General features: G+C 35.0%; 4 protein-coding genes and 1 long non-coding RNA gene across 6 annotated transcripts; 4 read left to right on the top strand and 1 right to left on the bottom strand.

Annotated features, from left to right (window-relative positions):
* Positions 1–7,696: 7,696 nt before the first annotated feature.
* LOC119874177 lies at positions 7,697–11,200 on the bottom strand. Its single transcript, XR_005367814.1, has 3 exons — positions 10,876–11,200; positions 8,292–8,403; positions 7,697–7,909 (listed from the first exon to the last, which is right to left on the bottom strand). It is a non-coding gene; the product is annotated as an uncharacterized LOC119874177 (long non-coding RNA).
* On the top strand, positions 10,334–11,116 carry DEFB112 (defensin beta 112). The gene is made up of 2 exons (NM_001284457.1): positions 10,334–10,452; positions 10,918–11,116. The coding sequence occupies exons 1-2, from the start codon at positions 10,334–10,336 to the stop codon at positions 11,114–11,116; spliced, it is 318 nt and encodes a 105-aa protein (NP_001271386.1).
* Positions 11,201–27,704: 16,504 nt separating the features above from the next.
* Positions 27,705–56,802, top strand: DEFB110 (defensin beta 110). Of its 2 annotated transcripts, XR_005367813.1 has the most exons (3): positions 27,705–27,898; positions 48,996–49,197; positions 56,665–56,802. XR_005367813.1 is itself a non-coding variant. In XM_038554297.1 (2 exons), exons 1-2 carry the CDS (start codon positions 27,844–27,846, stop codon positions 32,697–32,699), a joined length of 204 nt encoding a protein of 67 aa, XP_038410225.1. In that variant the 5' UTR covers positions 27,728–27,843; the 3' UTR covers positions 32,700–32,842. The 2 variants fall into 2 exon arrangements, 1 of the variants encoding a protein (XP_038410225.1); XM_038554297.1 differs by lacking the exons at positions 48,996–49,197; positions 56,665–56,802 and adding an exon at positions 32,551–32,842 and having other exon boundaries at positions 27,728–27,898.
* A 14,696-nt stretch (positions 56,803–71,498) lies between these two features.
* On the top strand, positions 71,499–72,787 carry DEFB113 (defensin beta 113). Its single transcript, XM_038553343.1, has 2 exons — positions 71,499–71,899; positions 72,597–72,787. Exons 1-2 carry the CDS (start codon positions 71,842–71,844, stop codon positions 72,785–72,787), a joined length of 249 nt encoding a protein of 82 aa, XP_038409271.1. The 5' UTR covers positions 71,499–71,841.
* Positions 72,788–82,305: 9,518 nt separating this feature from the next.
* On the top strand, positions 82,306–95,211 carry DEFB114 (defensin beta 114). Its single transcript, XM_038553342.1, has 3 exons — positions 82,306–82,429; positions 92,455–92,656; positions 93,494–95,211. The coding sequence occupies exons 1-2, from the start codon at positions 82,372–82,374 to the stop codon at positions 92,598–92,600; spliced, it is 204 nt and encodes a 67-aa protein (XP_038409270.1). The 5' UTR covers positions 82,306–82,371; the 3' UTR covers positions 92,601–92,656; positions 93,494–95,211.
* The last annotated feature ends 48,968 nt before the right edge of the window (positions 95,212–144,179 follow it).

Raw genomic sequence — 144,179 nt, 5'->3', positions numbered from 1 at the left:
TTATCTTGATGAAGTCCCAATAGTTCACTTTTGCTTTTGTTTCTTTTGCCTTCGTGGATGTATCTTGCAAGAAGTTACTGTGGCCAAGTTCAAAAAGGGAGTTGCCTATGTTCTCCTCTAGGATTTTGATGGAATCTTGTCTCACATTTAGATCTTTCATCCATTTTGAGTTTATCTTTGTGTATGGTGCAAGAGAGTGGTCTAGTTTCATTCTTCTGAATGTGGATGTCCAATTTTCCCAGCACCATTTATTGGAGAGACTGCCTTTCTTCCAGTGGATAGTCTTTCCTCCTTTATCGACTATTAGTTGACCATAAAATTGAGGGTCCACTTCTGGATCCTCTAGTCTGTTCCATTGATCTATGTGTCTGTTTTTGTGCCAGTACCACACTGTCTTGATGACCACAGCTTTGTAGTACAACCTGAAATCTGGCATTGTGATGCCCCCAGATATGGTTTTCTTTTTTAAAATTCCCCTGGCTATTCGGGGTCTTTTCTGATTCCACACAAATCTTAAAATAATTTGTTCTAACTCTCTGAAGAAAGTCCATGGTATTTTGATAGGGATTGCATTAAACATGTAAATTGCCCTGGGTAACATTGACATTTTCACAGTATTAATTCTCCAATCCATGAGCATGGAATATTTTTCTATCTCTTTTTGTCTTCCTCAGTTTCTTTCAGAAGTGTTCTATAGTTTTGAGGGTATAGATCCTTTACCTCTTTGGTTAGGTTTATTCTTAGATATCTTATGCTTTTGGGTGCAAAGGTAAATGGGATTGACTCCTTAATTTCTCTTTCTTCAGTCTCATTGTTAGTGTAGAGAAATGCCACTGACTTCTGGGCACTGATTTTGTATCCTGCCACACTGCCAAATTGCTGTATGAGTTCTAGCAATCTTGGGGTGGAGGCTTTTGGGTTTTCTATGTAGAGTATTGTGTCATCGGCGAAGAGGGAGAGTTTGACTTCTTCTTTGCCAATTTGAATGCCTTTAATGTCTTTTTGTTGTCTGATTGCTGAGGCTAGGACTTCCAGTACTATGTTGAATAGCAGTGGTGACAGTGGACATCCCTGTCGTTTTCCTGATCTTAGAGGAAAGGTTCCCAGTGCTTCCCCATTGAAAATTATATTTGCTGTGGGCTTTTCGTAGATGGCTTTTAAGATGTTGAGTAATGTTCCCTCTATCCCTACACTCTGAAGAGTTTTGATCAGGAATAGATGTTGTATTTTGTCAAATGCTTTCTCTGCATCTATTGAGAGGATCATATGGTTCTTGGTTTTTCTCTTGCTGATATGATGAATCACATTGATTGTTTTACGAGTGTTAAACCAGCCTTGTGTCCCGGGGATAAATCCTACTTGGTCATGGTGAATAATTTTCTTAATGTACTGTTGGATCCTATTGGCTAATATCTTGTTGAGAATTTTTGCATCCATGTTCATCAGGGATATTAGTCTGTAATTCTCCTTTTTGGTGGGGTCTTTGTCTGGCTTTGGAATTAAGGTGATGCTGGCCTCATAGAACGAATTTGGAAGTACTCCATCTCTTTCTATCTTTCCAAGCAGCTTTAGTAGAATAGGTATGGTTTCTTCTTTAAACGTTTGATAGAATTCCCCTGGGAAGCCATCTGGCCCTGAACTCTTGTGTCTTGGGAGGTTTTTGATGACTGCTTCAATTTCCTCCCTGGCTATTGGCCTGTTCAGGTTTTCTATTTCTTCCTGTTCCAGTTTTGGTAGTTTGTGGCTTTCCAGGAATGCGTCCATTTCTTCTAGATTGCCTAATTTATTGGCGTATAGCTCTTCATAATATGTTTTTAAAATCGTTTGTATTTCCTTGGTGTTGGTAGTGATCTCTCCTTTCTCATTCGTGATTTTATTAATTTGAGTCTTCTCTCTCTCCTTTTTAATAAGGTTGGCTAATGGTTTATCTATCTTATTAATTCTTTCAAAGAACCAACTCCTGGTTCTGTTGATATGTTCCACAGTTCTTCTTATCTCGATTTCATTGAGTTCTGCTCAAGTCTTTATTAACTCTCTTCTTCTGCTCGGGTGTAGGATCTATTTGCTGTTTTTTCTCTAGCTCCTTTATGTGTAAGGTTAGCTTTTGTATTTGAGTTCTTTCCAGTTTTTGAATGGATGCTTGTATTGTGATGTATTTCCCCCTCAGGACTGCATTTGCTGCATCCCAAAGATTTTGAATGGTTGTATCTTCATTCTCATTAGTTTCCATGAATCTTTTTAATTCTTCCCTAATTTCGTAGTTGATCCTTTCATCTTTTAGCAGGATGGTCCTTAACCTTCACGTGTTTGAGGTCCTTCCAAACTTCTTGTTGTGATTTAGTTCTAATTTCAAGGCATTATGGTCTGAGAATATGCAGGGGACGATCCCAGTCTTTCGGTATCGGTTCAGCCCTGATTTGTGACCCAGTATGTGGTCTATTCTGGAGAAAGTTCCATGTGCACCTGAGAAATATGTGTATTCAGTTGAGTTTGGATGTGGAGTTCTGTAGATGTCTGTGAAATCCATCTGGTCCAGTGTATCATTTAAAGGTCTCGTTTCTTTGGAGATGTTGTGCTTAGAAGACCTATTGAGGGTAGAAAGCACTAGATTGAAGTCACCAAGTATAAGTGTATTATTATCTAAGTATTTTTTAACTTTGGTTATTAATTGATTGATATATTTGGCAGCTCCCACATTCGGGGCATATATATTGAGGATTGTTAGGTCCTCTTCTTGGATAGATCCTTTAAGTATGATATAGTGTCCCTCTTCATCTCTCACTACAGTCTTCGGGATAAACTTTAGTTTATATGATATAAGGATGGCTACCCCTGCTTTCTTTTGAGGACCATTTGAATGGTAAATGGTTCTCCAACCTTTTATTTTCAGGCTGTAGGTGTCCTTCTGTCTAAAATGAGTCTCTTGTAGACAGCAAATAGATAGGTCTTGCTTTTTTGTCCAGTCTGAAACCCTGCACCTTTTGATGGGGTCATTAAGCCCATTCAGATTCAGAGCTACTATTGACAGATACGAGTTTAGTGTCATCATGATATCTATTCAGTCCTAGTTTTTGTGGATTGTTCCACTGGACTTCTTCTTAAAGGGGAATTTTAAGAGTCCCCCTTAAATTTCTTGCAGAGCTGGTTTGGAGGTCACATATTCTTTTAGTTCCTGCCTGTCTTGGAAGCTCTTTATCTCTCCTTACATTCTAAATGAGAGCCTTGCTGGATAAATATTCTTGGTTGCATGTTTTTCTCATTTAGGACCCTGAATATATCCTGCCAGCCCTTTCTGGCCTGCCAGTTCTCTGTGGAGAGGTCTGCTGTTACCCTAATACTCCTCCCCATAAAAGTCAGAGATTTCTTGTCTCTTGCTGCTTTAAGGATCTTCTCTTTATCTTTGGAATTTGCAAGCTTCACTAATAAATGTCGAGGTGTTGAACGGTTTTTATTGATTTTAGGGGGGGGGGGGATCTCTCTATTTCCTGAATCTGAATGCCTGTTTCCCTTCCCAGATTAGGAAAGTTTTCAGCTATGATTTGTTCAAATACATATTCTGGCCCTCTGTCCCTTTCAGCGCCCTCGGGAACCCCAATTAAACGTAGGTTTTTCTTCCTCAGGCTGTCGTTTATTTCCCTTAATCTATCCTCATGGTCTTTTGTTTGTCTCTTTTTCCTCAGTTTCCCTCTTTGCCATCAACTTGTCTTCTATGTCACTCACTCGTTTTCCACCTCGTTAACCCTCGTCGTTAGGACTTCTAGTTTGGATTGCATCTCATTCAATTGATTTTTAATTTCTGCCTGATTAGCTCTAAATTCTGCAGTCATGAAGTCTCTTGCGTCCTTTATGCTTTTTTCTAGAGCCACCAGTAGCTGTATAATAGTGCTTCTGAATTGGCTTTCTGACATTGAATTGTCATCTAGAATTTGTCATCCTCTCCCACAGAGAGGACTGTTTCTGATTCTTTCTTTTGAGGTGAGGTTTTCCTTCTAGTCATTTTGCTCAGTGCAGAGTGGCCAAAAACAAGTTGTATTAGGAAAAGGAGCAAGAGAAGAGAGAAAGAAGGAAAGAAAAGAGAAAAAGAAAAAAGAAAAAAGGAAGAAAAAAAGAAAAGAAAAAGAGAAAGAAAAAAAGGGTGGGGGAAGCAAACAGAAATCAAAAAGCAAAGAAAAACAAAACAAAACAAAACAAAACAAAACAAAACAAAACAAAACAAAACAACAAACCACGGAGGAGTATCTTCTGATTCTGTGTACTTTAAGTCCCTTGACTTCCCCTGGAACCTGTCCGTCTAGCTGGTCTCCTGGGGGAGGGGCCTGTTGTGCTGATTTTCAGGTGTTAGCACTTGGGGGAGCTGCTCAGCCCCCTGCCTGGTGCAGGGCTCAGTGGGGGTTGTTTACCCCGTGAGGCCCCAGGAGGAACAACCGCAGTGGCGGGGCCAGCTCTGGAGCCCTGGAGTCAGCTCCCGCAGTAGCTCCAGAGCTCTCCGTCTGCAGGGCCTGGAGGCTCCGGGGCGGGGCCGCTGCTCTGCTCAGCTCGGGGCAGGGGCGTCCTCGCTGTCCTGGGCCCTCCCGGCCTATGCCTGTCCCGGGGGAGGCGGGATCCTGGGCTGTGTCCCGGCGCCCTGTGCTCCGGGACCTGCGCTGGTGGATTCGCGCTCCCGGGCCGCAGCCCCCTCCGCGGAGCCGCCCCTGAGCACCCCTCCGAGCTGCTCCCGCCCCGCAGCCCCCTCCGCGGAGCCGCCCACGAGCCCCCCCGAGCTGCTCCGGGTCCAGCCGTGCGCGCTGCAGTCCTTAGGGAGCTCGGCGCACTCTCCCGGGGCGCAGGTGTCTGTTAGTGTCCCCGGGAGCCCGAGGGCATCCCCGCCCTCCTGGGTCCTGCTCCAACTCCCTGGAGGCCCCTTTCCGCCCGGGAAGGTCGGTGCAGCTCCTGCTCCTCCGGGACGGGGCTCTCCTGTCCTGGGGACACTCGCCCCGGCCTCAGCCCGGCTCCTCTCGGGCCCCTCCCCCTCGGAGGCCTTTTGTTTCTTTACTTCTTTTTCCCCGTCTTCCTACCATGATAGAAGCGCGAACTCTTCTCACTGTAGCATTCCAGCTGGTCTCTCTTTAAATCTCAGGCCGAATTCGTAGATTTTCAGGGTGATTTGAAGGTTATCGAGGTAATTTGGTGGGGACAGGTGACTTGGGGACCCTACTCTTCCGCCATCCTGCCCCTCCCTCTGAGAGAGGTTTTCTCTATTTCTATATTAAGTTTTACGATGAAGCATCCCACCTAAATTCTCCTTCACTGTCAATTTCTAGAACCCAACATCGACTTTTTATTTTTAAATGAGGGGCATAGAGATATTAACTAAAGATGAAGACATAGTGTTATTACTTCTGCAAGCACTTTTTCTTATACTTTCAAGTAAATTCATTTGCTTTACTGTGGACTCACACCAAACTTTTAGAAAAGTGTTACCAGTCACTTGACCAGACAAGAAAATTCTTCACAATAAAATGTAGATTTAAGTAGAATGAAGTAAAGATATTTCTTTTAAAGTATTTCTTCATATATAAGACAGCAAAAATATATGAAGATTGAAATTGTTAAGATGTCTTGTAAAATGTAATGTATCAATAGTTTGTATTCTTCCCAAACTCTCTCACCAAGTTATCTGTTTCTTATACTTTCCAATCAAAAATTCCCATTTGATATTTCTTATATGTTTAGAAGTTAATTTGAATTGTTTTTTGTTTTGTTTTGTTTTGTTTTTAATTTGGAATTGTTTTATTCAAAATGCTTAGAAATAACAGCAAGATAATAAAATTAAGGGAAAGCAAGTGAACTCTCCAGTATTCTTGAGTAAGGGATGAGGGTGGTTGGAGAAGGCTCATATTTGTTAACTACTTAAAAGAATTGAGATATTCTCTGATTTGTCATATCAACAGAATACACAGGAAGGTTCCTCATCAAAAGCTACTGAATTTTTCAACTGACACTTAAAAATGTTTATGTGGTAGATGATGTCGAGCAATTGTTGAACAATATTTATTTTAGATAACTTATAATGTATTTTTTTCAAAATTCAGGTCTTGCATAAAAAGAGCAAAAGTGCAACTCTTAGAACTCAACTTAAAATATGTTTGCTGGATATCTATTAAACAGGACTGAGCTAGTCTCACTTACATATGAGGATGAACTTAATTTCTAAAAGAACCTGAGGATCTCAGTATCTGATCAGGAGAGAGAAGGAGAGAAAAAGTATTAGAGTAGAACCTAATCCTGTGTAGTCATGATGATTGCTGATGAAAATATGACCCCTGTGTTGAGAATAAAGAAATAATTGGAATTAGCCAATGGAATAAGGGTTGGAAGGGCATTCATCTTAAAGAAATTATGTGGAAAAATTAATTTATCCATGAATTAAAGTCTGATACAGATGTAAACCTTCAGATGGGGTATCTTATTTTAATTGCAGTGACCACTTCTTGTGAGCTTCTCAATGGGACATTTACACTTAGATTAATAGACATGTGAGAATAATCCAACTGCTGCTGACTGGAAAATTAAGCACTTCCAAGTCACTAGTAAGCACAGGGGGTTACCTCCTCAGGACTAAGAAATAGAAAAAGATGTCAGAAAGATGGGATCAGAAGAAGGGGAGCAGCTCTGAGCTCAAGAATAGAATAAGGGAAGGAAAGATTTGCTGGCTCCCATTTTAGAGAGAATTGAGAAAATCAGTAGGTTAGGACAGGCAAGTAAATTGCATATACAGTATATATTTAAATTTATATATGCCTATGTGAGTAAAACTTACTTAAATTTTAAGTTATCCAATAACAGTGTACCAAGATTTTTGGTATGGGACAAAGAGCATATTTCTAATGATCAACTAAAATAATTAAATGTTTGGGATTATTAGGATTTTTATAAACTAAGTTAAAAGGTTACTTCTCATGTACAGATAAGCTTTCCATTCCTCCTCTTTTTTTCTTTCTAATCTACTGATTTTTTTCATGAGTCTTTCACTACTTACGCCCTCAAGATTGCACTCCTTAAAAGACTTGTAAAGCTGCTTACCTTAAATACTAGAATTACTACATTGCTTTTCTTTTTAGAAGTTTTAGCAATAAGTATGAATGGAGAAAATAATATCATAGGCGAAAGTTACAAAGATTTTATCATCCTGTGTATTTCATATTATTAGTTTGGAGACAATAAATATCTGATATTTCTTTAGCAACTCTTCTTGCCTGGAATGTTTGATATACGTCACCATTTAGTTACAACACTCTTTCTCACTGAACATGGAATTGGCCTTAGAATTCTCTCTTGCTCAGCAGTCCAGATAGCCACTGCCATTGATTGATTGAATTGACAAAATAGGCACCTTTTATATATTTTCACTGTCCAAGATGATGTGGTTTTGATAAATGTGAATGTTGCAGACCCTGGGCCACTAATTGTGGCAATAAATTGCTTCTTTATAATTTAATAAGGAAAATTAGGAAATGAAGAAAAAATGAAACAGGATAGAATACTTTCTCCAATGGACTCAATGCACTAGTTTTTGCTTTAATTTTCACAATTTAGGTGTTTTTTATTAGATCCACAAAATCCCTAATCCAGAAATGTAATATGTACTCTTCCATGTTGAACATTGTGGTATTAGATGGGAAAAAACTGCGCTCAGAACACATGAAAAAATTGTTTTAATACAACTTTTATGACATTTACCTTATTGATTTGTCATATGTTTCTTGGCTTGTCTTTTCAAAAATAATTTGAGTTTCTCAAGGCAGTGACAAGGTCTTTCTTTATGTTTCCTAAATATCTGGAATAACTACAACATGATCCCAGAATAGTGATCAATGAATCCAAGCATTCCTAAACTATCCAGTTATCTGTGATTTAAAATTCTTTGTATCTGTAAGACAAAAACAATTTAAATGATAGGTACTCTCACATTTAAATAATTATTGAAAAGAATGGTCTAGTTCTACTTCATGAGGTAGATTCTGTTTAATGTGTTGGGCATCCAGAGTAAAAGACTGAGATGGTGTTTACCTGCTCATAAAAGGGAGTGGTTTCCATGTTCTCCAAGGGACTAAACCAAACTCACAAATTATCCTGAATTATACATACTTTATATTTTTATATATATTTATATATTTTTATATATATTTTTGCTGTGTTTTTTTTAACTTGAGATTTAATATATGAAATATCCAAAATAAATTTCTGATGGGCTACAGTCCCTAGAGGTAACAATATTGCACCTTTCCTATCTTTGGAAAAAAAACACCTACCTTTCCTACCTTTGGTGCTTCCTGTGGGATTTGAGGAACAATTTCAGCTGCTTCTTCTCCAATCTGCTATAATAAGCCATGGAATACTTATGATCTCAGAAATAACTCCATGCTACATAGAAAAAAATAGAAATGCGTTTGACTTCTAAACACAGGATGTTTATACATTAACATCATAAAACTTACTTGAGGGGATAATTCTTTTTTTGGGTATAACTAAGCTAGATAAGATAATTTTCAAACAAGTCAGTACAGTGTCATTGTTAATGCTAATATATATTTAACAAAAAATTTAGTGGATTATGAAATCACCTGACCACTCTAGATCTCAGTATTTTTTTGTGTAAAATTAAGTATCCTTAATTGGTAATATCAGTCTAAAATTCTGTTTTGGATTTCTCATTACATTGTGATTCTTACATTAGGGACATTAAAATAATAAGTGTAGTTATATAAAAAAACATACTTCTTTAGTATCATGTGAATTATTGCAAGGTTATTTTCAACCTTGATCATTTAGCAATGTAAACCCATAATCTTGTAACTATTAAAATTTCTTAGAGAAACTGCCTCAAGAGAAATCAGAATATGGAGTTTTTGTGTGGCAATGCACCAACTTTTTCTAGTCACTATCTCTTTGAACATTCAACCAAGCATAGAAATGTTCTTACTCTTAATAAGCCTCAGTAATCAAGACTGTGCAGAAGAGTTCTATAAGTGAAAGGATTGTTTTTTCTTCTTTATTTCAGCAATACCTGAATTGAGACAGAAGATCTGTGAACTGTTATATCCTAAGAAGTCATTTACAATGAAGATCCTTCTTTCTTTCATTATTTTGTCTTTTGGTGTCTTCATTCCACCAGGTAATATGAATATTATTGCCACAGGGGTTAGCACTAAGTGAGGTCGGGTCAGGATTTTTAAAAAATAAATATCATTAATGTTATAGAATCATTATATTAATACTATTGGCAAGACCATATATTTATTTACAGTCCCTAGATGAAGAGATATATGAATAATTTTTCAAGGACAATTCACTAGTAAAGTCTGCAATTCACTTTGATTACATGAGATTTTACTTATAATATATATTTATATATTATAAATTTCTTTACATGTATACATATAATTACATATATATGTAAGCTATTGAAAAAACTAGCACTACCATGATTTAATCAATTCCTGAAATGTCCTTATTTAATAATCAAATTCTACTAAATTTAATATATTAGTAGATTCAAAAAAAATTTAGAGTGGAATGAATTTATTCTTGGAAATTATCTGTCTCACACTTAGAGTATTAATAGCGTAGGTTAAGTGAGGTTAAATGGCTTGCCAGAAGTCCAAAGATTAGCTATACATCTACTCACCTCCATTTAAATTCTTTATTTTGCTACTTTTTTGGGTAACCAAGCTATCTGTCATTGTTGAGATCAAAGGAGATCATCATAAAATAAACCTATAGTATTCCATTTTCTTACTGCTACTCTGCTCTGACATGCAAACATAAATAACTTTTTAGCTGATAGTTTCTCACCAAAAGAGAGCTGAACTTCAACTAACAATGTAACTCAAGGAATTAGAGTTAATTTAAATGAGAATAATTGTTTTCCTTCATCATCTTTATAAAAATTTATTAAAATATGTTCATTAAAATTCTGTTTCTAGAAATTTTCTGAAATAGTATATAGAATTACTTAGATTTAAATATGCACTGATCTGATTTTTTTCTTAATAGTAATGATGCTAATAGCTAGCATCTGTTCTGCTTTTTGCCCTTATTAATTTATTACTCATTACAATAGTCAGTGAGGTGATCTTTATAAAAACCAAGTCATTCATTTACTTATTCAACCTAATTTTGAAGATATATTTCACAAAATTATCATTTTTAAAAAACCTCTTATAGTATATAGAACCATGGAATAAAGGAAAATATGTTATTGTCTTTATTTTGGAAAGCATCCTTTTCTTATGCTTCAAAAGTAATCCTTTTTCCTTTTGCAGCGGGCTGTGACCAACCTGTTACCACTTCTATGTCACCATTGAGTACCATATGTAGAAAAAAGTTTGAGATACTATACTCAGAGAAGCAAAATTCTTCCACAATATTTGAAAAGGCAAATTATGGCACACACACAAAAAAACAATCCAGGTAAAATAAAACAAGTAGAATTATATCTTGCAATTTTAATCACTACCTATCAAATGAAATGGAGGAAATAAACCTATGTTCTCTATCCCACTCCCCATTTGCTTAACTCCTGTCTTTGAACTTCTAGTTTTATGAAGGTTGAATTTCATGTTCAGAATGAGAAAGAAGTATCATTTTAAAGTCATAGGGTCTTATTTTTTATGAAACTATCTAGACAGATGTTCTTACTATTTCCAAAAGGGAACATTCTCCAGTCATTGCTCCAGAATCCTTAAATAGGATACTTGCTGATTTTTTGGCTTGCTATTACATAGGAACAGAAAGATTTAAATGGGGGGAAAAACAGTGAAGCCCTTTCTCTTTTCTTCCCTCTGTGGTCTGTGCTTCTTTGTAAGTCTTCTTTTAAATCTTGGCATTTCTTACCTGAATTTTTAATTCCATCCATTCTTGTCTTCTTTCAGCTAGAAGTAAAGAACACTATACTGTCTTTAATTGGTGGGATGCATGCATAAAACTTGGTAGTCAATGTAAAAATAAATGTGGTGAAAAAGAATTTAAGATGGCATACTGTGGAAGACCTACAACTCTTTGCTGCATGAAAGAATGTGACCACGTTGAGTTATTGAAGAGATCCATTCACAAAAAGAGGACAAATATTAACTAACTCTTCTCTTCAGTTCATTACCTCTATTCTTTATTTATGGCCTAGTATTTCTGTCCATATATGTCTATACTGAATAAAGAGCTAAATAAAATGTATTTCAGTTTGAATCACTCTTGAACATTGTATCTGCTTAGAAAAAAAGGAGTAGAATACAGAATGAGACTTCGAACTCAAGAATAGAAACATTAGATAAGAAAAATCCATGATGAGACTACTGTGCTAAAGGTCATTCTGGGGCCAATTCTATGCCGAATGTAAAAAGCATGTTGTAAATGATTGGTGATGTATATCAAGCATTCTTTGAGAGTCAGGAGTAGGGAGAGAGCTGATGAGAGATGGAGGGTATGTGTTATCCCTGAATTATCATGGAGTCCTTGTAACTTTCTCATATTAGCTATCCTCTTCCTGTTTACCGATAAAATTCTTACAATAAAAATAATTCAAGTGCTTAGCTAGCCCTTTGAGAAGAGTTGCCCCAAAGGGTAGAATAGAGGGGAATTATTATAAGAAGAAAGAGATGTAAGATAAGTCCTTGTACCCTGTAGCGATAACAATCATAATCATAACTGCAGTTATTTGTTATAGTGTTATGATTACAATTAACTTCTCTTTATTTTGTCTTGTGCTTTAAAGATATATATCTTATGTATCAGATGACATTTATCCTATTTTTATCTTGATAGTTATTGAAGTCTTAGTGTGTTTGCTTGTAGGTACTAAATCCTGGGGGAAAATGGAGTTACTCACTTAACCTTATAGAGGTTAACAGGGTGAAGCTACAGCACCATATACCTGGTGGCTCTTTTATGCTGCTCTGATATGCATACATATCAGCTTTGGGCTGAATTTACAACAAAACATATCCTGTGTACAGTGGCTGGGGTCATTGAAAAATAAATCTAGGTGTTAATCAGTTATATGTGACTTTGCTAGTATGTATATTGCTGTGTTCTCTGTTCTGTGTCAAACTGGAGTTAAATAAGCCTTATTGGATCTTGTGAGTTAGACGTACAATTCAAGTCTTGACCCATACTTGAGTGATACCACAGTATACCAAAATACAATATATGTATCTATCTTAACATAAATGGACATTATGAATAAAAATACTAAAAAAATATTTACATATGCATTAATTATTCAGGGGTATATAACTACCTAAGGGTTAGAATGGTTTCAATATAAGTTATTCATGTTTGTCTTTTACTGATAGCTGACAATTTTACAAAGTATTTAGAACAAATTATATTTACCTAAAAGTAGTGCATGAGAATTCTGAATGGTCCCCATTTTTCCAATTTTAGCCATTCTTCTGTGTTTAAGTGCATATCATGTTGGTTTTTCATTTACTTGTTTTTTTCAAATGATGTTGATGAACTTTCTCACATACCCATTAGCCATTAGATATGATATTTTGTGAATTTCTGTTTGGACCTTGAGTCCATGTTTTTATTGGTTGTGCTTCATTTCCTACTGATTGATAGGAGTTATTAAACATTAATTCATGTTAAAATATCATATAGTTGGGATAATACAGTATGCAACCTTTCAAATTGGCTACTTTAGTAATATGCATTTAAGATTCTTCTAAGCCTTTTCATGGCTTGACAGTTTATTTCTTTTTATCTCTGAATAATATTTCATTGTCTGAATGTACCAAAGTTTATTTATTCATTCACTTCCTGAAAGACGTTTTGATTGCTTCCAAGTTTTTGCAATTACAAGTAAACTTGCATGTGTGAATTTTGATGTAAATATGTTTTCAACTCCTTTGGGTAAATACCAAGAAGTACAATTGCTGGATTGTATGATAAGAGTATGTTAGCTTTTGTTAAAAAAAAAAAAACAAAAAAAACCTGCCAAACTGTCTTTAAAGTGGCTGCAATGGCTGCAATAGCCAAATTATGGAAACAGTGCAAGTATCTATCAACTGACGAATGTATAAAGATGTAGTATATATATATATATAATGTGCATCAAAAAAATAAAATCCTTCCATTTGCAGCAACATGGATGAAGCTAGAGAGTATTATAGCAAATGACATAAGTTGGTCAGAGAAATATGTGGAATTTAAGAAACAAAACAAACTCGCAAAATGAAAAAAAGAGAGAGAGAAGCAGAGAGGCAAACCAAGAAATAGACTCTTAACTATAGAGAAGAAACATGGTTACCAGAGGAGAGGTGGTGATGGGGTAAGTTAAATAGGTGATAGGGAATAAGGAGTGCATTTGTTGTGATGAGCATTGGGTGTCATATGGAAGTGTTGAATCACCTGAAACTAATATTACACTGCATGTTAACTAATTGGATTTTAAATAAAAACTTTAAAAAGTGGCTGTACCATTTTGCATTCCCACCAGCAGTGAATGAGAGTTCCTGCTGATTCACATCCTCATCGTCATTTGGTATTGTTAATGTTCAGATTTTGGCCATTTTAGTAAAGTGTGGAATGGTATCTCATTTAAATAGCATTTCCCTGAAGACATACAATATAGAACATCTCTTTACATGCTCATTTGACATTTGTATATTTTCTTTGATAAAGTGTCTGTTAAGGTCTTTAGGCCATTATTTAATTAAGTTGTTTGCTTATGTTGAGTTTCAGGAGTTTTTTGTATATTTTGAATATTAAATTCAACTTAAATTCCTTTATTAAATATGTCTTTTGCAAATATGTTCTCCCAGTCTCTAGTTTGTCTTCTTATTCTCTCGACATTGTCTTTCACAGTGTAGATTTTTTTTTTATTTTAATGAATCCTAGCTTATAGTTATTTCTTTCATGGATCATGTATTTGGTGATATGTCTAAATAGTCATCCCTATACTCACGATCATATATTTTTTTTTCTTAGGTTCTCTTCTAAGATTTTTTTTTATAGTTCTGTGCTTTACCTATAGGTCTGTGATACATTTTGAATTATTTTTGTGAAAAGTGTCTAGACTCATTTTTGTTTATTTTGTACAGTGTTGGATTTGAAATTTTGTTGAGGATATTTGCATCTATGTTCATGGGAGATATTGGAGTGTAGTTTTCCTTTCTTGTAATATCTTTGGTTTTGGTATCGAGGGAATATTTTTAAACTGATAGTGTTTTGCTATATTAAAACCTACATGAGGGCAGCCCTGGTGGCTCAGGGGTTTGGCACCGCCTTCAGCCCAGGGCCTGATCCTGGAGACCAGGGATCGAGTCCCATGTCAGGCTCCCCGCATGGAGCCTGCTTGTCTCTCTGCCTGTGTCTCTTCCTGCCTCTCTTTCTCTCTATGTCTCTCATGAATAAAGAAATATTTTTTTAAAAAACCTACATGAGGGGCACCTGGATGGCTCAGTCTGTTGGGCGTCTGCCTTTAGCTGGGGTCTTGATCCTGGGGGTTGTGTGATTAAACCCTGCATCGGGCTCCCTGCTCCATGGGGAGTCTCCTTCTCCCTCTCCCTCTGTTACTCCTCCTGTTTGCTCTTTCTCTCTCTCCCTGTCAAATAGATAAAATAAAATCTTAAAAAAAAAAACCTACATGAAACATCATATTTTATAGTAGATTGCTGACCACTTTCATCCAAGTCAGAAACTGATTAAGAATAAACATTACACTGGAGTACTTCACCAGTACTATAAGTTAAGAAGGACAAATAGTATAAGGGGTGAAAAGAAAGAAATAAGGCTGTCATTCACATACAACATGATTATGTATCTAGAAAATTCAGAGAAATCTACAGACTACTAGAATTAAAGCAGCTTAGCAGAATCACTAAACAAAGCAAACTCACTAAACAAATCTATAAAAAGGTAAATTATATTTCTGTATACCAAAAACTAACTAAAAACAAAATTAAGAATATATATAACATTTAGAGAAGCATTACATGTCTAGGAATAACTCTAATGAAAAATGTACCTCACACATAATAAAACCTTATTTTAGAAATGGTATAGATAGAAATCTAAAACATATATACAGAGAAATTTTAAAAATAGTTGAAGGGATATAATCTGTTCATGTAATGGGAAAATTGAATTGCAAATACTTTTACTTTCTCTAAATTCATCTTCAGACTCAAAGAAATTACCATTAAAACTCCAGAAAACTCCTGCCCACCCATAAGTTGACAATTCAATTCTAAAATGTGTAAGGAAATGTAAAGAGCCAAGAAAAGACAAAGTAGTCTTGAAAAAACAGAGACTACTCTATCAAACACTAAGGTCTAATATATAGGAATAGTAGTTAAATGTGGATTACATAGGTGCAAGTATTTACTATTAGAGCAAAATAGAAGTCAAGGAATAGACTTAGAGTCACTTGATTTTTAACATAGATAAGACTGCAGAGAAGTTGGGAAAATGATTTTTTCAATAAATGATATTTGAATATCATATGGGAAAAATTTATTTTGATCTCTAATTCACAATATAGATTCAGAATGTAGATCTAGGTGAATTACTTAAATAAAGCAAATGATAAAACAATAAATATATGGCATCTTCATGGCCTGGAGTAAAAAGTATAAGTAACCCTCAAAATTTACTAACTAAAATTAATAAATTGCCCTCCTTTCAGTTTAAGTAATTCTGTTCATTCAAATGGATTTAGGGAGAATGCAACCCATACAATGGGAAAATATTTTAAACATCCATTTGTCCAAAAGGAATCATCTGAAATATGTAGAAAAAATTCATAAATAGATTTTTGTAAGACATAAAGTCTGATTTTCAGTGGATAAAGAGTTGCACAGACACTTCAAAAAGAGGATATTCATATTCATCATTTGATCATTAAATATATAAAAAATGTGCTCAGCCTCATTAGTGAAGTGCAAATTAACTCCACAACACAATATTATTACTCATGCACTCAAAAGGCTGCATTAGAAACATCTGCACAAACAGTATGGAGGAATCCTACAAACATAATCTTGAGCAAAAATGAAGCCAAAAAAAAAAAAAATACATGAAAGAACCTAACTCTATTCAAAAGTAAAATTATCATATCGTATCAACATCATTATCATCATCATCATCATCAAGCTCATGTATGTTGTTCGATGTCAAGATTTTTTTACTTTGAGTGATGAGGTAGTGATTGGGAGATATACTGAGGAAGACTCCAAGGTACTTGGTAATATATTTGCTTTTTGATCTGGGAACCAGTTACATACTGGATTAATTTGTGGGTATTTAATGAGCTGTACACTTAGACATGCAGTCTTCTTCAATAAAGAGTTTAGAGATAATAAAACTACTGTGCATTAATTATCTGTTTTCTTTCTAATAATTTTCTTCCTTCTTTGGATAAGCAATATTTCTGCTTTTTATTATCTCTCTTCTGAGTGAGTTTAGGCAGTTGTGAGCACCCAAGGAAGAATGCCTGGTGGATAGGTAAAGCCCAACTGCTTTTTCCTTCTCCTCTGTTTCAAGATATTATTTCCTGGTACTGGTTAATTCTCCTTTTGGTTACAGATCCCCTCTTGACATGGTTCCACTTCCCTTCAGGTAACACCCAACATAGTTCTAGATCCTACTAAATAACCATAGCTTTTAGATTCTGGAGGTACAACTTGTCTCTCTGTTCTTCAACTCTAGACACAGTACCAGTCACTTGCCGTACTAATCTTTGTGGAATGTAACTATTCTGTTTGGCTTCTCAACTTCTCTATTATCAGTATAACAAATTATGTAATTTAAATACCCAGATAAATTGTTTAGAAAGTTTTGGTTTCCTGATTGGAAATAAATAAACTAAAAATAACTTGAAATAAAAATAAAATTTAAAAAGTAAATTAAACTGAATAAATGAAACAGAAATTTAAATTTTCTTGTTTTTAATACACGTACATACCTATGTTCATACACACACAAGGTATTTTTATTAGGTTTTTTTATTTCATGAAATAAAAATTTTCCACTTACATGTGGAAAATTCTTCCATCAGATTAGCTATGCTTTCTCTAATGAAAATAAACTCATGCCATACACTTACCCAAGAGAAAAGCCTCAGAGAATGTGAGATAATGGGAGAAAAATTATTAGAAATATTCTATCCCAATATCCTCTTTCTACAAGTGAGGAATCTTAGGAACAGAAGGGTTAAAGAATCCAGATCCAACAATAAGTCAAGGATATTCAATTTTATAACCTAACGCACTCTTCTTAACCACCTACTATTTCATGGAATATAATTGCTGAAAGGGAACATCAAGTCCTAAGAACCATAGTTATCAGAGACAAAGCTGTACATAGTGACCCATTTTTCAGATGTGTAATCCATCTTCAGTTTGTTACAAGTTGTTTAGTCCTTCAAGTCAAATAAATGAATCTTAAAAGATCTTTGCATTACAATGATCATAATGACCATAACTTCAGGGAAGCAAACAACTCATTAATAGAGAATTTTTAATATGGAATATTTCTTCTTCTATTAATAATCATCCAAATCTGAGTTCATGCAGTTTTGTTTCATTGTGGATTGTCATTGAAGGGATCAGGAATAAACGATAAACTTGCTCTAGTAATTCCATGATGCCTCTAGGAATGCTTCTTCTATTTAAAATTTCAAAAAAAAATAAAAAAATAAATAAAAATAAAATAAAATTTCAAGTTCTGGAATCCCTGGGTGGCGCAGCGGTTTGGCGCCTGCCTTTGGCCCAGGGCGTGATCCTGGAGACCCGGGATCGAATCCCACGTCGGGCTCCCGGTGCATGGAGCCTGCTTCTCCCTCTGCCTGTGTCTCTGCCTCTCTCTCTGTGTGTGACTATCATGAATAAATAAATAAAATCTTTTAAAACAAAATAAAATAAAAATAAAAAAAAATAAAATTTCAAGTTCTCACCAGATAATACAGTAACACTCCCAGATTCTCCCTATAAGCTTTTGTATTAATTTGGCCATTAGTTACTCAGATAACACCAAGACACTATGTTCAAACAGTTAAGCTTTCAATAGTAGGGAGTATTGTATATTGGTAAAGTGGATGACTAAGCCTCGCATTTCCAGATTTCAAATGATGGCTCTGCTACTTACTAGGTGAGTGACCCTAGGCAATTTGGTTACATTTTAAGATTTTAGCTTTCTCATCTGTGGAATGGATATAGTTACACTACATATTCTGTCTAAGAATTAAATCCCAGAAGATACAGCATTTCTTAAGTCTATAATAATTAATAATCACTAAATATTAATCAGTGTTAATCAATTGAAATTAATTATTAAACATTGAGTTAATAAAATAGAATAATAAAATTAAATAATAAATAGTAAAAATAAAATTAAATGTAAAATAATAAAATTATATTAATAGTTATCATTAACTAATAAATATTAAATAATAATATTTTGGGAGTGATGATACTGGTAGTACTAGTATAAGCTGGTCTGGACTTGAAATCATGAATGCTTATGACACCTTTAGTGTAGTTAAATGGAAAAATAATGCTTAACTACTTGAGTTAAATTAATAAAATGAAAACATCAAACAACAGGACATTCATAATTACTGGAACTGAAAGTTCTAATTGTATGAGTCAAGTTGAGATCAATATGGAAAAAGACATTTGGTAATGTCTATAATTCTCCCCTCCAATGCAGGATTATCACCTTTTACAATTCTAAGTAATGAAATAATAAGACAAAAGAGAAATGATCTGGTGTTATATTGCAGTCAAAAGTGAGCATGAGTATGAGCACACACACACACAGCCCTGCACAGGATGGAAGACTACTAGCTTGGCGTGGGTAGATGGTCAGTGGCTACATGATCCCTTTATGTTTGTCACGTTTTCTTATTTATTTGACAAAAAAGTGAGTTTACTTCAGTGCAAAATGCTGTTGCTTTGCTAGAGCAGAGAGTAAAACATCAGTCTCTAACTTGGGACTTGGGACAAACTTGGGAAGCTCATATTTCAGTGTAGGCAGCAAATATGAAAATTATAAATATTATCTAGAGCACTATCTTATATGGTAAATAACAACAAAGACCAACCCGGTAGTTTGAGAATTTTACCTGTTTTTGCCATATTTATTTTGAAAAACTGTAGAACTTAAGGAAAAGCTGTAGACTGGTTTACTAATGAATACCTATATACCTGTCATCTAGATTCATCTAACCAATTGTTAACATGTTGATATTTTGGTACAGGGTGTGTGTGTGTGTGTGTGTGTGTGTGTGTGGTGTTCTTGTCTACTTTCTTAAAATTATTTGAAGATAAATTTTAGCTATCATTACAATTTATGAAATACTTTGGCATGTATCCCTTACATATTATAGTATCTTCCTTTATAACCATAGTTATATAGTTGTTACTATACACAAGAGAGTGACATTAATAAACAACACGTTATCTAAATAGTCTATATTCAAAGTACACTAATTTTTTATAATGTCTTTTACATCTATGAGGCTAATATACTTTGAAAAATGGGAAAAATATAAAGAGAAATATGTTAGTTGACCTTTTACTTTGTTGTCTGTAAACATTTCTCCAAACTCTGATGACAATTTTCTGAACTTCAAAAACGTGAATCTAAGATCAGAAGTGAGTACTAGAACTTTGGAACTGTGGAGAGACAGTCCATAGCTGGTAGCCCCAAGGCAAAGGAAGTGATAGGGAACTTTGATGAGGTCCTGTTGTTCTCCTTATCCCTGAACTCAATTAAATCCATGTGGGAGGACAGAATGATTTCCTATGGCTCTGCTTGATTTAGCTAGAGATAATAGATAATAAATTAGCTTTCTCTTCTGTCAAAAACCAGCTTGGTCCTGTAGGGGAAAATAAAAGTTATCTCTGAAGGTTTATCTCTATTTTATATCTACACTTTTTTTTCAGGTGATCTTACTTGTATAAGCTTGCTGTATTTATCTTACTATTTTCTTCTAGAAAGTCTGTAAAACATTTTTATTGAGATAAGAAGTAACAAAGACTTAATAAGGAAAGTGCAAAAATAATCTGTACGATACATAAACTGACCTCATTTATTGGCCTAAAGATTTTTTTTTCTCCATTTAACCACCAAATAGAATGTACTTTTTTTTTTTTGTACCATTTTTATTATCCAAGACAGTTGAGTTTTTTTGATGGGCCCAAAGGATTGGATGCCATACTACTAATGGAATAGATCATTTGTTTTCTTCTTTAAGTATTGAAAAGAATTGAATTTATGTGAAAAGAAAAAAAAAAACAATAGAATGAGGATAAAAAATATGAGAAAACATTCCTTCAGCCTACTTATAGTTGACATGATAAGATATTTTCTGAATCTATTATAGTTCTAACTTAAATAACTTTATGATGCTTAAATTTGAATACGATTTTTTTTTTTACATTGCTTTTTCTTAAAATGTAGATGCCATGGGATTTGATAAAGAATAGCATTTCAGGGATCCCTGGGTGGCGCAGCGGTTTGGCGCCTGCCTTTGGCCGAGAGCGCGATCCTAGAGACCCGGGATCGAATCCCACGTCGGGCTCCCGGTGCATGGAGCCTGCTTCTCCCTCTGCCTGTGTCTCTGCCTCTCTCTCTCTGTGTGTGACTATCATAAATAAATAAACATTAAAAAAAAGAATAGCATTTCAGTTAAGAGGTCTAGTTCTGATGTAGACAAGCAGAGATTGATATATGAATGCTGACACTCTTCCCTAAAAATCTTTATAAGTCGCTTAATCTTTAAGATTTTTATTTTTGTAATTTCTAAACAAATTCTCATGAGCTATGAAGATTCACTGAAATAACAATGATAGACTGATAGACTATTTTTTTGGCTGATGGACTTATAACACTCCTTATAAGTGTAGATAATTTGCATCTAAATATCATTGGTTTGAGCCCTAACAGTGTAGATCTACTACATATATGTATGCAAACACATAAATATTTAACTTAATTTTAAGCACATATATAAGAAAAGTATAGTTAAGAGATTTCTCTTTTTTTGCATACGAAACCCTGAGATTAAAATGAGAAAAAAAATTACGTTACTTTTCCAAGGTCATTCATTTCTTAAGTGGCACCATCCAAATGTGAAACAATATATGATAGATTCCTAATTCTCTCTCACACACTCTCTCTCTCTCTCTCCCTTTTTTTTTTTTTTTTTTTTTTTTTTTACCTTTTGGAAGAATAACATATCAAAATTTGTGGTGTAAGAAATTGTATACCCATAGAGATGCCTGGGTGACTCAGTGGTTGAGCATCTGCCTTTGGCTCAGGTCTAATCCCAGGATCCTGGGATAAAGTTCTTGCATCAGGCAGGGAGCCTGTTTCTCCCTTTGCCTATGTCTCTGCCTCTCTGTCATGAATAAATAAATAAAATATTTTTAAAAAGAAATTTTATACCCATAAATTATTCCGTTTTGAAAAAGATTTCAAAATAATGAGCTAAATATCCAACTTATGAAATCAGAAAGGATCATAGAATAAATCAAGTAAAAAATGAAAGAAATAATGAATATATGAAGAGAAATCAGTTAATTAAATAGAGATACAGTAGAGGATCAACAAAAGCAAGTAGTAATTTTTTCATTAACTACATTGTTAAACTGTATAAACTATAAACTCCTGGTAATCCTAATCAAAAGAAAATGTCTACCTAAATATTGTCCAATATTCCTTGACTTTGTGTGATTTTCCCATTACACTTAGCAAGGAGGGGTACATTTAATGAGACACATTTAGCTAAGGTTAATCTTTAATCTCACTTCTGGATCCTGTATAGGGTGTTACAAGAGAAATTAATGAGAAATAATAACTAATGAGGATTGGTTTCTGATTTTCAAGAATAATTTTTATTCTGAGGCACCTGGATGGCTCCTCCATTGGGAAAGCTTGCAACTCTTGATCTCCATGTTGTGAGTTTGAACCCGATGTTGGTTGTAGAGATTACTTAAAGATAAAATCTTAAAAGGAGAATTTTTGTTTTACACATAAAATTTAGGATAGGGGTATATCAAACTCATTTATTGAAAGGAATGGTACTAGGAAATACAAGAGAATGACTTGTGAAAACTTACAAAAAGAAAAGGTAAGGCAAATGTGCATATGCTGCATAGGCAAGATACTGCAGTGGCTAAGGGGAAGCCAGTTAAGAATGAGATCTTGTCTTCACTATCTCCCTGTGTGTACCTGTTGAAGAGATTGCCATGTCAGATTCTGTAGCCTCATCTTGTGCAAGTTGGTTATGTGGCCATCCAATTCCATAATGGATTTCACCTGTTCTTTCACCTAATAAATCTCAAGGAAATCACATAAGTATAATCACTTTTTTCAGTGGCTTGTTTTTACAGTTCCATTAGCAACTAATTCACATATTTTTCCAAGCGTCATACACACTTGCATTCAACTTATTCCTTCTTCATTTCTGGTTTCTTGAAATCCTGAAGGAATATTCATCCATCTCATTGTTCTGGATGTTTATCCATTTCTTAGTTTGGTCTCTTTCTTCATAATATTGGTAAAGCCATATTATTATAGTCAAGGTGATGGTGGCCTTCATGTTCTATGGTTAGTTCTATTGTTAATTCATTTTTTCATGTCAGATATTGAAAATGGTTCACATGAGGACTAGATCAGAAATATCTCTGACGGGATCCCTGGGTGGCTCAGCAGTTTAGCACCTGCCTTCGGCCCAGTGCGTGATCCTGGAGTCCCGGGATCGAGTCTCACATCAGGCTCCTGCATGGAGCCTGCTTCTTCCTCTGCCTGTGTCTCTGCCTCTCTCTGTGTGTCTCTCATGAACGAATAAATAAAATCTTAGAAAAATATATCTTTGAGAATACACAGCAAAAATCAGAGCATAGTACTGGGCTTCATGAATAAGACTTTTGTGCCATGCTATGCATAGTTCTGCTTAGAAGGTATACTTAAGTGGGTTAGGATGACTTTTGAAGTATTAGCAAATCCCCATTCTTAGTAGCATATACATTTAAAATCAATATATGTAAAAGGAACTATGATAAATTACTCATCTGGATCTCCCTGTGTACATCTATGTAATAAAAAAATTCTCTATGGTAAATTCTAACTCTCGGTTCCTAGGTGTCATAATATTAAGTATTTTGAACATTTTGATATTAGAATGGGAAGTGTCTTTGAAACGTGTGTAAAAGATTGAGGAGATCACTGAGATATCGTTTTTACCTTGATGTTTTAGTAAGTTAAATCCACTACTAATGGAATTATAATGCCCCTAGCATCTTCTGCAAAAAGGGTCATTTTAAGAGAAGTACAGACAGATGATATTTTACACAAAAATAAAATAGACTTTCTCTCACTCTAAGTTCTTTGTATATGACACTATTCAACAAAAAATGCAAATGGTCTCAAAAGTGATAAGCCTCAGTAGTCAGAACCACTTGCTAGGGAATGCCTAAAATTAAAATGTTGTTTCCTTATTTCATGAATCTCAATCTCTCTCTCTCTCTCCCCTGTGTGTTTTATTCTATGCAATAACTACATTCATTTCCATCATACAATCTGGAGAGTCATGATCTGGAAGGAAAAAAGAAAAACTGAAAATACAACAATGAAAGTGATGTATGGCTTATAGTTAACCAATACCTGATGGTTAGGTTGACACAACATTTTTTTTCCTTTTTTTATTTTAAATGTTATATTTTTTCTTCTAGCTTGTTGGAGGTTTAAACCTGTTCAGAAGTGAAGTAGGAATTTCATTGAAATAGTTCTATGATATAACTCTGTCTAGACAGATGTCTTTACCTTTTCTCTGAGAAGAAATTTCCTATCAGGTATTTTCACTGTCTTTCTTCCTTTTCTGAGGTTTGTATGATTGTATATTAAAGAAATTCCATATCAAGGTAAAATGTAATATGTGCCATTACAGTTATTCAAATAAAATACTATGATGGGTAAGGAGAGCCAAAAGATACAAACTTGCGATTATAAAATAAATGTCATGGAGATGTAATGTACAACACAATGGCTATAGTTAATAATACTGTGTTGCCTATTTGCAAGTTGTTGAGAAAGTAGATCTTAAAAGTTGTCATCACAAGGAAAATAATTTATAATTTATAATTATAATGGTGATGGGTATCAACTATACATACTACAGTGATCATTTCATAATGTATGCAAATATCAAATAATTATGTTGTACACCTGAAACTAATGTCATGCTATATGTCATTATACTTCAACAACAACAACAACAGAAGAGAGTGAGAGATAGAAAAACATCTGTATCTACTATAGCTCTCCTAAAATGTCTAGGTGAGGAGTGTTCTAGGAAAGGAGATTATATATATTGAGATGGTTTATATTCTAAGGCTGTTATTGCACATACTTTCTAACCCTTAAAGTACCCCCCATGGAAATAAGAAGAAGGATGGTTGTTTTACCTCAGTCAAGGGTATTAACCTAACCTGACATCCAGAGGCTAATGTCACCTGGAGGTGACTCTGCATGCAAATTAAGAATGGCTGGATGAAGGTATATTCCCTGTGGATACCTTCTACCACACTGGTGCCTGCTATGGACTGAATGTCTGTGTCCCCCCAGAATTTATATGTTGAAACCTAATTCCCAATGTGATGGTATTTGGGGGTAAGGCGTTTGGGAGGTGGTTAGGTGAAGGAGAAACCCTCATGAATGGGATTAGTGCCCTTATAGAAGGGGCCCCACAGAACTCCCTCTGTGCCTTTGCCATGGGAAAACACAGCCAGAAGACAGCCATCGATGAAACTGGAAGCAGACCCTCACCATACACCAGATCTGCCAGCATCTTGATCTTATACTTTTCAGCTTCCAGGAATGCAAGAAATAAATTTCTGTAGCTTATAAACAATACATACAAACACACATAAAATAAAATAAATCAAAATAAAATAAAACATATAAATACTATTGCTCTCAAAAGAGGAAATAATCACTTTTTATTTATTTATTATTTATTTATTTTTTATTTTCTTTTTCACTTTTTAAAAAGTATTCAGGGAAGATGTCACATACGCTGAATGAGACTTGGTTTGAAGCAAGTTCCATGAAGGCAGAAGCATCTGTTTTGTTTCTCCATCTTCCTAGAGGACAGAAGATTATGTGACATATAGTAAAAGCCCAATAAAGATTAAAGAAATGACTGGATGAATATCTGGATAGAACAAAAAAGCAAAACTGGGGACACAATATTTAGGAATTCCCAATCTATGGAGCAAGAAAAGGAAAGGTACAAAGTAAAGAACTTTCAAAGAAGTGAAGGAGGAACAAATATAAATCATACAAAGGATGAGATTGTTTCCAGGAAGACTTGCTGATAAACAGTATCAAACATTAAGAATTGCCAGAAGGTGTGCATGGGTGTCTCAGTCCACTGAGTGGCACACTTCTGATTTTAGCTCAGGTCATGATCTCAGGGTTGTGAGGTCAACTCTGTGTGGGGCTCTGTGCTGGATGTGGAACCTGTTTAGAAGTCTTGCTCTCCTTTTCCCTCTGCCCTTTCCCCTCCAAAAAAAGAAAAAGAAAAAGGAAAGAAAGAATTACCAGAAGATGGGCCCTTGTTTGATAAAGTGAGCATAACAGGTTTCTAATTTTGAGAAGATTCCAAACATGCTTAATCGTTTCATCCTCTGAGAACTAGATTACAGGATAAATAATAACACAAGTTTAAAAAGAGTGCTCAGGGTAAATGCTTTTCTATGCTTCTATTTCTCTAAGTCTTGTGTCTGCTTCACTTGAATTTTAGTGAACAAAAACCCAGTACTAACAGTCTCAAGTCTCTGTGCCTAATGACCACTTGAGTTTTGGGTTTAAACAGTCATTAATAGGGGCTTTCATTAAAAATAGCACAAATAGAGTTTCCATTCACATGTATTGAATCTTTTGCTAAATGTTTTACTTGAATTAACTCTATTAATCTTTTATAAAAGCTCTTTGAGGTTGTCCATTCATTGATTTTTTTTTTTTTTTAATTTTATTTAGGGATCCCTGGGTGGCGCAGCGGTTTGGCGCCTGCCCTTGGCCCAGGGCGCGATCCTGGAGGCCCGGGATCGAATCCCACATCGGGCTCCCGGTGCATGGAGCCTGCTTCTCCCTCTGCCTGTGTCTCTGCCTCTCTCTCTCTCTCTGTATGACTATCATAAATAAATAAAAAATATATTTAAAAAAAAATTTATTTATTTAATCATGAAAGACAGAGAGAGAGAGAGAGAGAGGCAGAGGAACAGGCAGAAGGAGAAGCAGGCTCCATGCAGGGAGCCCGATGTGGGACTCTATCCCAGGTCTCCAGGATCAGGCCCTGGGCCGAAGGAGGCGCTAAACCACTGAGCCACCCAGGCTGCCCATCTTGGCAAATTTTAGTGGTCAATAACTATTCGTTAAATAAATGTTGCATAGTGATACATTAAAGTGGTCTTCTTCCTATCAGCTGAGGCTGAATTTTCAGGGATTTTTTTTCTTTTCCAGAAAAAAAGTTCCTCACATTTGACTTAAATCCAGTTTCTGTTTGAACTTTATTATTTGAAACATTTTTTGGTAAAGAATAATGAATCTTAGGCAAGTAAATTAATCTCTTTTGATTTCACTTTTCTCATCTATAACATGAGGGGGTGTGATTATCTTTAAGCAGCCTCACATTCTTTACTCATCTATGACAGATTCTACAACCCTGGGTTTCAGTTTTCTGATGGTTAGTAGATTGAATGAATCAGGTTTCTTGGAGTAATATGTGGCCCTTTATAGCAGTTTTAGCAATCCAGGATCTTGTTAGAAGTACAATTGTTAGACTCCATTCTAGACCTACTAAATCAGAAATACTGGAGGTGGGGCCTTGCAATTTGTTTTTAACAAGCCCTCTAGGGGATTGTGATGTACCTAAAGTTTAAGAACCATTGTCCTAGAAAATCTCTTGACTTGGTGGTAGGAGAGGATCAATTAGCTGTTCTCTGCTTACAGCATCGGCCTTCTGGGTATTGTGCAAAACTTCCAGCTTTTCCTCCTATATGTGAAATGACAGATGTGGGCAATATGCAAATTGGATTAAATACACTTTCAGTTTCATCAGCAGAATTAAAAAACAGTAGACATTAGAATTGTGAAATCAGATAATTTATTTATTTATTTTTGTTTGTTTTTTTAAATCAGATAATTTATTATAGGAAATTCCTAAGTCTTTAAAATTTTAAGTCATACTTAAAAATCTATTGTATACAGTATTTCCCATATTCATTAGTGAATCCAGAATATTTTGATCAAGTTACATTTAAATAATTACACAGATATTAATCTAAATAAACAATTCCACCTCCCTGGTTCTCAACTGTAAACAAAAGTGATCTCAATGGAAACGTATAGCTATAAAATCCCAATGTTTCAGACATTCAGTAATTTATTTTTTCAGTAATTTAATATTAAAAATATTAGAATATTTAACATCATGTAACATAAAATAGAGGAATATATTGCTATAACATTTCCACCCTGATGTTTTAGCAATACAAGCACATTTCCTCTACAAGTCTCTTAAAGTTTGTGTTTTCAGGAGAATCTATTTAAGGTAACAGAAGCAGATTTTACTTTTATGGGAAAAATTTAATAATAATTCTTGTGACTGTGTTCTTTGAGCATGACACAATTCAACCAAGCATACAAATGTTCTCACTATTGATAAGCCTCAGTAGTTAAAACCACTTCCCAGGAGAATATAAAAATAAAAGGATTCTCTCTTTTCTTATTTGGAAACACCTGACTTTAAAAAGATCTGGTGACATTTATTTTTTTTTCCTAAGAAATTCCACCATGAAGATTCATCTCTTTTTCTTTATTCTGCTCTTTTGGGTCACAATTTTACCAGGTAACATGAAATGTTTATGGACTTATTTGTGCTAATGAATTTGAGGAGACATAAGTTGTTTCTTGTTAAAAGTATAGTAATAACATAGGGATTAAAACATTTTTATATGAACTGCAATGTGGTACTCTGGCTTGGACCCCAGAAGAGGAAAAAAAAAATGTTTTTAAAAGACAATAGTGGGAAAACTGGTGAAATGTGAATAAAATTTACAATTTAGTTGATAGTATTTTATCAATGTTCATTTTTTAGTTTTGATAATGTAAGCATGGTTATGTGAGATGTTACCATAATGAGAGTTTCGCCTCTATTACCTTTGCAACTCTTCTATAAATCTAAACTGACTTCAAAATAAAAAGTTTAAAACAATTAGATAAATACATTAGTCTTGTCAGCTTTATCCTGGAGCAATTTGTTAGAATTTTTTCTTACTGGAAGAAACATATTCTGTATGATAAACAACAGATAAGGGATAGATGGTTCAGTGCCAGAGAAAGATCTATTTAGCTTTTCCTTCCTTTCGTTCTATACCAGTATAATACTTCCAGTGAGCAGAAGCCTTTCTTACTCTTCTGCTCTAGGTGTACAGACAAATCATGTCCTTTGTTAGCTTTTATGTATACAGTCCTGGTCACTACCTTTCTGTCTTTGAGTGCTATAGATCACATGGATGTTGAGTATAACACCTTGTACGCAAGCTGTTTTTCATGAGTTTTTTTTTTCTACCCTCAAAGGCTACCTTTTCACAACAATTATGTAACAAGATTCTCTCCTCCTGAGTTAATGTGTAAGTATGACTTGTAAGGAAATATAATAATACATTTTGGAAAAGAAGAGATCATTGAGTCTACTACCTTCTTTTTTAAAGAAATTAAGATGAAAGGATTAGCTCAAGTTTACCTAATTGGCACTAAAATTAGATTCAAATTTTACTACTTTCAGAAAATATTCTTTTTAGTTCCTGGCTGATTTCTTTAGCCCCAATAGACATCATAATAGAGGCCTAGGAGAGTAAATTAGCTTATTCTTTCATTATAAATATTATATAATCATATTGATGATCTAAAAATATATACACTATTAACTGATAAATATCATTTAAAAGTTGCAAGTGGGTAAAATTCTAAATAGAGACCAAGCATCACTAAAGTAACAAAAAATTACAATCCATTGTTCATCTAACTAAGAGAATATAACTTCCTTTCTCTCTGTTCAAAAATTCCCTCCACTCAAAAATTCAAAAAGATCTCTGGATTTTTTTCCCAGCTCTTTCTAGAAAGGGCCAAAAAGAAATTCTATACAGATTCATACAGCTTTTAACATGTGATAAATCTTTTTCTTCTTTTAATTTCAACAATAGCTAGCATGAATAGATAATTATGTCAGGCTTTTTTTCTGTTTTAGTAACTTATTTTTTCTTTGTAAGAGCTATATCAGGTGTATCTACCAATAGTGAAAGCTATTTGTACATCAACAAACTGGAAAAATCATGTGTCCTGTAGACTTAGAGATTAAAAACCAGTTGGGGATACAGTAACATAGATTACAACATCAGTGTTATTAACTTTTTGTATATTTTTTCTTTTATTTTCAAAGGAAAGCCATTGTCCTTGTTAATCACATATCAACCAAACTTTTAGAACCACCATTACTGACAAAAAAAAATCTCAAAGTAAAAAAATACATATATGTCAAGTTACATATTTTTTCTACAATTTTAGAAAAGTTGTGATAGGAAATATAGACATTGTAAAAAATAATAAACCAATAAGGATGTTGTCTTTCAACTTACAGTTCATCATATGGTGGTTGATTTAAATTGCATAAAATGTTATATGTATGACTCTTTTGAGTTCTTCAGTTGTTTTTTGCATCTCACCTGCAAAGTATAGAAGTCCTTACTCAAAATTGAGGTAGTAAACCTCATTCTTTTTTCCAACTTGGACGCTTACAGATGAAGAGATGTCCAGATATAAGCCACTAAACTGTCTACACAGGAAAATTTCCACTGAAGTCACTTCACTTTCCTCTTCATTTTGAGAGGTTATAAATGCACCAAATGTCTAGAACTGGGATGTTGTTTCACTCTCATGTATTGTTTTAGTTTATCTGCCACACTGAAAAAAATTGTTATTGCCAATAATCACTTCTCTTCAAATCTGACATGTACTTTGAATGTGGGATAGTATAGCTTTTTTTTTTTTAAGATTTTTTTATTTATTCATTTGAGAGAGAGCAAGTAAGCAAGATCATGAGCAGTGAGGAAGGTCAGAGGGAGAGGGAAAAACAGACTCCTTGCTGAAAAGGGAGCCCAATGCAGAACTTGATCCCAGGACTTCAGAATCATGACCTGAGCAGATGTCCAACTGACTGAGCCACCCAGGTGCCCCTAGGATAATATAATTTTGTGTTGAAAGAATAGTCATTATTCCCGACCCCTGCCCCCCCATTTTCCAAGAAGCTTAATGGTAGCCTAAAGAACAAAATAGCAGGTGAGTGAAAATAAAAAGAAATTATAGGTTGAAAAATATTCTAGGAAATATCTTGCCCATTTCTAACTTATATGTTAGGTAAAACCTTATGTATTGTTTAAAGAAATTCCCTAGCATATGAACACGTTGATAGATGAAATCTGAATGATACATATGAAGTGATTTTATGAAAGCAGTGTAAAGAGACTTACTTTCCTGAAAGTGATCAGAAGAGACTTCAGAGAGAAGACAGTATTTGAACAATATATCTGAAGATGGAGATAATATGTTTGGCTTATCACGGCATCACTAGAAAAGTAATTTTAATCACTTAAAGCAGTGTTTTCAATTAGAGGCAACTTTCCCCCCAAAGGGACATTGTTCAATGTCTGGAGACCTTTTAAATTGTCACAACTGGTACTATTGGCATCTAGTGAGTGGAGGCCAAGGATGTTGCTAAACATTCTTAAATCAACAGGATAGTATCCCACGGCAAAGAATTATTCAACTCAATAGTGTTTAGGGTGAGAAACCCTGCACTTAGGGATTGGTTTAGAGCTTAACAGGGAATATATATTATAGTTAAATGAGTGGGTAGGGGCTTACAAAGATGAATATTAGTGATTCAAAGACACAGGCCTGAGGAATACACATATGTAGGGCTCAAAGTGAGAAAAAGAAGATAATATTTTTAGAAAGGTGAAAAAGCCAAAGAATGAATAAGAGAAGGAGTGAGGCCAGTTTAGGGTGGAGTACTGAACAACACGGTGATAAGTGTGACAGCCCTCTTGTCTAAAGTGAGTATAATTCAGGTTTCTGTCACTGGCAATTCATACATGGGTTTGAAAACAGTAACTCCTCAGAAACTGTACAATAAATGATGACATTTAGAAGTTAACATTTACTCTGCACAAAGTAACTTTTTTTTCTGCTGTTAATTGTGTCATATTTTTCATTGCTTCAATTATAGTAAGAAGAGAGATAATTTTAATAGAAGAGCTAGTTTTATATCAGCTATTTATACTAATAATATAGATAATGTAGCTCTGAGTCTAGGTATTCACTAAGAAGTATCACAAGTCATCATCAACTCTTGGAAACATAGACTACATGTCTAGGTAGAAAGGCCTGGTCTTTAAAGGTACTGACTGGAACACCAAACCTAATTAATGGTTGAATTAGTGGCAAAATTTATTTGCTTTCATACTATGAACATAAAAAATATTTGTCTGCCTTTTGGTCAGTCATTGGCAATATTTAGAATTCTCCCTCACCAGTTCCCCTCAATCTCACTATAGGTGTAAGATGATTTCTTATCAAAAGTGATATGTCTAAAAAAATACTTGAAAACATAGGTTTTCTGAAAACACATGGGTCAACATATATGGTGAAATATAAAATTAAAGTATTTTTGGTTTAGAATGAATCTTACAATCTATTAGACCAACATCTTCCAATTCCCCAAGTATCTCCAGCTACTTTAATTTTAACCTTAAGTGAAAGTCAATCTACAAGCTACAAGATAAAACATGTAGTTCAGAGCACTGGCAATGTTAGAAATCATGTAATGCCCAATAATGGCTGGCCTCACCTTCTAATCATTCCCATTTTTTTAACCAATGCTGTCTTCAGACATGTGTCTAAGGTAGATCATTTCTTTGGTGAAGTAAATCCCAAAATACCCTGGAGAGTTGTACGAATACAGACAAATTGCTTAACATTGCTTCTCACTCAACATTTTGGCAAAGTAAAATCAAGCTCCAGTAGAAGTCTGTTGAAGAACCAAGAAAGTAAAACATTTTGTCTAAATAATGTTTGTGAGAACAGAAAAGGGGAGCTCAAATTCAATTGGATAATTGTGGAGAGAAGGTCAATTATGAGCACTTTTTAAACTGTTGATTTGGGGAACTATACTTGAGTTACTACACAGTGACTTGTAAGGAAGCAAGCTGGCACATCTAACTTAGGTCCAAGACACTTTCTGATTTTCAGGATTTTCTCTTGCACCAAGGGATGGTACCTTCACCTAAACTTTCCTCACTAAGATTTTCCAGTCATTAATTAAAAGGGAGATATTTTTTTTTGGCCTACACAATAATTTTCTACTTCTTGTACTTTCTCCCTTTAAAATATAGGTGTGTTACAGCTAAATTGTTAATTTCAGTCATTCTTTCCTTCTTACAGCCACAAAGAAATATCCCCAATATGGTAGCTTGGATTTGAGGAGACAGTGCAGAAAGGGTAATGGCCGATGTAGACTTGAGTGCCATGAAAGTGAAATTAGAATTGCTTTCTGCATGCGACCTGCAACTCATTGCTGCTTGCAGAAGTAAAGCTGACAGAAGACAAGAAAGAGATACATGCTCCAAGAAGAAAGAACCAGTGTTACTAAGTCTTCTCAGAATATTCTTCAAGGCCTGTGTATCTCAATTAAATAAAATTTAATATTGAGCCATTCAGATGTGGTTCTATGTCACACATGTATCTGGTGCCTTTATATTGCATTTTCTCTTGATCTCTTGGTGCCAGAAGTAAGCAGAATTTATTTTATGCAAGTTCCTCAAGAACTCTTCAAAGTTCTATGTGCTATGTGTTGGTTGACATAAGTAATACCATAAGAAACCCTAGGTCAAAGAAATGGGAGAAATGTATTTCTGCAAGCCTCCAATAGAAATGTGCTTTAATTTTATCTTTAAACATTGTTCTATAGATTTCCATGAAACAATATAAATCCATAGGGCTTGTGAGACTAGATATTGAGAGTGCAGATCCTGCTCATGAGAGAAAGAGAAGAAAAGAATCAGTATAAGAACAGAAGAGCTAAGGTAATCACAATGAGGTCCAATTTCTGTCCTTATTATTTTCTAAGGATTTGTCTATTTGAGAAAGAGAGAGAACACAAGTGGAGAAGCAGAGGGAGGAGAGAGAGTCTCAAGCAGACTGCACTGAGCATGGAGCTGAATGAGGGGCTCTGTCTCATGACCCTGAATCATGATATGAGCTGGAACCAAGAGTCAGACTCTCTTTTTTTTTTTTTTTTCACCACCCAGGCACCCCTTCTGATTATTTATTATTTAGTGGAGAAAAAAAAATGTGTATCAGAAAAAAAAGAGTGAGTAAAAATGAAAGAGAAGAGTGACGTGAAGGTATTACATTTTTTGATGAAGAAAGACAGAAACTATGGCTAACAACTGAGTTGGGCTCCTCAGTCCCGAGATGATCCTGTCTGAGGAAACACCCAGTGACAGAAAGGAGTAACCTGCATTTTCAGCTCCACTCTGCCTGAGTTCCTCTTGCTACTTCCTCTGAAGGGCCACAGTATTTTCCCCTACAACATTCTTAGCAATGCATATGTATTATACAGTTGCTATTCAAAAATGCATATTCTACTTCTTTTATGAGTTTAGGAATACAGCTTAGTTATTGGTATTAATTTGGAATTATTTTTTTTTATAAAAAACATCATCAGTAGCATAGCAAAGACATAAAACAGTAACTTCCCTTCCCCCAAAATAAAATTGAACATATTTTTTGATCATTTAACTAAGTAAAATGAAATTTATTTTGTGGATATATGTGACCCAGTCTTGGACTCAGAGGAGATGAGAAGTCAGAGTTTCCAGGCCTCACCCTCTGGATATATTTATTCTTCCTTCCTTCCTTCTTTCCATCATCCTTACTTCTTTTCTTTCTTTTTACTTTTTACTTTTCTTTCTTTTTATTTTAGGTATAGTTGACACACAGTATTATATTAGTTTCAGGTGTGAAACTAATTGTGATTTGACAATTCTATACATTACAAAGTGCTTACGGTAGTGTAGTTGCCATTTGCCATCTCTTGATGTTTTTATTACAGGCAAACTTCTAAACGCAAATATGAGATATAGGGGTTCGTGTTCATACTAAGCATTATGTATTATGGTGACATGCACAGAGAAAGGAAGAATTTTTCTCTATTTAGATAAAGTTTTTTGATATATTTCCATCATAAGGGGCTATTTACTTTTTTTTGTTTTATTTCAATAAAAATATGAGTTCCCATTATGAAGCAATTACTTTCTAAGCACACATTGGAGACTCACATGCATTATCTTTCACATATTTTAATAATGTAAAATAGACTTTGAGTTATCAATGTGTTCCTTGCAGTAATATTTATATTGCAAGTATAATAAATAAAAAGTATTCAAAAATATTTTATAGTATTTATTTAAACAGAATTTTTCTACCTGAAAACTAATGACTTTTTGACCCAGACAATTCTTTGTTGTGGCAGCTATCCTATGCACGTATCTGCAGCAATAAGATGTTTCTTATTATCCCTTACCCACCAGATGCCAAAGCACCTCTTCCCCTAATTGTGACAATCAAAAATGTCTATCTACATTTTCCAATATCCCCTTTAGAAGCAAAAATCACTCCTGATTTAGAAACACTAGCTTATAAATAAGCATCCATTCTCACAGAAATTTAAAAATTAAAAAAAAATGGAAACAAAAAAATCAATAATGTTTTCAGTCAGCACATTTTCTGTGTCTTATGAAAACTATTTGAAATGTTCATATTTTATTACATATGAGATAGAGATGATATATTGGTGATCCTGAAAAAAATATTAGCCCAACTTTTGAATAATAAATATATTAGCCATATTGAGAAGAAATGAAATGTTTGATTTTATCTTACCCAACCAGACTATCATTGTATCAAGACCTATAATGTAGAATTGAGAAGCTTAATATAATATTAATATGGAACAAATAAGAATTGTGTTTTTTATTGGCTACCAAGAAGCAATAGATGATAAGAGGTTTTCTGAGAGATACCCAAGACATCTCTGCATTTGAACTAATGTGTACTGGTAGACCCTCCAATCCTCAGTGCTTAAAAGAGAAAACCAAAACCATCTACATTTCTGAACTTGTCTCTCCTTGTATGGCTCAGTGTATATTCAATCTTCCAGCCTTCCTTCAGCCCAAGGAATTCATATGACAAACTTGAAGGAGAATATAAACCTATGGGCATCAACTATGACATTAATATTCTTCCCTGCAGAAACCTTTTAACTGTGTGCTGTCTGTGATATTGACTAAACATTCTAGAAGCCCTTTTGATAAAGTTCTGCATCTTATTTCCTTAGAAATGGGTGTCACTAATTATTCATATTGACCTCAGAATTTGTTTACAACAACTAAAAAGTAAACAAAAGGACAAAAGCTAAATACTTACATAAGGAAAGATTTCTGGCAAATCTCTGGCTTATGCATTGTAACTTTCATTGGATTAACTGACAAAAGAACTAGATAATATTAAACTGCAGTTGATCCTTGAACAACATGAGTTTGAAGTGTATGAATCCATTAGTATGTGGATTTTCTTAGATAAATACAGTATAGCACTACAAATGTATTTTGTCTCCCTTATGATTTTCTTAATAGCATTTTCTTTCCTGTAGCTTACTTTATTGTAAGAATACAGTATATGATATATATGGCATACATAATACATGTCAATTGACTTTATATTATCCATAGGCTTCTAGTCAACAGTAGTCTATATGTAGTTAAGTTTGGGGGGAGTCAGAAGTCATATGTGTATTTTCAACAGTGTGGGAAGATGGGAGGTGGTGGTCAATGCCTCTAAGCCCCGCATTTTTCAAGGGTCAACTGTAGTTAGCTCTAAAGAGCTGAAAGTTTTACATTTTTCTCTCATTTAGTCCAGATTTGAAATTTCCATGCAGTGTATTTTCCTTCAGTTTTAGCTTTCTATGAATCTCGATTTGTAGTGACCCTGATGAAATAGGGTCAACACCACCAGGTGTTGGGTATTTTTATTGTAGTTAATAGCTCAATACACTCCCGAATCAGTTAAAAGCATGCTGTTGAAATGAGGTCTATCATCATCATATTCCCATATACAACTAGGAGCAGAAGATATCACACATTCAAATCTGTTCCATTTTAGTATTTATTTAATCTCAATGTCCTTGGACAAGGACAAAATCTAATTCTAATAGTAATTTACTCAGATAACATCTGACTAATAGCTTGCTTCTTCTTGGATATGATGTTGCAGGTTGGGATTTGAAAATAAAAAAAAAAATTACAGCTCCTATCATAAGGAACTGATATTTACTTATTACAAACTGAGTTTTAAGTAACTATACACTTTGATAGAGTTAAAAAAAATGAGTAAGACATGAGATCTGCTTCCAAGAAGAGCAATGTCAATTCATAACACTGACAATATGTTAGAGATTGCATTCCACACCCCCTCTCTCATTTATTTACTAATTCAATAGGTACTCCTTGAGAACCTACTATGTGTAGCCATAATGTAATAAGATTGGGATACGTCAATATACAAAACAGGCAATATTTCCTATCTTTGTGGAGCTTCATATTCTAGAAGTGGAGACAAATGTAGACAGTAAAGATAGTAAATAAGCAAATTTCTGTTAGAAGAGTTAAGGGACTCAAAAGTGACATTTTAAATAGAATTTTTGAGGAGGCTTTTACTGAAAAGTTATCATTTAAGCAAAAAATTGACAGAGGCCAAGAAGCATCATGGAAACACACATGAGATTGATGGAGAATGCCTGTGAAGAGGCCTAGAGAAGAATGAGTTGGGAGGAGAGTCCTGTGTGAGCTCGTCAGAAACTATATGTTTTGGCAGATTACCCAGAGTTTTTTTAGGAATGAGAAGGGATCTTAGCCCTCTATTCTGAGTGGACTTTAACCAGAGGAAAAACGTGAATTGAATTTCGTTTTTTTGTTTTTTGTTTTGTTTTGTTTTGTTTTTTAAAGCCTCAGAAATGCTTTCCTGAGTTAGGAGATATTAATGTAATATAAATCATACATTATGGTAGCTCAGTCCAAGGTGCTAACTATAAAAACAATGAGGAATGGTAGGGTTCTGGATATGTTAAAAGTAGAATTAGCCAGATTTCATGAAAGATTTTCTTTCTTTAACCTACTTTCTAATCTGCTCTATTCTATTCTTCACCAAACTTCTTGAAAAACAGCCAAGACTCATAATCTCCACTCTCTGCCCCATACATTAACCCACCCATCAATTAACTGAAAATATTCTTACTGATGTTTTAATTCTTCATCTTGTGGATTGCTGCACACTGCTCAAGTTGATCACTGTTTTGATAAGTATCTGACAATTATTAGATGGTCTCTAAATGGTTGGAGTGGCTTCTAGTACCTTTTCTCTGAGTCCCTTTTCTTCTTGTTTTATATGCTTTCCTGAGATTATCTTGTTTGCTGTAATGACTTCTGTGATCAACAAATATTTTTTCTCAATCTTCCCAAACCATAAAGTTGTATTTATTTCTGGTTGGGGAACTTATCTGCCTGGCCTCTAAATTCCTTAATCTCAGTATATCCAAATAGAGCTCATCTTATTCAGAAAGGCTCACGTCTGCAACCCCACCTTTTATTCTCCGTTTCACTAATTGTTTTTTTTTTTTAACAGTATCAAATTATTTATTTTTTTCTATTTATTTTTTTATTGGAGTTCGGTTTGCCAACATATACCATAACACCCAGGGCTCATCCCGTCAAGTGACCCCCTTAGGGCCCATCACCCGGTCACCCCAACCCCCCACCCACCTCCCTTTCCATTACCCCTTGTTCGTTTCTCAGAGTTAGGAGTCTCTCATGCTCTATCACCCTCACTGATATTTCCCACTCATTTTCTCTCCTTTCCCCTTTATTCCCTTTCACTATTTTTTATATTCCCCAAATGAATAAGACCATATAATGTTTGTCCTTCTCCAATTGACTTACTTCACTCAGCGTAATACCCTCCAGTTCCACCCATATCGAAGCAAATGGTGGGTATTCGTCATTTCTAATGGCTGAGTAATATTCCATTTTAAATGTAGACCACATCTTTATCCATTCATCTTTCGATGGACACCGAGGCTCCTTCCACAGTTTGGCTATTGTCGACATTGCTGCTATAAATATTGAGGTTCAGGTGTCCTGCCATTTCAATGCATTTGTATCTTTGGGGTAAATCCCCAGCAGTGCAATTGCTGGGACGTAGGGCAGGTCTATTTTTGACTCTTTGAAGAATCTCCACACAGTTTTCCAGAGTGGCTGCACCAGTTCACATTCCCACCAATAGTGCAAGAGGGTTCCCCTTTCTTCACATCCACTCCAACATTTGTTGTTTCCTGTCTTGTTAATTTTCCCTATTCTCACTGGTGTGAGGTGGTATCTCATTGTGGTTTTGATTTGTATTTCCCCGTTGGCAAGGGATGAGGAGCATTTTCCCATGTGCTTGTTGGCCATGTCTATGTCTTCCTCTGTGAAATTTCTGTTCATGTCTTTGGCCGATTTCATGATTGGATTGTTTGTTTCTTTGCTGTTGAGTTTAATAAGTTATTTATAGATCTTGGATACTAGCCCTTTATCTGATACGTCATCTGCAAGTATTTTTCCCATTCTGTAGGCTGTCTTTTAGTTTTGTTGACTGTTTCTTTTGCTGTGCAGAAGCTTTTTATCTTGATTAAGTCCCAATAATTTATTTTTGCTTCTGTTTCCCTTGCCTTCATAGATATATCTTGCAAGAAGTTGCTGTGGCCAAGTTCAAAAAGGGTGTTGCCTGTGTTCTACACTAGGATTTTGATGGATTCTTGTCTCACATTTAGATCTTTCATCCATTTTGAGTTTATCTTTGTGTGTGGTGTAAGAGAATGGTCTAGTTTCATTCTTCTGCATGTGGCTGTCCAATTTCTCCCAGCACCATTTATTGAAGAGACAGTCCTTTTTTCCAGTGGATAGTCTGTCCTGCTTTGTCGAATATTAGTTGACCATAAAGTTGAGGGTCCACTTCTAGATTCTCTGTTCTGTTCCATTGATCTATGTGCCCGTTTTTGTGCCAGTACCACACTATCTTGATGACCACAGCTTTGTAGTACAACCTGACCACAGCTTTGTAGTACAGCATTGTGCTGTACCCAGCCCTGGTTTTCTTTTTTAATATTCCCCTGGCTATTTGGGGTCTTTTCTGATTCCACACAAATCTTAAGATGATTTGTTCCAACTCTCTGAAGAAAGTCTATGATATTTTGATAGGGATTACATTAAATGTGTAAATTGCCCTGGGTAGCACTGACACTTTCACGATATTAACTTTTCCAATCCATGATCATGGGATATTTTTCCGTCTCTTTCTGTCTTCCTCAATTTCTTTCAGAAGTGTTCTGTAGTTTTTAGGGTATAGATCCTTTACCTCTTTGGTTAGGTTTATTCCTAGGTATCTTATGCTTTCTGGTGCAATTGTAAATGGGATTGACTCCTTAATTTCTCTTTCTTCAGTTTCATTGTTAGTATATAGAAATGCCACTGATTTCTGGGCATTGATGTTTGTATCCTGCCACACTGCTAAATTGCTGTATGAGTTCTAGCAATCTTGGGGTGGAGGCTTTTGGGTTTTCTATGTAGAGTATCATGTCATCTGCAAAGAGGGAGAGTTTGACTTCTTCTTTGCCAACTTGAATCACTTTTATTTCTTTTTGTTGTCTGATTGCTGAGGCTAGGACTTCTAGTACTGTGTTGAATAGCAGTGGTGAGAGTGGACATCCCTGTCTTGTTCCTGATCTTAGGGGAAAGGCTCCCAGTGCTTCCCCACTGAGATGATTATTTGCTGTGGGCTTTGCGTAGATGGCTTTACAGATGCTGAGGAATGTTCCCTCTATCCCTACACTCAGAAGAGTTTTGATCAGGAACGGATGCTGTATTTTGTCAAATGCTTTCTTTGCATCTACTGAGAGGATCATATGGTTCTTGCTTTTTCTCTTGTTGATATGATCTATCACGTTGATTGTTTTACGAATGTTGAACCAGCCTTGCATCCTGGGGATAAACCCCACTTGGTCATGGTTAATAATCTTCTAAATGTACTATTGGATCCTATTGGCTAGTATCTTGTTGAGAATTTTTGCATCTGTGTTCATCAGGGATATTGGTCTATAATTCTCATTTTTTGGTGGGGTCTTTGTTTGGTTTTGGAATTAAGGTGATGCTGACCTCATAGAATGAGTTTGGAAGTATTCCATCCCTTTCTATCTTTCGGAACAGCTTCAGTAAAAGTATGGCTTCTTCTTTAAACGTTTGATAGAATTCCCCTGGGAAGCCATCTGGCCCTGGACTTTGTGTTTTTGATGACTGCTTCAATTTCCTCCCTGGTTATTGGCCTGTTCAGGTTTTCTTTCTTCCTGTTCCAGTTTTGGTAGTTTGTGGTTTTCCAGAAATGCATCCTAGAAGATTGCCTAATTTATAGGCATATAGCTTCTCATAATATGTTTTTAAAATCATTTGTATTTCTTTGGTATTGGTTGCGATCTCTCCTTTTTCATTCGTGATTTTATTAATTTGAGACTTTTTTGTTTTTAATAAGGCTGACTAATGGTTTATCTATCTTATTAATTCTTTCAAAGAACCAACTCCTGGTTTTGTTGATCTGTTCTACAGTTCTTCTGGTCTCTATTTCATTGAGTTCTCTCTTCTCCTGGGTGTAGGTTTTATTTGCTGTTCTTTCTCCAGTTTCCTTAGGTGCAAAGTTAGCTTTTGTATTTGAGTTTTTTCCCAGTTTCTTGAGGGATGCTTGCTTTGAGATGTATTTCCCTCTCAGGACTGCTTTTGCTGTATCGCAAAGATTTTGAAGAGTTATATCTTCATTCTCATTAGTTTCCATGAATCTTTTTAATTCTTCTCTAATTTCCTGATTGACCCTTTCATCTTTTAGCAGGATGCTCTTTAACCTCCACGTGTTTGAGAGTCTTACAAATTTCTTCTTATGATTGAGTTCAAGTTTCAAAGCATTTTGGTCTGAAAATATGCAGGGGAGAATCCCAATCTTTTGGTATTGGTTAAGACCTGATTTGTGACCCAGTATGTGGTCTATTCTGGAGGAATAAAGTTGCATTTGAATGTAAAGTTCTGCAAATATCTGTGAAACCCAGCTTGTCCAGTGTTTCCTTTAAATTCCTTGTTTCTTTAGTAATGTTGTGCTTAGAATATCTGTCATTTGTAGAAAGGGCCATGTTAAAGTCTCCCAGTATAAGTGTATTATTATCTAAGTATGTCTTAACTTTGGTTATTAATTGATATACTTGGCAGCTCCCACATTAGGGGCATAAATATTCATGATTGTTAGGTCTTCTTGTTGGGTAGATCCTTTAAGTATGATATAGTGCTCCTCTTCATCTCTTACTACAGTCTTTGGGATAAACTTTAATTTATCTGATATGAGGATTGCTTCCCCTGCTTTCTTTTGAGGACCATTTGAATGGTAAACAGTTGTCCCTTTTATTTTCAGGCTGGTGGTGTCCTTAGGTCTCAAATGAGTCTCTTATAGATAGCAAATAGATGGGTCTTGCTTTTTTATCCAGTCTGAAACCCTGCACCTTTTGATGGAATCATTAAGCCCATTCACATTCAGAGTTACTATTCAAAGATATGAATTCAGTGTCATCATAATACTTATTCAGTCCATGTTTTTGTGGATTATTTCTTTGGGCTTCCTCTTTCTTTTACAGAGTCCCCCTTAATATTTCTTGCAGAGCTGGTTTGGTGGTCACATATTCTTTCAGTTCCTGCCTGTCTTGGAAGCTCTTTATCTCTCCTTCTATTCTGAATGAGAGCCTTGCTGGATAAAGTATTCTTGGCTGCATGTTCTTCTCATTTAGGACCCTGAATATATCCTGCCAGCCCTTTCTGGCCTGCCAGGTTTCTGAGGAGAGGTCTGCGGTTAATCTAATATTTCTCCCCTTATAAATTAGGGATCTCTTGTCTCTAGCTGCTTTAAGGATTTTCTCTTTCTCTTTGGAATTTGCAAGTTTCACTATTAGATGCCGAGCTGTTGGACAGTTTTTATTGATTTTAGGGGGGGATCTCTCTATCTCCTGGATCTGAATGCCTGTTTCCCTCCCCAAATTAAGGAAGTTCTCTGCTATGATTTGTTCAAATATGCTTTCTGGTCCTCTGTCCCTTTCGGCACCCTCTGGAACCCCAATTAAACATAGATTTTTCCTTCTGAGGTTGTCATTTATTTCCCTTAACCTTTCCTCATGGTCTTTTAATTGTTTTCTCTTTATTCCTTAGCATCCTTCCTTGCCATCAACTTGTCTTCTATGTCACTCACTCTTTCTTCTACTTCATTAACCCTCGTCGTTTGGACCTCCAGTTTGGATTGCATCTCATTGAATTGATTTTTAATTTTGGCCTGATTAGATTTAAATTCTACAGTTATCCACTCATTGCATCTGTATCTTTGGGGTAAATCCCCAACAGTGCAATTGGGAAATATCAGAAAGGGAGACAGAACGTAAAGACTGCTAACTCTGGGAAACGAACTACGGGTGGTAGAATGGGAGGAGGGCGGGGGGTGGGAGTGAATGGGTGACGGGCACTGGGGTTATTCTGTATGTTGGTAAATTGAACACCATTAAAAAATAAATTAAAAAAAATAAATTCTACAGTTATGAAGTCTCTTGAATCCTTTATACTTTATTCTAGAGCCACCAATAGCTTTATAATTGTGATTCTGAATAGGCTTTTAGACATCAAACTGTAATCCAAATTCTGTAACTCTGTGGCAGAGAGTACTGTTTGTACTCTTTTGTGATAATCACCCTTTTTGATTCTTTTGTGGTAAGATCTTCTTTCTAGTCATTTTGCTCAGTGTGGTGTGGCTAAAAACAAGTTGTACTGGAAAAAGGAAGAAAAAAAAGAAAAACAGACAACAACAACAACAACAAAAAACAAGGGGGATATCCTCTGGTTCTATATACTGTAAATCCCTCGACTTCCCCTGGAGCTTTCCAGTGCTGCTCTGTCCAGAACTTGCTCTTCCCCTGTCCTTCCAGCTGGTCTTCTGGGGGAGTGGCTGCTGTGCTCTCAGGTGTGTGAACCTGGGGGAGCTGCCCTGCCCTCTGCCAGGTACCAGGCTCAGTGGGAGCTGTTTACCCCCTGAGGACCCTGTCCCCTGGCACCCCCCTCCCCCCCCCAGGGCACAGGGTGACACCAGGAGGAACAACCCCACTGGCGGCGGCCAGCCCTCCAGCCCTGGAGTTAGCTCCTGCAGTAACCACGGCAGTCTCCCAGTCCGCAGGTGCCTGGATGCTCCCGGGCAGGGGGCACTGACCTGCACAGCTCGGGGGCGCTGGTGGCAGGAGCGTCCTCACCGTCCTATGTCCTCCCCGCCTCCGCCTGTCCCGGGGGGAGCGCAGGATCCCCGCTGTGTCCCCAGCACCCTGGGTTCGGGGCCTGCGCCCTTGGCATCGCTCCCCGGGCCGTGGCTCCCGAAGGCAGCAGGGCGCAGCCCCCTCCGCCCAGAGCCCCCCCCGACCCCCGGCTTCTCCCCGAGGCCCCCCAGGCGCTCCAGCCCTTTACTGCGCTTGGCCGTGGGGTGTGGGGCGCTGTCCCTGGGGCACCTCCTGTTAGTGACCCCGGGAGGCTGGGGGCCCCACCGCCCCCCTGCGGTCCTGCCCGGGTTCCTCGCTGAGCCTTTCCCTCCGGGAAGAGTCCGGTGCGGATTGTTACAGTTCCCGCTTCCCGGGTGAGCTCTCCTGTCCCGGGGATCCCGCCCCCCCCCCTTAGCCCAGCTCCTCGCGGGGCCCCTGCCCCACTGGATTCTTTTTATTATTTTTTTTTTCCGCCTTCCCACCTTGTTAGAAGCGCAAACCCTTCTCTCTGTAGCATCCCAGCTGTTCTCTCCTTAAATTTCAGGTCCAATCGTAGGTGTGCAGGATGGTTTGGAAGTTACCTAGTGAGTTGGTGGGGTGCGTGGGGTGAGGCCCCTGCTCCTCCGCCTGCTTGCCCCGCCCCCTCACTAATTGTTAACATCAAGTAAACAGCATCAAAGGCTAAAACACTTATCGCTGCTCTTCTTCCTGGTACTCTTATCCTCAATCCCAAAGTTACCAAATTGGACTGCTTCTAAGTCACAAGTATCTCCCATGCTCACTTTCTTCTTTTCATTCGAAATCCCATTAACTTATCTTTCTCATTATTTCTTACTTAGAACATTCTAAAAACATGTATATAGACTCTCTGCTACAAAACTTTCTCTCATTCCTTCCTTAAAGGGAAGAAGGTGCCTAACATTTCCATAGTTTCACGATTCCATTTGTGAGAATATTCAGCGCCTCAGCTGTGGCAGTCTTGTGCCACAATCGCCCAATCTGCCATCCCTGTTTTCTGACACGCCCATTTCACCTCAGTTTTGCTAAAAGTCACACCATTCTCCATACATCTCAAATTATTTCAGATACCATATCCATGTTTAATATGATTAATATATAAGGCTTGAAAGTACTTCCCCTCAATTCCTAGAAATAATGCTATTGGCTCTTCAAGGTGCAGCTAAAGGTCCCCTCCTCAGTAAAATGATTGAATGGTACACTTGTTTGGAGTCCAACATAAGTAACCTTGAAGCATCCTCAACCACTTCTACTCTTTCTGAAACCTTGTGCAGATTTTTTTACTTCAGTTGTTCTTATAGGTGAAATGAGAATGGTTATACCTATCTTATAAGATTATTAGAGCATTAAGTCAAATAATGAATACTACTTGTTTAGTAAAGAGCCTGAAACCTAATGAATACTGAATAAAGTATAGCTTTTGATAATTGTTGTGGTAGTGGTAGTAAAATAGACTTTCCAGGGTATGGCTCTTTTATTTATGCTTTGAGAACATTTTATTCATACCTCAGGATTGTCTTTGCAAGTTTGCAAGTGAACCATACAATTTCTACGTCCTCATTTCCAAAAAAAAATTGGCTTACTTTGGGGAATGAGGAGCTTAATTATTTTATTCATTTTTGTATCTGCATCCAGCACAGGGCCGAGTACAAATGATTGCTTACTTAAATGTGTATTGTATGAATCACAAGAGAAGATTTCTCTTAATATAATAGTGAAAGTGAAGAAAAAACAATGATTTAATAAAAGTTTTCTTTTAAACCTGATGCAAATCTATAAACAGCTCATACTGATGACAATAAAACTTATACTAATTGTGGGCTACAGCACATTATATCATTTGATTGCCACACAACCCTCTGAAGTAGATATTATTCAACAACATAATTTATAGTTGAAGATATCAGTACAAGCATTAAGTCATTGGCTCAGTTGACATAGGACATAACTGATAGATTGTAATAAAATCCAGAGAGTTTTCCTGTATATAACAGCAATTAAATATCGATCTCTGGTACCATATTCTTTCACTCAATCATTTTGTCAGGTATTTACACATTTCTGTTTCAAGCATTTTACTACATGCTGAAATAAATCAGTGAACAAGGCAAACAGTGGCCTAACCTAACGTAGCTTTAAGACTAGAGGTTTGTGTTCACAGTATGGCAGGGCATACATGCTAATAACACTGCTTCATGTGGGGTCAGTTTTAAGTATAAATCCAAATGGAAAATAAAAACAAAGTGTATGAGAATAACCTGATTTTGAAGGCTTATTCAATTTTTTTAAAGATTTTATTTATTTTTTCATGAGAGGCACAGACAGAGAGGCAGAGACGCAGGCAGAAGCAGAAGCAGGCTCACTCCCTAAGCTGAAGGCAGGCGCTAAACCACTGAGCCACCCAGGGATCCCCAGCTTATTCATTTTTTTTGACATTATAAGAGAAGCTTACATATTTTATCTCATTATAACTTTTAAAATTTTACAAAACCTCGATTTCATGAGGAAACCAAAATCCAGGGGACTGAATCATTTGACCAATGTATCACAGCTAATAAATACAGTATGCATGATTGAAACACAGTACTATCTAATTCTGAAAGATCATACCCTTTCAAACATATAGAAACTTCTAACTGACCTATGGCTATGCTCCTACTTTGATTTCAACTTGGACCCAGTAAAAGTAGACATAATCAAAATATCTCCTCCTACTTTCAACTCAGCCTCTCTATTTGCAACACAAGGTAAACAAAGATGTCATCTGCAAAGAAGTTGCTAGAAGATGGGGATATATATGCCATACATTTCTCCTAGGAGGAAGACCCCCCTCCCATCAGAGTTTGGAAAAACTAATATTTAACCAACTGCATGGAGGCCACTGAGCTTTTAAACACCTATTTCTTAATAGAGTTGTCCCGATTCATGTGTATGTAGGACTTGTTACAGCTTGCTGTTTACAGCAGACCTATACCATATTTGTAGCACTCCACTATTGCCCAGATTCTCAGAAACCTATTCAAAATATATACCCTTTGTGGATCCTCCAACTAGTGTTTATATATCTCTTTTCATGAAAATTAGTCATCACAGACCATTTCTTCAGTGATGTATAAAATGTGCAGAAGTATTTACAGATAAAAGAGATACTATGCATCCTTCCTCTAGTCACTCATTTTTATTTTTATGTGGTTTATATCAACCAGTTTCATCACCTCACATAAATATGCACTCATGGATGATATTTGTATAACATTGTACAGTTTATAACATAATAACATAATATTTTCTTTCACAATTTTCATATGACATAGCTGACTCTAAAATGATATATTATTTGCAAATGACTACAAGTGATATAACCAGTTTTGTAATAAAGCTTTTTATTTCCAGATCATGCAGTTCTATAGATTTTTTTCATGATTTAAAACATTTATATTCTTTAAAATAATAAGGAAAAACAATGGTAGTATATTTCATGTTACAAATGATCACTATACATCCATATTTTTCTTTTCTGAATTTAACATATATTAAAAGTCAGCATGGATTTTGTGGGTTGACAAGATATTAGAGCCTCGGGAATGCTGATTAGCTTAAAAAGTACCTATCCCAGGAAAAATTTTTTAAAAAGTGAAATGCAACCATGTATCACACTATTCCCTACTTTTAGTTATATAAAATATGGCTCTGAAATAATTTTAAATTTCACCAAAATTCCGGTTAAGCAGGGACTCTGTCATCATGAATTAGCTTCCCATTCCTAAAGGACATATATATATTCACATGGCAAAACCCTTCTGATAATCTCTTCATTCAATGCTTAACTTCTTTTTCTTTTCTACTAACATTAATAACAACAATAAAGTTAGTCCATTTAAAGTCTTCTCTACATTCTCTACATTTGAAGTTTCTGACTAGTTCTCAGCCAAATGCTTAGAAAATACTAGGTACCCAAACACCTGCCACATGGAAATGAAACATCATTCTGAATTTCATTTAGGTTCTGTGCAAACAATTAGGTTTTATGAGTTAACATTATATAGTTTTAATCTAAATTCAATTCAATTTATACTCTAAATGGTAATGAAATTATTTTGCTTTATTTTTCCTGACACGCATACAAAATTTAATATTCAAAATATACTTGTGATAGCTGTGTTTATTATATTCTATCATGCAGATAGAAGGAATGACTAATCCAAGATAACTAAATATTATGACAAAATTTGGGGTAGGGAAGTAACCCTGGCTTCCGAGTATCTTTCCTAAAGGCATTAGTTTTAGTACAATTGAATCAAGAGAAACAAAATCCTAACTAACAAAAATATTTGCTTCCATTTTAACGCATGAACACAAAGCTATGAGTTTGGAAGATATCCTTCTTTGCATTGTCTTTGGTGACACACAGCAAACTGTTAGACTAACATGGGGATCCTCTTTTTACTAAATGCTTAATGTATAACACAATGTGTTTCCTGAGCATATATTTTGTGTTTTGTTTCCTCCACAAACTACTCTATTAATAAGTATTTTCATGCTTACTGTATTATGATTATCAGGATATACTAGATAGGAGATAACAAAGAATGAGAAGAAAGCATTATTATTATATAAGGTTTACATTTTGGCTGTAACAATAAAAGTTTCATAAAAATGTCAAAGAAAGGGGATCCCTGGGTGGCTCAGTGGTTTAGAGCCTGCCTTTGGCCCAGGGCACGATTCTGGGGTGCCAGGATCAGGTACTGTGTCGGGCTCCTGGCATGGAGCCTGCTTCTCTCTCTGCCTCTCTCTCTCTCTCTCTCATAAATAAATAAATCTTTTTTAAAAATGTTGAAGAAAAATACATATAATTAAGTACTAGGTTATGCTATTTATTCATTATTACTGTAGACTAGTGAGAGGGACATATCCATTTGCTCTACTAAAATAAATTTAAATTAGGAGTATGATCTGAAATGGAGAAGAAAGCATTGAACAAATAATACTGTGAAGAGGCAATCAGAATAAATTTTAAAAATTGAAAAAAATAATGAAAATAAAAATTATAGATTTTTTAAGAGATCTACAAATATCATCTTAATGAAAGAATGGGAGGGTAAATCTGGTCTTCATAAAGTAGGAAAAAGAGATAAGAAGGCAAGAGCCCTCAGGAGCCAGCTAAATTTTAGTACTGATGTGAACTGCAAGATACAGACATACACATATGTGCAAGTAAAATGATTGTAGCTCAGTCACTCTCTGCAACAACTGCTTAATTTTTCCATGAAACTGCCTAACATACCAGACTCTCCATATCCCCCCACACACGATCATATAACTAGAACAGATTTTCTTGTTCCCTCAGTAAGAAGACTCCCAAGTGAAAAATTAGATTGATGACTTTACATATCTTTCTTGATTGCAGCCAGAAGTAACTTTGATCCAAAGTATAGATTTGAGAGATGTGCAAAAGTGAAAGGAATATGTAAAACATTTTGTGATGATGATGAATATGATTACGGATACTGCATTAAATGGAGAAATCAGTGCTGCATATAAACTCTGGAAAACAGAAGTACTATTGAGCATCGAAATCTGGAACAGAGATGCATCTTATTGACTCAAGAGTGGGTAGAAAGAAAATGTTTGCAATGTTTAATAGAAATACTCACTTTTAGACCTTCAGTATCACTGTTCATATATAAATAAAAATAATTTAGTTTCTATTCTGTCTATTCATTGCCCATTTTCTTTGTATGTCAGATGGATGAACATATTAATTAAACAAGGGATCAGACTCTAGTCGTGCTTATCATGTCATTATGGCCATGTTGGCATCCAGATATTCATGCTATTTATCTGAGTTGTTCTGCTTCCTCTCTAAACTTATATATGGGACTTTTATTGCCAGTTTACTATGAGAATCATGGTTATCTTCATACTTGCTTTTTTCCACATTAAAATCTCTCTGAATATAATTTTAACTCTTTCCTAAATGAAAATGCATGTTTTCTCTTTTTCACATGTGAAGCCTTCCAATCTTGGCTCACCTACTGATTTTTTGTGTGTGCATCTAACCAGTTCCTATGAGATGACAATTTGATGACAGAGTTTAATAGTTCTCAGTTGGGCCGTTAAATACTATCCATGGCACAGCAAAGGGATAAATAATAAGGTGAGAGAAAGAGAGCAAGCTCTGTTTACCCACGTAATCATTTATTTAAATGAAATTCCACAAGTAACTGCAGTCACAGTTGTTCTTATTCCAGCAATTTAGGACTGTGTTTGGACAGCTAAACTGCCTACTCCCAAAGGATGTCTTATTGAGAGAATCTTTAATTTTGCTGGGGGAGGAACTGGAATGCCACAAGCCATGTAGAGTCTTAGGGAGGGAAGCTCAGTAAGCTGATGAGTGAACCTGACCAACTACACAGAACACCTCTCTCCAAGGTCCACCACAAAAGTCTAGCAGGATTGGTTTTGTCTAAGAGGAGTTGTGAGAAAATTCTAGATGTTAGAGAATTTCAGTTTTCAAAAGCAGCTCCTATGACTGTGCAGGGGATACATACATAAATAGCTCAGGAAATGTCACAGTGAGCCTAGGGATGAAGACACATGTGTGGCCTCCCTGAAGGCTATATTATTTATCCTAGAGATCTTCACTGAGGAGAGGGTGGCCTTTGTATTTCCAAAAGTTGTGTTGCTCTGGGGGCCAGGGATGAGAAAGTGGCATTTAGTTTAACAGAAGGTTGTTATTGTGCTTAAAACTGTTTAGGCTTCTCTACCTGAATTATTTAAGTTATATTGTATACATATATTGATATATATCAATACACAATATGACTTAATTTCATCAAGACACAATGTTTCTAGACTGATATGTCTAGAGAAATAGCATTGTCTTTGTGAAAGTGCAGTACTTTCGCTGACTCCAAGTTTTTTGAAGATACCACTAACAAGAATTAAACTTTTCTCATACTTAGCAAGTCCCAGGAGGTAAGAATGATCGGTTCCTTCATTTTAACAACACATGATATGAGAAGGAATATCTTTTAATTATTTTCTACTAAGAAATCGTCTACTGTGAAGATTGTCTTTTCTTTTTCAAAGCATCCTTGGGCACTTGGGTGAGTCACTCAGGTAAGCACCTGTCTCAGGTCATGATCCCCAGGGTCATGGGATTGAGTCCCACATCCAGCTCCCCGCTCAGTGGGATGTCTGTTTCTCCCTCTGCCCTTCTCCCCTGCTTGTAATCTCTCTCACTCTATCTCCAATAAAAAACCAAAATCTTTAAAATAAATAAATAAATAAATAAATAAATAAATAAATAAATAAATAAGCATTGTATTCTATAGGGTCAGAATTCCATGAGGTAATATAGACATGTTTATAGAAATATTTATACTTCCAAATTGTGGACGTAATTACTTTGTATCTTGAATTATAATATTCTAGGAGTCAAAGGATCATTACATTAATTCCATTACTACACTCTATATTCTAATCTTGCTGGACACTGTAGTTGGAGAAAATTTTGGCTGTAATATTTAGCAGCATATATTCATCCATGGCAATAGTTTACAGTTCGATAAAGATCAATTTGCCTGTTTCTTTTATTTATTATTGTTTATTGCCAGTTTATTCATTTCTACTAAGAGGAATACTAATTTAGTATTCTCTTTCGGATACTTCAGGGATATCATGTCCATTAATGACTTCTCTGAATATTATCTGTATTACCTTTCTAACTGTAAGTGAAACTGATTCTGTGAATACTGACTGTATTACCTCAAAGAAATATTTCTTAGTAAGACTTCTTCAACTAGGGGATATGTCTCCAAATTGGTTGTGTTACCAAACATGCACTGTTTAAGTACTATACATAAATACAAGTGCTCAATTAATTTTTTATTTCAATTTTTACTGTGGTTCATGACCTAGACTTCTTAGTATGTGCCCTGATATACCACCAACCCCTTGAAAAACCTCTGGTATATGTTCAATTAATAACTGTTAAATGAGTGTTTCCCAGGGATGTATTGATTTTCCTCCTATGGGCTGATTCTGATTTTTTTTTACCAGTAACAATATGTAACTGATTCAAGTTCTTTACAGTTGAAGATGAAGTATTACCTTTTAGTTTTAATTTTATAGGTTACAAATTTGTTATAAAGAATCCTTAGGCAAGTCTTTTTCATCACTTTGGATCTCACTTCTCTAACCTGTACTTTGGAGAGTTTTATTCTCAAAATACCCCCTTATGTTTAACTATCTATTTATCACTCTGTGATTTGTTTTTTAATGTTACTGTACTGCCAAGGTTAGCAAACTATAGTTCATGGGCCAAACCAATACCTTCTTCTTGTATGGCCTATGAGAATAGGCTAGTAAGTACTTGATGTAAATATAGATGACATTATTAATTGATTTTATGATAGGAACTGCTAACTTCAAACATCAATTAAGAAAATGTTATCCCACTCTCCTTATTAGATCTATATCCTCCACCCAATAAAATTTATATGCAATCATTCTTACTATCTATTGAATTTTTGTCAGTTAAAATATTTGGAAAATTGTTTTCTCTCTATTAAGTTCCTACAAAATATCCTTGACTTTGCTTCTTGGCAACAAAGCCTCAAATATTTGCCCTTTACAAAATTTACTTGCTTGTCCCCATACAGAAAAGAATCAGTAAAGTTTTCAGGTGCAAAACGTGATCTGTGAAGCATCTGTTTTAGCATTACCTGAGAATATGCTAGACATACTAATTCTTAAGCCTTAGATATACTAAATCAGAAACCCTGGAGGTGGAGCCCAGCCATATGTATTTAACATGCCTTCAGACTTGGTTATAATGCACAGAAAATTTGCTGGCCATTGCCTAAAAATGTTCTTAACTATTGCATTTTGAAGCAAAATCATGATCATTTAATGTTTTAGTAAGTTGGATCAAACTTCAAGAACTCTTGACATATAGTCCAGTAGGAGAATAAACATGTCAAGTAACATATCTTTCTTTGGAGAAGATATAGGTAATAGGAAAATATAGAGAGAAATTTTAGATAAGGAAATTAGAATTCTGTCTCGCATATTTATGGTTTGTCAATGGGTGTTGCTTAACCTAAACTAAGTAAAGGGACACCCAATCAGTGTATGTTATTTTTTTCTACTTTCTCAATTGTTCTTATTTATTTTTATAAAAGTTTGTTTTTTTTTTCACTTTTTTGTCTTTAAAACTTTTATAAAAATGTAATCATTGATATGATTATACTTTGGACACAAAATATAGTAGTTGTGTTGAAATGGCAATGCTGATTTTCTTGCTGCTTCAAAGGATGATGCTTCAAAGGTCAACCAAAGGAATGTGATCAAGATAGCTTTCATGTTCCCCTCAGCTTTGACTAAACTTCAGACAGATTTCTTCCTGACAAAAGGCCCCTGACCTCACTTTTCTTATTGAATTTACTTTAGAAAACTTGCAATTGTAAATTCTTTCTCTGTTCCTTTGAAATATATGTAAATCTTCCAGCTTCTCCTCAGTAGTACCAGAAATATCTTTCTCAAGGACCTGAGAATCATCCCTTTGAAATATACATTTCAAAGGACATAACACTCCTGTCTCTCAGTCTCTGTGAGAGGCTAAAAGCCTAACTTCAATGAGTGCCAGTTATCAAATACAGAAGGCCTAATCACAGAGGAAAGCATTGGCAAACTCAGGGATAACTTGCTATGCTCAAGGTAGCTCAGTGATCAACCTTTTCACCCATGTCATCCCTTAGTGCTTTTCTACTTGGTCACACCAGACCTTAAGAGTCTTCTTGCATTTTGTTTCATTGGAATTGAGTTCACTTTCTCTCCTCTATTGCTGCAGGCTTCAATAAGGTCTTCCTTGGCTGTTTATCTTCGTTTAGTTAGTGAAACCTTTACCTTGTCAAAATAAAATGACAAAAATTTGAATTTTGGATTTGAAGGATATGCTTAAGAAATATTCTCCCCAATAAAGATAGAAGATATTACTTAGAGAAATCCCCTTTTATGGTAGAATGCTATATATACCAGATGAGTTACGCATATAGATGCTGTGAGAGGACAGGAGAGATTATAACTTTTCTTAGAGTGGTCACGGAAGACTTCATAGAGGAGGTGATATTTGAGGGGAAGGAGCTTCACATGTGTTTCAATTATCGGGTACTCCTAGAGTCTGGCATAGAGATTGGCCAAGGGTAGATACTTGATACCATTTTATAGAATAAGTGAATTGATACCTGGATGCCTACATAAATAATGAAGATTCAAAGACCCTATCTAGAGAAGTACTCATATTTAAGAACACAACATGGAAAAGAAAAAGATAGGGAGTTTTAAATAGTTATAATTGAAATAAAGTTAGAATTAAGAAAGGTATTTTCAGGAGGAGCAGTCATACATAATGCCAAATAATATAGACTATCTTGGAAGATGTGGTGTTTTCAATAAAGTAAGCATACGGTTTATAAATCATTTTAAAACTATGCTTACGAAGGGATTAAAATTAAATGTGAGAGCATAAATGCTAACATTTAGGAAAGAAAACTGATCTTTTGGACGATCTTCTAATTCATTTCTTTGCTCTTCTTTGCCAGGCTAGTTGTCCTCTACCACTGAGACATATCTGCAAAGCATCTCCTGAAGATAATTAGAAGCACAGGTTTTCTTGGTCATTCTAATTTTCTTAAATACCTTATATCTGATGTCTTATGTCTTATGTCTTAAATGCCTTATGCTTGATGCTATTGAACTTTTTTGTTTGTTTTTTGTTTTGTTTTTGTTTTGTTTTTTTTTTTCTTTTAACTTCCATTGAGCATTGTTATTGGATTTTTGGTATTTATGTTGGTTAACTAAATTTCTTAGTGGCAGTAGCTTCTCTATGTCTAGACTGGAAATTTAAGGTTTGTTTTTTTAAAAGATATATTTCTTTATTATTTATTTAAGAGAGAAAGGGAGAGCGAGAGAGCGAGAGCGAGCGAGAGAGAGCGCGCGCGAGAGAGAGAATCTCAAGAAGATTCCATACTTGGGCAGCCTTGGTGGCTCAGTGGTTTAGCGCCACTTTCAGCCCAGGGCCTGATCTTGGAGACCTGGGATCGAGTCCCACGGCAGACTCCCTGCATGGAGCCTGCTTCTCCCTCTGCCGCACTCTCTCTCTCTCATTAATAAATAAATAATTTTTAAAAAAAATAATAAAATAAAATATTAAAAAAGATTCCAGGCTGAGCTCAGAACCCAAAGTGGGGCTTGATCCTGTGACCCAGAGATCATGACCTGACCCAAAACCAAGAGTTGGACCCTTAACCAACTGAGCCACTCAGGCACCCCTGGAAATTTAAGTTTTTATGTGTTTTTAAACATTTTTAAAACCTTTATTAAAGTATAATTAACATCAAATAAAATGTTTGTGTTTAAATTTTCTCATATATGGAAAAACACATGAGTATTATTTCTGTCTGTTTCCGTCATGTATAAAATGAGGAGAATAATTCTTTTTACCTATGATAGACATCAATTTCTTTATTTGTTACATTTGCAACAAGTTCTCTAGTGCTGTGTCCATGCTGTACTTGCACTTTGGGGGAATGTGTCCCATCATTCTAGCCTCAGGGTCAACATTTTCTTACAAATCTTGCTTTTAGCCATAGTAATATTAAAAGTTCAACCTCTGACCACCGTGGTCCAATCAGTCTTTACCTGAAATTATTAACACCTTCCTTTGTAATCACACTTCCATAATAAAGTGATTTTGGTGCTTCTACTAACAAAATAACCCTCCCCATTCCCCAACTCTCTGATAGGCTAGAAGACCAATAGGAAGCCAATATGGAGAGAAGTAGATATGAGAATTACTGAGAAAGATTACTGTGAATGAATCCCATTATAGTTTTTCTTAGAGCAATCCCCACATTTGGCTTTCCTCTTTTGTTTGGTTCAGTTGGGTTTGTATGAGATTCATTAAAGTCTACATTTATATATTAATACTTAAGCTACTTTGAGTTGGATGTCTGTGATTTTCAAACAAAACCTATAACTTGGAGATTTCACTTGAAGGATGTTGGAGGATAATAAGAAAGACATATAATAACTGAAAACACTTTGGAGATATTGTTATTTCCACAGTAATTTGAAAAATTGTTTTTTAGACTTCTCTAGATTTTAGTTTTCTCACTTTTAAAATAAGGAAACAGAAATACATTTCTTATTTAAATTAAAAATGTCATAATTAGTATTTATGATTATAATTTTAGAAATGAAATTTACATTTAAAACAGTTTTAAGTCCAACAAAATTGAGCAGAAAATAAATAAAGTTACCATATGCCCCCTAACCCAACACATGCACAACAAGCTTCTTCCATCAACATCAGCACTAGAGTGGTATATTTGTTACAATCTACAAATCTACACTGACACACTATTATCACACAAAGTGCATGGTTTACATTAAAGTTCACATGGGGTTGTGCATTGTATGGATTTTGACAAATGTATAATGACATGTATTCACCATTATAGTATCATACAGAATAGTTCCACTATCCTAAAAATCCTTTACACTCTGCCTATTTGTTCCTTTCCTTCCCACTAACCCTTAGCTACAACTATTCCCTTTATTGTCTCCACAGTTTTGTTTCTTTCATATTTGTGATTCCATTAAAAAAATCACTTCTAAGATAACATTTACACTTTTATTTCTAAATTATTTAGTTTAGGGATTTGAGAGTCTAATCTAAAAAGAGTGGCAAGGTAATGAAAGGATGGATTCAGTGCTCCAAAGGATGTAATACTAGCAACTGTGTGACACACGCACACACACATACATACACACAAGAATGATATTGGGTGATAGAAAACATACTTTGATCCCTCCAGTCCCACAAACACATACATACGCAGATGTAAAAACACAAGACTGCCCAGATTCAGGTCACATTTTGGCAAATATGAATTGTTTAAAATGTTGTGAAAGGAAACCATTATCTTCCTGGTATGAGTTCAGTGTCCATGACTCGCCAAAAGTCCTCTTCATTTTTTTCTCTATGTTTTCTTTCTGATTTTTCCTAGTCATGCCCTGGAGAGCCTGCATGGTGATCAAAAGTGCTTCAGTGTCACAGGAGGCAAAACACAGGACCCACATCAAGCATTTTAGTACTTCTCACCCTTTGGCTGCCAAGCTGGAGCTGTTGTCAAGCAGGTTGCTTTCAGAGAGATCTTCAAAATCAACCATTACCTTGCACAGTTTCACCATGGCTCTCTTTGAACCTTTGTTTTACCACAAGGTCTATTTTTCAGGTGCCATAAAGTGCATCAGATTTAGGATACTCACTGGCAATTTTAGCCTAAACGGTTTAATACAATATATTAATTTTGTATCTATAATAAGAAATTATATCCTTGGGCTTATTGATCCCTTGTGTTGGCCTGGCAAATGCGTATTTTCCCTGTAGGCAATTTACATGGGAAGCGAAGTTATGAGGAATTTTTCTTATGCACAAAGAATAAGGATAGTTGGAATTAGATGAGGGGTTTGTATGTTAACTAGCATTGGAATGAAGGCCTGAGGTTTTCATATCCCATATAAGTTTACTCTACTAGGTAGGAGTGTGTGTGTGTATATATATATACATATATGATTAGTTTTTGTCTCATGTGGTTCTGCTTCATAGACAATTTCACCCTTACATGTACATGTTTTGATTGATACCATCTTGTTTTACTTGTAGGCAAAGTATTTGGAATATAGGTCTTTATGTCACACCCCTGGAGACAGATGGTCTGGGAGCTAGCTGAATGTTATTGTTGCTAGTTATGTTACTTTGAGCATGTAACTTAACTTGTCTACATTTTGGTTTTCATATATATAAAATGATAATAAATTGGAAAATTTCATTTTCCAATTTCAGTGCCTGAAATCACTCAATAAATGTACATAGCAATCACTCGATAAATGTAAAAAGCAATACTCACGTTAAATCACATTTTAATTATCTAATTTCTCACTGGAGATAATTTTTGTTTCTTTACTGTAACTGTACATCTTTTATTTGACTCAAGGTATGTGATTTATGTAGCTTCTATATAGGGGGGAAGAAGAGGGATATTGCAATGAGTGTTGAACATATTCATTGAAGGTTTATGTCAAATCAAGTTTGGGATGATATGATAGTACCTGAGCACTGAGGATATAAGGGAGCCAGTTGTGAGACAGAGGATAATGGAATGGAACAAGTGAACCTGTAGAATAGGGGAGCTGGTAAAAAGAAATGACTGAAATACAAGACCACCATTCTTGTTGCCTCTTCTCAAAACTAGCTTTTGCTGAATTTACATCTGACGTTTTTTCAACCTTCAAATATATTCTTGTTTGGGGCATCTGTTGGCTCAGTTGGTTATGTGTCTGATTCTTGAATTCTTCTCAGTCATGATCTCAGAGTCATGGGATGGAGCCCTGTGTTGGGCTCTGCTCTCAGCAGGGAGTCTGAGGATTCTCTCTCTCCTTCCCTCTCTGCCACTCCTTCTACTCACACTCTGTCTAACATAAATAAATAAATCTTTAAATATATATATATTCTTTTCTTTTTCTTGAGCTATTTTGAGAGGTATATTCTTTCTTGAGAATAATAATTTAGACCAGAGTGGAGAAAAACTTTTGATGACTTTTCGCAACATGTACGTTTGTGTCTATACATGTGTGTCTTGGCAGACAGCCTACAGATATTGGGTGTTGTATTCAGTTCCCATCTACAGTGATGAGATCAGTCAAGAGTAGGCATCATATCTTCAAGAGCTGAAAGACACCAGTTCAAAGGCCAAGTCGCATAATCTTTCAAAGATTAAATGCAAATTATTAAGATAATGACATTCAGTTTTACTAACAAACCAACTCAGAGAAGAATATTAATTATTTTTACTTTGACTTCTGCTCCATGTTAGGTGATAAGAAAATTCCAAAGTTTTCTTATCTTTTTCAGAACTGTTGCATGTAAATGTCCTGGCTTTTAAATAGATTTCCTTTTCACATGTATGCTTGAGACTTCATATCATTGGGCAAAGTCATACTTTAAAAAATTAAATAAATAAATAAAAATTTTAAAATGCTCAGAGATTTCTGGTTCTGGTAACGTGTCAGACAGAGAAAGAATTTAGAACCCTTATTGGCTAGCTAGAAATTTTAGACAAAGTACAATTTTAAGATTATTAATATTCCAATTGTGTTCATCAGAATGAACTAACTTTACACGCTAGATGAAAGAGGAAACCAAAAGCTAGAGTGATAAAGGCCAGACACGAGGGAGTCCAATGTGGGGTGAAGCTGGGGAAAGTACAACTAACCAGCAATGGCCTTGGTGTTGTGAGAGATGTGGTCATAGTTCTATGCAAGGCAGAGAATCAGAAAAACACTATTTATAATAGTGATAACATGAAACATTATAGTTGTCACACTGGGGATATGTGGGAAATAAAGATATCCCATTTGGGGACCTTGAAACATGAGGCATTAAACTGGTCAGGAAAGAAGACCATAGACTTCAGCTAGAACAGCAATGGTAGCAACAGAAACAGTGAAGAGAGGTGCTCCCCCCACCCGATCTGAGAGGATGACAAAGTGCAAAATCATTGAATCCACGATGAATATCAGGGCCGTGAGCAGACAGATGAGTTTAAGTACACTCACAAGGTGGCGAAGAGTGGCTAGCCACTTCAAAGAACATATCATCCATCAAGCAGAACACAGAAGCCACAGAAGCACTCTGCAGAGGACAGAGGAGACCTGTGGGCCGATGTCCTAAAGTACAATGTCTGTGACTCAGAGACGGGTTGTCCAAGTATCACCCACACAGTTTCAATTTCCACAGATAACTATGTTAGCTGGGAAGATAGTTTAAAAGAACAAGGGTAATAATGTTTTCTCAATGAAAACTGGAAATTCAGAGGTCAGACACTTAAAACAACTACCCAGGAGATTACTGAGGAATCATTAACAAACTGAACATCCTTGAAAACCACTAAGCTTTAAAGGACACATGAAGGTTCTCTTTAGTTTTTCTGAGGTATGTTGGAGAGGTTTTTCAGCTATAGTCCCTCTCAATAAGCCACAGATTCAATAATCTTTTAAGATTCAGTAAACTAAACTAGGAACCACATGAGTGAGCTAGAAATATGGGTATGTCTCTCCTCCCAAACTCTAGAGAGCTTCATATGTATAATCTCATTGTTTCTTGCTTTAAGAAACTGCACCTGCCATGAGAATTTATTTCTAACATTTTCCTTCTTTTTGGCACACATTCCCACAAGTAAGAGTAATATATTTATTGGAATTTTTCCTTGAAGCCTATTGACGGAGAGGACAGACTTCTCAACGGTCAGTGATCTGGCATTCTTGGAGTTGGATCCAGATTACTATGTATGAACCAAACAAATACAGTAACAGGGCTTATAAAGAGTCCACGATTAATTCAGCAGGACGGGGCTAAACTTGTGACTAAGAACATTAAGATTGGAAGCTTTTGGGAGCTAGCTGAAAGATGATGGTCAAAATAGTAATCCTTGGGTGCCTGGATGGCTCAGCCAGTTAAGCATCTGCCTTCAACTTAGATCGTGATCCCAGGGTCCTGGGCCCCAAGCCCCAGGTCAGGCACCCTGCTCAGGGGGGAGTCTGTTTCTCCCTCTCCCTGAACCCCTCCCTGGCCCCAAATAAATAATAAAATCTCTTAAAAAATAAAAATTAAAAAAAAAGTAATCCTTTATCTTTTAATATCTTTAACTCTCACCTGAAATAGAAACCTAAATTTAAATCACTGTTTTATTTTCACTGGTAATATCTTTCCCACTACCCATTCTTGTTAAGGGTTTTCCTTTGCAGCTTATAAGGAGACAACCTGAAGAGATCTCAACCCTTCCCCAGTTGATTTTCTTCCCCTCTAAACTGTACTCACTCCACTGACTGGAGGAGAGAGATAAACTGGAGAATTTCATTTTCCTAAAAACTGTCTGAGCAAAACTAATGTTGATATTCTTGTCTTTGTTTCAACTTTCACTACTATACAAACAAATCCTGATGATAAATGAAGAATAGTCATTGCACCAGTGTCCCTCTGCTCTGTGGATGTCACCATACCCAGGGGAGTTCTCCTTACAGGACGACTATGTGAGGGAGGACCAGCAGCCCAGACCTGCAAATAAGTGCCTGCTCAAACACATGAACCAGGGCCTCCAGGCTCCGTGTGCACCATGGATCTAGAGCATTTAGATCACAAGAGAGCTTATCAGTAATGGAACATCTCTGCCCTGTCCCATATCTACTGAAATAGAACCTTCTTTTCAATAAGAATCCAGGGCATTCACATTCAAGTTCAAGAAATATGATCTTAACAACACATCAGAACTACATTCATCTACCAGTCAATTTCTATGTTATTCCCTCTGTCTCTCTTCCTCCTTTTCCTTTTCCCTCTCTTTCCTCTCAAGCATTTATTCTCATCTCTCAGCTAAGCTGCAATTTTTCCTGGGGTGGGTGGTAGAGGTTGGAGGGGAAGCTTCTGTTTGTCTGTTTGTTTGTTTGTTTGTTTTATTTTTTTATTTTTGCTAACTTACAGGTTTATCTTTTTTTTTTATTGGTGTTCAATTTACCAACATACAGAATAACCCCCAGTGCCCGTCACCCAATCACTCCCACCCCCCCGCCCTCCTCCCCTTCTACCACCCCTAGTTTGTTTCCCAGAGTTAGCAGTCTTTACGTTCTGTCTCCCTTTCTGATATTTCCTACCCATTTCTTCTCCCTTCCCTTATATTCCCTTTCACTATTATTTATATTCCCCAAATGAATGAGAACATATAATATTTGTCCTTCTCCGACTGACTTACTTCACTCAGCATAATACCCTCAAGTTCTATCCACGTTGAAGCAAATGGTGGGTATTTGTCATTTCTAATGGCTGAGTAATATTCCATTGTATACATAAACCACATCTTCTTTATCCATTCATCTTTCGATGGACACCGAGGCTCCTTCCACAGTTTGGCTATTGTGGACATTGCTGCTATAAACATCGGGGTGCAAGTGTCCTGGTGTTTCATTGCATCTGTATCTGTGGGGTAAATCCCCAGCAGTGCAATTGCTGGGTCGTAGGGCAGGTCTATTTTTAACTCTTTGAGGAACCTCCACACAGTTTTCCAGAGTGGCTGCACCAGTTCACATTCCCACCAACAGCGTAAGAGGGTTCCCTTTTCTCCGCATCCTCCCCAACATTTGTGGTTTCCTGTCTTGTTAATTTTCCCCATTCTCACTGGTGTGAGGTGGGATCTCACTGTGGTTTTGATCTGTATTTCCCTGATGGGAGGAGGGGCAAGATGGCAGAAGAGCAGGGTCTCCAAATCACCTGTCCTCACCAAATTACCTAGAAAACCTTCAAATTATCCTGAAAATCTATGAATTCGGCCTGGGAATTAAAGAGAGAACACCTGGGATGCTACAGTGAGAAGAGTTCGCGCTTCTATCAAGGTAGGAAGATGTTTGTTTTTTCCTGTGTGTTAGGTGGCAATATCATTGTGGGTATCAAGCTCCCTTAAAGTGCACATATATCATAAGATAAAAGGAAAACTTTCTGCTCTAAACTCCCTCATGGCTCAATATGCCATCTTGTCGGATTGTTCCTTAAGAAAGCACAGGGAGTCCAAACCCTCCCCCTCCTATGACCGGAAGCAAGGAGGAGAGGACAGACTTCTCAATGGTCAGTGACCTGGCAATAGGTTTAAATGTCAGGCACAGGCTCTCCTTATCTGTGGTCAGATAGATCTAAGAGGTAGGAGTTTAGGTAGGTTTCCAGTGAGGAAAATTGAGCAAAATGTAGGGGAAGTAAAGTGCAAGGAGAGCAATGGATAGGCAGCTAACAGAGACACTTTATGTAGGGCAGTATCTTGTCCTGACAGACCACTGAAAGAGTCTCCAAAATTACCTCCCTCCCTGGCCCTCTTCCTGCTTCCTTCTAAGCAGTTCTACCAGGAGCCAAAGTGAACTCATGAACTCTTAAATAGCTTCTAGGAAACATATAATAAAATCCATCACTTCATTGTGGCTTAAAAAGCTGCAGGAACCAATCCCCTCCCACTCCTTGACCGCTCCCCTGCCATGTGTGCCATAGCTCACTGAACTCAGCTCATTGGCCTGTTTTTGTTCCTCACACACATTATGCTGTTAAAATATCAAACTTTGTATCTCTGTAAGGGACCCCTTTTTTTGGCCACTCATTTCTCAGGACAGTAGAATTCATCCTTTTTTTTAAAGATTTTATTTTATTTATTTATGCATTAGAGACACACACACAGAGAGGCAGAGACACAGGCAGAGGGAGAAGTAGGTTCCTGTGGGGAACCTGATGTGGGACTCCATCCTGGGACTCCAGGATCACGCCCTGGGCTGAAGACAGGTGCTAAATCACTGAGCCATTCAGGGATCCCCCGTAGAATTCATCCTTGATCACTTATTATAGTGCTTCTCTTGATAGTCTCTCTTCCCTAACATTCTTGGATTTTATGAAACAATTCAATATGAAAATTAAGTACCAACTATAGTTGTGACCATGCTTATCTTGCCTAATGCCTTATCCTCGAGTCGTGAGTTGTACCAATACATAATAAGAATTCTGTCATTTTTAAAATTTTTAATGAGCATCTTTGTCAGGTTCGTGCATTGTCTCATCTGACATGCAATAGAAGCCAATAAGTTTGATATTAAAATCACCAATTTATAGATAAGGAAAATGGATCTAAAAAAGATCACTTAATAAAAACATGGCTGAACTGTAATGCCAGGTTTTGCTCATGTGAAAGAATAGCAATGTTCGACTTCTAAAAATCAGCCAGTCTAATCAAGAGGTACCAGGTGGATGTGATTAGTCAGGGGTATGGATATCCAGAAGTAGAGAACTGTATTGAATGGACTTGAGAAATGCTTTATAAATCTTGTTTTCTTCATTTCTGAGAGTCTGTGAATCATTTTGCAAAGAATGTGAGCATACATTTGATCAGCTTTCTATACTCTTCAGTTCGGTTTCAGCTTCTAAAATAAATTCTCATTATATGACCTTGTATTAAATTCCTGGAGCACAGTAAAACATAGAGGGCAGGAAAGCAAAGGGAAGGAACATTACTTTAGGTCACATTAAGTATTAAACTTTGTCATTTATCTTCCTATCATGTATGCAGGTAACTAATTTTATTCCCAATTTCCTAATGAAGCTGAGATTCAGAATGTTTCCATTCTGAGGGGAAACACCCTTTGCATAAGGGCCACATGGCCAGAAAGTAGTTAATGGCATTCACACTCGGGTCAGTCTGTCTATACTATGACACTGCTTCAATAGAGGGCTTGAACATACCCATCCTGGGGTATTCATGTTCTTCTGGGCTTGGTGGGAGAACATTATGCTTCATTCTGCATTCCAGGAAGGACTTAAATAGACCAAGGGCAGTGATGAGGCTGACGGGACAAAGGGCAGAAATGATGTGGATGAGTTCACTCCGATAAAAACAGAGTGTACATAAATCAGTGGTATCAGATCTAGGTAAGCATAGGAAAAAATTGAGTGGATTTGTTTAAAAGTGCAAATCTCTGAACCACATCCCTAAATAACGGAATGGGACTATTCAGGGATGGTGCCCAGGAGTGTGGGCTGGTTTTTTGTTTTGTTTTGTTTTGTTTTGTTTTTAATTATCCCAATGATTCTAAAAATGCTGACAGAGAACCATTGATTCATCTAATCCTTCTGCTATTTCTAGACATGAGTTAGCTTTTTATTTTTAGGTTCAGTCAGTCATCTACCATTTACTATGGGTTAATAGCTTTTGTTTCATGCTGTAAACAGAGGCATAAAGAATTTAAGAAACTGAGTTTTGGGGGATCCCTGGGTGGCTCAGTGGTTTAGCACCTGCCTTTGGCCCAGGGTGTGATCCTGGAGACCCAGGATCAAGTCCCACATTGGGCTCCCTGCATGGATTCTGCTTCTTCCTCTGCCTCTGTGTCTCTGCATCTCTCTCTCTCTCTCTCTCTCTCTCTCTCTGTGTGTCTCATGAATAAATAAAATCTTTAAAAAAGAAAGAAAGAAAAAAGAAAAAAACAGTTTTGTCTCTCAGTTTGTTCATTTACAAATTCATTGATTCTAGTGTAGCAGGTAGGAATTTAGGTTCAAGAATTACACTGCTTTTGGGGTCTAATGTCAGCAATGGAAATTAATAGTACAGGGACTTTAACAGAGTATTACAGAATAAGCCTCTTTTGCCTCATTGTGAAATGATGATAGTATAATGACTTTGTAAGGTTGCTGTTATGTTTTACTGAGATCATAAATGAAAAGTGTTGGGGCACCTGGATGGCTCTGTGATTGAGCATCTGCCTTCACTCAGGTCATGATCCTGGCGTCCTCGGATTGTGTTCAACAACTAGCTCCCCTCAGGAAATCTGCTTCTCCCTCTGCCCATGTCTCTGCCTCTCTGTGTCTTTCATGAATAAACAAATAAAATCTTTAAAAAACAAACAAGCAAAAAAAAAATTAAATTATAAGTGTTCAGGCCTTAACTCATATTTAGTAAATGTTCAGTACATACTCACTATTATTTATTGGGGACCTAGTGAGAACTAAGCCTTTTGCTAAATGTGAAAAATAAAATAGAAAGTACAGTTGTAAAGGATATACTTTCTACATGGTCTACCTACTTTTTCAGAACATTTCTCTCATGGCTCTTTATGCAAGCTGTAGGTGCAGGGGTAAACCACAATTACTTTTTAAAGCTTGGGAAGACAAAACATTAGTTCCCCTCATCATCTTTCATACTCCATAAGGGAAGAAATGGATAAAAACTCTTTGGTTTATTTTTAAATATTTTATTTATTTATTCATGAGAGACAGACTGAGAGAGAAAGGCAGAGACACAGGCAGAGGGAGAAGCAGGCTCCATGCAGGGAGCCCGATGTGGGACTTGATCCTGGGACTCCAGGATCACACCCTAGACCGAAGGCAGACGCTAAACCGCTGAGCCACCCAGGGATCCCCGATAAAAACTCTTTGTGAATCAGTCTCTCATCCCTTAGGATTAGAAACTGAATTGTGTATTCTGGCATTCACTTTCTTAGAAGTGCCATTTTCCAAAATGTTTTTAAATAGATAAATGACAGATACTACAATTGCTACTATAATTTTATTTCAATCTCCATTCAGTAAATATAACATCATTTCAATTCCCATTCAGTAATATACATTCAATGTCTATCTAAATTCCATGATAGCTGTCAAAATCTCCACCCCCATGGAGTTCATATTCCAGTGAGAAGTTAATGACAGTAGTAATAGTAATGGTAATCACACCACAATATATGAGTAAATCATAAAACAAGCCAATAATGAACCAAGTTCATTTTAAATAAAACAAATGAGGAACGCACACTTACAAAACTGGAAAGAAGTAAGGGTCAATATTATTGGAATAGACACCAAAAAAGCCTTCAAAAATCTCTGATACGATGATATGTGAACAGCAGAGACCAGAGATTAGAATAAGACAAATAAACTGTGATTCTGGGTAAAAAGGTGAAGGGCTTGAAAGATGTGATTGAAATACTTAATAATGAGTCCTAAATATCACATATCAATACATAACACATGCACATACACACACACACACACACACACACAACCAAAATCCTTCTGAACAAAAGAGAACATTACAGTCGGATGAGTTTAAAGTAACATGTGTTCAGTGAGGAAATAGTCTTCATCTGAGTAAAATTAGAATTGACACGGAGAAGTGGATTGTATGCAAAATATGTGAAATAAATATTAATGGCTATTGAATTTATAACCCACACTTTAAAATTCACTCAGATGTAAAAAGATGAAGCAAACAATAATGTATCACAGCAGATAATCGATACTCTATTTTTGAAATTAAAATGTAATACTTTGATCACTACATGGGTTTTCTTTGTGTAAGATAGCTCACTGATACATAATAGGAGAAAGTAATAAGCTTGACAGTTACAGAATGCCATCGTTTTGTAGCCACTAACTTAAGTGACAGTCTAACAAGCAAAGATATTAGAAGTAGGCATCAGTAACAACAACAACAAAAAATGTGTTTTCATTAAATATTGCTTAAGCATCTACTAAACAGTGACTGCTGGACATAGTTTCAGACTAATATTTCTTTATCACTGTGTAGAAAGGTAAAACTGCAATAGGCCCTACTTACTTCACTATGGCTTTGTTTTATATTATCTCTCTCAGTATTTACTAATCTGTACATTTCAATATTTCTTTCCTTTACCTTCCCTTCCTCTTTCCTATCACCCAAGCCTCACTTATACCCAACATCTATAACCTTAAGCTCAAGGACACTGTTAAAAGTATGGGTGCAGTCAGTTGAGTGAATAACTATTGGTTTTGGCTCAGGTCCTGATCTCAGGTCTGTGAGATTGAGCTCCACATCAGGCCCTGCACTTAGTGTGTAGTATGCTTCAGATTCTCTCTCTCTCTGCCCCTCCTGCTTCTGCTCTCTCTCAAATAAATAAATAGATATTTAAAAAACAAGAAAAAGAAAGTGTGGGTGGTAGACATCATCTTATACACTGGAAGAGATTAATTCCAGGAACTGAATAACATATAAACATGGCCATTGTACCAATATTTTATTAGTAGTGAGTAGTAGTAGCAGCAGTAGTAGTAGTAGTAGTAGTAGTAGTAGTGATCAGGTAGATGTGTTTCACACTGTCATAATGTGGCATGATTGTAAGCAACTGGCTCTTCATCAATTCTTTTATGTGTAATTTTTTGAAAAGATGACTCATTAGAAATGAGATGGTATAAAACATACATTTTGTAAACTATAAATTTGTTCTGCAGATCAAGACAAAGCACACAAGCCAATAGACATTGGATACCATTATCCACAAGACCATACACTCTAATAGTTATCTTTAAGGTTGGTTTAAAATTTAAGATTTAGGGATGCCTGGGTAGCTCAGTAGTTGGGCATCTGCTCTGATTCAGAGTGTGATTCTGGAGTCCTGGGATCGAGTCCCACATCGAGCTCCCTGCATGGAGCCTGCTTCTTCCTCTGCCTATGTCTCTGCCTCTGTGTGTGTGTGTGTTTCATGAATACATAAATAAATCTTTAAAAAATAAAATAAAATTTAAGATTTAGGACTCAAGTATAGAGAACAAACTGATGGTCACCAGAGGGGAGGTGGGGTGAGTGGGTGTAATAGATGATGGGAACTAAGGAGTGCACTTGTGATGATCATCGGGTGTTGTATGGAAGTATTGAAACACTATATTGTACACCTGAAACTAATATTACACTGTATGTCAACTAACTGGAATTTGAATAAAAACTTCAAAAAAATAAATAAAATTTAAGGTTTATATCATTATCTTTGACACCTATATATGGCTTAACATAGAACAATAGCTAAACATTGCACCAGAGTTCCGCATGAGAACTTGTTTTTGACCCATTCTCAGTGAGAATACATAACATGCAGTGGTCTCCCCTACCCCTTAGAATGTGAAGGAAGACTAAGACTGGACTGGAAAGATATTTTTTAGGATGAAAGGAAAGATCAGTTTCTGCTCTTCTCCAAGTTTTCTGTAGATTCTCCTTAAAATAATCTCCTCAGAGTGTTTTCTCTATGAAGTTTCTGCTTTCAGAGTGTCCTTAAGCTGCAAAAATGAAGGGTGAAAATAAATGAATTGTAATATTTCTTTTACCTTGGAAACCCCATTTTCATCATTATATTATATAAATTCCCCTGTAAGTCTAAAATAAGTATTCCAGGGGACTAGAACATGTAGTAATAACAATGGTTAAGAATGTGGGGTCCAACAACAGACCAAGTTCAAATTCAGTTTCACCACTTACCAGCCAGTGGTTGACTTTGTTATTTTAAGTAAGTAACTTGCTTAAATCTCTATGTATCAGTTTCCTTGTGTATGAAAATGGGGCTAAATATTATTCCTGCTTCCTAGGGCTTTCATGAAATTTAAACACACTATACCTCTAAGTTACTTAGAACAGTGCCTTGCACATAATAAGTATTTAATAGATGTTTCCCAGGTGAAGCAGGATCTGGAAGGACAGAAAAGTGGAGCTTCTGGGGCTCATGGCTTGTAAAAAGATGAACCATCAATAATTATGAGAGCTTGCATAAATACTTTTTATAGCAGAAAGAAATAGGAACTGTAGCAGAAATTCTAGCCACTGACATCTATGCAATCTTTTTTTCTTAATACTGTAATCCTCATTGTTCTCATCTGTAAAAAGATTTTATGATTCTGATGAATCTGAAAATTTCCAAAAAGTGCCAGTCTGCCACTGTTGTGATAAAATTAGTCCCATAATGGATTCTTTAAACGTAAAGCTTTGAAGCCAACAGTGAACTAAAATATACAATTTTTTAGAGGGAAGGGTAAAATAATGCATGCCACCTGGTAGTAAAAAGCAAAGAATGGATATGGCATCATAGTTTCATAATGCAAGAGACTGGTGTTTTTTTTTTTAGGCTCTTATTTCCTGGACTATGCAAGCTGAGATCCAGTGCCAGATCAACAAATCAAGGGTTTATGCAGAAAAGTATCCAGTTTTTACTAGAAACCCCTTTAACAGAATAACATTCCCCTTCCTTCCTTCCTTCCTTCCTTCCTTCCTTCCTTCCTTCCTTCCTTCCTTCCTTCCTTCCTTCCTTCTTTCATCTGTCTTCTTAACATCATACTCTTTTCTGGCATTCTCAACATATAGGCATTGCCCTGGAAAAGCATGATAGGCATAAATCAACCCCATATCCCTAAAGCTTAGCCATGCTCTCTTCACCAAGAACAGACAACTTCAAGGGTCCTTACCTGTGGCTTTGAATTGTAGAATTATTAACTATAATCATCTAACCTTGTAAAAAGAAATTAAAAAACTTTTTTTCATCTAAGAATTCAAAATTCTCACTCAAGTAGAAATATTTTGGGCCCACTCCTCTTGCCATTTTCTGTGAGCAAGAAAATGAGGTCAATTTTCTCACCTTTAAAAAAATCCTCTATATCTTTTATTTTTCTTAATCACTACTTACAATCTCATTTTTGTCCTTTCCCCACACTTTGTCTCTGTCTTTTCCTCTTTTGAAAAAATTATTGGTAGAAATCTAGAATCTGGATCTCTCTCAAATTAGCCCTAATATATCTATTTTAAGCAATAAATTAGCAAATTCTCTCCTGTGCATCTACTTTGATTCTACTTCTGTCACTTCCTGGCTAGAATTGGGATGATAATCACTCAAATCCTTATCCTTGTTCTGTGTGATTTAGATGTCACTAGTTACTACCTCATATTAGCAAACAGAGAAAAGACGACCGTCCAATTTACACATAAAAGAATTGATGAAGAGCCAGTTGCTTACAATCATGCCACATTATGGCAGTGTGAAACACATCTACCTAATCACTACTACTACTACTACTGCTACTACTACTCACTACTAATAAAATATTGGTACAATGACCATGTTTATATGTTATTCAGATATGCTGATATTCCAGCTTGGTGGGAGGGTCTTATTTTAAGACAGGTGGAATGGACATAGCTGCGCTGAAGCAAAACTGGGCTATTTTGTCCTAGGTTGTCATCTTTTTCATGCCACCGTTATGCTAACGCCATGCCTATTAACTTTCTATTGTATTTTTTGTATCTGTTATTTTGCTCTGCTTAAATACAATAGGTCTTAGTAAAATTACGGCAGTTTAAAAAAATTTTTTTGGTGTTTTTAGAAAGAGGATATTGAGAAAAATAGAATTTCCATGATGTGCCTATATATAAGCACTTTTTGGATAAGAAATGAAGAGAGAATTAACAAAACTAGATTACTGCCTTTAAAACCCAGATTATAGAATATCCTTTTAATTTGTTTTTCCTCAATGACAGAAGGAATTAGAACATAAATCATTAATTTGTAAGGATATATCTTTTTGGACTTTTCACACCCAGCAGAAGTATTTGTATTTATGTGATAATTACTTATAAATCTCTTTTCAGCTATGGTGTCTATTTAATTCTTACCTTAAACTTCTGAAGTTGGCTGCTTCTGCCAATCCTGCCTTCAAAGAGAGAATCCTGAGGCTCAGTCAGTGAATATTTTCTCTCAAACATACAACTAGTAAAACAGAAGACCGTGATGCCAAGATTAGTTTTCTGTATCTAAATCCAGTGTTTCTTTCAACTTTTAACACACTGCTTTCCCCTATGAATGAGATAGTTCTATGAATAAGTCATTATATGTCAAGAATTATACCGATTTTCTTATAGCAGCATGATAGTAACTCTTAATGTAACAGTATCAAAACTGTGTTTTAGAAATATTATCTTTCTGTAGAAGAATTGCTTCCCAGAAACTGCCTGGTTCCGACCATGTATACAGAGGATAATTTCACATGATAAACACCCTTTTATTCGGTTATGAACGTGAAGAAAGTGGAAGATAAGTGGCATCACATTAGCATGGAGTCCACCTCTGCTTTACCAGTTACTACAAGTCTGATTTGAGGCAATTACATAACCCCTCTGTGCCACAATTTCCTCAGCTGAAATTTACTTTATAAATTTGTAATGAAGATAAAGCTAGTTAATCTATATAAAGTGCTTAAAACGCTGCCTGTGTATAATAGCTGATCAAGAAAACATGAGACTGAAAATATAGAAAATTTTATGCTTTCAATTATATGCTTTCAATTAAAAATTTAAAAAGACTTTCTTTCTTTTTTTAAAAAAAGATTTTATTTATTTATTCATGAGAGACACAGAGAGAGAGAGAGAGAGGCAGAGACACAGGCAGAGGGAGAAGCAGGCTCCATGCAGGGAGCCTGACGCGGGACTTGATCCCTGGACTCCAGGATCACTCCCTGGGCTGAAGGCAGGTGCCAAACCACTGAGCAACCCAGGGATCCCTAAAAAGACTTTCACCCTATTACTTGCTTGTATAACTGAAAATGAGTTCACATCTGGCTAGTTGAAGTCATAACAGAACTAAGTCCTCTATTCTGTTTGTTGCTATTACACAATGCATGAATATGTGCTCAATCTTGAAAGGCAGCATTAATCAGAATAGTAATTACCCTGAGAAAGCTATAAAAACAAGAGTTCATCTTTTTTTTTTTTAATCAAGAAATAGCACAACTCTCAGACATTTTGAAGTCTACCTCAACAATATCAGCAATGAAGATACTTTGTATTTTCCTGATCTTTGTTCTCACTGTGTCTTGTGGTCCATCAGGTAATATTTGCTATTATGAAAAAAGAGGGAAGAGCAAAATGTTTTTTAAAAGTGCATTACTCTGGAAAAAAATCAAACAATTAAATTGTTGTTAGGAGACTCCACATGAACTTATAATGCAATTCATTCTATTTTGCATGAAAGAAGAAATGAGTGGAACTGATAGTTGAGAAGATAAAGGGGAAAAAAATGCCCAGGATGTAGAATTAAATGCTGTTTATTTTGTTTAAAGAGACTATGATTTCTTACATACCTACTGTCTTCTCTAAGTGTAATTTAATGAGCTGAATTTATAGTTGTCTATATTAAGCTTTCTACAGCTAGTCCAGTAATTTGTGGGGGGAAAGGGGTGTTGGAGGTGAATGGTTATTTAGAAAACAAAGCAGGTAGATTGTTTTTCCACATTTTTTTCCTCTTTACTCTTAAAGAAGCATGCACAGATTAGAGATTTAATGATATTTTATTTTTTAAAAAGCTAGTGGCATAGGAAATATTGTCGGATAAAAAGTATATTGTCACAACTCGTAGGGGATAAAATGTGAACTTTTTTATATAGTTGCCTGAACATGATTTTAGAAACAAAGTGGCTTAACTGTATACTTCAAACAATCTTATATGCTTATCTGACTATTATCTATCCACTTATCTATGCAAGGGGATTAAATCTGGATTTATGATTATAGATACTTTCTCCTAGTTTCACAGAAAAAAACAAAAGAAGATGCAGGGAGAAAAAGAGAATGTTACCTTGTTCGTGGAGCTTGCAAGTCTTCATGCAACTCTTGGGAATACATATATAATTACTGCAGTACTGAACCATGCTGTGTTGTACGGGAATACCAAAAGCCAGTCTCTAAATCTATCAATTTTACAGGTGATATACTGTAAATTATAAGTTCTTCTATACTACATAACACTAAATTGTAACATTAGTATTAATAAAAATGAACTTTTTATTTTTTATCAATCTATTTTCAAGTGAGTTTCTTCTTCCCTCCTGGATTACACAACTATATCAATGTAGCTAGTGAGGTTAATGTTGGGTTAGTACAAGAGATGTAAAGAAGAGTAGTAACTTATTTTCTAAATTGGCAAGAGTTCTCCTCTACCCACATCATAAGCACCTTTCATTTTTAATATTTCCATTTACCTCTGGTTGTTTATTTGCCCTGTGCCTAGTTATTTTCAGATAATCTTTTAGGCATCAGTCATAAATCATGGCTTATACTATCTATCCCTAATTTCAGCAAAATGTGCTTGAGTCTTGGGGCACAAAGTCATGAAGACCTTAATCACATAATAATACAGTATTGGTAGTGTATTAATGATTAAGAACAATCAAATAGGGTAACTGGTTGATGGGCATTAAGGAGGGCACACGATGAGATAAGCACTGGATGTTATACTATACATTGGCAAATTGAATTAAAACTTAAAAAAAGAACAGTCAACAAAATTCAACAGGGAGTAAAATTTGATGATAATAAAAGCAAGTTAAAAACATTTTTAAAGGACTTTTTCTTATTATAAAGTATTTAAAACTTGGAAGGATGCAAAAAAGTCCAAAAAAAAAAAAAAAAAACCAAAAAGAGCCAATTCTAACTTTAGAGCTAACTTTTTATCATAATTATCATATTAATCAAACTAATTTTATCATAATTAATTCTGAACATAGGCAACTAATCCAAAGGTCTTCTTTCTAGGTCCTTAAGAATTTTATTCAACTTCTTCATCTTATAATTCAGTATTAAAAACTTCTGTTCTTATCCCAGTCTTCAATGAACTCATTATGCTTCTGGTTTTTCACATTAATTTTACTATAATATTGAATTAATATTGACATAACTTTTTGAGACTTATAAAGTTTTCTATCAGCAAATATTTGGTGTGTAGAATTTAAAGTCTCCACTGAGTGTATTTTTTTTACCTATAGCTACAGCATAGATCTTGAAAATATAAAAATATAGGTGAGAATTCCAATTTACAGAAAACATAAGAAATTGAGTGAATTTGAGCTTTAAAAGGAAATTGTAATTGCAAGTTTCCTTACTTGGATAAAATGCTGAACACTTCAATCATTCATTAGGAAATATAGCAAGAGACAGATTTTTGGAAAGGAACATTTATGCCATGTCGAGATTAGACTTTTTGGCTATATACAGGTGTGAAGGCTGGGAACGAAAAATGTACTTCAACTATATATTTCAAGAGCCATTAACTGAAGCAATGAGATAAAATCACCCAAAAGACTACTACAGATTGAGAAGGGGAAAAAAGGGGCCAAAATTCTAAGGAATAACATTTGAAGTATGTTAAGAAAAATTAGACTCCATAAAGGAGGGTAAGCAGAAGAAGCTAGCCAATGAGGACTCACTCCCAGCCTTCATGCCTTCCCAAAGCACGAGCTCCCAGGCATAGAAGAAAAGAGGCAGGGATCCCTGGGTGGTGCAGCGGTTTAGCTCCTGCCTTTGGCCCAGGGCGCGATCCTGGAGTCCCAGGATGGAGTCCCACGTCGGGCTCCCTGCCTGGAGCCTGCTTCTCCCTCTGCCTATGTCTCTGCCAATCTCTCTCTCTCTGTGACTATCATAAATAAATTTAAAAAAATTTTTAAAAAGAGGCAACCCATCTCTACTATGCTCTGTGTTAATTTGTGACCCATAGAATCAATGTGCATAATAAAATTGTTTTTGTTTTAAACCACAACGTTTTAGGGTAGTCTGTGGTGCAGCAATATTAACCAGAAGTTTATATAACTTCCAAACTACAGAAGTTTTTAAAAAAGGAAAAAGAAACCATACATAATGAATCCTAGGAAGGTCTTCTGAAATGATTGAATAAAGAGAACCCAAATCCTGTCCTTTCAGAAAAGCAGCAAAACAGTGGCAATAAATTGTCAAAATCAATCTTTCAAGAGCTCCTAAATTAACCACAGATTTGCAAATATCCAAAGAACATTTATTAAAACAAAAGCAAAAAATTGCTGAATCTCAGTAAGAACAGCTAACTTTGTGGTAGTTCAACTACCTCATCATTGTCCAATGAGGCCCCACAAGCAGCCTTGACAATCAAGAGTTTCCCAATCAAGATAGCTGTGAATATACAAAGAATATCTATAACACAGTAATGAAAACACACTAACCAATTATAAAATGGACAATGGAGTTGAATAGAAATTTCTCCAAAGAGAATATATAAATGTTCATCAAGCACATGGAAAAGTGTTTAACCTCAATAGCCATCAAGGAAATGCAAATCAGCACCACAATGAGTTACCACTTCCCACCCCCTAAGAAAGCCATAATGAACATAGGACACATTAGCAAATGCTGGTTAGTATACAAAGAAGTTGGAACTCTCACGTACTGCTAGTGTGAATGTAAACTGGTCCAAACACTTATGAGAAGACAGTGCCCATTCTGGAAAAAGTTAAGCCTGGAATTTTCATTTGATTCTGCAATTTCACTCTTAGGCATATGTGCAAGAGGTTTGAAAAATGTCAGTGCAAAAGCTTGCATACAAAATGTCATAGCAGCATGATTCATAATAGCCAATGTGGCATACCTATATAATGGAATATTATTTTGGCAATAAAATGGAATAAAATACAAATTCATGCTACAACATGGATAAAAGCCATCAAACCTTTCTTGAGAAATATACAAAAATTCTCCAGTATAAGGAAGAGTATAAAAGATAGAAACCTGGATCTTCACAAAAAAATTAATTGAGTTATAATTGGTAAATTTGTGGGTAAATGTAAGATATTCTTTCCTTCAGTTTTTAATCTCTGTAAAAGACAATTTACTGCTTAAAACAAAAGTAATAATAAGTTGTGCAGTTTATTGCATTACAGAAGGCATGAATGACCATAGCCCAAATTATGGGAAAAAGAAAATATTAGTATAGGATTTTAAGAGTTACATTATGCATGAAAGTTAAAAAGCTGTGTTATAAACCCTGCAGCAAGAACAAAAATATATAGATATAACCAATTGGGTAGATAAAATGTAATAATAAAAGATGTATAGATAGGAAAGGAAGGAAAAGGGAGCAAAGGCAGGGAGAATGAGTAGAAAACAAGGTGGCAGTTTTAAACACAATTATATTATAATTTCATTAAGTGTAAATATTAAATGTAAATATACCAGTTTAAAAGAGAATATAAGATGGGAGATTGTATTAATTATCTGTTTCTGCATAACAAAATTATTCCAAGAGGTAACAGCTTTTAAAAAACCTTTATTATCTCAGAGATGCTGTGGGAAGGATTCCAAAAACAGCTTAGCTTGGTGCTTTGTTTGAATGTCTCTGATGAGATTTCATGAGGTGACTGGAGCTATAGACATCTCAATGGGGTCGAAAGATCAGCTTCTAAGCTTTCTCATTTAGTTGTTGCCAGGCTTCATTCTTGAGAACTATTAGACATAGAACTTCAATTCTTTATGGGTTATTAAATAGAATCATGGATTCTAACCACATCATCTGGGTCACTATAAAGGGATTTGCACAACATGGCACCTTGTTTCCCCTGGTATAAATGATGAGAGAGGGAGAGAGAAAGGGAACAAGAGACAGAGAGAGTGACATGCAAAAAACAAAGAGACACAGACAAAAGAGATTCCAAGTCTATAACCATAGTATTTTTTAAATGGTTATAATAAAAAATAAGAAGGGTGCCTGGGTTACTCGGTTGGTTGACCACTGGAGTTTTGGTTTCAACTCAGGTCATGACCTCAGGATCATGAGATCCATCCCCGAGTTGGGTTCCCCACTCAGCACAAGTTGGCTTGAGATTCTTTCCCTCCGTCTCGCTCCTCCTTTGCTCCTTCCCTTCTCCCCCACTCCTCCCCTGCTTGTGTGCAACACAAATGTGCATGCTCTCATAAATAAATAAATAAATAAATAAATAAATAAATAAATAAGTAATTTTTTAAAAAAAATAAGAAATATTTCAAACCAATGATTTAAGCTTCCACTTTAAGAACTTAGAAAAAAGAAAAAAATTAGAAAAAAGGGCAAATTAAACCTAATTTTATAAACTAAATATGTCAATGAAACTTATTTTTACTCAGCAGAAGGAAGGAAATAATAAGATCAGCAATTAATTAAATAAAAATGGAAAAACACAATAAACAAAAGCTGTTTTTTAAAAAGGTAAAATATTGATTTTCAGAAATATCCAGCCAGAGTGAATAGAGAAAAAGAGAAAGAGATAGAAAGACAAATGACCAATGTCTGTGATGAATAGGATAAATCAGAGCAGACATAAAAAATATTAAAAGAATAGTAAGAGAATATCATACACAATGTTACATCTATACTTTGGTAAATGTTATAAAAGGGAAAAAGTCTTCAAATGATATAAACCACCAAGACTCACCCAACAAAAAGTTTGCAACTTGAATAATTCTATATTCATTTTTAATAATGTCTATTTGTAAATCTTCCCACATAAAAAATACCAGGTATAGATGGCTTCACTGTGAATTCTTCTAAATATTTAATAATGAAAGCATATTCATTATACACAGAACCTTTTGTACAAGGTATATTTCCCAAATAATGTCAGAAGGCCAGCATTATCCATACCAAAACTCAAAAAAAAAAAAAAAAAAAAAAAAAGAAATTTCAAGGAAACTACAGAAATTCTTAACACAATATTATCAAATAAAGTGTAAATTTAGTTTCGTGCTAAAAAATCAATTCACATAATCCCCCATATTACAAGAGTAAAAACCAAAAACATGGTTGTTTCAATAAATACAAATAAATATTTAAAATAAATGTCATACTCATTTATTATAAAAAGTCTTGGCAACCAGAAATAGAAGGAAACATTCCCAACCTAAAAAGGCATCTGTGAAAGGCCTACATAACTAAGTTGTAAAGTTGACACTACTTGATTCCAGGTTTTGCCATAAAGTTTCAATAACTAAGAGAATTTGGTATTGACATAAAAGAGAGAAAGACTGATCAATGGATCAGAGCATAAAAGTCTTGAACCAGATGCCAGTCTGTGTAGTCAACTGATTCTTCACAAAGATGTCAAAGATATTCGCTTGGATTATATCTTCATTGTTGGATTTTCTACTCTAATAAAAGCATTTCCACATATTGGAGATTCACTGTCAAGAGAAATACTGTCCTTCTCTAATGTAGCTTTTAGTTTTGTTTAAATAAAACCAAAGTTCAATAGAACAAATCATATAGAGAGATCTTAAGTTTCTCGTACAAGAACTTGTGTCCCAGAAAAAAATAATGTTTGTTTTGTTTTGTTTTCAAGACATTGGAAGTTCTAATCCCTTCTGCTCACTTTAAAGAAGCCCATTCAACCTACATCCATAGACTTTACCATAAGAATTCGCAGAAACAGAGGTTTTATGGGAAAAAGAAAAAAAGGTTTGTGCAACAGTCAAGGAAATCCCCATGAGGTATATAATTCTTCATCCTAGAACCAATGTTTTTACAACAATATGTAAAGGCAACAGCATGAATAACTAAAATAACAACAACAAATGGAATACTAGATCCTGAGAAAACAGTTCAAGGAAAATAGAATTTAATACAAACAAAACTTTCTTACATATGTTTGCAGAGGGATTCAAGAAAATCTTACATCTGTAAAAAAATACTGCTCTATAGTAAAAAACTATCAGAGAACAGAAAAAGGCGCATACATCTTAAATATATTTGCTTAAAAAATTTAGAAAAACTGAAAAGTGAAAGATATTTAAATCATAAAATAACAACGTAAGTAGATATAAATATAAGATAATGAAGATAGGGATCCCTGGGTGGCTCAGCAGGTTGGCGCTAGCCTTTGGCCCAGGGCGCTATCCTAGAGTCCCAGGATCGAGTCCCACGGCGCGCTCCCTGCATGGAGCCTGCTTCTCCCTCCTCCTGTGTCTCTGCCTCTCTCTCTCTCTCAAATAAATAAATAAATAAATAAATAAATAAATAAATAATAAATCCTAAAAAAGATAATAAAGATAGTAAAGACAAAATTATAGGATATTTCAACAGTTCACTAAAAGAAATCCCCAAAAGAAAGAAAATAAATATACACATAAGAAGAGACTTTATCGGAGAAAGAAATAGAAAAAGAGAACACTTTCCCAGATTTAAAGATAGAAGCTCACCAGTGCCAGACACAAAAGAGAAGTTCACACCAAGAAATGTGTGAATCATAAGATTTGGGGTATGAATTATAATGAGAATGTCCTAATAGTGTCGAGAGAGAAAAAAAAAAATCAAGCCATTTAAAAGCAGCAATGTCCACAATAGCCAAACTGTGGAAGGAGCCTCGGTGTCCATCGAAAGATGAATGGATAAAGAAGATGTGGTTTATGTATACAATGGAATATTCCTCAGCCATTAGAAACGACAAATACCCACCATTTGCTTCAACGTGGATGGAACTGGAGGGTATTATGCTGAGTGAAGTAAGTCAATCGGAGAAGGACAAACATTATGTTCTCATTCATTTGGGGAATATAAATAATAGTGAAAGGGAATAGAAGGGAAGGGAGAAGAAATGGGTAGGAAATATCAGAAAGGGAGACAGAACATGAAGACTCCTAACTCTGAGAAACGAAGTAGGGGTGGTGGAAGGAGAGGAGGGCGGGGGGTGGGGGTGAATGGGTAACGGGCACTGAGGGGGGTACTTGACGGGATGAGCACTGGGTGTTATTCTGTATGTTGGCAAATTGAACACCACTAAAAAATAAATTTATTATTAAAAAAAAGAAATTGCATTTGCCAAACATGAAAAAATAAAAATAAAAATAAAATAAATAAAAGAGGCTATCCTACATCAGGGAAATACAAATCAAAACCACAATGAGATACCACCTCACACCAGTGAGAATGGTGAACATTAACAAGACAGGAAACAACAAATGTTGGAGAGGATGTGGAGAAAGGGAAACCCTCTTGCACTATTGGTGGGAATGTGAACTGGTGCAGCCACTCTGGAAAACTGTGAGTGGAGGTTCCTCAAAGAGTTAAAAATAGATCTGCCTTGCGACCCAGCAATTGCACTGCTGGGGATTTACCCCAAAGATACAGATGCAGTGAAACGCCGGGACACCTGCACCCCAATGTTTCTAGCAGCAATGTCCACAATAGCCAAACTAGCCAAACTGTAGAAGGAGCCTCGGTGTCCATCGAAAGATGAATGGATAAAGAAGATGTGGTCTATGTATACAATGGAACATTCCTCAGCCATTAGAAACGACAAATACCCACCATTTGCTTCGACGTGGATGGAACTGGAGGGTTATTATGCTGAGTGAAGTAAGTCAATCAGAAAAGGACAAACATTATATGGTCTCATTCATTTTGGGAATATAAAAATTAGTGAAAGGGAATAAAGGGAAAGGAGAGAAAATGAGTGAAAATATCAGTGAGGGTGACAAAACATGAGAGACACCTAACTCTGGGAAATGAACAAGGGGTAGTTGTGGGAGGAGGTGGGCAGGGGATTGGGTGACTGGGTGATGGGCACTGAGGGGGACACTTGGCGGGATGAGCACTGGGTGTTATGCTATATGTTGGCAAATTGAATTCCAATAAAAAAATAAAAATAATTAAAAAAAATAAAAGAGGCTATCCTAGCATTGGATTCTCATTAAGAAGACTGAGGATAGAAGTTAGTAGGGCAGCTCTGGTGGCTCAGTGGTTTAGTGCCGCCTTTGGCCCAGAGTGTGCTCCTGGAGACTTGGGATCCAGTCCCAAATTGGGCTCCCTGCATGGAGCCTACTTCTCCCTCTGCCTCTCTCTGTGTCTCTCACAAATAAATAAATAAAATTAAAAAAAAAAAAGTTTAGTAGAGTAATGACTTCACATGAATTTGAACCAGATTTAACAATCAGATGTGAGGACTGAATACAAATATTTTCCAGCATGGAAATACCTTTATGTCCTTTTTTTAGAACATCTCTAGATGGAAAAAAGAGAAAAAAAGAGGAGATGTGAGCTACAAGTCACAGTAGATTCAGTGCAGTTGAACAGGTTCAGAAACTCTTAGAAGGAAGCAGACACAGAAATAGCCTATGATACTAGGATAAACTTGAGGATGAAGAATGACTATTGTTTATATTTTTGTCCACATCCATAAGAAAACTACAGGAAAAAAATATTTTTCAAAAACACAATAACCAAAAATGAAACAATTAAAGCTAAAAAACTTAAAAACACTTAAGGAAAACCTAGGAAAGAATAGAGATAACAATAAAAGAAAATAGTAGCAGTAGTAGTAGTAGTAGTAGTAGTAGTAGTAGTAGTAGTAGTAGTAAAATAATAGTAATAATTTGCTTGACTTTGAAACCAATAACCCTTGTCTTTGGTTAGTATATCAGACACATTAAAAAGGCAATATAATTCATACTGCTTATTGTATTACAGGTTTTCCACTTAAAAGTCCTTAAGTGCAAATATTATCCTAGGCAAGATAAAAGGAGATGTATAACAACAGATGAATGAGATGTACAAAGTGGGATGAATGTAGGAGGGAATGATAGGGTTCTAATACCTTCATTTTAAATAGAGAAAGTTTAATGTAGGGACTAAATTTGGTGAGGGAAAAGGTATTTAAATGTTTAAAGATAACCTACAGAATTTTTGAGAATTAATATAACTTTCAAATATTTGAGGAGCAGGACAGCACAGGAGTGTAAATGATATGAATCCACATTTTTCTTAGTGGAAACCAAAAGATACATTTTGTGGTTGCCAAGCAAGGACAAAATATTAAGCTAGACTGAATCCCTATGTTAATAATAAGCAAAAGATCTAAAAAACAGAGAGATTGAAATAGGAAATTATTTCTATTCATTACAAGGTCTTTTCAATATTTATTGTGTGCCTATATTACTGTGATTAAAAAAAAATAAAATAAATGGAAACTAATTGGGCTGTCCTTGGAAAAGCAGATCTCCATAAATATTCAAGTTGCATCTGAAAAGAATAGTAAAAATTAATGACAAAAGTAAGGCTTAGTATCTGTCCTTTGGTAAATGAGTAATTTGGAGAAATCAATTGGAAAAATGGGTATAAGTAAGAATTTGGGATATATGGAGATATTGATGACATTAGCATGTCAAATTAGCGACTATAGTATAATTTGAAAAGTAACATGGTAATGTTCAATATTTCTCTTAAACCTACTCCATGCATGTCCATTGTGTCAATGTTTAATTGATCACCATAGATATAATAATCTCATGTATGCAGCTATCTTCCACAAAGAGTTTCCTCTCTAAAGATCAATAATTTCAAGTATTTTCAATTAGGGCAATTCCACCCACAGCCCTAGTCAATGGTGCAGAGACAAGTACACCAAATTAAAACAATTTCCGGATAAAGTCTTTCTCTTATTGGGAAACTATAAATAGTAAACGTCTCTGGGCTTTTGGAAAGTGTGCTAGTCTTTAGATTTGTTATCCAATTTTTCAGGAGCTTCTTTCTGCAGAATGAAGATCTTTTACTATCTCCTCCATTTTCTGTGTTATGTGACTTTCATCCTACCAGGTAAAATAGATGCTTGTTTATGTGTAAGATAGAGCTTCTAGCTAAAAATACAAACATCAGATTATTAAATAGAAAATGCAGTTTCTTAACATAATCAAATTAATCAATTAAAGAATCTGTTTCTTTAATTGTGTTGAATCTCAGTTTCCTCATTTAGAATAGTGTTATACTAATGTACTCAACTCATTTTCTTTTAAAGATGTAATCTATTTATTTGAGAAAGAGAAAGAGAGGGAGGGAGCATGAGCAGGAGGAGGGGCAGAGGGACAAGCAGACTGCCCATTGAGTGCAAAGCCAGAGCTAACAAGGGATTGATCCCAGGACTCTTAGGTCATCTTCTAAGCTGAAATCAAGATGTGGATGCTTAACCGACTGAACCACCCAGGTGCCCTCCAACTCTTTTTGAAAATTAATATGATTTAGCTCGTTACTCTGGCTTCTTTAGACCTTGATTGTTTCAGATATTTAAATTATTTTTAAATATAATTTTAAAATGTATTTCTAAAATTCAGAAATGAAGATGTCATAATAAATTAGATCCAGGAGGGGGACCTGGATTGCTCAGTTGGCTGAGCATCTGACTCTTGTTCATTTGACTAAGGTCATGGTTTCATCAAGGTCCTTTGATCAAGCCTTATGTTGGGCTCTGAGCACAGCAGGGAATCTGCTTCTCCTTCTGCCTCTCCCCCAGCTCCAATGCTCTCTCTTTGTCTCTCTCTCTCTGTCTCAAATTATTTTATAAATCAATCAAGCAAGCAAGCAAGCCCGGGGAAGATGAATGATTGAGAATAATAGTACATATCTCTTGAGATATCAATAACAGAATCTACAAAATGATCCAGGATATAGTCTCAAAATATGGTGGGCATTTAAAGTTGGAATAAAACGGCAAATAAAGAAATAGTATCACAAAAAATTCTTTGTTGAGTTAGTTAATACATTAGTAAAGAAATTCAGCAATGTCTTTATGAATCAAAAGTATTCAAAATATATAGTGCAATTAAATGTATAATGGTGATTTTATGATATTCTTGAGAGACTTGTCCTCTGAGGCAATCCAGGCTCTCTAACAATGAAGATGTAAATTGATACCCAAAAGTCTTCTAATTGAGACTAGAAAGTTGGGAATTCAAGAGGTACAAAAGTAACTGAATTCCAACTTAGAAGGTCTAGATTTTCTTACAAGCTTCCTACTTAATAACATGTGAACTTTGCCCCTCAGAGAATTTAAATAATTTGCCAAAGTCTTTAACAAACAACAAAAAGAATATAAGCAGAATCAATAACAACCACAATCTTAAAAAATAAAAAGTCTGATATAAAATATTGTGCTTATTAATTATATGAACCTCAAAAGACCGCAATTAGGATTTAGTGCAATAATGTATCAGTAGGTAGCTCTATAAACTGAAAATTAGTCTACCAATTTAGGTACTCCTATAATTTTTATAGTTGCTGATGTTATAGTTATTATGATTATTATTTTTAAAGGTTTATTTATTTTAGAAAGAGAAAAAAAGAAAGCATGCATGTGAGGTGATGGGGGAGGATGTTGAGCAGCAGGAGAGGAAGACATAGTCTTAAGCAGACTCCGTGATGAGCCCAGAGCCTGACATGGGGCTCGATCATGTCCCTGATCATGACCTTAACTGAAATGAAGAGTCAGAGGATTAACTGACTGTGATACCCAGGCACCCCAGATGTCATAGTTATTATTAATAATGAAAGGGAACTGAGGAAATGAGGAGCTAAGATATGGGCAGATGTTGAAGCACATGGTGCTAGTGTGTCAATCAATAACCATGTAACACTGAGTGGCTATGATCTACTGAACACAATGCTGGACACTAAGGAAACAGAAAATAAAGACACAGTAATTCTCTAGGCATGCTTAAAAGCTAGTTGAATAAACTCAAATAAGTCAATGAATGGAGGTTTATAGAAAGACACTTTAAATAGTACAAATGATGAAATTGTGGCATGGCAATTATGGAGGTTTGGGAAAATGTCCTGAATTCTCTGATGAAGAGCTTTGAAACTGGGGATAAGATACTTTTATTTAGACCTTGGAAGGTGAGAGAAAGAAAGGGAAGACAAGAAGTAAATATGCATGTCTAGCAGGTGCCAAATCCCATCTCCTAACTTCTCACGTAGATAGCAAATCTGACCTTCCAGATAACAGTATGAGACACTGGTTATCTCCTCTTTCTATAGAAGAGGAAAAAGACATCAAAGGGGAGAGTTTTTCAAGGTCACACTTATTATACTATGTGTGATAAGTGGAATATAAATACTGGAATACAAGAGCCTAGCATATTTGTTCTTTATATTTAATCGTGCTTTCTATAGAAGGCACTGAGGCTAACGTACAAGCAGAATAGATTTGGTCAAAAGCAATGAGGGCACATGGGAATATAGCTGTGCTCCAGATATGTAGGGTATATACCATTAAATTCTACATTTGTTGAGCATTGCAGAAAACTTTAAATAATGCAATGAAGACACTTAGTGTATGAATATGACTACAAATTTTCCTTTACCTTTTGATCATTCAAACAGATACTGAGTTATAATGTGTCCTAAAATGGACAGAACATTCTATATTTGTCCTTTGCTGGACCAAAAAAAGGAAGGCTGATACAAAGGATCAGAGTGTGTGGCTTTGAAGAAGTTCATAGAGGAGAATATATCAGTTGCACAATTGTTTGGTTTGGTTATTGATAGAACCTTAAAGTTATTAAAGAAACAATAAAAAGTGTTCAATCTATGTGGATACTTTTTGAAATGTAAGAAGAGTGATCCAAGCAGAGGGATACCATGCTGGAGAGGCAAGTTACTGAAAATTGACAAAGGAACAATATTGACAATGGCTAAAACGTGACAGAATGAACAATAGTTTAGGCTGTATTTTAGCACAAGCAGAAATAATCCATTGAGATCTGAGACTCCTTTGTAGTTGTGAAGCTTTAATTCTCTTAACTGTACAGTGGAATGGTAATTCCATTAATTTTATAAGGTTTTGCAAAGATTCAGAGATAATGTAAGCAAAATGTTTATCACATTCAATGTCATATTGCAGTATTTCAAGAAATGGAGAATGAGAATTAGAAGTAGAAAACACAAAACAAGGAGAGGAAGTAGTTGAGAAGGAATACAAGCTAGTATCCATGTATAGCCAGTTGCTAAGATGCTCAGAATGGACCTTAAATGGTAGAAACATGATGGCCTTGGAAACTTTATGATATAATGCATGGTGCATGGGAGGCCAGATCTAAAATAGCAGAGGAGAGACATTCACTTGTGTTGAAATGTTGGTGGGAAGACACTATCAGTCCCAGTGCTCTAGATTTAATTAAATTTAAAATCAAGTCAATTTGGTTACTGGAGAATTACAATAAAATGTTGGGAGAATAGTAGAGTTCATAAAAATAAATAACCTCTTCCAATTGGCCAGGATTTCACTGATTAGCTAAGTAACTTCGCAACTGATCCAGAAAGATGCTGACAAATGAACACATTGTTAATGCCTCTCTTGTGGCAATGATTAGTTTGTATTAATTAATTTGCATGAGGTAAGTTAATTTGCAAATTAATTTTAAAATTTTTCTATATTTTCATCCTCTTGATACAAATAATTGTATCTTCTTCAATGTCCTTGAAAAAGCTAAGGAAAAATAAAACACAAATATTAATATCTTAGAACATTTTGTGATTTTTACATGTTGATACATCATCATGAAGTATCTTCAGCAGTAAGAGATCCAGGTGCTAGCCATAAAATCAGAGATATGTGCAGCCTTTGCCAGACTAACGATGTTTGAGAAATAAAAAATTAAAAAAAAAGATTTAATTCTAAGTTCTGAATAAGAGGTTAGTAAGAGATGAAGAACAGGAAGTGAATTAAATTCCCAGTTATTATCCAGTAACTTTGAGTTAAGACATCAAAGTCAAGGGAACTGACATATAACTCCATATGAAGGAGCTAAAATTATTTTATTTAAATCTGTCTAAGGTAAATTTTTTCCTACATTCAGGTTGCAGCATGGAAACCCACTTATAAGCATATATACAGTATATTATTAAGTATGTATTACTCGTGATTCTTTGTATGAATTTTCTTCATAGAACTCTATTTTGTCATTCAATCCTCAACTTACAATTTTCACATCTTCAGGTTTCTCCATAGTCATAAAATACTTACAGGTGCTAGAGACAACCAGCTACCATAAGCAGTATCTACTTTGAGACAATATCCAGATCTGTTGAGTGTTTCTCACAAGTCAGTTTCCAACTTTTTCAATGTAGAGACCACGGATTACATATTTAAAATGCAAATTCTGGTTTGGAACAATTTAAGATTGAACCGTGGGTTAAGCATGTATTAGATTTGCAACCTTGGGCAAATTATCTGGTCACTCAAGACCTCCGGTTTTTATCTGCATCTACCTCAAAGTTGTATGGCAGTTAAATTAGATAATGTATGCAAAATATTCAAAACAATACCTGACACACAGTAGGTTTTCTATGAAGGAAATCTATTTGTTTTATTATTAGTGTTTGAATTTAAACTTGTCATATTCTCTTTCAACTCTAGGATGAGAATCGTACTACTTTGTCTGACTGGTTCATGTTGTTTATGTATTCCTGTTCACTTGAATAATCCTTACTCATTTTTTAAGGTTTACATTTTCCTATCACTCTTCCATGATACAACATATGACAATGAGCAAATACTTATCTGTTCACATATTGTACCTAATATATTTCTCTATCATGGTATTTATTTAACTTCTCTCTCTCTCTCTCTCTCTCTAGCTCCCTCTCTTTTTCTCATGCCTGTGTATTTATCTCTTTGGCTTAATGTTTTGCTTTACTGCCAGAAAAAGTCCACTACCTGGTTTAAAAGTTGTAGTCAATAATGATTTAATTTCAACTACAGTCTTTTGTTCACCATTAATTAATAACAGTTTTTAATCTGTGAGAAACTATTATGTTACAGGCACTGCTGTACATTTATTAATATGTTAACTCATCATATTTCATAAAGACTCTGTGAATGAGACCAATTTTTTTTTCCATTTTACAGATGAAGCAACTAATGCTCATAGAGGTTACCCAAAGTTACATAGCTAGCAAATAACAGCACTAAAATTCAAGCTTAAAGTCCATGGCTATAAACTTATCTTCCCTCTTCAGTTAGAAAGACTATCAACCTGTACCATACAAAATCTTTATTTTGAAAATTTAGTGATTTATTTGTTCTACTTGATGTTAAAACTTTAAACTATAAAATTATAGTAGTCTGTTTCACATAGCAACCTGATGTTAAAATATACTATAAAATTATAATACTCTTTTCATATAACCTTTCCCACACACTGAGGGGACAGATGGACAAAAAAGAAAAAAAAAACACAAAACAATTGCTTAAGAGTATTATAGAGTAAATAAGTCAATTAAAAGTTATACCTTAAAAAAAAAAATCAAGTTGAGATCACCCTCTGAGGAAACTCTTCTCCCTGAAAGCATCTGACCATTCTTAAAGACACAGAAAAGAAGTTGAATAGCAGAAATCTGATAGCATTGAGGCAAGATCATAACTCAGAGCCTGCAAAGGAAGGAGAACTATGGAAATACTGGTGTGCTTTGGCTGAGGATGCAAAAAGCTATGAGCTAGGTCTAAATTAAAAGGACAGTAGTCCATCTGTTCCAGGAACTAATACTCACTTTTACATTATCTCAAATTCTATAATGGTTTAGGATTATCCAGGAAGTTTGGTTGGTAGTTCTAACCACCAGCAAGAAACAATAATAAATCATTCTGGAGAAAGATAACAGTATTCCAGATCTCAAGCTATTTCCTCATCTTTCATTAAAAATATATGTGACAAAAATAATCAGGAACAAATGAAAATAGGACTATCCTATCAAAAATCAAAACCAGCGCACAAGAAAGGGGATTAACAAGGGATCCAGATAAGGAAGTTACCAGACCTAGATAGACTTTAAATAACTGCACTTAATTTATTTAAATAACAAAAAACAAAAGTAAAAATTTAGCATAGAAATGAAGACTACAACAAAGAGCAAAAATAAAACTCCAGAACTGAAATATTTATAAAGCAAAATTAAATACATAATGAATGTGTCAGACAGTAGTTTTTACATAATCGGTGAGATATTTAAAGATGACAAAAGATGAACCAGAAGAAAATATTTGGAATGAAACAAGAGAGAATTAGAGGTTGGAAAATAGGAAAAAGTTAAAGGAGGGCGGGAAGGATGAAGGAAGAAAGAAAGGTAGGAAAAGAGGAAAGAAGAAAGGAAGGAAGAAAATTTGGAAGGAAGAAAAAAAACAGTAAACTACTAAAACAAAACAAAACAATAAAGCAAAGCAAAAGTTGAAGAAAACAGCAGATCACTTTCAAAGAGTCAGATATTAAACTGAAAGCTGAATTCTCAAAACAACAACAATAACAACAAAGAAGTCAGAAAACAAGGTAGTGATATATTCAGAGTCCTGAAAGAAAACAACTATAATCTAGAATTCTGTATCAAATAAAAATACCCTTTAGGAGTGAAGATAACATAAGAATATTCTCAGTGAAATAAAAACAGAGAATTCAACATCAGAACTCCTATATTAAGGGGAATTTTTAAAAGCATTATTTGGCCAGAAAGGGAATGGTTTTCTTTATGGAAGCTCATAAAAATAGATAAAAAATAAGCAATGATTTTTTTACAAGGCTTTGGTAAGTTGAAACTTCTAGCACAAACAGTGAAAAAAAAAGATAATATAACTACACAATAGTAAATGAGATGATGGAATTATAAAAAATAACCAATATATAGAAAAGAAGACAGGAAAAATAATGGTATATATTTCATCCAATATATTTTACTATTATAAATATTAATGTAAAATTTAAAAATAGGAGTGAATCTTTTGAATGTAATGTAAGTTTATATGAGAAATATCTAATATATGAGAAGATAGAAATTATAAAATCTAAAAGATAGGAAAAGATATAAAAAAACATAATGAAATAGTTATATTAATATTATATAAAGAAGACAGTAAGAAAAATCGCATTACTAGAGACAAAGAATGATTCATAGTAATAAAAGGTTCAACTCAACAAGATAATATTGTGGCCATAAATTTAATGTAACAAATAGCTTAGTCTTGAAATATATTTAAAAAAAGACAAAAACAGAGAACATCATAGTAATAGGTGATGATAACACACCTTAGTTACACAGAAAACAGGAAAACAAACAATATAAATGTAAGAATAAAGAAGACATAAACATTAAGATTAACAAAAGTCAACCTAATTCAAAGAAGAAGTATCAATGAGAATTAGAAAATATCATCATCTGAATGGTAATAAAAATGAGATAACACAAAGCTCATGGCATACAGCTCACAGTAGTGTTTACAGGAAAATTTATACCATTACTTTCATATATCTGAAAAGAACAGTGTGGTATTGATAAAAGAATAAATAAACAGGGATGTCTGGGTGGCTCAGTGGTTGAGTGTCTGCCTTTGGCTCAGGTTGTGATCCCAGGGTCCTGGGATCAAGTTCCACATCAGGTTCCCCACAGGAAGCCTTCTTCTCCCTCTACCTATGTCTCTGCCTCTCTCTGTGTCTCTCATGAATAAATAAATAAAATCTTTAAAAAAAAGAATAAACAAATAGATCAATGAAACAAGACAGAGAGCTCAGAAATAGATCCTTATAAATATAGTCAACTGATACTTGACAAAGAAGCAAAGGCGACATAATGAAGAAAAGATAATCCCTTCAACAAATGAATGTCAGAACAAATGGACATCCACATGTGAGAAAAGTGAATCTAGACAGAGACCTTACACCCTTCACAAAAAATAGACTTGAAATGGCTTGTAGACCTAAATGTAAAATGTAAAATGAAAAATTATAAAACTCCTAGAATATGACATAGAAGAAAACCGAGATGTCCTTGGGTATAGCAATGACTTTCTGGATACAAAACAAAAGGCACAATCCATGAAAGAAAGACCTGATAAGCTAGACCTCATTAAAATTAAAAATTTATTCCCTAAGAAATATAGTGACAAAATAATGAGATGACAAGCCACAAACTGGGAGAAATAGACACATGTGATAAAAGACCATTACCCAAAACATACAAAGAACTTTTAAAACTCAACAATAAGAAATCAAAACAAAATAAAAATGAAAGTGCCAAAGACCTTAATAGACCATCTCACCAAAGAAGCTATACAAATGGCAAGTAAGCATATAAAATGATACTCCACATCATATGTCATCAGGGAAATGGAAAGTAAAACAAATGAGAGAAACTTTCATAAATATTCAGGCAATTAAAATGTAGAATGACAAAACCAAATTGTGGTGAGTATGAGAAGTAAAGAGAACTTTCATACATTGTTGGTGGGAAAGAAAAATGTCGCTTTGGAAAACAGTTTGGCAGTTTCTTATAAAACTAAACATAATGGTACTGTATCACACAGCAACTGAGCTCCTTGGTATTTACTCAAAGCAGTTGAAAACTTTTGTCCACCCAAAAACTTGCACATGAATGTTTATAAGCAGCTTTATTCATAACTCCCAAACTTGGAATCATCCGAGATGTTTTTCAGTTAGGTAAGTACATAAATCAACTGTTTTATATCCAGGCAATGGAATGTTAATTAATGCTAAAACGAAATGAGCCATCAAATCATGAAAAGACATGCAAAGACTTTAAATTCATATTACTAAGTGAAAGAAGCTCAAAACACTGTACAATATGATTCCAATTATATGACACTCTTGAAAAGGCAAAACCAGGAAGGCAATAAAAAAGATAATGATTGCCACAGGAGTAAGGGAAGAGATAATAAGCAGAGCCCAGAAGATTTTTAGGACACTGAAAATACTTTGTATGATATTATAATAACATATATTTAATTATAGATTTACCCAAACCCCTAGAAATGTACAACACAAAGAATGAACCATAATGCAAACTATGGACTTGAGTGGTTCTTTTTTTTTTTTTTTAAGATTTTATTTATTTATTCCTGAGAGACACAGAGAGAGAGAGGCAGAGACACAGGCAGAGGGAGAAGCAGGCTCTATGCAGGGAACCCGATGTGGGACTCAGTCCCAGGTCTCCGGGATCACGCCTGGGGCTGAAGGCGGCACTAAAACCACTGAGCCACCGGGGCTATCCAACTTGAGTGGTTCTTATGTGTCAATGTAGGTTATCCTCTGTAAAAAATGTACCCTTCAGGTGGATGATGGTTGACAGTGGGAAAGGTTATGCATATATAGGGGGAGGAAGTATATAGGAAATCTCTATACCTTCCTCTCAGTTTTTTTGTAAATCTAAAACTGCTCTAAAAAAATAAAACCTCTAAAAACATTTTGAAGAGAACTCATGAATTCTTCTAAAAGATTATACAATAATATAATAAGCAAAAATATGAACAATTAAATGAAGAAAAAACAACTGTTCAAAACAAATACCAACAGCATACAAATTAAAATCGCAGTGTATCCCATTTTATTTAGGAGCAAAATTTACATATATTGTTGGTGCAATATATAAATTAGTAACCCTGGGATCTAATTTTTTCTAAAATTATCCTAAATATGTATCATATAAATATTAAAATATATACTAAAATTTACTTCTTATCATAATCTCCAAATAGTAAAACTTTAAATATGACCTAATTGAAAAATTAAATGAGCTATCATATATTTCAAGGGAATATTATGTACCTCTAAAAAATTCATGGATCTTATTGAGAAAAATAATGTATGGCATAAAAATGTAATATATATTAATTTAAAACATGTTTAAATGTTGTATACGTATATGGAAATATGTAATACTTTAGTGTCTTCTTATTTTTTGGCATTTTCTAAGTTTATTACAATGTATATGTAGAACTTTTTGTAATCAAAAATAATATGTTCTTAAATAAGAGATCAGTAATGTTGGTTACTCTTCTTTTGCTATAGCCACATGTACCTTGATAGATCCTGATCAGTGCTCAAACAAATTTGGTCACTGTAGAAGACGCTGCTTTAGAGGTGAAAAGCGAATTGATATATGTTTTTTACCAAATAAAATTTGCTGCATTGAGAGGTTATATGATGAAGACTAATCTTGAAAAGGAAGATGTACCTGTGACCAAAGGAGTTTGTACACCAGTGCAGAGAGGTATAGGAATGTAATTAGAATTTCTGTAATAAATGAATACATATGCCACTATTGATATCTTCCTCTGTAGATATTATGTATTCAGTGGAATGAGGAAGGACCTTTCTTATTGCCTCTAAATTAGAGGCTTTATGATATAGGCATATCTGGGATTAATTTTCTATCTTATGGATACCACCTTTGCCTCAATTTAGAACCACTTTGATCTGTCATGGTTTTCCTAAACTTACATAATTGAACATTTACCAACTTAACCATAACCTTATTAGAAATTTGATTCATGAAAAATTAATACCCATAGATTTATTTACCAATTGTCTTAATGTCATCATGGTATTGACATTGACAAATAGGAAACCTCAGTACAAGCTGAATGCATAAGCTACAGTACAGCATGGTGATACTCAATGGCTATTCCTTTCTTCTCTCCAAGTTCTATTCATTCAAAAAGGCATATTAATTGAATACTGTGTAATACTAATCCTATTAAACTGTATTTAAATACAATCTGAACTTTGACTCAATTCTAGACTCAAAACATTAATTAGCCTGGCAGTTTTGTTCTTAGTCCTGAATGGAAAAATGCATAAAAATTTGTTATTTCATGCTCAGTATGAGACAGCACAAATTCTCTGTAATGATAAAAGTTGGGGGAAGAAAACATAGAGACTAGAATTTGTTTGCCAGATAAAAACAAAAGACCAAACAACCCTTTATCAATAGTCTACCAAGTTCCCAAACATCTTTGCTAATTTTTTTTTTTTTGGCTAATTTAACAACTGGCCCAAGATAACTGCTTTTTAAAAATTTTGTTTTGTTTTGTTTTGTTTTCACTAGATCTAGTGAACCTAGTGATGATATCTCCTTTCAACATCTTGTACCAGAAAAGGCATCATACACCCATTGGAGATTTAAGTGATGTGTACCTGACAAAAACAAACAAATAAAAAACTATAATTAATTCAAGTACAATGTCTGAGTTTGAGGCAAGGATAGCCAAAGTCTGTACTTCTGCAGGATCAACACTCAGATATGAGGATCAAATTCAAGAATTTGAAAAGAGAAGAAAGAAATGGATAAAGAGCTCCAGGCACATGAATGAATTGTAAAAATTGAATGCAATAAGAAATAAGACAAAATTATTCATGATTTGCATTAAAAATCTTGAGGAAAGGGTTTTTGGAGGATGGTGGCAGCAACATAGTTGTTTAAAATAGAATGACTAGATAGTAATCCCAAAACTCCTAGAAAAATACACAACAACCTAGTAGGATACCCCCATGTACCTTATCATGTAAACTGGTGGAGGAAAAAATATAGCAACAACTTAAAGGCCTTTGTGGAATCTATATTTGTGTGAGAGAAATCAGATGGAAGAAAAACCAATAGTCTTTTGATGCATCTGAGAAAACAACCAGATGTCTTTCCCAGCATTTGTTGGGAAAGACAGCAAACCAGTTTGATTACAGCACTATAACTGCTTCTTTCTTGGAACTACCTCCAGGTTTTAAGTAAACTGTGAAGGTTTGAGAATAATTATATTCTTTTACTTTGTGTATCCTGAAACCTATAATAGGCTGTTGGCCATATTATGTATTAATTAATAAATATTAGAAAATAATAAGACATTTAACCTAGACAATCCAACTTATTTCTTATCTGTCTTAAGCAGACAGCATTTTATTTTCAATTTTATTGTTTTGAATTTTATTTCTGGAAAACACAGAGTTAAGGAGGAAGGAATTTCAGGTTGTTATCCTAGGAGATTTGCTTATTGATTCATGTAATCTTGGACAAGTTAGTAAACTAGCTCTCAGTTTGCTCATCTATAAATGATAATAATAATATAAGTAAATAAATACAAAATTATAGGTACTGTCTATGTCATTAATTCCCAATGGGAATTTCAAGTTTTATCCAGATATCTTCCAACCATTTAAGGTGGTCCTTAGATGCAGTTTATAGAAACATATTAAAATATTTCTTTTAATTTCTATCATTCTGATACACCTAAGAGTTTTCCTCTACATGGTGGTAAAAATGGATATGATAAAAAAAATAATCATACTCTTGACGCCAAATGATGTGCTGGGAACAGAAAGTGAGGATATGACTTGCATTCTTGCATGCCGGGGATTACCCAAAGTTTTGCTTTTGGGTAACTGAAAAAATACAGTTACCATTAAATGAGTTGGGAAAATGTGGGAGGTGTAAGTTTGGTGAGAGTGTACATATTAGAAGCTCAGTTTGGGCACATTTGGCTAGGTATTTAGTTGGAAAGATTGATTAGTCATTTGGGTGTTTGTTTAGTGTTAAAGAGAGAGGGTTCAGGCTAGAGATAAAAACTTGGAATCATCAACTTCCAGATGCCATTTAATATTGACAGAAATCACCTTGTAAAAAAATAGAGATAAAATTTCCTGGAGTAATCTTTATGTTCCTGGGGATGTCAAAATCCAAAGATTGATGAGATGAGAAACCAGTGTAAAAGACTAAGAAAAGACAAGAAAGGAGAAAACTAGGTAATATGGTGTCCTAACATGCCTCTCAGAAGAATGAAGCAATTATTTCAAGACAATTGAAAAAGAAAGAAAAAGAAAGAAAGAAAGAAAAAAAGAAAGAAGAAAAAAAGAAAGAAGAAAGAAAGAAAGAAAAAGAAAGGAGAAAAGAAAGCCAAAAAACGCCAATTAAAATAAAAACAAAGAAATAGACAGTGATTTAGCACAAGCTAAGTCTCTGAAGTCTTTGAAGACCATTACTAGAGCAATTTCAGAGCACAAAAGGCAAAAACCTATTTTAAGAGAGAATGAGAGGATAACATTTAAGAGAAAATATAGAAGATTATTTTAAAGAGTTTGGAAATAAATTGAACAAAAGAAATGATGTGGTAGCTAGAGGTCAAATGGGATCAAGAGGTTTTTTTCAATATTCATAATTGGAAACATTTTTTAAACACTACAAAATATCTAATGGAAATCAACAAAATGAAAGGGAAATGTATGGAATGAGAAAAAATATATGCAAGCCATCTATATAAGGGTTAATAGCCAAAATATTTAGAGAATGTATGCAACTCAATTGCAAAAAAACAACTTGATTAAAAATTGGGCAGAGGCACTGAACAGGTATTCTCTTAAAGAAGACATACAAATGACCAACAAGTAAGTAAAGGGAGATGCTCAACATCACTCATCAATAGGGAAATTCAAATCAAAACCACAATGATATATCACCTTACACTCTATGGAATGACAAGTATCAAAAAGACAAGTGATAACAAGTCATGGCAAGGATGTGAAGAAGAGAACCCTGTGCACTGCTGATGGGTATGGGAATTGGTACAGACACTGTGAAAAAGTGTGGAGATTTCCCAAAAGATGAAAGTAGAATTACTATGACCCAGAAATCTCACTTCTGTGTATATATCCAAAGAAAATAAAAATAGGATTTCAAATAGATATCTGCACTCCCATTTTCATTGCAGCATTATTCACAATAGCTAAGATATAAAAGCAATCTATGTGTTCACCTATGAATAAAAGCATAAAGATGGATAAAGACCGTGTAAGTATTCATTCATTCATTCATGCATTCATTCATTCATTCATTCATTTATATCAGACCTTGTGCTGGGAGTAGAGAATCCTGTGTGGGTTTCACATTCTAGCAGGAAGTAAAGCCACTTTACTTAGCTTTACTTACACATAGCAGGAGTGTGAAGGCTCGGAACAGAAAAACCGGTGAGTGAAGTTGGTCCATGATGGGGTTCTTATCTGAACAGAAGTTACAATGGGGAAAAAGATCATCTCTGGGACAAAGGGAGGCCTGAAAGATGAGAAAAAGTTAGTTCAATATTATGGCTGCACAAGAGAAAGCACCAAGGAGAGGGGAAAGTCACATTCAATGCTGCAGAGTTGAGGAAGTACACAAGAACCTGAAAATTATAGCAATATGGTGGCAAGATGAGCAACTAGAAGTGCCTTAGGGCCAACTGGGAAGACTTGAGAACCACAAGGAAGAAGCTAGGTGTTTCCTGAAGGGCAGTAGGAATGTTTGGTCATGCCCAGAATATAAATACACAATGGACTATTATTCAGCCATGAGAAAGAAGGAAATCCTGACACTTGCCACAACATGGATGGATCTTGAGGGTATTATGCTAAGTGAGATGAGTCAGACAGAAAAAGACAAACACTGTGTGATCTCACTTATATGTGGAATCTAAAAAATCCAAACTAATAGAAACAGAATGGTGTTTGCCAGGGGCTAGGAGATGGGAGGAATGGAGATGTTTGTTAAAATGTACAGATTTCCAGTAATAAGATGAATGAATTCTGGGGCTTCAAAGTACAGTACAGTGGCGATAGTTAACAATACTGTAGTATATACCTAAAAGTTGCTGAGACAGTAGTAATAGATCCTAAATGTTCTCACCATACACATAAAAATTAGCTAAATGAGGGATAGAGGTCTTAACTAATCCCATTGTGGTAATCATTTCACAATATATATGTGGATCAAATCATCACATTTTATATGTTAACTTTCACAATGTTACTTTTCAAATATATCTTGGTAAATCTAGGAAAAGCAATATAACGTTGATGGTGGGATGGAAGCTATATTGGCTGAATGTGCTCACATTCATGTTAAACCTAGAAATCTAGATCGCCAGTCTTATGCTTTCACTTTTACCTTCTTGGTATCTCTTCAAATCTTCCATGTGCTAAAGAAAGATTTCTTTCATGGTCCCATATCACTGTTCTATCTATATATTCTACATCAAAATAGAAATATGATGTGATCCACAAATAAAAGCTATATAAAAAATTAATGAAATATTTTATATTATTTTTGCATTAAAAACTCAAATTCCAGTCTGTATTTTACAGTGATCATACATTTGAGTTGCAAATAATTACATTTTATATTCTCCATAGCTTTGGGGCACCTAAGAGGCTCAGTTGTTTAAGCACCAGACTCTTGGTTTTGTCTCAGGTCATGGTATCCAGTCGCATGTTGGGCTGCATGCTCAACATGGAGTCATGCTTGTCCCTCACCCTCTGCCCCTCTTCCTGCTCCGCTCACATGCTCTCTCTCTCTCTCTCTCAAATAAATAAATATAATATTAAAAATAAGTAAATAAAAAGTCCTCCATAGCTTCATTGTGGCAAGTGGTTACTCTACGGGCAGCGTGGCTCCCTATCTCCTCTACTAAATTTCTACTAAAAATGCTAGGTTGCTCTTTCCATTCATTCACTCATAATTGTTGACACTAATTGTGTTTTAGAGTGGCAGCTCCTTTTGATTTTTCTCAATGGTGTAGTCTTAGTGGTGTAACAGATAGAAGACACAAATGGCTTTGAAAGCATAGAGACTTCAATTTGCCACTCAAGAGTTGTGCTAAATTGGATAAGCTATTTGGTCTCCAAGGACCTCAGCTTTGTTAGCTGTGAAAATATGAAAAATCATGTTCTCTGGAGAGTTCCGTCGGGAGGGGAATTCTAAATGCACTAAATTCCAAATGTAGTTAAAAGCGCTCTGCAGATTATCTGACATGTAGCAGCGGCTCAAAGGTATGAGTTTCCTTCCCTCTATACATCATTTTAAACATGAATTTAACCACTCTTCAGGACTCAACACAAAAATTCTTCCAGGTTTACAACATGTTATTTATCTTAGTTTGAAAAATTCTCTTACAGTGAAAACCTACAATTCCTGCCCCACATTCTCTACCAGTATAATCACATTCCTTTAATGTTATGCAACATAGCTATTACTCTTGATGCTATTTTTCAAAGTATTTAGAAAAAAATTGTTATATTCAATTATCTTTTATATGTCATTTTTTCATATTATATTTGATTCATTTAATATTTCCTAAGTCTTCTTTATGATTTAAAGATCTCTTTCTTTGGTTTGTATGAATAATTATTTCTTCACGTATTTTGACAGGTTTCTTTTCCCTCTATGAACATTGTCATTTTTTCTTATAATCTAGCACTCAATCCATAAATGCTGACCTAAATTTTAGTTCTTGGTCCTCTGTGTTTTCTTTAGTTCAGCTCATAAAAATTCCCAAATCCTACTCTCTCTAATGCTCTCCATAATCTTTTTGTAGTTTTCTTCTGAAAAATTTTACCCGAAAATTCTGGTTTTAATCCAAACTTTATATATCTAAAAGAATTCTGAGAATATAGGAGATGAGCAGGAGGATTTTAGTATTTATCTAATCCCACATAATCACCCCAAACTAAGTGGCTTAAAAACAAGTAATTATCAGTTATTTTTCATGGTTTCTATAGGTCAGGAGTTCAAAAGTTGTTTTGCTGAGATAATCTAGTTAAGGCATTCTCTGAAACTGCAGTGTCTATTTGCTTGGGCTGCAGTCATCTGAGGGCTTGAAAGGTCTGGAGAATGCATCAAGTGACTCATGTTTTGGAGAGTTGTCACTAGCTATTCAAGGAGATCTCAAATCCTCTTCCTGGGAGCCTCTCCAATTGACCTATGCTTGCTTACCATGTGGTAGTGGAGTTCCAAAGCCAAGCAGAGCCCATATCTTTTTTTTTTTAACTAGAACTGGAAGTCACACAGCATCACTTCAACTATATTGAATTGGTAATGATAGTTCCACACATTCACCTGAATTTGTGGACAACCACACAGACTCCAAATCTTAGTAGGAGGAATGCCAGTTACATTGCAAGAAAAGCATATCAGATAGGATCAATATATAGATGTGGCTACCTCTGGCAATTACAATCTGTCCCTGGTTTCTGAGCCCTTTCTAATTCTTTCCTCCTACAGTGTCTACAAATATGGTAAACTCGAAGGCAAGATAGGTTCCGCATATCAGAAAGCTGCAGAAGAATTTTTTTAAATACCTGCTAAATATTTTTAATTTAAAATCAATTAATGTATAGTGTATTATTAGTTTTAGAAGTAGACTTTAGTGATACATCAGTTGCATAGAACACCCAATGCTCATTACTTCAAGTGCCCTCCTTAATGCCCATCATCCAGTTAACCCATTCCTCCACCTACTTCGCCTCCAGCAACCCTTAACTGGTTTCCAATAGTTAAGAGTCTCTTATGGTTTGTCTCCTTCTTTGATTTCATCTTATTTTATTTTTCCTTCCATTCCTCTATGTTCATTTGTTTTGTTTCTTAAATTCCACATATGAGTGAGATCATATGGTATTTGTCTTTCTCTGACTGACTTATTTCACTTAGTATAATACCCTCTAGTTCCATCCACATCATTGCAAATGGAAAGATTTCATTTTTCTTGATAGCTAATATTATATATATATGCCACCTTTTGTCTATCCATTCATCTGTCAGTGAACAACTGGGCTCTTCCCCATATTTTGGCTGGCTGTTGTGGACATTGCCGCTATAAACATTGGGTGCATGTGTCCCTTCGACTCACTATGTGTGTAACCTTTGGATAAATATCTGTTAGCACAATTGGTAAGCTCTAGGGTAGTTCTATTTTTAACTTCTTGAGGAATCTCCATATCGTTTTCCAGAGTGTCTGTAAACTACCTGTTAAATATTTTAGAGGAAAAGTATTACATGGAAAAGCAGGTTTTCAACAGTGATGAGACTGGTTTGTTTCACACGAACACGGACAGACAAATCTATACAACACAGTGATGCTTTGATTGATAAAAATGTAACTAGAGGCTCATAGAAACTTAATCCTGTATTTTTCATTGGAGCAATAGTTTATCATTTGTTATTTCAGTGTTTTCAGAGACTTTGTAGAACATAACTACTGCATATATGTATATGCAGAAATTGTGTTTATATATATTTAAACAAACACACAATCCTTAAAACTAAAAAAGATAAGCTCTTCAAAGAGATCATAACACCAAGGAAAGTATATGTAGATAAATCTAAATATCAATTGATTAAATAATTAATAATAGTAATATCTAATAGAGAAAGAAAATAAGAAAGAATTAAAACAACTAACAGTAATGATATATAGTCAGGGAAAAATCTTATGAATATTAAAAAGATAACAGAAATGAACAAAATAGAAAGAAGTACAAGAAAAAATTACCAAAACTAAAAGAATTATTTTTAAAAATCTGATAAAGTTGTCAAACTTCTAGTAAAACATGAAAAGAGAATGAAAGAAACAAATCATAGTTTATTCCCAAAATATAAAAGTAGCATTCAGACTGTTACTGTAAATATTAAAAATAAGATATTGTAAATGACCACATGCCAATAAATCTGAAAATTTTCACAATTGATCTATTTAAAATAAAAATACAACATAAAATTGAGAGGAGATGAAAACGATTAAAAAGTACAATCTCATAAGCATTAAATTGATTGAATCATAGTTAATATTCTTTTCAAAAAGAAATTCTATGACTCAATAGCTTTATTAGTGAGTTCTACAAAATGTTCAAGAAATGAAAAGTTCTAATATAGGACAAAACAAGTAAGGAAATATAAAGAAAATGAAAGAATATGATCTCTTACTCAAGTAAGGAAGCTAGAATTTTGTAAGAATGCTGAAATTTGATGTTCTTGGAAATAAATTTTTCCAATGGTAATTCTTGGCATCTAGTTTGTGCAGTGTCTCAAATAAAGTAATAGCATTCCAGCAGAGTTGCTCCTAGGATGTTTAGGATTACTTATAGAGTGACTGTTTACATAAATCATTTGATTTGAATATGCAACACAAAATCCATGAGTCTATGTAAAGTATAATTGTGTATAAACAAATATCTATAATAATGAGTAGAGAACAGATATGTTATATATTTGTTTTCTGTCCAATCAATGCATGTGAAAATTGTTCATAGTTTTCAGGCAGCAACTCCTCAAGTCCTTTTTGTCAAATGCCTGTTTCTCATGAATTTTATGTCTCTCTCATACATACAAAAGGCAGGAATGATGTGATTATGCATCATACCGTTATTCTATTTTATTAAAATAGTATATGTTTTCATTGTGCTTCATCACTTATTTTGCTGCTACCAAATGCTGGTTTCCAATGACTCCTCTAAAAGTTATTGTGAGTTTTTGGTGATTACCAAGAGAGCAGATCTAAACCAGAATATAAAGGAAAATGTGGATGATTTTTTTTTTCTGGTCATGTTAACTTAATGATTAGGAGTTTTATAGCATATTGGTTGCACAACACATCCATCAATTTCTTGAACAGTTTAGGCCTCAAGCATTGCATTCTTAGGCCTCCCATGCATTGCTGTCACCCTGAAGGATAGAAGAGCCTTTGGTCAGAACAAGAATGATCTCATTGAGTATGGAGTGCTATTCCTCCTTTGGCACAGTTTAAAACCAACCAAGGAGAATATAATATCACCACATCCATTAAAAGCAAGAGAAGATATTTACTGAGCCAAAGAGACCATTAACCTTTCAAAATAAGGAGCAATAATCTGGAAAATTCTAAGAAGATAGGCTCACTTATCCTCAGGAACACTTGATAACTGACACTATTAGAGGAGAGGTAGGGAGTGGAATGGAGAGAAGTAGGGAGTAGAGTGACCACCCTCAGTAGCAGCATAGAGGAGAAGGGTGAGGTGGGGGTGCACAAAGCAAGATAATCTATCAGCTTTCCTATTGCTCTTGGGTGTTATAGGCTGGAGATAGAATAGCTATAGCAATACAGAAGGGGAAGAAGTCCCTAGCCCATAATCCCAAGCTCAACTCTAAGGGTTACAGTGAACCATTGGTAGCTCTAAACTCTAAATTTCTTCAGTATCTCATCTGGGTGAGAATTGCCCAATGTTAGGATGTCAACACCCTTCTAGGAGCCCAATCTCTACTTTTCCTGCAAAAGAATCAATCCATCTATCAGGCATTTTATTTGACCAGAGCCTCATATGGGAGTCCAAAGATGACCTTTAGGCATGAACCCAGAGCTCTCTAAGACATCTGGTGAATATCAGACATTGTGGCGGAGCCTGGAGAATCTAGAGGCTACCTGAAGGAAAGAAACAGGGCCTACTTAGGTCCAGCCAGCACATAGGGCACTTCACTCAGATGGCTCAGAGATGGCTCTGCCAACCTCGAATGGTCAAGGGACTCAGAAAAATTCTAGGAAGCTATCTCAAAGTACAGAAACAGTGAGGGAGTTCCCTGTATGACAGGGTCCAGGGCAACGTCTTTCCTTGACAGAGTATCAATGTGTACTACAAGCTAGTGCAATGAAATATGACAGAAGAAATTTGTCATCTGCTATGTTTATACCTATCTTCATCACTCTGGATATTTCAACCCCCATGAAATACATTTACCTATTCTTTCTTTACATTCTGTACAATCACTACTTGCAGAGGAACATCTGAGATCTTAAAGTATGAAAAGCAAGGAGCGCTTTTTTAAAAACCTTTTTTTATTTTTCCATATCACTTCTGAGCTGCTTAGAAGGTAATCATGTATGTAGAAAGACTGGAAAAAGCAAAAGTAGTTAAGAGCTAGTCTAAATACTCCCTGGTGTATGTGGTAGACATGTTGTGGGTACAGAGGTATAAAATTTATGAAAGGCTTCAGTTTACTTTGATATGCCCAGGTTCATAAACTACTGAAGATATTGCAAATGATTCTCTCTTTACACATTCATTTTCTCTTAATGGCTTCATAGTTTCTCATGGCATGAAATCATCATAAATCTATTTTTAACTATTTCTCTAGTTATACTCACTTTAATTCTTCCAATTTCTCATTGTTGCATTGGACATCAGTGTACATATAATATCATGTACAATTTAATGCACACTATATGCAGAAGGAGTGTGAAGTTTAATTCCTGTGTTAAAGTATATGCGAATTCTTTTTTTATATATGCAAATTCTTTTTTTTTTGTTTTAGAATTAGATTTATTTTTTTTAATTTATTTTTTATTGGTGTTCAATTTACTAACATACAGAATAACCCCCAGTGCCCGTCACCCATTCACTCCCACCCCCCGCCCTCCTCCCCTTCTACCACCCCTAGTTCGTTTCCCAGAGTTAGCAGTCTTTACGTTCTGTCTCCCTTTCTGATATTTCCCACACATTTCTTCTCCCTTCCCTTATAGTCCCTTTCACTATTATTTATATTCCCCAAATGAATGAGAACATATAATGTTTGTCCTTCTCCGACTGACTTACTTCACTCAGCATAATACCCTCCAGTTCCATCCACGTTGAAGCAAATGGTGGGTATTTGTCATTTCTAATAGCTGAGTAATATTCCATTGTATACATAGACCACAGCTTCTTTATCCATTCATCTTTCGTTGGACACCGAGGCTCCTTCCACAGTTTGGCTATCGTGGCCATTGCTGCTATAAACATCGGGGTGCAGGTGTCCCGGCGTTTCATTGCATTTGTATCTTTGGGGTAAATCCCCAACAGTGCAATTGCTGGGTCGTAGGGCAGGTCTATTTTTAACTCTTTGAGGAACCTCCACACAGTTTTCCAGAGTGGCTGCACCAGTTCACATTCCCACCAACAGTGTATGAGGGTTCCCTTTTCTCCGCATCCTCTCCAACATTTGTTGTTTCCTGCCTTGTTAATTTTCCCCATTCTCACTGGTGTGAGGTGCAAATTCTTAATGTTTATACATAGTCAGGCTTTCCTGTCTATTTTCCCACAATGGGCCCACAATTCATGATTGTTCTTTAAAGAACAACAACAACACAACATATGAGTATTTTAAAAATTTATAATTGTATTTATTTATATCTTCTTAATATCCAGTGAGTTAAATATTTTGGATATGTTTATTAATTTGTATTTCTTCTCCTGTGACTTGCTTTTTCATACCATCTCTCATTTTTCTTTAGGACTAGTAGTATTTTAAAAATAATTTTGCGTTTGTTCTTTATTAATAAATTTACATCAACTCTTTAGCTGTTATATGTTGCAAGTATTTTGTTCAAAATTTGCATGTTTTTCATTCATAAAGAAAGTAAAAATGTGTTAAATTTAACTATAATATACAATATACAATTAAATATGAATCATATTATATTTTGTGTAGCTAAGTTTTTTTTCCTTGCTTAGAAATTCTAGGCCTTCCCTGTGACAAGATAATAAAATGATTATATTTCTATTTTGATACATTTTAAATTTTATTTTTTAATATTTATTTTAGAGAGAGAGCATGAGCAGGTGGAGGGTCAGAAAGAGAGGAAGACGAGCAAACTCCCTGCTGAGTGGGTAGCCCAACGTGGGGCTCTATCCCAGGACCCCGAGATCATGACCTAAACTGAAACCAAGAGTCAACGCTTAACTGACTGAGCCAACCAGGTGCCCCAATATATTTTACATACACATGCATTTATGTACATACATATACACACACAGAAGTACATATTTCACATTTGATTATTTTTGCTTTAAGTAAAATAAGTAAATAATAAGTAAAATAACTGCATTAAAAATATATAATTTAATTTATCTAAAATTAGTGTATGTTAGGGGACATGAGTTTCTATACATTTTTTTCTGATAGTTTGCTAATCATCATTTGTGAATGTGCTGTATTTTCTGTTTATTTGAGGTGTTGTATTTATGAAAAACTAAACATATGAATATATATGTAGGCCTACTGATCAATTTACCTATATTTTAAGAAATACCATCTTATTATTATTGCTATAACTTTGTAGTATAAAGTACATACTTCTTTATGCCTTTTAGGTTACTTTATCTTTACAAGATGCCCTTGATCTTATCTGTTCTACTATCAGAAATCAATGCTACAACTCTGATATCACACAGAGTCTCACTTCCCTGGGTTCTTAAAGAAGTTTCTTCTTTTGAAGAACAAAGAGACTTTGTTATTATGCTTTTATGTAATACATTTGATGGACTAGTAATTAAATGAGTAGAAGAGTGCGATGTTTTACCTTATGAATACTAGCTTAAGTGATGTATGGTATGGTTACTTAAGATATTCAATGATCTCAACAAATTTATTCTAGAAATTATAAAATTTATTTTTTGAAAACCATATTAGCAGGATTATCTATCTTTATTTCCTAATAATAATAATAATAACACATAATTTTCTAGTACTTTATATTTACAAGCATTTTTTATGTCTTATGAGCAATGAAATACATCAGAGCAAAAGAATATTTTTACTGGGGAGATTTCAAGATAATTTTATAACACACACACAATGTTCATTAAACATTGTATAAAGTGATCAAGAAATGGAGCTCTGGTATACAATATCTGAAGTCAGTTCCCCTCACTACCATTTACTAACTGTACCAAACTGTTGCAGAGCAAATTACATGATTTCCATATGTCTTAATTTCTACATCTACACTTGGAAAAAATTTTACCTACATTTCTATAGGATGCCTCTAAGGATTAAATGAGTTAATATTTATAAAGTGTTTAAAACAGTGCCTATACCATAAATGATCACAAATATTAGCCCTTATTATTCAGTGATAATTAATGTGAGGTCTGTTTCCACAATCCCTCAGAGCAGTACAGGCAGCCTTCTCAATAACTAGTATCCTGAGAAGGAGAAATATGTCTGAAAAACACTAGGCTTGAATAAGCACCAAAGTCTTAATAGCATTCTCTGGACTGAAAGTCACATGGAATCTGAAACTATCCACTTTCACTTTGAATAATTATTAGGCTTTGAATGTACTCTAAGAGTAAGGATAGTTCAGAGGACCCAATTCCATTTTTTTTTTTTTTCAAATTTTTTGCACACAGAGACTGGTCCTGGGAATTCAACAGTTTCTTATAGCCTATATAATAGCCAATGAATAATCTTGCAACGTTCCAGGTTTCTTGGTTCAGTGATTAGCATAATGAGGTTATTACATTTTTTATCTTTCCCTCCAAGAGCAGATAAATCTAATGCCTTAAATTAGGCATTTTGTTATTACTTCTTGCTAATGGATCATGGTAGCCACCATTTCCAATAATCCTGTTGCTTCCAAATCTTAAAAAAAAAAGTAAAAAAAAAATACCCAAAGCAAAGCAAGGGATAGCAAAATTCGACTTGGATCTTTTGCTAAGCATCCCCTTTATATAATCATAACTAAAATATCTCCTTATAGGCACCATCCAAATAATTTATTCTCATTAAAATGACTTATTATTTATTAGTGGTGTCATTATTTGGCATTTGCAAATATGTTACATACACTGTTTGACTATGTATGCACGTGTGCATGATGTATTCATTATGAAATTCTCTTAGACTTATTTTGTCTCTGAGATCTGCACTGCATATGACAGACAGCAAAGATTTATTTTGGTAATGATGAAGAAGGTTATTTTTTTTAAGACGGTTTTAATAAAGACCATAGATCACAGGGGAAAGGGGAAAAGTAATAAATTAGGAGATAGTAATTTCTACTTTTAAAAATCAGTAGTTTATTTACTTTGCATAGCTTTTTTAAGAAACAGAAAAGCAAAGATTGAATTCTCATATTTATTCTTTTCAGTCATTTGTAGGAAATTCCTGGTAACAGGGAATTTCGTAGACAACCTGTTATTTAAAAATCATAATAATCCACTGGGAATGTTGTAAGCCCTTTACATTTCCAAGATAAAAGTAAGACCAGAACTTTTGCCCCAAGTGGCACTAAAGATGGATGTTAACTTTTGATAAACATAAATGACTAAATTCCTATCACTGCAGGGAGAGAAATATAAGATATACGCTCTACCTTCTTCTTACTGAAGGACTCCAGAGTTGCTAATATGATTGATTCTCTTTAGTCGCAAAGATTCTGTCTTCTTTCTTTCTTCTTCCTTTTTTTTTTTTTTCATTCTGGACTCATTGCCACTAGGTAAAATAGAAGTGTTTATTATGGACTGAAATATCTCTCTGGAGAGAGAAATTTCTTGAATTATTTTATAATTAAAATACATTTTCTCAGGTAAAAATCATGGTATATCTTTCTGGTTGATGTCAACTGGAGATAAAGAAGTGACTGCATTGCCAAGAGTGTAGTTCGTGATAATTCCAGAAGTGAACCATAAAGAAAGGACTCATGATCTTACTAAAAATTAAGGCTTCTAGTTAATCATATTATTATGGAAGACCATATAAGGACTTGATAAAATGTTTTGCTCTCAGTATGGGTTAGCTATCCAGGAAGCCAAGTTGGATCGGATATTCAAGCATAATCATCTGGATCTTGAGAAATAATGGGGCACTGTGTAGAGTTCAGCCACAGAGGGTTTTCCACTAACTTATACCAAATGATAGATTTGGCTATATTATATTGCATAATTTACTTTGAGAATTCTCAATCTTTTTTTAAAATGGTGTTTTTCAATGATTTAGCTTCTGAAAACCAGTTTTGGCTCTATTACCTCAGGTCTAATTAGATAACAATTTATATTAATCAGATAATAAAATGAACATAGCCTTTGGAGTTGCTGATACCTGAGTGCAGATTTGGTTTCTGCCACTTATTGGTTGTATAAATCTAAAACAACCTCTTGTTTAAACTCCTTCAGCCACAATTTCTTCATCTGCGAATGAAGTATAGTAATAAAGCCTACCTCCTAGTATTATCATGAGAATTAATAATATATAAATATGCAAAGTACCTAATATAGGCTATGGTATATATTATGTTTTTCTTAAATATTATGATTACTTTTACATTGTACTGAAACATCTTAGAAAAAAAGTAATCTCTTAGCGTCTCATTTTGGACATCTATTATAAAAACAGAAATATATCTCTGACATCTATTATAAAAACAATGGAGGTAACATTTACCCTGTTGGATTTTATGGGCTTCGGTTGTATATCTTCCTTTATAAACCATTGCATTTATCACTCTTAAGTTAGATAAGCAGCCAAATGGATGTGTCTTGATATAGATCATTGAAAGAGTTGCTTTGACACATTTCAGGTAACTTGAGATAGGAAAAGTATTTAAGAACACTGTAAAAAATACATCCCAAGAAAATAATTTCACTTATTTTTTAAACAAAACAAACATAGGCACCTGGGTGGCTCAGTCAGTTAAGCATCTGCCTTCACCTCAGGTCATGATCCCAGGCTCCCATGATAGAGCCCCACATCAGGCTCCCTGCTCGGCAAGGAGACTGCTTTACCCTCTCCTTCTCCCCCTGCTTGTGGTCTCTCTTTCTGTGTCAAAAAATAAACTCTTTAAAAAACAAACAAACGAATCTCTAGAAACCTCTTATTTAGGAGTGGCCTAGACTCTCAATAGATTACTATTAGAACTCCAACTTCATCCCACAGAACATAGATGAAACCAAGCACTCTAGCAATAAGTCTAGCTTTGAGTAAATTTAAAACCTCAAACACCTAAGTATTTTGGATAAAAGATTCAAATGGTTTGAATTCTTTTATAATTAAAATACATTTTCTTAGATAAAAATCATGATTATTATTATATTACAACCTCCTAAATTCAAGAGTTAAAGCCAGGCTTTATTTTTACTAACCCTAAACCAGGATTTTCTTAAAACAAAGATGACTAGTATATAGGGCAAACACATTTGGATAGTAAAATATTACCTCCAGTTATGTTATTGTGATTTACATGTGTCCTTCATGTCACTTGCTTTTGAAAAAAAAAAATGAAAACCTTTGTGACATTTTCAGTATCTTCAGAAACCTAAGACACTTTATGTGTTTAAGGTTTTACAAAAAAGTTGAGACATGTGTCATTCCTTCTTGTGCATAAATATGAATTTTATATGATGCAATAGCTATTATCTAGTGAGAAGCTATTTGTTGTTTTTGTTACTAGTGGGAAAATGCTAATATAGAATTCCCACTTAAATAATGCTATTCTTTTTCTCATACTGATGCTTGACAGCTGTCATATTCTGTTATTTGTAAATTCCAATTAAGTCGATATGCATGCTTCACACCCTTCATGTAGGACAGTGTAATTTGAGGATGCATTTTTAAACTGGTGAGATAATGTCTTTTCCCTCTGGCATCAAAGGCAATAGATAACATCTCTAGATAACATAAATAAGGAGACATCATTAATATATACAGTGGCACAGTGATATCACATGGTCTAAACATATGGAAATAATCAATATAATATGGTTTTGATTTTTTCCCATAAAGCATTGATTACCCAAAGTAACAGAGAGATTGTATGTTAATCTAATTTCACTGATTTCAGAGGACATTAATATAATGGGTTATCAGTACTATCAATTCTATCATAGATGGATCCTACATGGTAAGATTTTAGGGAAAGTTGGAAGAACAGTGTTCATATACCTTCTCTGCTGATGCCTGATAATTTGTCATTATGTTTCATGCTTTTACTTTGAAAGTCTCTTTCCCTTAGGGACCCATTTAAAAATACAAACATTTTTCCAATAGGTGAAATATAATGTCTTCTACCCATGATATGAATAAGTTCATTTGTTGCTATATGTTGGATTGATAGATTGAGCACTTTAAAGAGAAGGGGACTCTAAGAAAAAGAAACATGAGGAGATGCTGACCAATTTCAGTCCCTCTTTACTGTATGTTTAAAGTTGGTCTTGAATGGCACCACTAGGGCTCCCTGCAACCCCTTCTTCCCTGACTAGCCTCAGATTTGTGTGTGTATGTGCTTAAAGATTTTATTTATTTATTCATGAGAAACACAGAGGCAGAGACATACACAGAGGAAGAAGCAGGCTCCCCATGGGGAGCCCAATGTGGGACTCAATCCCAGAACTCAGGGATCATGCCCTGAGCTGAAGGCAGATGCTCAACCGCTGAGCCACTTACATGTACCTTGTGTGTGCTTTCAAGGAATCTCTCTCATCCAATATCTGCTAGGATTCTCTTCATTCTCCCCATAAAAGAGAGTCCTACATACAGAAGCAAAATAGCAATTTAAACAACACAAATTGATTTCTCCATATTTGAATCAAAAGTCCAAAATAATTTAAGTGTTAATTTCTATCGAGTTAGGGGAAAAAGCAACTAGGTGGATACATAGTCATAGGGATATATGATGTCTGTTCCAAAGCTTTTCTGTACTCAACAACATCTATTTAGAATTCTCAAGGAAAACTAAGCTTTAGCCACTAGTGGATCAAGCCAAAAATTGGAAAGAGAATTGAATGAAGCAGAAAATATCACAAAACTGTCATCACCAGAAAAATAGTAAAATAAATGACTGTACTCCAGGGGAAAACTTAGCATATGCAGATGCTTTAAATGATTTTCATGTCAACAATTGATTTACACCAAGTTTGGGGCACTAAAACACATATGAAAAATCTGGTTTATGTGCTACCCCCCCCTTTTAACAGTGAAATGTGCCATGAAAGACACCTGTAGTTGCTTTGTCAATAGATGCAAATGTAGACACAAGTGCCCTGTTTTTGAAAAAACACTGGTTTCTGAGCAAAACTAAATGCCAAATGTTGTATGTTTTTTGTTAAATAAAAAAAAAAAGCATCCATGAGAAAGAAAACACAATGCGTATAAAGATTAGTAATAAGTGAAACTGCATCACCAACCACTTTCTCCCAGTATATGTTGCCTTCTTGGTTATATCGCATCATTTGAAGAACTAGGTTTTCTCCTAAAGATCTAACAATAGTGAGAGATACCCAGTATAGTGTGTTTCTATAGAAACAGGTCATAATTTTGGATATCAATTCTCTATTAATTGGCAGAATAATGCTAAATAATAAAAAAAATTACTATCAGGAAGATTCAATTCAAAGGTATCCAAACTGATAGGAACAGTTCTACAAATGAGAGAGGAGTTGGGAGAGACTGAAGAAATGGAATAAAGAGGATCTCCAACAGGTCATAGACCATGGGAACTGATTCACTGCAAGCAAAGAGCCCTAGCATCAGCCTAATACTTCAATCAATACTTTGTTTTTCTTAATATGAGATGGAGTGTTCTTAATGCCATGGGGTGGAGAATGCTTAGAAAGTATGTACACAGGGAAAGCTGATGGAAAAATATTGAAATGTTGAAATGACCCAAGTATGTAGAGACAAAGACTTGCTCTAATAGTGTGGTAGATCAGGTTTGAAACATTCTAACCAATGTCTTATTTACAAATTATAGTTCAGACATCAAATAAAGACTAATAAGATTTTTTAAAAGATTTTATTTATTCATGAGAGACATACAGAGAGAGAGGCAGAGACATAGGCAGAGGGAGAAGCAGGATCGCTGAGAAAAGCTCGATGTGGGACTCAATCCCAGGACCCCAGGATTACACCCTGAGTGAAAGGTAGATGCTCAACCACTGAGCCACCCAGGCATCCCAATAGTAATACGATTTCAAAAGAAACTCTCATGACACATTATTGGATTGTGTTCATGCTTTTCAGTGTTAACTTAGAAGTATGTAAATAAGAAGATATCCTCTTCATAGTGTGAAGGAGAAGAACTTATTGTTCTGCTTTTTATTAATACAAGACTATAGCCACAAAATATTTGCTTTAATGTGGACTTGGCCAATTTGAGAACTAACAGGATATAAGACAAGTGCTAAACCTTCCACAAGTTCTCCATCACCCTTCCTCACATGGATAAAGTCCAGAATCCTTAAACAGGCAGAGTATGAATAGACTGAGCTGTCTAATCAAGATATGAATATTATTTCCTTGTCCCTGGCATATCTTCTCTGTATCTAGATGGCAGCCATGTCTGGAAATGAACATACCTATTATGAATGGTAGAACAAATTTTTAGCTTGAAAATAAAGTATGGTTCCTTCTGGCATTGTTCAGATCTTAGTTCATGTACATTCTCAGAATTTTAATGAATAAAATTAAACCAAGAGTAAAACTTTGCTGTCCCTGTACATATCTGACTTAAGCATTGAATGAGGAAAACAATACTTTCATTTTGTTTCCAAAATGGTGGAACGTAGTAATTTAGAAGCTAGAGGTTGGGGATCGCTGGGTGGCTCCGCGGTTTAGCACCTGCCTTTGGCCCAGGGTGTGATCCTGGAGTCCCGGGATCGAAACCCGCATGGGGCTCCCTGCATGGAGCCTGCTTCTCCCTCTGCCTGTCTCTGTCTCATTGCCTCTCTCCCTCTATCACGAATAAATAAGTAAAACCTTTAAGAAAAAAAAAGCTAGAGGTAACACTAGGACTAAGAAATTTAGGTCAGTGAGGAAGGTGGGTGAAGAGTATATCATAATGATGAAGTCTTTATGTTTTGAAGTTAGATTGCCTGAGTTTGAGTCCTAGCTTCACTATTCTTAGCTATTCTTAGCTAATGATTTTTGAACAAAAATCATTATCAAGTCTCTAAGGCTCAATGCCCTTATCTATAAAATAAGAATAAAATTAGCACCCATTGAATTAAGTTTGACATGAGGGTTAAATGAGATAATCCAAGTAAAAATCACAATCATATGTTAAAAATAATGATAATTATTATTTTAATCACTTCAGCTATATTTATATTTTTAAATCTTTAAATTCAAAATGTTTTTGTGAAGTCAAGCCTTTTAAGTAAATATAGTAAGAATAATGAAGATTATTTAAAAGTTTCAAAAATGAGTCTCTTTCTTATTTCCTATCATTTTATTCCCAAACATAATTAAACTCAGTAGGCCTGATGTGTCACAAAAGAAAATACTTCCAAGATTCCCAGAAGTATATATTCAGTCTCCTTTTCTAAATAATCTGCTGAGCCATCATATCTACAACTACTATTTCAACTACATGAAATTATTCCCAAATTTATATCTCTAACCCTCATTTTTTTCTTTAGCTCAAGATGCAAATATGCCTATTGGATATGTCTTATGGAAATGCTCCAGATTCCCTAAACTCAACACTATCAGCATAATTCCCCCTTCTCTTTCCTCATCTCCCATCAACTGACTTCTCATGTTGGTTATGATCATTGTTAGTATCACATTCCACCTCAAGGACAGGGCTACTCCTTTACCTTCTCCCTTTATAAGTACGTTTATTCCAAATTCATCAATACTTCTTGAAAATGAGCTTTTGATTCTTGACCACATAGGCTTGGTCAAGCCGTCACCATTAGCTTTGCCTGCCCAATGCTCATGACATCTGCCTACCATGATGTTTGCCTCTCAGGCTAGTCCCCACTCGAGTTACAGAAAGGGTCAATAGGAATCAAATCAGTCACTATGTGCTAGGCACTAAAGGTATAATGCTGAATGAAAGGGAAGATAGGTTCCATGAGATCTCTAACCATTAAACATGTATTTATTAGTGAAACGTGCTAAAATAGTGGAAACCTAGGTTCTAAGCTTGCCTTGAAGGAAGAGACTGCATTAAGAAAATGGCATTTATACTAGGTCTGTGATATGTGGATAAGATAGGTAAGATTTTACTGTATAGTTGGGAAGGAGGGTAGGTTTGAGGGGGTAATAGTGGATGTTACTGGTAAATGTAGCAGATAAATGTGTAATGGGAGAAAAGAGTGAAGACTTAAGCAATAGAGAAATTCAATAGGGTTGGAGAGAAAAACAAGACTAGTAGAGAAAGTAGCTGAAGGTGGAAGATTGGGTGAGCCGAAGTCATGAATCATCATGCTAAGTGTATGAGACTTTAAGGGGAAAAAATAGAAGGCTAAACAAAAGGAACTTCTGTAGCTACTGTATGGAGAATGGGAGATCAAGGATGCGTGACTTCTATGTAAATCAAGGGCTATTGGAGTAACAGGTAAGAAATGAGGCTAACCCAGAGAAGATTCCTTCAATGGAGATGAGAAGAACTAGATGAAGTTAGCTGTACCTGAGTGATAAAATCAATCATCCCCAGCTAAAGAGCTCAAGAGCTGGGGATTGATGTTACATGGAAACATCAATTAAGAGCATCATAACTAAGAGCAATTAGTCCAGAAGTACTCACAAGTAGTACAATAGTCCCTCCTGCTCTCCACCAGCTGAAAGCCTAGCTTGCTCACATCAGCTTTTTAATGTTGGTCAAAGATCTATTTAGGATTCTAGAAAGCCATGAAAATGTCAGATTGAAGGCTGTCTTTCAAACTTAACTTTGTCTTGAAAGTTTATTTAATGTGACATTATAGTGAAGTCATGAACGTGAGTCTTAACTCCAATCCCAAGGACTGATCTCCAATCTCAGCCTCAGCCTTTTCTCACACAATACATGCCAGAGCTGTCAGTTAAGAGTGGACCTACTTTTTCACTCTTTCTAAAATCACCTTACATAACCCTTGGTAATTAACAATCTTCATCTGTTTCCTAAAATTACAGCTAAATTGTATTTTTCATGTCCTGGAACTTTAGAATAATATTCCTTCCCTTCATGATAACCTTGGGTTCTGACTTTGGAATCCAGACAGACACTGGACTTATCATACATTTTAGTCTTCAAGTTTGGATCACAGAGGTCCACATGTTCTAAGTGCCAAGGTGAATTACCTGGAGACCCTCTTGGTCGTAGTGTCATCTGTCCAGCAGCACAGAATTTATAGTATTTGTCATCCTTGATTGGATATATTGTAATAATCTGTTATTTGCTTCTTTTTGCTTTATTGTTTCCTACAAAAAAAAAAAAAGCAAAAACCTGTCACATCACAACTTGAGCTAATCTTTAGAAAATTTTGAATGTTGGCTTCTCCCTCTGCCTATGTTTCTGCCTCTCTCTCTCTCTCTCAATCTGTGTCTCTCATGAATAAATAAATAAATCTTTAAAAAAAAGGAAAATTTCTAAAGTCATTTTTAGTCTTAAGGATGTAATTATTTCTCACTTCTTTTGAATAGTATCTCTGTCAGTAATTCTTCCTAATCTTTTTTTTTTTTTTTATTCTTCCTAATCTTATTGCCAACCTCTACATCAGAACTCCAAGATCTATCTGGCTGAGTTATACTTTTAATAATATCCTTCTTTGTTTTCAGTCTGTAAAAGTCCTCATTCTTAAAATCATATGATGATTACTATATTTTCCGTGAAGCTTTTCGTAGCCTCCAACTTTGCGTTACCATAATAGTAATAAAATACCTTTTGTTTTCTAAGATTTATTTATTTATGTTAGAAAGAGAGAGAGAATGGAGAGTAGGGACAGAGAGAGAATCTTTCAAGTAGACTCCCCTCTGAGCACAGAGCCCGGGTGTGGAGCTCAATCTCAATATCCAGGAGATCACGACAAGGAGCTGAGTTGAGTGCTCAACTGACTGAGCCACTCACATGCCCTAGATAATAAAATACTTATAAATAGCTTGTTTTTCCTGGATGAAATAATGCCTGTGTTATGGTCACTATAGTTATAACTTCAGTTTTTCTTTTTTTTTTTTTAAAGATTTTTATTTATTTATTCATGAGAGACACAGAGAGAGAGAGGCAGGAGACACAAACAGAGGGAGAAGCAGGCTCCACGCAGGGAGCCCGATGTAGGACTGGATCCTGGAACTCTAGGATCATGCCCCCGGGGCCAAAGGCAGGCGCTAAACCACCGAGCCACCCAGGGATCCCCTAACTTCAATTTTTCATTTTTTTTTAAGATTTTATTTATTCATAAAGACAGAGAGAGAGAATGAGAGGCAGAGACACAGGCAGAGGGAGAAGCAGGCTCCATGCAGGGAGCCTGATGTGGGGCCCGTTCCCGGGACTCCAGGATCAGGCCCTGGGCTGCAGGCGGCGCTAAACCGCTGCGCCACCAGGGCTGCCCTAACTTCAATTTTTCAATGGAAAAATACTTCAATTATGTCTTGCATCCCAAAATTAAAGTATTTTAATTATGACATCAAAAATAGTATATCCACATAAGAAATCTTTAAACAAAAGGGTTTGGTAATTAAAAATGTATTACAGTTCATTACATTGTACACCTGAGAGTAATATAACACTCTATGTTAATTATACTTCAATAGAAAAATAATAAAATACTATGTTCCTAAGCTAAAAAAAAAATCATGTTTATACATATCCTCAGAAAATCTTGAGGAACTGGAATTCTGTCATACAAAACTTTAGAAAAAAAAACTTTAGTAAATTTATATGTGTATACATTTATTTTGAAGCAGAATTATACACTGTTCCTATGTGCTACCCTGGCACATATATATACATGTATATACAAAATTTTTGACCAGAAAAAAATATTTTCAGAATAATTTCCTTACATGTTTTTCTCTGACATAGACTCCAAGTTCCTTTGGAATAGACCATCTCTAAATCATTTTACTATTTCTTCATATTTTGTTATTAAGTGATTGTTGAATAAACTAACAAAACCACTACATATTCATCATAAGACTATAATCTAAACTAAAGAAGCATAGTATTCACTGATATCTTTGCTTTATAAGATCTGTTTGTTTGGGATATTCCTGATACGTATGTTAGGCTACATATTTATATCAAACTTTGAAAAATTGTCTCTGCATGTGTCTTGTACAGACATATTTGAGATATATTATCTTTCTATTTGGGTTGAGGGAGAGGATTGTAGGGGGAGTGTGACACCTCTAGAACATGTCCTTTATTCAACTAACACATTTTATCCATTTCATAGAAAAGACATCATTTTTTAACCTATCATTTAGAATCTTTTAACCTATCATTTTAATCTATGACTTGATCCTAGTTTCCCAGTCTACCAGCATGGGGAAAAAATAGTTATAGTTAATAGTTACCAGCTTTCTTATATCTCACCATCACTTATGAAAAACTATGCCTAAGTCCACAAAGAGTCATTGGAATTTCCTCTCTAGACAAAAATTGAGAAAAACTATGATGACACAATCAAAACATTATTATTTTACCTCAATATCATGTACATTCTTGTTGAGATTCCAAAAATTGTGTCCTTTATACCTCTTCTTTCCCAACTTTTTTGTCCACTCACTTTTCCTTATAAGTGAGGTATGGATTCAATGAAAACAATTACAACTTTATTGTACTATAGATATGCTTGTGAACATATGAACATTAATTCCTCAGTATCAGTGGCTCATACCTCTAACAGACTTTAGACTAAAATTTCAGTAGTCACTGCCAAGGCTCCATAGGGGTCTCAGGATGATACAAGACTTACCCATGAAACTGGCACTATCCTATTTTTCTAGGTCAGGCTGTCACTGTTTTTACATCTCTGCTGCCTGAGAATGCTGACAGTGAAGCATGTCCATCCCCTACTAGAGGCTTCCTTGAGCCTCCAGGGAACTGAATCTGCTATCTGTCCCCTATGGAAGTAATCTGAACCTCTCACTCTCTCTTTCACTGTGTCTTCTCCGCTATACCTTTTCTTGTGTATTGGTCTGAAGTAGTGCTGATTTAATCTCAGTAATATAGTTGAACATTTCTCTTTAATCAATATATTTTCACTGCTACTTGACCTACTTTTCTCATAGGGTCTTAAAAACAGTCCATCATATGGATTGGCAGATTAAAGTCACAAGCCATTCCTCCCTGCTGCCATACTTGTATTCTTACTTAAACCTAAATATAAAGTTTCTGTGTATAAAATTTATCTAAAGAAATATGCCCTCAAGAATTATAGCCTACTAATCCTTCAATTGGCCAAAGTCAAAATTGCATATTTACTAGTTAGGACATCCTTCTTTATTACTTCTCAGGAAATAGACTGGCATCTATATTTTTTAGGGTTGCTTTTTTTCATCTATTCAAGTACCCCTTGGACTCTATGAACTCTGTGGAGCCAAGGTTAAAAACCTCTGAGGTGACATACAATAATCACCAGGGAATCTGAAAGGATCAACCTCTATTCCAAAGAACCTGAGAAATCCAGGAGCCATGCAGAAGTGTGCAGGCAAGTGTTAAATTCAAGCAGCCCGGGATCCCTGGGCGGCGCAGCCGGTTTGGCGCCTGCCTTTGGCCCAGGGCTTGATCCTGGAGGCCTGGGATCGAATCCCACGTCGGGCTCCCGGTTCATGGAGCCTTCTTCTCCCTCTGCCTGTGTCTCTGCTTCTCTCTCTCTCTCTCTCTGTTACTATCATAAATAAATAAAAATAATAAAAAAAAATTCAAGCTGCCCAAGGTAGTGGTGAGGGGAAATGGGGAGATTAATTGAAGTAGGTAATACCAGCCTCAATTCATGGAATAACTTGAGGCCATCAACACTGGAATGACTAATAAGTTGAATTATATTCACACAATGGAATTCTATACAGAAATGAGAATAAATGATCTTCGATTACATATAACAATATTGTTTACTATTACATTGTTTATTTTGCTATGTTTGATGACAAATCTCACAAAAATGTCACATGAAAGAAGTTTGACACAAAGGAATTCATGATATAAAAATATTTATTGTGTCATCAATAATAAATAATTTAATCATTATCATTAATTGAAATGAATGTCTATATCATTGAAGATTTGAGTTAATTAATTAGCATAATATATGCTGTGCCATTTATGTAAATCACAAAAGCAGGCAAAGCTGATTTATGCTGCTAGAAATCAGAATAATGGTTATTTCTGGGTGTTGGGGAATAATGATTGGCAGATATATGAGTGATGCTAATAATGTTCTGTTTCTGAGTAGTTGTTATAGAGGTGTGTTCAATTTGTGAAAACTTAACTACATATTTGCTAACCTACTTTTTATGTATATATTATACTTTAATAGAATGTTTTTGAAAGATATAAAAATACACTGAATAAAATGGAAAAGTTCCCTTTTGTTAAACATGTCTTAAACTCACTCTTTTCTCCAGAGCAAAATAATAAAATATTTTTTGTATAGTCTTCCAAGCCTTCCTTTTTTACATGTATACACACATGAACATGCCTGTACCTATAATAAAAACACGTATATCCATATCATATGCACATGACAATTTGCACTAGGCTTACAGAAGACAAATGTGCATATCTCTTTCAATTCAGCAGTCAGGAAATTTCATTGGTAGCTTGAAATTGGGCATGGTGGGTATATTCACACCACAGAAACTAGCAAATGCTACAAACCAAAGCTGCTTTTTTCCTGAAAGCTATATAATTATTTCTAAATCTTTGCTCTTACAAAGGATGCTATATTAAACATAAATAACATGTATATTGAATATATTGCTCTAATGTCTCTTGTTATCCAGAATTGCCAGAGAAAAGTCTGAGGTTGAAACAACCCTTGATATTGCAGAAAAAAAATTTATGCACTCTCTCACTCTCTCTGACTTTAACATTTTTTCTGTCCTTAGGTTTGGGGAATTTTATCACCATCTGTCTAGATAAGATCCAACTTCTTGTAGAATAATCTCAGGAGTAAGTACTCTAGCAAGAAGTTCTTAAAATTAGACATCCAAGTACCCAGAAATCACAATAGGTGACAGTCTACATAGTTAATTTCTATATACAGCTTTTCTCCTGAGGGCAAATACATCCCAAGAATTTTGAAAATCCCGAGGAGAAGAGGTCTTATTTGCCTGGGAAGACTAAAATTATATAATTGCCAAGATTGAGAAGGGTAAGTATTGCCATAAAAGCAGTAAAACAGAACAGATTGTACTAATAGAATCATAGGTTAAGATTGTAGCACTACAACTTGCTAAATGTGGATTTAACTTTTGCCAAATAATATAATTTCTTTGAACCTCAGTTTCTTCAGTTAAGAAATGCAGGAAAAGTATGTTCATACATTTTTGTTTTGTTATTGAAAATGAAATAGCATAAATATAAAGAAACATGGTGCTTAGAACATAATAAATACTAAAAATAGTAGCTTCTTCATTAATTTATTCCTTCTTTAATATCCAAAACATTGTCCTATTTTCCACTAAGGACTATAGGTCAAACTGTTCTTTCATCCTGCATGTTCTTACTCTCACAACTGTTTGGAGCTAGGGATATGGATCACTCTATAGTATGGGAACACTTCACTCTGCTATTAACATTTTCCTATTAATCAATTTCTCTATTATTTTTTAAAAAGTCAGATCCTGTCTCTGATATCTCAGGTTCCTCATCCCTCACATGAGTGGGTTGACTGGATAATCTCTATTTACCAGATCTAAACTTCTGTGGTATTATAAATAAATTTGCCCATCTCTTTATGTAAGGGCACTAAGCATCGAGGTATGGATGTGTAGAAGTTTTAAGTGAAGTAGGAAGTCCATCCTTTTCAAAAGAAGGTAGAATAATCACAAACAGAACAGAATAGGTGAAAGCAGCATGGTAGGGATTAGTGGTTTGTGGGTGGGGTAGTTCTGATGGACCTGACCAAGAATAATTTAATGAGAGAATATAAAGGTAGATGTGACAGTAAGTTTGCACAATAACACAATAACTAGTGGTGGATGAATAGACACATACAATATGCTAAGAGTTAGGTCCATATTTTGCTTAGTCCTCACTATAAATTTGGTTCTATTATTATCTTCCACAAGTATGGAAACCAAAACTTAAGAAAGCAATAATTTGACTAAGATAAAATAGCTAATAGACAACATAGCTTTTATTAAAATATTTGTCTAGTGTGAAGTAAAAAATTAAGATGTTTGGAATCTAGAAATATGTAGAGAGAAAAGGGCAAAAAAAAGAGGTATATGGTAAACCCCTTGGATTAAGAAACTATCTGTAAAGCTCTGTATACAGATAATACCCAGTAAAATATACTATAGATCGGGCACTCAAAAAATAGTTGTTAATTAGCTGTTTCTACAACACTCACACTCACACATACACACATGAGCTCAGAAAAAAAAGCCAAATACATTTAAATTTATTTATAACGAATGACTCCAATACTAACCACATAATTCATTCCAGAGATCCAAGTGTTCCAGCATGCTTAGTTCAATGACTGTACAAAATGCATCTTTCATGTTCTTTGGGCTTTGACATATAAATAGACTAATCAGGCACAAACTGTTCACTGGGTGGGGTCATAAACCAGATTTCATGCTCATTTATTTTCCAAATGATATGTAAGATTGAAACATTTAAAAAATCATTTTGGGTTTTTAGTCCAGCCTCCATTTGATGCATGAATTCTTTCTAACATGTTCTCACCAAGTAGTTACCCAACTTGTTCTTGAATAACCCCAAGACAGTATATGTACAACTTCCCAGAGTGTAACTGATTCTGCTTTTAGATGGCTTATCTCAAAGATCTAAAAACTATGTCCTCCATGATCAGCTTCCTCGTAACATTCATACAAAATTGTCTACTTCAAGATCATATGTAGCAAGTTTAGCCACTCATGTCCTTCTTTCAAATATCTGAAGACTCTTGATAGTCCCCCTTTGAATGTGTATTTCTTTTGCTAAACATTCTCTTTCTTTCTTCCTTTCTTTCTCACATAATGTGGTTTCACATCCTTATATCCTTCTGGCACTGCTATCTATAAACTGCTCCAGGATTTCTATTGTATTCCATTTTCTTTCTTAGAATCAAATGCAAGGTCCCAGGTAGTGTTTGACTAGTGGTGAAACACCTCCCCTATTTTGAATTAGAGCCAACTATTGAACTCCGAGGGGTCAGTTAGGGTCTGTCGAAGATCTGCATATCACTTTTGACTTCCCAAAAACTTAGCTACTGATAGCCTACTGTTGGCTGGAAGACTCACAGGTAAACAGTCAATTAACATGCATTTTGTATGTTACAGGCTGTATTCTTACAACAAGCTAGAGAAAAGAAAACATTAAGAAAATCATAAGGAAGAGAGAATGCATTTATAGTACTATACTGTCTTTATCAAGAAAAATCCACATATAAATGGACCTATGGACATCAAACTCATGCCGTTCAAGGGCAACTATATTTTTATCTATTAATGCCATCTAACATAATTATTACAATCAAAAACATGTCTCTACAGAGAGATAGCTAATTACTCTTTTACTAGGTTAACAAAGGTAACATTTTCTTTTTCATTTTTCCTCCAGACATCATTTAACATACAGAGCACAAAGTTAAGGCAAACTGATAGTACTTTTTCTCAAAACTATATCCATCTCAGAAATAAATGTTGCTCATCTGTATTTTGAAAATGATTTCTCTAAAATTATATATGTAATGTATGTAAAAACCATATTATATGTAGCACATATATGTATATATATATATATATGTTTCATATATAAATCCTGTGTGTATTACAATATTTCAGTGAAGTATCTTTTGGACCTTTACATGTTTTCTAATGTCCTGTTTTCTGCATATTTAGTAAAGCATGTTAATTCAGATCCTTGCTGCCTACAATTAATTGGGAGTTGCAACATTCTAAGAAGTTCAAAGTGCTCCTGCCCTGCACTGATGTGAATCCTGTATACTTGATGACTGCTTTGGCCAAAGTTATATTGCTTGGATATCTTTCTTCCACCAACTTGAGCTTCCTGTCTTTTTTGCTCCCCACCCTTCTGGCTTGTTGATAGCTATCAATATTGCACAAGACAGAAAGAAGTGAAACTGCCATGGAGCAGAGGGGCTTTGTATATATAATTGATTTACTTCAGGGAAGACTGGAGGGCAACTCACTTCCCTTGGGCTGGACTTGGTAAAGAACTGGAATGAGTGTGTTTGAGGGAGTCATCCCCAATCTACATCAGAAGCTTAACTATGCTTATACATCAGATTGTACTGTAGTTGACATGAGACCATACATTTTTCAGTGATTTAAAACATTCCTTTTAAAAATTTTTCTATGCTAGGATAAAGTAGAATGTAACCTTTGTAGAAATTATCTTTATCTTTTTTCTTGTGTATTATTTGCCATGCCTAACAGTATTATATTTGCCTAGCTCTCTGAAGAAGTAAACTTGTCATGGCTTAAAGGTCACTCTGAAACTCAGATTGAAGTGTAGTTGCAGAAAAAAAAAATAGAATCTGGTGTAAGGATAAAAGAGAGAAATAGAAGAGTTCAAATGCTGATTGTATGGTCTTGTCCTTTTCTAAAAGAAAGAGTGACAGAAGCCTAGGGCACCCTCAACGTAATTTTCTATGATTTCCCAACTCTTCCACAGAGAAGGGAAATGAAGCAAAAAAGAAAGGAAAAATAAACTTGATTAAGTTAGGACCAAAGAATTCTCTCTTATACACCATGTGGATAACCATCAACAAGGAGCATGCCATTTAGCCACTGTGGATTTCAGTCTTCCCATCTGTGATACGAACAGTTAAACTGAGTAACTTTGGATAGTTTTTGCAATTCTAAAGTTTATAATTTTAAGAAAGCCATTTCAGAACATAATTATGGAACAACTCTGACATACAACATTTTAACCTCTGAAGATACTGAGATGTGTGTTTCTATGGATGCCTGGCTTACATTAGCCCTAGATACTAGCCTATGTGCTGGAAGTGACTTTGCCTTTAGAAAACTGCTATAAGAGACTGTGCCCTAGAGAAGAAAAAATAATATTATGAAAATTAAATTGAATTTGCCCTTGCCCTTGGCTTCTCTCTTATCTCAATTATAGCCATGAAAAGTGGACAAATGAGGGAAGAAGGTTCAGTGAGACCTGGGTTTCATAGTGTTTTGAACATCCAAGATATCTGTGTACTCTATCAAATATTGGCACAGATTTCAGAGGCAGTATGCCATTCCTGTAACCTCATCTGTCCTGGAAAAATGACAGTATTGTAGATTATATTGCTGGCCATCAAGCTACCAATGGTACCCAATTGTACTCTGGGGAAGTCATTATAATAAACATTTCCTAGAGCTCAAATAAAACTTGTCTAGGCATATTAAGAAAGCATGAGTGCTAGCCAAGGATATCATGGGCATTGTTATACAACAGTAAAAGTATGTAGTGGTGCTGCCTTTCATACTGTCACCAATGTACTGGTGAATTCTTAGCTCTCTAAATTGGTAAATAAACAAGTTATTATAAGAATTAAAAATCATTTATTTCCTTTAATTCTCTATTTGCTTAGTTAATTTGCCAAAACCTTATTTATTTATCTTCATATTTTACTTGATTGTCTTATAGTAGAATAGTTATAGCTATAGGCTGTACTATTTGATCTGGTCTCTCTAATAATGGATATCTATTCTTTTTGCCAAATTTGTTGATTTTAATTATTTTAATAATTATTTAATTATTATTCAATCACAAATAAACTTCATATTTTAAGAAATATGCCAGCAATAGATGATTAAAATTTAAATGAAAACAGTGAAATCAAGCTTAATGAAATATCTTGTTTTTTTCACTTATGAGTCAAAACTAATTATGGGAGTTGAGATTTATTATTGCAAGCACTGTTAGTGTTTATACATGCAATAAAAGGTTTTTTTAAGTAACAACTTCTTATTCTCCCAAACAATGAAAATTTTCCAAAATAAACAATGAAGGATTTCATTTGCACATTTATTAAGTTAAAAGTCTTTTGCCTACTCCAGTGGAGTAATATCTAAAATACTTGACATCATAGACTATTATTCATCTTATCTTCCAAGGACCTTCTTTATACTAACTTCTCAATAGAAGTCTGATTTGTATGCTTGATGATGCTTCACATGAGATTAAATTCACACACACACACACACACATATGTGGATCTTCTGCTTTAAACATAATTCTTCAACTAACTAATGAACTACTATAGAACTAATGGAGTACTGACAAGGTCCAAAATGCTAAGTTAAAATAAAAATAAAATAAAACATAGAATGTCTTCTTCTAGGAAGTTCCAAAAAAAAAAAAAAAGTCAGGAAGATAAATCAAATGTTGATTAAAAAACTGAGAAAATGATCATGTAAAAAAATGTTATGTTTTCCAAAAAACATCCAAAAGGCCTAGAAGAATAGCAATAAGTCAAATGTGTTATAATATTCTATTTATCTTCAGTATCATTATGACAATGGCATGTCTCCCAAACCTATACAGAAGGTAAGGAGAAATATAACCATGTTACCCAAGTATATGAGGGGTACAGAAAGAAGTTTAGAGTGATAGTAATACAAAGCAAGTGTGCTATAGGAGAGTAAATGTAGGCAGGGGCAGTCTTTGGGAATGATAGGAAGTTTTAGACTTTAAGAGTGAAATTCCTTAAATATAATTAAGAAAGACAACTCTGCAAGTAAAAAATAAGTTAACATTAAGGAATTGAATAATATTGCCCCATGTAGAGTGTAAGTTGTATACATGTATAGTGTAAAGTAGAATTTGCAATAAATCAACTCTATTATGTAAGGTGTTGTGGGAAATCTTCTTTGGATTGGAAAATAGGCTTTTATGCTGCTTTTCATAGTTTGGACTAGATATAGAGTTAAATGATGATTAAGAAATTCCATGAAATATAGAGTTCATACCTCTTATCTAATACTTTCAGTTGTATCCATACAGTTGTTTGGCAGACAATATAAGGCAGATGTTAACTGGGAAAGGTTAGGCGAGGTTTTCTGTATTGCTTATGAACTTCTAGGTTCATACTTGATATCATAGACACAATGTTACAATAGTATGTTGAATCTATGGTAGCTCATTGAGGTGAACTTTTACAATTTGCTCATATTTCTGTTTCTGTGTTATACTTGGATAAACTTTTTTCTAAAAAAAGAAAAAAAAGAAAACTGATTCATCAATCTCTTGTCCAGTACACTCCTTCTAGCTCTCTATTACACTCAAAGTAAAAGCACAGTCCTTAAAATTACTTCCAATGCCCTATATGATCTAGCCCCATTACATAATGATTTCATACCCTACTACTCTTTCCACTTCCTAAATCATTTCTAGCCATGCTGGCTCCTTGTTATTCTTTGCAGAAGTCAAGCATAATTTGCGTTACTGATGTTTTTCCAAATATTCCTACTGTCTGAAAAGTTTATCTTCAGATGACTGGTTCACATCCCAAATCTTAGCTCAGATTTCAGCTTCTCAGTTAGGCCTACCTTGGCCAGTCTATTTAATATTGAGATCTGTTTCCCAAAGTATTTCTAATACCCTTCAATCTTCAAACTTACTATATAACTATTTATTGTACTTATTTATTTGCTGACTTCTTCCCTAAAATAAACTCCTTGAGACTAGGGATATTTATGTATTTCATTTATTAATATTCTCAAATAAATATTTTAATGAATTAAAGTAGAAAAATTTAATATGTCTCAAAATCTAATAAATGAAGTGGAAAAATGTAAGGCACAAAAGCAACCTCAGGAAATCTCAATGAATTACCCACTTTACCTCCACCTAGATCAATGTGAAAAATAGCTAAATTCTCTGAAAACTTCTAGCAAATATTTTATACAAACTTTAGACTTTAAAGGGTAAGAGAATCAAATTTTGTGGAGATTCAGATGCCACATAGTTATGAAAGCAATAATTTTCCAGTAAATCTAGAAATGTAAGGAAGATATAACATTAGAAAATCTATTGTTGTAATTTATACAACAAAACAAAGGAACATAACCATCCTATTTATTGTCTTCCAAAATGCACATTTGATCATTATAATCCCTCCCTTCTCTAATCTTTTCTGTATAACCTTGATATATTAGTCTTCACAAAATTCCCAATATTGTTTGGTTTCCTGTCTCTGAATTAGCATGGCATTGCATGATCCCAATTTTTTCCTTTTCCTTTTCCTCTTCTTCACTGACTGTTTCGTGGTCCCTTAACCTCTCGTATGGATGTTTATGATCTTTAGAATGTCATGTGTTTAGCATCTGGTTATTTCTCTTTGTTTGCTTCTTCAACTATGGACTAGTAACCATTTTCCTCAAGCTCCAGGTCTATTTTCCCCAGGATATTGTGAAGAAAGATACATCCTGACTTGGGATCAGACTAGATAAAAGAATTGAAAGAAAAGAAGGATCAAAGTTAGCTCCATGTTTCCCAGCGTGAGAGACTGAATAAGTGATGAGACGAAGTACAGCCCTGCAGATCTGAAGGAGAACCTTCTTTGGAAGGAATATGATGATACCTTGTTTAGATAAATTATTCAAATTATAGATTCTTACATTAGAAATGTGAGATAGTCAAATCTTTGAGTAGTCTTGTAACAGGATATGCATAGCAGGCAAGAAGTTATGGATATGAATGAAATATTTCATTTCTAATGAAATAGAAACTGTAGGTATTTAGTAATAAGAAGACAAAGCATTTTTTTGAAGCTAAATATTTCTAGATATGTATGTCTTATCTAAGAGGTGAGGAAATACAACTGCTGAGGTCACAAAGTTAGGGCCTATGTAATTAAAACCACATATTTTTAAAAGTTTTGAGTATAATTAATAGTATGTATGTTATTTAAATTATTGTTTTGAAAAAGAGAAATGCTGCATTAAGAAAACAGGTAACTTGAGGCATTTGAGTGACTCAGTCAGTTAAGTGTCTGACTCTTGGTCTCAACCCAGGCCATGATCTCAGGGTTGTGAGGTTGAATCCTGCATCAGGTTCCCTGCTCAGTGGGGAATATGCTTGAGGATTTTCTTTCTCTCTTCCTCTCCCTTGCACCCCCCACTCATGCTGTCTCTCTTTCTCTCAAATAAGTAAATAAATATTTTAAAAAAGAAAACAGGTAACTTTACTGCAATCTTTGTGGTTAGAAAATGGAAAATTAAGAATATAAATGGTATCAATTCTCTTTATTCCTTAATCCTATCTTGCTTTTCTTCACCTAATTACTCTAGGAAAACAAAATCCATTTATTTCTTTCTAAATTCCTTCTGGTTGGCAGAGAATAAAAAGATATAAGAATGAGTGAATAGCTCCTTGGTTCTTCCCACTCACTTTAGAATGTTTAGAAAACTATAGAAATCTTAAAAATCTAAATCACCTAGATTCCTTCCACCTTGAAACCAATTAATTTATTGCATTCTGTTATGTTCCATTGACTGTTGTTCTATACCCTGAAATATAATCCTAAGGCATTATTTTTAATGGCAGAATGAGAAAAAATGAATAAACACAAAGTAAATATATATATGAAATATACAAAGTAAATCTATATACTATACATTTATATATAGTGAGAATGACATCATAAACTCCTCAGCTATTCGATGAGAAGTTCAGAGGAACACTCAGGAGCAGAACAAAGGAAAGAACAGGACTCAATAAAGGGAAAAAAAGACCAGAAGAGTGTAGTCATGGATATCAATGTGGTTAATTTTCGAAGAAGTACTGTACGTATGAGCAGCAGCTTAAGCAGAGGGTTTCAAGAAAGATTAAATGCATTACATTTTTAAAAGATGCCATTAAGATGATAACTGAGAAGGGAACTTTGAATTTATAGAAAAGCCGTAATTGGCCTTTTGCAAGAAAGAATTAAACTATTGGATTTCAGGATAAAGGCATGTCATTTTTTCAGATTAGGTAACTGAGGTCTGAATATATTAAATTATTTATTCAAGTCATACAGTTAGTGGAAAAATTGAAATGAGAAATCAGAGCTAAAACCAAGTCAAAGATCTTCTCATTCTTTTTGATTTTATTTTTCTAAACAACAAAAAAAAACACATCATATGATGCTTCAAAAATATTTTATCTTATTATTAATTTATTAATAGAAATTTCATAGGGATCCCTGGGTGGCTCAGCGGTTTGGCACCTGCCTTTGGTCCAGGGCACGATCCTGGAGTCCCGGGATCGAGTCCCATGTCAGGCTCCCGGCTTGGAGCCTGCTTCTCCCTCTGCCTGTGTCTCTGCCTCTCTCTCTCTCTCTCTCTCTCTCTCTCTCTCTCTCAGTCTCTCTCTCTGTCTATCATGAATAAATAAATAAAAATCTTTTAAAAAATTAAAAAAAATTTAAAAAATTAAAAAAAAAGAAATTTCATATATCTGGAAATCAAATCATTTTCGTAAATTCTTTGATATATTAAATGCAAAGTAGGAATTATTTTGAAAATGAAATATATAAAAATAAAATATAAAAAACTACTTTATGAGGTTTTTTACTGTAACATTTTTGTATATTATTTTTACTATTGCTTTTAAAATGTAATTTCAGAGACACCTGCATGGCTCAGCAGCTGAGCACCTATCTGCCTTTGGCTCAGGGTGTGATCCTGGGATCCAGGATCAAGTCCCACATCAGACTCCCTGTGGGGAGCCTGCTTCTCCCTCTGCCTATGCCTCTGTGTGTGTGTGTGTGTCTCTCATGAATAAATAAATAAAATCTTTAAATATATATATATAACATAATATAATCTCATAAAATCTAAACCATTTTATTAAAAAAGAAACTGTATGTTAGAGAACAGGCAACAAGTTTTTCCAATTGTTTGTATTTTAAAAAACTGATGTATCTTAATCCAGTAATTTTCTCCATCTTTTTAGTCACTTGAGTATCAATTAAAGAGATTTTATTGAAATTATTTTCATTATTTCAAAAAAGATTAAAATGAACACTTTTCTCTATAATGCATATGTCACTTATAAGACCTGTCCTTTTTTATTACCTATTTTAATATAAAATTGGATTTAAAAAATTACCAAAGAAGAAATACTTGTGTATTATATTTCCGATTACAGAATACTGTCTTTTTGTATTCCAAACAGCAACAGATTAAAAGGCCTACAGAACTGAATGAATGGACAGTCTTCTAGAGATCATTCTGAAAAGCTAGAGCCTAGAGGCATAGGGTAATAGTACAAACAAGATTCCAGCTGTGGAGCATTTTGAATGAGAAACTCCTCTAGCCTCTCCACAGCTATAGGATTGGCAAAGATGTAACCAGAGCTCCGTCTGGTGTCACAGGGAAGGCTCACAGCAGCAGCATTGCAGTTCCCCAATCCAACAGTCTGGGGACCTGTGACAGACATAAGTCATAACTAGCCTTCAGATCACAATGATAGTATCTACATAGATGTATATACACGCATGCTCACATACATACTCTGTCACTACAGTTGAAAAGACTGCATGTTAAAGTTTATTCATTTACATATGTAAAAATTACATAAAAACATATTTTTAATTTTATTGCTCCCATTCCCTTAGTTGAAAACATATTTTTAAAGAGTAAGAAAAAGCCCTATATTATTCTTATTATATCTTGTTTCAAAATAGTCATATTTTTATAGAGGGATAATGGCCAATTCACGTTTGGTTAAATAGTTTTGGTTTTTGCCATATCATCTATATTTTATGATTAAATATACTTCTAGACTTCATGTCAAACAATGCTATACCAGTATTTATAATAGACCTAGGTTGCCTTTTTCAAAAAGGGAAAGATACATCATACATATTGCATCCCAATTCATTTCCAGTGCAGCCCTGTTACCATTGATAATAATTTCAGTTGCTTTCTTACCAGAATTTTCAACTCCTTTGCTGAACTCACCCTGAGACATTCTAACCTGGGATTGATCCAACCCGTCTTTTACATGCTGTTGCTGTGTGCTGCTGGAGCAAATGTATGGTCCCTGATCACCTTCTGACCATCAATTATATCTTCTACGTTCAACAACTTCCCTCACTATCCAAAAGGGGACCTCCATACCTTCCCACACTTCTCAAGATCGCAGCCCTTCCTGCCACCATCATGACTCATCTACTACTTGCCAAGAAAAAATCAAAGGTTGACCAAGCAAGAGCTATTCTGTCTCTCTGCCCTCTTAGTACTGTCTCACTCTTGTCTCAGACAGTGAGGGGCTTCTCCTATCTGAGGCTAATCCACAACCTCTAAGAAAAGTGCATGCTCTGGTTTCTCTCTGACACTTCAATGATTTTCCCTTTCTCTCTACTTTGACTCTTCCCTTTATCCTATGAATCCATGTAAATTACTCCAGCTTTCTAAAACCTCTCCCTTAATCCTAAATTTCCATCTAAATCTTCTCCATCTTTCTCATCATAATTGAGCATCCTTAAACTTTATCTGGATGAAGGATTCACTTCCTTAACTTTCACTTACTTCCTTTCCTGGCACTACTGTTACATGTTATGTTCTTGATTCTGATTTTGTTGACTTATTTTCCTGAATTTTCTTCATCTACATATTACTAAAATTGATGACTTGTAAACTTTTTTTCTCTAGATCCTTAATTGACAATTGGCATTCATCACTGTGCAGGATATTGCTAAGTACATTTACTTCTTCATCTCATGGGACCAGTCTTTGAGCATCTATACTAACTGTGCCTCAGGAGTATGCTTCACAGAGAAGAAAGAGGAATGAATTCGTTCATTGGTCAGAGTTTTTGCCTGTAATCTATTCACTCTTCCACATTTCTGGGTAACACATTCTTGGGATTAAAGAGAGACTTTGGCATTCTATGCCTTTTATCAGAGAATTATCTGGGACAGGAGGCAAAAGGTTCAATTCAAAAAAATATCTAGGTGTGGGAATGTGGCATTTTCTTCTTAGTACATATCACGTTGTAATTAAATGGTGTAATAATTCATTTAACTCCCCCATTGGCTAACCACTTCTATGTACCCTGTGCTTCACTCAATGCCTGTAAGATAATAAGTGTCCAAGTTCATACTTACTGAGTGAATGAATGAGGTAAATGAAGTAGCATTTTGTACTTATTTAAAGAACTGGCTTGAAAATTTGACAGACATGACTTTAAGTTCTTACAGTAGTCATATTGTGTGATCTTAGCAAGTTACTGAGTTCTTAAGATTCTCTTTTCTTATAAGTATTATGTGGAGAAGACAAAAAGATAATACCCAGATTGCTTTGAGATTTATTTATTTATTTACTTATAAAGATTTTATTTATTCATGAGAGACACAGAAAGAGAGACAGAGACATAAACAGAGGGAGAAGCAGGTTCCTCGCAGGGAGCTTGCTGCGGGACTCAATCCCCAGACTGGGATCACGCCCTGAGCCGAAGGCAACTGAGCCACCCAGGCAACCCTGTTTTGAGCTTTAGATGAGACAATGCTTGCAAATCTTTTTCTGGGATTTGTATAATTGGTTTTAATACTAATTTTTGTTTCAATTTTGTGATTATTGGACTTGATTATAGTTTTGATTTTTATTCAACTGATAGATGTATATGTTTCTAGATCAAATCGTACTATAGATTAAAAAAATAGCAATCCCTATCTCACCACTTCCAAATTCCACTCTTAGTGTCTTCTGCTATTCGATATATTTTTACCTCCCTATTTCTTTTTTAAAATAATGTATTTATTTTAGAGAGAGAGAGAGAGAAAGAGCATAAATAGGAAGGGCAGAGGGAGAGAGAAATTCTCAAGCAACCTCTACACTCACCATGGAGCCTGGCACAGGGTCAATCCCAGGACCCTGCGCTCATGACCTGAGCTGAAACCAAGATTCAGATAGTTATCCAACTAGGCCACCCAGGCACCCCTTTACCTCCCTATTTCTACATAATATATTTATACTACCACTTTTGATTCAGTTTGAGATGTTATTTTTTAGCTTTCTGTAATGGATGAGGTCTTAGCACTCAAAAAATCATTTCACTATCCATAACTTCTATCTTATCCTCTTATCCGCTTATCCTCTCAGAAGAATTAAATTATTTCTTAAATGTTAATTCTCCAGCGTTTACATTATCATGATTAAATAATATTCTCAGATACTGAATAGCATACTGTGATTAATAACATACTGAGAAAAAATACTGCAATTATATATGTATTCTTTGAGTTTCATTTGGAATAACAACCATAGATATTTGTTTATAAAAGTCTTATTTATGGGGGATCCCTGGGTGGCTCAGTGGTTTAGCGCCTGCCTTTGGCCCAGGGCGAGATCCCGAAGTCCCATGATTCGAGTCCCGCGTCAGGGCTCCCGGCATGGAGCCTGCTTCTCCCTCTTCCTGTGCGTGTGTCTCTCTCTCTCTCTGTCTATCATAAATAAATAAAGATTTTTTTTAAATCTTATTTATGTATTACAAAATCTCTGACAGAACTACAAATATTCCTTCAAAGTGTTCAAACATATGAAATGATCCACCAGTCCAATTTCATTTTGTGAAACATCTCTGTTAGATGGTCCATTTTAATTCTCCTTCCCCAAACTACTATACACCAATAGTTCTAGAAATCCTAGGATTTCCTTTTAATATTGGGAAATTTTTAAAATCTCTATCTCTCCCTCTCTCTCTCTCTTTTGTATCTCTCGATTCTTGGTCTCATTTTCTTCTCTTTCTCTTTCTCCTTTCTTCTTTCTTCTTTTTAACTCTTTATTTTTTTAAAGATTTTATTTATTTATTCATGAGAGACACAGAGAGAGAGGCAGAGACATAGGCAGAGGGAGAAGCAGGTCCATGCAGGAGGCCAATGTGGGACTTGATCCTGGGACTCCAAGATCGCCCTGGGCGGAAGGCAGATGTTCAATCACTGAGCCACCCAGGCGGCCCAACTACTCCTTTTTTAATAGTGGATTATGCCTTCCGCTAAGTTCTTGAAAGAGTGAATGGTAAATAGATTTTTATAAAACCTTACATGCTGGTAAATTTTGTTTATTTTAGTATTACCCTTGATTTATAGTTTGGATGAGTATAGAATTTTTACTAGGAAATTATTTTCAATCTTTTCTAATATTCTTTCAAGTTCTAAATATTCTAGTCCTCTGTAAATTTATATAAGTGGACATTGCTAAAAATGTCCATGCATGAGAATACTAAATTAAAAAATCATTGAGCATATAATTCTTTTATTCTTAAAAGCCAAACCTAATTGAGTCTTGAATAGTTTTAAAAACTGAAACCACTGGAAAGGACACCATTCAAGGTGAGGTCCATTTAGTATGCTATCTTATGTGATTTCACATAATATGTATTTCTCACTTTTTATTTTGAAAAAAAATTTGCCTTGCAGAAAACTGCAAAATTACAGTAAGTTCCCAGACACCTTTCTCCAGATAGGCTAATTGCAAACTCTTTGCCACATAATGTTTTTCCACTTCCACTCTCTCTTAATAGATATACAATGTATTCATATACTATTTTATTTATTTATTTATTGAATGAGCCATTTGACAGTGTTGCAAATCTAAAAATTTCTAAATATTTCAGCATATATCCTCATTGAACAAAGACATTATCTTACATAGTCACAGTATGCTTATACAATTAAAGAAATCTAAAATCGATGCAATGCTATTGTTAAATATAAAATCCATATTCAAGTTTTACCAAAAAGTGTCTCAATAATAATTTCACAGCAATTTACCCCAACAAGAATCCACTACACTACATTGTATTAGTTTCATATCTTCTTTGTCTCGTTTAATCTGACACCATTCCTAGGCCATTCGTTGATGCTCCCGACATATATTTTTAAAGAATTTTCAAAATTATTTAGGAATAAAGTTATAGTGTTTTCCTCAATTTCTGCTGTTTTCTTCCTGATGAATATCTGATACTTAAGTCTTCAGTTTTATACAAGAATACTGCATTAACTGTCCTTCTTAACACATCTCATCAAGAGGCACATAAATATCAGTTTTCCCCATCACTAATGATACTAACTTTAGAATCAAAATCTCCTTTAAAAAAAATCTCCTTTTAGAAAATCAGGATAAATGCAGAAAAGCAACAGGTATAACTCAGATTGCCAGAAACCTAACTTTGAGGATAGTCTTGATTGATTATGAATCCGCATACTAAATATTTTTTTAAGATTTTATTTATTTATTCATGAGAAACACACATAGAGAAGCAGAGACAGGGATCCCTGGGTGGTGCAGCGGTTTAGAGCCTGCCTTTGGCCCAGGGCGCGATCCTGGAGACCCGGGATCGAATCCCACGTCGGGCTCCCGGTGCATGAAGCCTGCTTCTCTCTCTGCCTATGTCTCCGCCTCTCTCTCTCTCTCTCAATGTGTGACTATCATAAATAAATAAAAATTAAAAAAAAAAAAAGAAGAAGCAGAGACATAGGCAGAGGGAGAAGCAGGCTTCATGCAAAGGAGCCTGATGTGGGACTCAATCCCAGGGCCCTAGGATCACGACCTGAGCCAAAGGCAGACGCTCAACCACTGAGCCACCCAGGTGACCCATCCACGTACTAAATATTAAACACTTATGCTTGGAGTGGAAATAAGATAAGAGAAACTCATTATAGCAAATCTAATGATACATATGGCAAATTGCTTAATGTGGGGATTTCTTAAAGAAGTGTACTACCTGCATTGTGGATAGTTATATGTTACAACTTTGATAGGCAAAAGGCTTTCATATCAGTATACTGTCTTCTATATGTTGCTTAAAAAACAGGTATGATTCCTCTGTAGCCTTGAGTGACGACGGTGACTGACAGCTACTCTTAAAAGATGAGCACATATTTCTTTCTTAAGAGTCTCTTTTCAAGGAGCTGCCACATAATTTTAATACAATTTAATCAGAAAAGGGCTATCTGGGTTGACTTCATTATACATTCACACATTCAATCACACCAACATCACTTTTCAAATACCATCTCTTACAAATGAATGCCGTTAACTTTCTCCACAGTAAAGGCACGGCATGTGATTTCCACCCATCAGTAGAGACTTAATAAATCACCCAACATATTACAGTTTCACGCCAAGTTAGCACCTTCATCAGGGAATGAAATTAGCAGAGCAAATCCTGGCTAATTGTGAAAGATGCTAATTACCCACTCACCCTGTAAAATAAGGCATGAGTGATGTGTGGTGAGCCCTGCACAAAGTCATGAACACTTGGAAGTGCAACACTTAAATAAAGCCTAAAACTGCTTATGCAGAGAGAAAAGGAGACCAGACAGAGAGTAAAAATATACAGCCAGCAAAGGAAAAAAGAATTTGCAGGGATTTTTTTTTTTTCAGGGATTTTTAAGATCCTGTTTTCAAACTGTAGCAAGACTAGTGGGAATTCAGATAACTCCAGGGATGCATTATGGAGCCTTAACTTCTAGGTCCAATGCAAATCCCTGCTGGATCATTACTGGCACAAGTCCGCACTGGATAATAACTCTTCACAGCTGGGATATGGGGTAGCTGTGAAAGAGGTGACCTCAGTTCAACTACTCCTGGGTGGGAAGGGTCCACCCTACAGACTTGCAGTAATTAGCTCCCCTGATGGTGGTCTCTGCAGAGAGGCCAGTTGCTGAACAGGCACGGGATGTGAATCATGAGCAGGCATTTCTGAGGCTGCCAGCTTCTGCCTGGCCGAGATGAGCTGGTGTTTGTGAGGTGGGAGGTTTAGCCTTGTCATCGTCAATCTGGTACCCCCAGCTCTGGATGGAAGACTCTTTTCCCCAAAGTTGCCAATTTGTCATCTTTCACCAACACAGAGTTCACATGAAGAAGGAGAACATGCTCTTTCTGAATAATGCTGTTTAGGTGTATGACTTTAAAAACAAAAATGCTATGACATGTACCATCTTTTTCTACTCTTTCTAGCTCCTCTAAAAATCTAATCACTTAAGACTTCAATACCTCCAAACCCAAATAAACAAAACAAATACTCTTATTTTTCAGTCTGTCTGTTAGGTCTCACACACTGAATTTGCTTATGTTTGTGAAAGACAATTCTCACTTTACATTTAATTAAAATGTCCCTAATGACTTGTGCAAACCAGTAAAGCAGTTATACCATTTACAGTTTGCAAAGGTAACCCGCAGAAGGAGATTGTTTTGTGGTTAATTTGTGTAATGATGCAAAGGTGATAAATTATTAAATCCTCAAAGAAGCAATATAGAAATTCCCAAAAGATCTTTGTGACATAATTTCAAGCATCATCATGACAAAAAAAAAAAAATGAAGAAAAAGAAAAGAAAAAGAACACGTTAAATGCTCAGGAACTTCCAAGTCATCTCTTTTAACAGAAAATGAAGAAGTAATAACAAAAATGTGTTCATGTCATCATTTATAGGACTTCTATGTGATTTATTTAGCTGCAGAAAAACCAAAAAGTAGAATTCTTCTTCCATTTAAAGTTTCTTTTTGGTAGTTATAAGTAACAACAAAATTCATGACAAGATAAAGCCAATTGCTCAGTCAATGCATTTCTCTGACCACTGCTCCTAGAATGGTAGACATTTTCTGATGTATTCCATACTGTGTTCAAGTGCTTCAATTTCAAGCCTGAATATCTGCTCCCCAGCACAGAAAGAACAGCACAAAGAAACTCTAGATAAAAACTAATCTACATAAGTGATAACCTTGCCCATTATTTTGTATGAAAAATAATAACTTGATCACTTAAGAATACAATAAAAATTGTGACTTATTCTGTTTCACCAGTTTTTCTTTGTCAACAATGTGTTCCTCTAAAAATAAAAAAGGCTTAAAATGACAATTTTTATAAAGTTTTCTCTACCTACCTCAACATTCAAAATAGGCCCTGCACAACCTCTGATTTCAGAAAAAAAAAAATGAATCTTCTTTGTAAAATGTCCTGAGTTTTACAAACTGTGATACATTAGCAACACTTTCACTGCTCTAGAAATAGCTTCTACATAAATTTTCCATTTGTTGGAATTCGGCTATTCCTTTAACTCAAGATCATGAAGCAGATTCTAATTCTCCTCCAGTCTCAACCATTCTTTACTTATTAAAGTCATTTTGACTTGTTGTGAAACTTCAAGAGAATTTACTTTTACGTTTTAAATTAGATTTCAGTTGTTTCTACATGTGTCTTCTTCTTCTAACAATTCTTAACTTAGAAGCTTAAACCCTGTCAAGACTTACCACACTACCTCATAAAGAATGAGTACTCAAAAGTTATAGGATAAATATATCCTTATGTTCAGGGATTTAGTTGAGAATAATCTCATCTCAAATAATGATTCAGCTATTCTTACAAATAATATTCATATAGATTAAGGTCATAGAATCATGGATTTCAGGACAAGAAGGAGGTTTGATCATTTATTACAGTGACATCATTTTGTAAATGGAAAAATGAAGTCCAAAGAAAAAGAGAGGGTAGCTGGTAAGCCTGGATTTGAAATGATAAGTATTGCCAGTTTCTAGTTATAGTTTAAATGAGAATTTTCATTCTTATTTTTGTTTCATACAAACTCTAAGAAACTTGCTAACTACGTTTTTTTGCCTATCCTCTATTTGATAAGAACAGGGTAAAGTTTAATCTGTCTTTCTTCATTTGTTATTTATGTCCCCCTGGAATGAATCTCTCTTATCTTTAGCATCTGTTACATCTATATGAGATACAGGTATCAAGCTGCCAGTTTTCAGCCAGGTTTGTCTAAAGATAGGCAAGCATAAATACAAGTCCTCAGACACTTTAATAAGCCATTCCTCCCCACTTTTGTACACCCTGTTATGCTTTACTTTATAAGTTCTTGTCATTTACATAACTAAATTCATTGATGAACTCTAGAAAAATAATGATTTTTGAGGCTTACTATTACAGTGTATCATAAAAATTGATAATATATGGATTCTTATTGCTTCAAAAAGCATCTCAGTCACCTAAATATAATAGGAGGAGAAAATGATATATATATATATATTTTCCACCCATAATATGTCCAGAAATACAGAAACAAAGAATATAAACTCACATTTCCCTAATATAAGAAATAATATAAGAAATAATCATCTCAACAATCTAAACCTAGAACATCTAAATGGGATAAGCTTCTACATCAGGCATTGCTAATGCTGAGAGTCATTGGCACCTTTTAAGCAACAGTGCCATAGGACTTGAGACCAATAATTATAGATGACAACAAAGTACATGATCCTTCCTCCAGAATCAGCACACATTCCTTGTATGCTTTCATGTACCTTTTGGTATACTCTCTGTCAGCACATTATACTTCTTTCTTCCTTTATTTTGAATGTTTCTTATATTGTTTTACAGGTAACTAGGTACTAGAGAGAAGTAATTAATTTAGCAGTGTAAAACTGAACATGATGGTTATTCATCTTGATATAGTCTTTATTCACATACTTGAAAAGACCTCTAGAGCTTAAGTCAAATATTTTCAAATATACAAATTGTTGAAAATGGTTTGCACTGGGATGTACTCTGTATAGAATCTCTTCCCTCCTTGGAAGCTAGCCATCCTTCTTGTTCTAACTTATATACCACTGTGAGTAGTCCACTTTCTGATGTCAGAATCTACTATATAACACTTCTTTTATAGGTATATTCTTTTTCTTAACTCCTTGATGTATATATATTTGGGGTGGGAATTTAATTGCTAATTGCTGCAATAATACCTGGTCTTTTGAACCCTTCTGTTGTATTTACACCACACATCTGTTGAAAATATCAATCTTGGGGTGCCTAGGTGTAATCTGGCTTCCGTCACTACTAATTAAAATCACTCACTCTTGGGGGCACCTGAGTGGCTCAGTCAGTTAAGTGTCATCTGCCTTTGGCTCAGGTCATGGTCCTGGAGTCCTAGGATCGAGGCCCTGCATCAGATTTCTTGCTTAGCAGGGAGTCTGCTTCTCCCTGTGCCCACTCATGCTCATGCTCTCTCTCTCTCAAATAAATAAATAAATAAAATATATTTAAAAAGAGTCTCTCTTGATGTCTAGCTATATCTTCACAATTTAATAATTCATAGAAAACAAATATACAAACCAAAAATATTCGCTAAATAGTAATATATATTGTTGAATAAGTTAATTTGTATTGATACCTTCATATCATTATCAGAACACTACAGTTCTATTCTATAATACACATGAATTGGAGATACCAAAACATATATACAAGTATTTGAGTATTTACATGTGTCAGAAACTGTCCTAAAGTTTTTATATGCATTTTCTTGCCAGGCACCACGGCCATCTATGAGTTAGGCAATATTATCCCAGTTTATAGAGGATGAAGCTGGAAAGAGGCTCAAGATCTTGCCAGTAATCAACCAGGTAGTTATACTATGGGTGGATTAGATTAGATTAGGATTAGAACCCTAATAGCCTGATTCCAAATCCCATGTCCTATATGCCACACCCCTTTGACCCCTCGTTTGTTACTTGACAAGCTCAGGCTGAATCTTGTGGATGTGTTTTCTCATCAGATAAGGATCCTTAAGTTTCCAGAACAGGTTCAAATCTGCATTTTTAGGAATCAAGCACTGACTAAAACAAATGTAGACTTTTTAAGATCCAATGGTGCACAGAGTTACGACATAAGAATATGTATAAATAATACAAGACTGGATTGTCTATGTGTCTAGTGAGCAAGTATTTAAATAATGTTAAAAGAATTGTCTTGAGGAAAACTATCAACAGTTTTACTCAAATTCTTTATGTCAGAATTGAATGTATTAGAACTTTGGACAGCTGGTACAAAAAATATATATGGGTCGCAGGGGGCAGGGTGTTGAGAAACATAAATCCCAAGGGTGAAATAATAAATCATGAGCACTTAACAGTGCATTCCCATGAAAAGAATCTGTTGATCAGACTAGACTGTACAATTTCTTAGCAATGAAAATATTTGCTCTATGTTCTGCAAACTACCTCCAGAACACAGTAAGTTTTCAGTAAATCATTATTAGCATGTGCTTAATCTCATTAGGATGGCAAAGAAATAAAAACACTCCCTCAAGAAAATTCTTCATTTTTAATTTAACAGTCTTAATACTCCTTACAATAAAAAGAAAGAAAACACATTCTACTGTGGGCACACCATATTGCCAGTTATTGCTCAATATGCCAACTACTCCCCTCAGCAACCCAGAGGGTTGGTACATATATGAATTCATACATCCACAGGTGATAGATAGAGCTGCTCTTTTGTGTGTGTGTGTGTGTGTGTGTGTGTGAAGATAGATAGATAGATAGATAGATAGATAGATAGATAGATAATTTAAAATCTGCCCAAGACATTAGGTCACACAGGTACTGCAAAAACAGAAATTCTTTTGACATTAAAAAAGCATTTTCAGAACCTTATTAATTTCATGATTTGTGTTCCTTATGGTAGATTTTGTTGTTAACATATAAGCAAACAAATGATATCTAACCTACAATCTTAATAAGGAAAACAAATTGCAAAACATGTACTCATAATACTACATGAACTATGTCATCACAAAATTAAAGAATATCAATTGCATTCAGTAGTCATTTTCATAATTGATTGATTACTTAATAATCATTTATAATGTTCTTGTTGATGAATGCCTGCCTTGACAGAATATTGTCACTTCTAATAGAACAGATTGAGTCAGATTTGGTTGGTTCCTTAATTATCCTTTACTTATATCTTTGGGATTTTTTTTCCCTTTCCTTGACTATAAGCATTGAATATTGGCATAAACTCCAAAGCTATCTGACCTTACATTTGTACTGGGTAGCTACAGAAATAATTTAGTGGTAGAATTGGAAATACAATTTTGTGAGCTAAGCAGAAGGCTGAATCTCTTCTCAAATCCACATTAATCTCATTTACCAGTAGAAAGAAATATAGCTGTGGAAGATAAAGCATTGTCTCTACCATATTTAGTTGTAGTCGTCAGCCTGCCTCTGATCCCCCTCTGTCTCACACAAGCTAAGAATGTTTTCTATTTGGTTCCTAGAAGATACTGCAAGGCTGTTTCAAATAGACCTACTTGTGATTCCTTGTTCTGACAAGGACCAGAACAACAGCCGTGGTGTCCTTCTCATCATCAGTATCACTGTCAGGGAAAGAAGAGTGCCAGCACTGAGCAGGCTGCTCAGGCCTCTCTTGGCATCAGCAGCCGTGGTGCTGACAGCTTCTTGGCTCACTGAACATTTCCAACATACCACACAATCCAGACCCTGAGGGCCTAAATGGGCTGTACTTAATGTTTTTCTTCTTATTTAGCATTAAGTAGAGTCATGTATGCACAAATGATTTAACAAATGTTCTGTAACCATTTAATCTATTGCAATAAATACATTCTTTAATGAAAAAATCGTGCTCCAATGGTCATCTATCAGCTGACTTTCTTTCCCTAGAAATATTTTCTGGGTGGAATGGTAGTGGCCCAGTTAGCATGGAGGGCCCTGCAGGTAACAATGGATGGCCCTAGTTAGGCAGAAGGCTGAGATGCATGGCTATTTCAAGTAGACGACTGTGGAGATCTTAGATATTAGAAAACCCAAGTGCATGGCCATTTTACTTGACATTGAAATAAATCCTTGAGATATATGCTGCTCTTCTTTTCCTCTTAGCTCTGGTCTTCATAGAATAGCTCATACCAATGCAGGCTTTTAAAAAATATATTTAAATACAATTTAATTGACATATAGTGTATTAGTTTCAGAGGTAAAATTTAGTGATTTATCAGTTGCATATAGCACCCAGTGCTCATTATTACATCAAGTGCTCTCCCTAATGCCCATCACCCAGTTAACCCATCCTCCCATCCACCCCCCTGCAGTGACTCTCAGTTGGTTTTCTACAGCTAAGAGTCTCTTATGGTTTGTCTTCCTCTCTGGTTTCATCTTATTTTATTTTTCCAATGCAGGCTTTTCAGAGCATTGATATATTAAGGGGTGTTAGTCTGGATTGGGAGGAATTACTTCACTGATATAGGAAATCTTGACATATAATCTTAGTGGTTTATTTTTTTTATTTTTTGTTCTACCAGGCAGAGTCAAAGCTTTATTAAGGGTGTTTCAAATTGAGGGTTGTTTAGTGTATAATAACATTGTGAATCCTTGGCCCTTTCATGATAAAATCAACTCCATCCATTTAATCTTGAATGAGCTGAAGATTCCTTATGCAAGTGAGGGATCATGCATTTGAGTGACTATATTTCCTTGTTTTTGAGATTACTAATGTGTTCTTTTTCAAATTTCCAACAGTTCTTGATACATATCCAACTGTTTTTGTTTCATAGCCTTCTGTTTATTTTTAGAATGCTAGTCATATTTTTGAGAAGCTTATTTAGCTTTATTTTAATTCTTTTTTAGATTACTCTTTTATTTATGTTACCTCAGGAGTAATTTCTTATTGGGATCTTTTCCATTAAATTAATTTTTCTTATGACAACCATATTTTGGGAAGAAATTTCTTGGCCGACTGGTTGTTTTCTCTCCACACTTACTCCTCCATGTTTGTTTGCTCTGCACTTGTTTTTTCCAGAGCCCCAGAGTTCTTATATGAAAACCAGATTTTATATTTCTGATTCTGTGTTGTCATTTTACAGAAATACAAACAATCCATTTCCAGAGTTAGTAAGTCATTTGGCCCAGTTCATGATTGTGGTATTGTCACTGCCCTTCCTTGACATTCCAGAGATGTTGCTTATCATAGGTTACCCATCCTAACTAGAGTCAAAGCTACTTCCAGTCTCCACTTACAAACCCATGTTCTGTGCCTTTATAGTGGTGGAACATTGTTAAATCTGCTCCTTGTAGGAGTTGAACACAAAGCTGCTGCACATTATTATGATGTCCTGTAAACTTGCCTCTTTGAGTTGCTATTTTGTGTTTTTTTCATACTATTTCTGTCCCCCAGATAAAGTTAACTGCTTTTGACCACAAGTGTGCTTTTTAAAATGTGTATTAATAATGTTTCATCTTCATGTGTGTTTTTTAGTATTGGGATTCAGTGCATTATCTCAAACATATTTATCAGAAGACCTTTCAAAAGTATTTTCTAAAATATATATTTATGTAACCTTGGGCAGGTTTATAATCAATTATGTTCACTACAAAATCCAAAGGTCAGAAAAAATACAGAATATATTAGGTCTCAAATAAAAGCAGGATATGTATTTGAGCATGAGGTTCTAGACACAAGTGTGGAGAGACCTAGATTACTTTTAAGAGTGGTATACAGAATATTTTATAGTTTTA

This window comes from Canis lupus, chromosome 12 (assembly GCF_011100685.1).
Source record: "Canis lupus familiaris isolate Mischka breed German Shepherd chromosome 12, alternate assembly UU_Cfam_GSD_1.0, whole genome shotgun sequence".
Lineage (NCBI taxonomy): Eukaryota > Metazoa > Chordata > Mammalia > Carnivora > Canidae > Canis > Canis lupus.
The sequence above is the reverse complement of the archived record's forward strand: the minus strand, read 5'-3'. Positions and strand labels throughout refer to the sequence as shown.

Excerpts from the sequence above, each read along its gene's own strand:
- DEFB112 (NM_001284457.1), top strand. The coding sequence starts at position 10,334 with ATGTCACCATTGAGTACCATATGTAGAAAAAAGTTTGAGATACTATAC. Across the intron at positions 10,453-10,917 it reads CACACAAAAAAACAATCCAG|AAGTAAAGAACACTATACTG; the intron begins GTAAAATAAAAC and ends TCTTTCAGCTAG.
- DEFB110 (XM_038554297.1), top strand. The coding sequence starts at position 27,844 with ATGAAGATTCATCTCTTTTTCTTTATTCTGCTCTTTTGGGTCACAATT. Across the intron at positions 27,899-32,550 it reads TTGGGTCACAATTTTACCAG|CCACAAAGAAATATCCCCAA; the intron begins GTAACATGAAAT and ends TCCTTCTTACAG.
- DEFB113 (XM_038553343.1), top strand. The coding sequence starts at position 71,842 with ATGAAGATACTTTGTATTTTCCTGATCTTTGTTCTCACTGTGTCTTGT. Across the intron at positions 71,900-72,596 it reads TGTGTCTTGTGGTCCATCAG|TTTCACAGAAAAAAACAAAA; the intron begins GTAATATTTGCT and ends ACTTTCTCCTAG.
- DEFB114 (XM_038553342.1), top strand. The coding sequence starts at position 82,372 with ATGAAGATCTTTTACTATCTCCTCCATTTTCTGTGTTATGTGACTTTC. Across the intron at positions 82,430-92,454 it reads TGTGACTTTCATCCTACCAG|CCACATGTACCTTGATAGAT; the intron begins GTAAAATAGATG and ends CTTTTGCTATAG.